A 144,179-nucleotide genomic window follows, 5' to 3' on the forward strand; every position below is an offset into this window, starting at 1 on the left:
TCATTTCAGTCACATCAGTTCATGTAAACCTTTCCAGGCCTTTCTGAAATCATCCTGCTGGTCAGTTCTTACAGAACAGTAGTATTCCATAACATTCATATATCACAATTTATTCAGCCATTCTCCAATTGATGGGCATCCACTCAGTTTCCAGTTTCTGGCCACTACAAAGAGGGCTGTCACAAACAGTTTTGCACATACTGGTCCCTTTCCCTTCTTTAAGATCTCTTTAGGATATAAACCCAGTCTTAACACTGCTGGATCAAAGGATATGCACAGTTTGATAATTTTTTGAGCATTGTTCCAAATCACTCTCCAGAATGGTTGGATTCGTTCACAGTTCCACCAACAATGCATCAGTGTCCCAGTTTTCCCACATCCCCTCCAACATTCAAAATTATCTTTTTCTGTCATCCTAGCCAAACTGACAGGTGTGTAGTGGATTTCTCAGAGTTGTCTTAATTTGCATTTCTCTGATTAATAATGACTTGGAACATCTTTTCATATGTCTAGAAATAGTTTCAATTTCTTTGTCTGAGAATTGTTTGTCGTTTTCCTTTGACCATTTATCAGTTGGAGAATGGCTTGATTTCTGATAAATTAGAGTTAATTCTCTATACATTTTGTAAATGAGGCCTTGATCAGAACTTTTGACTATAAAAATGTTTTCCCAGTTTATTGCTTCCCTTCTAATCTTTCTGCATTAGTTTTATTTGCACAAAACCTTTTCAATTTTATATTAGCAAAATTTTCTATTTTGTGATCAATAATGATCTCTAGTTCTTCTTTGGTCATAAATTCCTTCCTCCTCCAGAGGTCTGAGAGATAAACTATCCTATGTTCTTCTAATTTATTTATAATCTCATTTTTTATGCCTAGATCATGAACCCATTTTGACCTTATCTTGGTGCATGGTGTTAAGTATGGGTCAATGCCAAGTTTCTGCCATACTAATTTCCAATTTTCCCAGCAGTTTTTGTCAAACAGTGAGTTCTTATCCCCAAAGCTGAGGTCTTTAGGTTTGTCAAACACCAAATTATTAAAATTATTGACTGTTTTGTCCTGTGAACCTAACCTGTTCCACTGATCAACTAGTTTATTTCTTAGCCAATACCAAATGGCTTTGGTAACCACTGCTTTATAATATAATTTTAAATCTGGCACAGCTAGGCCACTTTCATTTGATTTTTTTTTCATTAATTCCCATGAAATTCTTGACCTTTTGTTTTTCTATATGAACTTTGTTACTTTGTTATTGTTTGTTATTTTTTCTAGGTCATTAAAATAGTTTTTGGGGAGTCTGATTGGTATAGTTTAGGTAGTATTGTCATCTTTATTATATTTGCTTGCTCTATCCAAGAACATTAAATATTTTTCCAATTGGTTAAATCTGACTTTATTTGTATGGAAAGTGTTTTGTTTCTGATTTTCCCTTGGCAGATAGATTCCCAAATATTTTATACTATTGGTAGTTACTTTAAATGGAATTTCTCTTTGTAACTCAAACTGTTGGATTTTGTTAGTGATATATAAGAATGCTGATGACTTATGTGGGTTTATTTTGTATCCTGCAACTTTGCTAAAGGTGTGGATTATTTCTAATAGCTTTTTAGTAGTATCTCTGGGGTTCTTTAAGTATACCATCATATCATCAGCAAAGAGTGATAATTTGGTTTCCTCATGACCTACTCTAATTCCTTTAACCTCTTTCTCAACTCTTATTGCCAAAGCTAGCATTTCTAATACAATACTGAGGGGTAATGGTGATAGTGGGCAACCTTGTTTCACTCCTGATCTTATTGGGAATGGTTCCAACTTATCCCCATTACATATGATGCTTACTGATGGTTTTAAATAGATGCTACTGATTTTTTTGAGGAAAAGTCCATTTATTCCTATGCTCTCAAGTGTTTTTTAATAGGAATGGATGTTAGCTTTTATCAAATACTTTTTCTGCATCTATTAAGATGATCATATGGTTTTTGTTAATTTAGTTATTGATATAGTCAATTATACTAATAGTTTTCCTAATATTGAACCACCAAATGGTTTTGATGACTGCTACTTTATAATATAGTTTTAGATCTGGTGCAGCTAGGCCACCTTCATTTGTTTTCCTCTTCATAAGTTCCTTTGAAATTCTTGACCTTTTGTTCTTCCAGATGAATTTTGTTGTTATTTTTTCTAGGTCAGTAAAATAGTTTCTTGGGAATTTGATGGGCATAGCACTAAATAAATAGATTAGTTTAGGTAGTATTGTCATCTTTATTATATTCGCTTGACCTAATTGTTTAGATTTGACTTTATTTGTATGGAAAGTGTTTTGTAGTTTTGCTCATATAATTCCTGACTTTCCTTTGGTATTCCCAAATATTTTATGCTATTGACAGTTATTTTGAATGGAATTTCTCTTTGTATCATTTGCTGTTGGGTTATGTTGGTGATGTATAAAAATGCTTTGGATTTATGTGGATTTGTTTTGTATCCTGCAACTTTGCTAAAGTTGTGGATTATTTCTAATAGTTTTTTTGGTTGATTCTCTGGGGTTCTCTAAGTATACGATCATGTCATCTGCAAAGAGTGATAATTTGGTTTCTTTTTCACCTACTTTAATTTCTTTAATCTCTTTTTCTTCTCTACTTGCCAAGGCTAGCATTTCTAATACAATATTGAATAGCAATGATGATAGTGGGCAACCTTGTTTCACTCTTGGCTAATTGAACTTTTAAATGAGTTATTTTGTTTATTGGATTTTTTTTCCATTTCAGAAATTCTGCTTTTCAGGGAATTGATTTCATTTTCCATTTTCCCAAAACTATTCTTTAAGGAATGAATTTCTTTAGATAATTTCTATTTCCTTTTTCTGAGCTCTGATTTCCTTTCCTCCAATTTTCTTCTAACTCTCTTTTAAGATTCTTTTAAAATTCTTCCAAGAGAGCTTTATGAGATGGAGACCAATTTATATTGCTCTTTAAAGCTTCATCTGGATATATTTTGACTTTCATGTCCTCAGGGTTTGAAATCTATTCTACTCTATCTCCATAATAGCTATTTAAGGTCAGAACTGTTTTTGCTTTTTTGCTTGTTTTTAAATCTTGAGTTTTGCTCTTAGGGTAAAGGGAAGATTGTCACAAGCTTCCTCTACAGGTGACAGCAGCTTCATACTGCCCTGGGGCTGGAGATGCTGGTTTCCTTCTTGCTGGACAGGTCTGGCCAATTCTAGCATTATGCTGGACTTCTGCAGTTGTGTTGAACAGTCTCACAGCTAATCTGCTGATCCTCTGGCTTCTGAACCAGGACAAAGTAGAAAACTTTGCTGTATTTTGGCTACAAGTGTACCACCAGATTCCCCCAGAGCTCAGAAGCCTCTTCATCCTGCATCTCCCTGTACAGCACTGTGTTGTGCTACACCTGCTCTGGCCTGCAGCTCCTCTCCCCCATTTTCGTTGCTAATATTTTATTTAAGATTTTTGCATCAATATTCATTAGGGAAATTGGTCTATAATTTTCTTTTTTTTCTTTCATTTATTAAACACTTTATTACCAGCAACTTCATTTACAGTATCCAGAAAATTTCCTTTTTAAAATATATATTTTTATAGCTTTTTATTACAAGATATATGCATGGGTAACTTTTTAGCATTGACCCTTGCAAAACCTTCTGTTCCAACTTTTCCCCTCCTTCCCTCCAATCCCTCCCCTAGATGTCAGGTAGAGCCATACATGTTAAATATGTTAAAGTATATGTTAAATACAATATATGTATATATATATATATATATATATATATATATCCATACAGTTATTTTGCTGCACAAGAAAAATCAGACTTAGACATAAGGTAAAAATAACCTGAGAAGGAAATCAAAAATGCAAGCAGACAAAAACAGAGGGAATGGAAATGCTATGTTGTGGTTCATGCTCATTTTCCACAGTTCGTTTGCTGGGTGTAGCTGGTTCCCTTTATTATTGAACAAATAGAACTGATTTCGTTCATCTCATTGTTGAAGAGAGCCGTGTCCATCAGAATTGATCATGATATAGTCTTGTTGATTAATGATTAATGATTTCTTGGTCCTGCAAATTTCACTCAGCATCAGTTCATGCAAGTCTCTCCAGGCCTTTCTAAAATCATCCTGCTGGTCATTTCTTACAGAACAATAATATTCCGTAACATTCATATACCACAAGTTATTCAGCCATTCTCTAATTGATGGGCAGCCATTCAATTTCCAGTTTCTAGTCACTACAAAAAGGGCTGCCACAAACATTTTTGCACATACAGGTCCCTTTCTCTTCTTTAAGATCTCTTTGGGATACAAGCCCAATAGTAATACTGCTGGATGAAAGGGTATGTACAGTTTGATAACTTTTTGAGCATAATTCCAAATTGTTCTCCAGAATGGTTGGATTCATTCACAATTCCACCAACAATGCATTAGTGTCCCAGTTTTCCCACATCCCCTCCAACATTCAGAATTATCTTTTTCTTTCATCCTAGCCAAACTGACAGGTGTGTAATGGATTTCTCAGAGTTGTCTTAATTTGCATTTCTCTGATTAATAATGATTTGGAGCATCTTTTTATATGGCAAGAAATAGTTTCAATTTCTTCATCTGAAAATTGTCTGTTAATCCTTTGACCATTTATTAATTGGAGAATGGCTTGATTTTTTAAAAATTAGAACCAATTCTCTATATATTTTGGAAAGAGGCCTATATCAGAACCTTTGACTATAAAAATGTTTTCCCAGTATATTGCTTCCCTTCTAATCTTGTCTGCATTAGTTTTGCTTGAACAAAAGCTTTTTAATTTGTTATAATCAAAGTTTTCTATTTTCTGATCAATAACAATCTCTAGTTCTTCTTTGGTCACAATTTCCTTCCTCCTCCACAGTCCTATCCTATGTTCTTCTAATTTATTTATAGTCTCATTCTTTAAGCCTAGATCATAAACCTATTTTGACCTTATCTTGTTGTACGGTGTTAAGTGTGGGTCAATGCCTAGTTTCTGCCATACTAATTTCCAATTTTCCCAGCAGTTTTTGTCAAACAGTGAATTCTTATCCCAAAATCTGGGGTCTTTGGGTTTGTCAAACATTAGATTGTTAAAGTTATTGGCTATTATTTCCTGTGAACCTAACCTATTCCACCAATCAACTAGACTATTTCTTGGGCAATTTCAAATGGTTTTGGTGACCCCTGCTTTATAATATAATTTTAGATCTGGTACAGCTAAGCCACCTTCATTTGATTTTTTTTTCATTAGTTTCCTTAAAAGTCTTGACCTTTTGTTCTTCCAGATGAATTTTGTTGTTATTTTTTCTAGGTCATTAAAATAGTTTTTTGGTAATCTGATTGGTAAAGCACTAAATAAATGGATTAGTTGAGGTAGTATTGTCATCTTTATTAAATTCAATCGACCTATGGAACATTTTTCCAATTGGTTACTTCGGACTTTATTTGTGTGGAAAGTGTTTTGGATTCAAAAGGTAAAAATAACCCGGGAAGAAGAACCAAAATGCAAACAGTTTACATTCATTTCCCAGTGTTCTTTCTTTGGGTGTAGCTGCTTCTGTCCCTTGTTGATCAATTGAAACTGATTTAGATCTTCTCTTTGTCAAAGAAATGCACTTCCATCAGAATACATCCTCATACAGTATCGTTGTTGAAGTATATAATAATCTGGTTCTGCTCATTTCACTTAGCATCAGTTCATGTCTCTCCAAGCCTCTCTGTATTTATTCTGCTGGTCATTTCTTACAGAACAATAATATTCCATAACATTCATATACCACAATTTACCCAACCATTCTCCAATTGATGGGCATCCATTCATTTTCCAGTTTCTAGCCATTACAAACAGGGCTGCCACAAACATTTTGGCATATTCAGGTCCCTTTCCCTTCTTTAAGATCTATTTGGGGTATAAGCCTAGTAGTAGCACTTTAGCAGTTACTTTAAATGGAATTTTTCTTTGTATCTCTAAATGTTGGATTTTGTTAGTGATATATAAGAATGCTGATGATTTTTGTGGGTTTATTTTGTATCCTGCCACTTTGCTAAAGGTGTGGATTATTTCTAATAGCTTTTTAGTAGAATCTCTGGGGTTCTCTAAGTGTACCATCATATTATCTGCAAAGAGTGATAATTTCGTTTCCTCATGATCTATTCTAATTCTTTTAATCTTTTTCTCAACTCTTATTGCTAAAGCTAGCATTTCTAGTACAATACCGAATAGTCATGGTGATAGTGGGCAACCTTGTTTCACTCCTGATCTTATTGGAAATGGTTCCAGTTTATCCCCATTATATATGATGCTTACAGACAGTTTTAAAATAGATGCTACTGACTATTTTAAAGAAAAGCCCATTTATTCCTATACTCTCAAGTGTTTTGAATAGGAATGGATGTTGGATTTTATCAAATACTTTTTCTACATCTATTGAGATGATCATAAGGTTTTTGTTAATTTGGTTATTGATAGAGTCAATTATGTTAATAGTTTTCCTAATATTGAACCAGTCCTGCATTCCTGGTATAAATCCTACTTTGTCCTGGTGTATTTTCCTGAGGATGATTTTCTGTAATCTTTTTGCTAATATTTTATTTAAGATTTTTGCATCAGTATTCATTAGGGAGATTGGTCTATAATTTTCTTTCTCTGTTTTCAACCTACCTGATTTAGATATCAGTACCATGTCTGTGTCATTAAAGAATTTGTTAGGAGTCTTTCATTCCCTATTTTTTCAAATAGTTTGCATAACATTGGAGTTAATTGTTCTTGAAATATTTGGTAGAATTCACATGTAAATCTGTCTGGTCCTGAGGATTTTTTATTAGGGAGTTAATTGCTTGTTCTATGTCTTTTTCTGAAATGGGACTATTTAAGCAATTTACTTCCTCCTCTATTAATCTGGGCAGCTTATATTTTTGAAGGTAGTCATCCATTTCACTTAGGTTATCAGATTTATTGTATAAAGTTGGGCAAAGTAACTCCTAATTTTTGCTCTAATTTCCTCCTCATTGGTGGAAAGTTCTCCCTTTTAATTTTTAAGACTAACAATTTGATTTTCTTCTTTCCTTTTTCTAATCAAATTTACCAAATTTTTATCTATTTTGTTGGTTTTTTCATAAAACCAACTCAGTTTTATTTATTGATTTAGTAGTTTTTTTTTTACTTTCAATTTTATTAATTTCTCCTTTTAATTTTACAATTTCAAGTTTAGCATTTGACTGGGTGTTTTTGATTTGCTTTTTTTTTTAGCTTGTTTAGTTGCAATCCCAATTCATTGATTTTCTCTTTCTCTATTTTATGCAAGTAAGCATCTAGAGATATAAAATTCCCCCTTATTACCACTTGGGCTGCATCCCACAAATTTTGGTATGTTGTCTCATCGTTGTCATTCTCTTGGATGAAATTGTTGGGTCTATGATTTGCTGTTTCACCCATTCATTCTTTAGGATGAGATTGTTTAGTTTCCAGTTACTTCTTGGTCTATTTCCCCCTGGCTTTTTATTGAATATAATTTTTATTGCATCGTAATCTGGAAAAAATAAATTTACTACTTCTGCCTTTCTGAATTTGATTTTGAGGTCTTTATGTCCTAGTATATGGACAATTTTTGTATAGGCTCCATGAACTGTGGAGAAGAAAGTATACTCCTTTCTGTCTCCATTCAGTTTTCTCCAAAGATCTATCACAGCTAATTTTTCTAATATTCTATTTACCTCTTTAACTTCTTTCTTATTTGTTTTGTGGTTTGATTTATCTAATTCTGAGAAAGCAAGACTGAGATCTCCCACTATTATAGTTTTGCTGTCTATTTCTTCTTGCAACTCTCTTAACTTCTCCTTTAGGAATTTAGATGCTATACTTGGTGCATATATTGCTTCATTGTTTATTCTACCCTTTATCAAGATATAGTTTAATTCCTTATCTCTTTTAATTAGATCCATTTTTGCTTTTCCTTGATCTGAGATGAGGATGGCTACCTCTGCTTTTTTTTACTTTACCTTAAGCATAATAGATTCTGCTCCAGCCTTTTATCTTTACTCGGTATATGTCACCCTGCATTAAATGTGTTTCCTGCAAACAACATATTGTAGGATTCTGGCTTTTGATCCAGTCTCCTATCCCCCTCCGCTTTATAGGAGAATTCATCCATTCACATTTACAGTTAAAACTACTAATACTGTATTTTCTGCCATTTTATTATTCCCAGATTATACTTTTCTTTTCCTTTCCCCCCTTACCTCCCTCTCCAGTATTAAACTTATGGGCTCCATTTGCCTTATGCAGCTCTCCCTCTTTAGAATCCTTCCCACCCCTATTGAGTCCCTCCCCCTTTCTTGTACCTTTCTCTTATTTTTCTGTATTCCCTTCTATTTAGCCTACTCTTTTCCTTCTCCTTTTTTTGCTCTCACTTTTTAATAAGGTGAGAGAAGTTGTTTTGTAAATCAAATTTGTCTAATATTTTCTCTTTGAGGTAAATCTGATAAAAGTAAGATTCACACAATGTTCCTCCCCCTTCCTTAATTCCCTCAGATATGATAGGTTTCCGTTGCCTCTTCATGGGATGTAATTTCCCTTTTTTATCTCCCCTTTTCCCTTTTTCCAATACAATCCCCTTTCTACTTCTGCTTCCCTTTTTTATATTATAACAGTAAAATGAAATTATACACATGCTCTTCATGTATGCCTGTAACAGAAATACAATTCTCAAAAGTTCTTTTTGTCTTTAATGCTTCTTTTGAGTCTTATATTTAGAGACCAAATTTTTTGTTTAGTTCTAACTGTTTTTTCATTAGAAATAAATGGAATTCACCTGTTTCATTGAATGTCCATCTTCTTTCCTGGAAGAAAATGATCAGCTCCCTGGGTAGTTTATTCTTGGCTGCATTCCAAATCCTTTTGCCTAACGGAATATCATATTGCAGGCCTTTTGAGCTTTTAATGTGAAAGCTGAGTCATCCTTATTGTGGCTCTTCAGTATTTGAATTTTTTTTTCTGGCTGCTTGTAGTATTTTTTCCTTAGTCTGATAGTTTTTAAATTTAACCACAATATTCCTTGCAGTTATTATTTTGGCTAATCTTTTAGAAGGTGTTTGATGAATTCTTTCAATGCCTATTTTATGTTTTGTTTCTATTACACCTAGGCAGTTTTCTTTAATGATTTCATGTAAAATAGTGCCTAGGCTCTTTTTGTCATAATTTTCAGGAAATCCAATAATCCTCAGATTATCTCTCTTAAATCTATTTTCCAGGCCTGTTGTTTTAACAAGTAGATATTTAAAATTTTTTTCTATTTTTTCTTTTTTTTTTTTTTTTTTTTTGGTTTTGCTTGACTGATTCTTGATGCCTCAACAAATCATTCAGTTCTATTTGTTCAGTTCTGATTTTTATTGAGTTATTTTCTTGATTAACTTTTTTTTTTACTTTTTTTTTGTATATGTCCAATTGAGCTTTTAAATGAGTTTTCCATTTAAATGGAATTTTTTTCCATTTCACTAATTTTTCTTAGTGAGTTATTTTCTTTTCTTCAATTCACAAATCCTACTTTCCTGGAAGTTCTTTATCTTTTCCAATTCACAAATTCTACTTTCTTGAGAGTTCTTTATCCTTTCCAAGTCACTAATTCTGTTTCCCTGGGAATTCTTTACCTTTTCCATTTCACATTTCAGAAGTTGTTTTCTTTTTCCATTTTATCAAGTCTTTCTTTTAATGAGTTATTTGCCTTTTCCATACTCTCTTGCAGAGCTTTTCTTTCCTTTCCCCATTTTTCTTCTAGCTCTCTTTTAAGATCTTTTCTAATTTCTTCTAGGAGAGCTTTTTTGTGATGGGGATCAGGTTATATCTCCCTCTGGAGTTTTATCTGGAGATTGTCTGATATTAGTCTCCTCAGGGTTGGAAATCTGCTCTCTTTCTGTATAGAAGCTATCAATAGTTAGAGCTTGCTTGGTTTTTTTACTCATTTTTAAAAAAAACCCTTATGGTCTGCCTTTAGGGCAAGGTGGTTTTTAGCTTCTTCTACAGAACAGGGATAGATGGACAGTAGCTGTCCTGTGAATGGGATGCAAAGAGCGGCCACACTGCTGCAGAAGTTTTGCTGCCCTGGGAAGAGCATTTGCTTTCAGAAGTATGACTGCCCTGGGCAGAACCCTGTTGTGTGGAACAGCAGCTGCCCTGGGAGGAGTGGCTGAGCATCAGACAGGTCACTCCCTTGGGCAGAGCCCCACTGTGGAAGTGCTACTGCCCTGGGAAGAGTCCCACTCTACCTGAAGTGCTACTGCCCTGGGCAAAACCCCGCTGTGCAGAACAGTGGCTGCCCTGGGACAAGAGTATGAGCAGCAGAAGTGTTACTTCCTGGGCTCAGCCCCAGCTGTGGACTGCAGCTTTGCAGCTGTACTGTGGTCCATGATGAGTCACTCCTGGTGTTAGTTGGGTGTGTCCAGGTCCTATTAAATTCTGGCATTTTGGGATACACTCTCCCTTTGGCTTTTGTGTAACTTCTCTGCTGATCTGCTGCTTTGCAACCAAAGCAGAGCAGCCAACCTGTGGTAGCGTCCTCTCTGCAAATTCTTTATCCACAAGACCACACCCCATCCCAGGTTCACTCAGCATGGGCTAGCCTCTGTGTTCTGCCTCCCTGCCTATTGTGGCTTCCCATCTCCCAATCAACACAGACCCTTTCTGGCGATCTTCCAAGTTATCTTCGGCTGGTAATTTGTTGTACTCCCAATATTCGTGAATTTTACCAGTCAAGCACTATTTCTGAGGGTAGATGAGAGCTCAGAATGAATTGTGTATCCTCTCCGCCATCTTGGCTCTGCCCCGAGACTATAATTTTCTTTCTCTTTTTTCACTCTACCTGGTTTATCTATCAGCACCATATTTGTGCCATAAAAGAAATTTTGTAGGATTTCTTCTTTTCCTGTTTTTTCATATAATTTATATAGTATTGGAATTAATTATACTTCAAATGTTTGGTAGAATTCACATGTAAATCCATCTGGCCTAGGAGATTTTTTCTTAGGTAGGGAGTTGATTAACAGCTTGTTCTATTTCTTTTTCTAAAATGGGACTATTTAAATAATTTCTTTCCTCTACTGTTGACCTGGACAATCTATATTTTTGTAGATATTACTCCATTTCCCTTAGATTATCAAATTTATTGGTATATAGTTGGGCAAAATAACTGCTAATTGTTGTTCTTGTTTCATTTTTATTGGTGGAAAGTTCTCCCTTTTCATTTTTGAAACTTACAATTTGATTTTCTTCTTTCCTTCTTCTAATCAAATTAACTAAAGGTTTATCTATTTTGTTGGTTTTTTCATAAAACTAACTCTTAGTTTTATTTATTAATTCAATAGTTTTCTTACTTAAAGTTTCATTAATCTCACCTTTAATTTTCAGAATTTCAAATTTGGTATTTAATTGAGGGTTTTTAATTTGTTCTTTTCTAGCTTTTTTAGTTGTAAGCCCAATTCATTGATCTTCTCTTTCTCTATTTTATACAAGTAAGCATCCAGAGATATAAAATTTCCCTTTATAACTGCTTTGGCTGCATCTCTTGGGTGAAATTATTGATTGTGTCTATGATTTGCTATTTCACCTATTCATTCTCTTGGATTAGATTATTTAATTTCCAATTAACTTTTGATCTATTTTCTCCTGGCCTTATATTGCATATGATTTTTATTTTGTCATAATCTGAAAAAATACATTTACTATTCCTGCCTCTCTGCATTTGATTTTTAGGTATTTAATGTTCTAATACATGGTCATTTTTTGTAAAAGTTCCATGAAATGCTGAGAAGATGAACTTCACCTATATCATTGAATGTCCATCTAAAAGATAATGCTCATTTTAGCTGGATAGCTTATTCTTGACTGTAATCCAAGTTCCTTTGCCTTTCAGAATATCAGATTCCAGGCCCTTTGAACCTTTAAGGTGGAAGTTACCAGGTCCTATTGTGGCTCCTTGGCATTTAAATTGTTTCTTTCTGGATGCCTACAATACCTTTTCCTTGGTGTGATAGTTCTGAAATTTAGCCATAATATTCCTTAAAGATTTAATTTTGGGGTCTCTTTCAGGAGTTGATCCGTAAATTCTTTCAATGGCTATTTTACCTTTTGATTCTAAGATATCATGACAGTTTTCCTTTATGATTTCCTGTAAAATAATGTCTAGATTCTTTTTTTCATCATGGTTTTCAGCAAGTCCAATAATCCTTAGATTCTCTCTCCTAGATCTATTTTCTAGGTCAAATTGGTTTTCCTAAAAGGTATTTCATATTTTCTCCTATTTTTACATTGTTTTGTTTTTGTTTGAATGATTCTTGAAGTCTTATTGAGTCATTCACTTCCATTTGTTCAATTCTAATCTTTAGTGTATTATTTTCTTCAGTTACCTTTTTTTTAACCTCCTTTGGAATTGGCCAATTGAATTGTTTTGTTCATTGCATTTTTTTCCATTTTACAAATTTTGTTTTTCAGTGAATTGGTGTCTGTTTCATAGATATTTTGTAGGACATTATATGCTTTTTCCATTTCTTCTTGCAATGATCTAATTTCCTTTCCCCATTTTTCTTCTCTCTTTTAAGATCCTTTATTCAATCTTTCAAGAAAGCCTCGTGAAATGGAGACCAGCTCAATATCCCTTCAGGGCTTTACCTGGAGTTGCTTTACCTTTAGGAATCTCAAGATTTGAGGTCCGTTCTTCTCTCTCTCCATAAAAGCTGTCCATAGTGGGATTTTTTTTTGGACTTTTATCAATTTTTTAAGGCTTGAGATCTGCTCAATGCAAAGGAAAAATAGCTGCTTTTAATTTCCCCTGGGGAAGTTTCTGATTGACTTTTTGCCAAATTTATTTTTAAGAAATTATTGTTTCCTTCAGTCAATGTCTGTGCTTCCTTTTCCAAGCTGTTGACTCCCCACAAAAAAAAAAAAAAAAAAAAACAAAACAAAACAAAAAAAAACTTTAATAATACTTCTGAATAGCTCATTTCTTTGCCACATTTTTCTTCTATTTCACTTTTAAGGTCCTTTTTGAACCTTTCCAAGAGGTCCAATAGACCAGTTCCTATCCTGCTTTGAAATTTCACCTGAAGGCATTTTAAATGCAACTTTGCTGTCTTCTTCAGAGTTTGTGTTCTGATCTTCCCCCACTAGTATAATTTTGCGGTCTATTTTTTTTTTTTTTTTTTTTTGCTTAACTTATCCTCTAGGAATTTGGATGATATATCTCTTAATACATATATGTTTAGTATTGCTATTACTTCATTATCTAGGGTCCCTTTTAGCAAGATGTAGTTTCCTTCCTTATTTATTTTAGTTAGATCTATTTTTGCTTTTGCTTGATCTGAGATCAGGATTACTACCCCTGCTTTTTTTTTTTTTTTTTAACTTTAGCTGAAGCATAATAGATTCTGATTCACCCTTTTACCTTTACTCTGGTATCACTCTGTGATACAACATATTGTAGGATTCTGTCTTTTAATCCAGTTTGCTATCTGCTTGCATTTTATGGGAGAGTTTATCCCAATCACATTCACAGTTAAAATTACTATTTCCTGCCATCTTGTTTCCTTCCAATTATACATTTCTCTTTCATTTTGTCCTTTCCCTCCTCCCCAGTATTTTGCTTCTGAGTACCCCCTCCCTCAAACAGTCTTCCCGTTTTACAGCCCCTCCCCCTTTCTTATATCCTTCCCCTACTACTTCTGTTTTCTATTAGCTTCCCTCTTTCCTTTCCCCCTTCCCCTCCTACTTTCTTATAGGGTGAGACAAGTTTCTCTGTGAAGTGAAATATATCTGATACTCTCTCTTTGAGCCAAATGGAATGAGAATAAGATTCACACAATGTTCACCCTCCTCCTTTCTTTCCCTCACTTGTAATAGGTCTTTTTTGACTCCTCATGAAATGTAATTTATCCTATTTTACCTCCATTTTTCTCTTCTTCCATTACAATCCCCTTTCCACCTCTAGTTTCTTTTTTATATCATCACAATAAAATCAAATTATACTTGTATCCTCTAAGTATACCCATAACAGAGATACATTCCTCAAAAGTTAGATATACCATCTTCTCATATAGAGATGCAACTTTTTAACTTTTAAAAGAAAGTTATTTTTTCCGTTTTTACCTTTTTATGTATCTCTTGAGTTATGTATTTGAAGATAAAATTTTCTGTTCAACTCCGGTCTTTTCATCATAAATAAATTAAATTTACCTGTTCCATTGAATGTGCATCTTTTTTTCCTGAAAAATAATGCTTAATTTTGCTGGATAGTTGACTACAAGCCAATTCCTTTGCCTTATGGAATATCATATTGGAGGCCCTTTGATCATTTAAAGTGGAAGCTGCTAGGTCTTGGATAATCCTGATTGTGCATTCTTAGTATTTAAATTATTTCTTTCAGGCTGCCTGTGATACTTTCTCCTTGATCTTTTAATTCTGAAATTTAGCTATGATATTCCTTGGAGTTTTCATTTTGGAGTCTTTCAGTAAGTGATTGGTGAATTCTTTCAATGGTTATTTTTACCCTCTAGTTCTACAACATTACAGCAGTTTTCCTTGATGATTTCCTGAAAGATGTTGTCTAAGCTCTTTTTTTTTTTTTTTTCTATTTTATTTTATTTTTATTTTTTTTTTTATTTAATAGCCTTTAATTTACAGGATATATACATGGGTAACTTTACAGCATTAACAATTGCCAAACCTCTTGTTCCAATTTTTCACCTCTTACCCTCCCCACCCTCCTAAATGGCAGGATGACCAGTGAGATAGTTAAATATATTAAAATATAACTTAGATACACAATAAGTATACATGACCAAAACATTATTTTTCTGTACAAAAAGAATCAGACTCTGAATTATTGTACAATTAGCTTGTGAAGGAAATCAAAGATGCAGGTGTGCATAAATATAGGGACTGGGAATTCAATGTAATGGTTTTTAGTCATCTCCCATCACCTCTCAGACCTGTGGAAGGGGAAGGTCTTTATGACCAAAGCAGAACTAGAGATCATTACTGATCACAAAATAGAAAATTTCGATTATACCAAACTGAAAAGTTTTGTACAAACAAAACTAATGCAGACAAGATTAGAAGGAAGCAATAAACTGGAAAATATTTTTACAGTCAAAGGTTCTGATAAAGGCCTCATTTCCAAAATATATAGAGAATTAACTCTAATTTATAAAAATCAAACCATTCTCCAATTGAAAAATGGTCAAAGGATATGAACAGACAATTCTCAGATGAAGAAATTGAAACTATTTCTAGTCATATGAAAAAGATGCTCCAAGTCATTATTAATCAGAGAAATGCAAATTAAGACAACTCTAAGATACCACTACACACCTGTCAGATTGGCTAAGATGACAGGAAAAAATAATGTTGATTGTTGGAGGATGTGGGAAAACTGGGACATTGATTCATTGTTGGTGGAGTTGTGAACAGATCCAACCATTTTGGAAGTAGTTTGGAACTATGCTCAAAAAGTTATCAAACTGTGCATACCTTGATCCAGCAGTGTTACTACTGGGATTATATCCCAAAGAGATTATAAAGAGGGAAAGGGACCTGTATGTGCACGAATGTTTGTGGCAGCCCTTTTTGTAGTGGCTAGAAACTGGAAACTGAATGGATGTCCATCAGTTGGAGAATGGCTGAATAAATTGTGGGATATGAAAATTATGGAATATTACTGTTCTGTAAGAAATGACCAACAGGATGATTTCAGAAGGCCTGGAGACTTACACGAACTGATGCTGAGTGAAATGAGCAGGACCAGGAGATCATTATATACTTCAACAACAATACTAGATGATGACCAGTCCTGATGGATCAGGCCATCCTCAGCAACGAGATCAACCAAATCATTTCTAATGGAGCAGTAATGAACTGAACTCTTTTTTTTTTTAAATCATGATTTTCAGTAATTCAGTAATTCTTAGATTGTCTCTCCCAGAACTAATTTCCAGGTCAGTTGTTTTTCTAATAAGGTATATTTTTTGAGTTTCATTTCACAAATTCTGTTTTTCATCAGAATTTCTTTCAAAAAGAAACTAAAATTTTCAAATCTATTTTGTAAGGAGTTATATGCTTTTCCTATTTTATCAGATCTATTTTGTAAGGAGTTATATGATTTTTCTATTTCCCTAAATCTATTTTCAAGGAGTTTTCTTCAGATAATTTCCATGTTTTCTTTCTTAAGCTCTCTTGTAAAGTTCTTATTTTATTTCCTCATTTTTATTTTCTCCTTTTAGATCTTTTGAATTCTTCCAAGAGAGCCTTGTGAGAAGGGGACCAATTCATATCACCCTTTGTGGCTTCATCTGGAGATGATTTGACTTTAGTATCCTCAGAGTTTGAGGTCTGTTCTCTGTCTCCATAAAGGCGATCTATGGTCAGAACTCTTTTTGTTTTTTTGCTTATTTTTAAAGGTTGAGGTCTGCTGGTGTGATCAAGTCTTGCATTATTCAGGGATTCAGAGGCTCACTATTTGCCTTTTGTAATTGTATTGGATATCTCACAGCTAGTCTGATGATCCATGGCTTCTGAACCAGGACACAGTAGCCAGCACTGCTGTATTTTACCTAAGAGACTCCTGGTTGATTCTCTTGTGTATGGATGCCACTGTGACCTTGGTCCCTGTGCTGTCCCTGAATAGGCCCTCCCCTTGTGTAAGGTCTTCCCAAATATCTTCTGCTGGAAATTTGTAACACTCCAAATATTTGTGGGTTCTGCAACTCCAAAACCAGTTCAGAAGCTTGATCTGATGTCGATTCTGAGGGAAGCCAGGATGAGCTCAAAGACCTGTCTATTGTCTACCATTTTGGCTCTGCCCCCACATTGTCATCTTAATTGGAAGTATGGGATGAATTCTCTTATGTCATGATTCTTATTGTGGTTGGTTCCTTGCTATTTGAATTCTTTTGCTTCATGTAGTATTTTTTATTTGACTTGGAAGAATTTGTGTTTTGTTCAACAGGTAATTAGTAATTTTTTTTTCTATTTTTACTTTGGTTCTGGTTCTAAAATATCTGTGCTATTTTCTTTTCTTTTCTTTCTTTCTTCTTTTTTAATAATTTCTTCAAATATTTTAGTCAGCATTTTTTTGGTTATGGTTTTTAGGTAGTCTTGTGATTTTCAAAATTGTTCCTCTTTAGTATTTTTCTTGGTCATTTTTTTGTTGATAATACATGCCTTAATTTCATTTATATTTTTCCATTGTTTGACTTTGTTCTAATATATCTTATCATGTGTAATCAGTGGGTATTAATTTCTCCATTCTGTTTTTCGTGGAACTCCTTTCTTGTTTAAGGATTTCTCCTTTCTCTTCTAAAATTTGTTCTTCTTGCATTTTCTTTCATAGTTATTATTTCAATTCTAATTTCATTTTTTCCTTAATTTCTTCCAGCCATTCTCATAGTCCTTGTGGAGAAGCCAATTTTTTATTGTTTTAGTATTATTTATGTAGAGATACTTTTTTCATCTGTGTTTATCTCTTGCATTCCTTTTAATCTGCAGTATTTATTTTTTCATTTGTTTATACATATTTTTCCCTGATGCAGTGACCTTTATCAAAGTCTTTATGCTCCAGATTTATTTCCCAGACCTTGGGTTGGCTTCCTTGGTATAATCCCTATTCCCAACACTGTTAATTTCTATTTTTTAAAAAAATAGTTCTGTTTTTTTTTTGGTTGGATGGAAGTATCTACTTCTTATATTTCCTTTCTTTTGGTAGTTATTTCATGTGGCATATTCTTCAGATATTTAGTAGGTCATTTGAGAGAAAATTGGGTTCCTTTACATCCCTTTACATTGCAATCTAACTGGGAAAGTGGGATGAATTCTCTCATGTAGTTTCCTCAAGATAGTGTTGTAGACCATGATTATCAAACTATTGTTATGGAATGGCTTGGGGAAAAGTAGGTAATATGAAAGAAAGAAACCTTCTGAGCCTACCAGCCTGCCATCTTCTGGACTAAATATAGGTCAGGGTGACAGGAAGAATATATTAAGCTTGAACAATTCCTTACTGGTTTGATTTGGGGCTGGGAGAAAGGAAAGGAGTTTTTGTTTATAAATAAGTCACCAATCTGATTTCTTACTATTTAAACTTTTAGTCTTTTTAAAGACATAAAGAGTGGAAAGAAATACTTGCTTATTGAGGAGCTCCTGACACCAACATTTCTCTAGGTCTTGTTAGGATGATCCTCCCTAGCTTTTCTATATATTTACTAAAATGTGGTAATGTGAATTGAATTCAAGACTCCAGATATAATTTGATTACATCAGGGCTGTATTCTCTTTAGTCTGCCTAGTATGCCTTCATTAACAAAAGAGAGGGTAATTTTGATGCTAGTCTCAACATTAAGACCTACTTATGATACACATTAGCTGTAGGACTCTGGGAAAATCATTTTATCTCTCAGTACTTAATGCAACCCTCTGAGAATATAGGTTTCAAAACAGTTGGTAATCTGTTTTGGTAGATAGAGTTTTCTAACTGGATCTTACACAGATCACAAAAATCACAGATTTGGACTAAAAATAAATGACTATTTAAGATTGAATGAATTTTTTTGGTGACCATTTGACACGTACTATTGATTCCTATTGAACTTGGGTTTGGATCAATGTTCTGGCCCATCAGTTTTTTTTTTGTTGTTGTTTTTGTTTTTTGTTTGATTTGTTTTGTTTCTCAACTATTATCCACTATATTAGCTTTTGCTCTCAACTTTATCTTCAAAATTTAGCAACATGCTATTAATTCTTTTACAGGGATAGGGATTGGATAGGAAATGTAAACTCTTATAGAGTTGAAAACTCCTAACTGAGGAACCTCTATCTTTGCAATTGATAATCATAGAAAACTACTGTGAGCAGTAGTAGAGAATATATAGAATCCCTGCAATATATTGACTTAAAAAGACACAAATTAACATTTCTATGTTAGACTGTGTTTTTATTTATTTTGTTTAACATTTTCCAATTACTTTTTTTTATCTGCTATTGTCTATAGGCCTTGAATTTGACACCTTTGATTTGTTTGACCACAAACATAAATAGTATGTGCCAAAAGTGGAACTTGAATCCTGGTCTTCTTGGCTCCAAAGCCAGCTCTTTACCAACAATATTATGCCACTTTTTAAAATTATAGAGGTTGACAGGATGGAGATGGGGGATGGAGCTGTGGAGGGAGGTAGGCAGCATGGGGAAGTGAATGGGGAAAAAGAGAGGCAGAGTCACTTATATAATCTTGAGTCAGAGTTGGGAGCACTAGTGCAGCATGTTCCTATGGAAAATGGAGGTACTTATTAGGCAAGTGTTTGGCATTCCATTTTATAAGCTTTTGATGCTGGTGGATGAAATAACTTAACCATCCATCACTTAGCTTATTAACATATCAGCATCATCTCAAAATTATCAGTATCACCTTAGGTTTCCTCATTTACATAATATGTTACTGGTTTTACTGTGCATGTCTGAAGCTTATCTGCAGTTTACAGACCGAGAATAGTTAGTGAGAATGAAGCCTAGATGATTTTTCTCAATTTGCCATATAGTCTCAGGACGAAGTCTCAGTTAATTTATGAGGCAGTTGCCAGTGGCTTCTGTGTTCCCCTAATTTGTGATTCATTTTATGAGTAATTATATTCTCTTAATTTAAGGGACAGTCTGTAATTTTCTCTTTTTGCAATTTTATTTCTTTACTCTTGTTACATTATTCTAGCTACTTATAAACTTACTATACTGACTAGGTGAGGGGGACGGTCAGGAGGACTAGAAGCAAGATAAAATTTCATTGCACTTAACAGTTATCCAGATATACTTTCTCAATCTTGTACTTGGGAAGAACATGAAAGACTTTCTCAAATACTTTGCTGAAATCTAGATAAGCTATGTCTTTCACATTTCCTTCAATGACCAGGTTTGAAATTGTGTCTGGAATGAAAATGAGGTTAACCTGATATAACCTATTCTATTTTTTTATTTAAGGAATATTTTTTTTTGCACAGTGGCCATATTGGTCATCTCTGTATTGTTTTAATTTTATATATGTGGGGAATAGATAAGGTGAAGAACTTACAGGAATGTATGAATTCTTTTTCTGTATTTTATTATTTCTGTTTCCCCTATGACCTGTATTATATGTGCAGGCTCATATCTACTTGAGCCTTGGCCAGTTAGAAACATATTTACTTAACTTGAGCTGATGACATTTATTGGTATTTGACATTTATTGATATTTAGTCTATTAGCTGGACCACTGTCTGCTTGATTAAGCCTGAAGGCCTGATTTCTGTTTCCTTGAAATCAGGAGATTTCCGGGGAAACAGAAACCTTCCATTCCAATCTCCCCAAATAGCAACAACCAATTAGATGCCTCCCCCTCCCCTTCTCAATGCTCTCTTACTTGTGATGTAATTTCTTGTATAAAAGCTATGTATCTTTACTACTTCTTTAGCCCTCCTACCGCGAGCTGCTTTCTCTTTCTTATCTTGCCATGGGACGGCTCATCCTCCGGAGGTTTTCAATAAACAACTTTTCTGCCTTATACTGAATAATCTCTGAGTAGTCATTTTGGGTAAGGGTCTTCTACATCCCTCACATATATGTGCTGCCATATAACCCTGTTCTTGATTAGACCCTACTGGCTATTTATGATCATTACTACCTTTACTATTGATTCATTAACTATATTTATAAGATATTGTCTTGAATTTGCTAGGAATTAAAGATAAGCTTGTTGCTATAAATGGTAGCTTTTCTTCCCTTCCCTTCTCTGAAAATCAGGATATTTGCTCATCTCTTATCTTTTAGTACCTCTCCCATTCCCCATAATTTTCTAAAGATTACTGACAGGTCATTTCCTGTGTCTAGAACACATTTTCTACTCATTCCCTGTTCAAATTTCCTAGGTTCCTTAAGAATTCAACTAAGGGGTCAGGCCATTGGCTACATGAGACCTTTCCAGATTTCCCAGCTGCTAATGCCCCCTCTTCAAATTCCCTTCTATTTCCTTTGTATGTACTTTGGATTCCTACTTTTGTTTGCTGAATTAGATGTTATCTTTCTGAATGTAGGGGTAGATTCTTTCCTATTTTTATGTCACATACACCTACCTATTCTAGTGCCTGGCATATAGTTGGCATAAAGTATATTTGAGATTGATTGGCAGTGTGACCTAGAATTTGTATCTGTTAGTTCTTTCTGTAATTGTAAATATCTAAAATTAGTTCATTCCTTGTTCATTGTTGATTCACTGTTCTAGGATTAGTAACTTGAATTGTACAAGGACTCCTCTAAAATAGAATAGCCAATTAAAACAAACCAGCTGAAACAATCGAGCATCTTCAGCAAAGTTTCCATATATAAAGTAAGCCCAAATTTATGTTGTCAGCATTTCTCTATATTGCCAACAAAATCCAGCAGAGCAAGATAGAGAAATTCCATTTGAAATAACTCTAGAGGCTACTAGCCAAGACAAACCCAGGAACCATATAAACACAGTTAAAAACATTGTGCACACACATATACACACACACACCAGATCTCAAAAAATTGGAAAGTACTAATTGTTCATAGGTAAGTTGTACCATGACTTTTTTATCTAATTTATTTATTCAGTACCAGTTACAAACTACCAAAAATTATTTTAAAGAGAAAAAAAATAACAAAAATCATCTGGAAGAATAAAACATCAAGAATAACAAGGGAATCAGTGAAAAAAATGTAAAGGAAGATGGCCTATCAGTACCAGATCCCAAACTATCTTACAAAGCAGTAGATCACAAACTATATAACAAAGTGGTAATTATAGAAACAATCTGGTATTGGTTAAGAAATAAAAGAGGGAGATCAGTAGAATAAAGTGAGTATACAATAGTATGTGACCATAATAATCTAGTGTTTGGTAAACCTGAAGATACAAGCTTTTGGGGCAAAAACTCAGTATTTGACAAAAATTGCTGGGGAAACTGAAAAGCAGTTTGGCAGAAACTAAGTGTAGTCTAATATTTTACATCATATACCAGATAAGGTTAAAATGGATATATGATTAAGACATTTATGTGATTTCATAAGCAAATTAGGAGAGCATGGTAACTTTTACTTGTCTGTCTCTGAATAAGGGAAGAATTTATAACCACATAAGAAATAGAGGGGGTGGAGCCAAGATGGCAGAGAGGATACACTTCTTTCTGATCTTCTCTCATGACTCTCAACTAATTAATACATTTACCCTCTGAATTAGTTCTGGACTGGCAGAATCCACAAATATTGGGAGTGCAGTAAATTACCAGCAGAAGATAATTTCGAAGGTTGCCAGAAAAGATCTATTTTGATTGAGCACAGAGGGAGGTGGCCAGGCACAGACAAGCAGAACATTATTGCCAGTGCAACCTGTGCAGACCTGGGGAAGGGTGCTCCAGTGGGTCACTGTGGGGATATGCGGTCTCCATACTGTGGAGAATATATGAGGAGAAATCTACATCAGTGTTGGTTACGCTGCCCTGGTTGTAAGCCATTAAATCAGCAAAGAAATTCTAAAACATCCAACACAAACAAAAAAGGTAAATAGTGAACCCCCTAATGCCAGAGTCTCTTGGGACCTGGCCATGCTTACCTAGCAGTGGAATAAGTCCTATCTCAATGCAGCTTCTGCTTATAGAGGAAGCTTGGAAAACCTACCTTGCCCTAAAAGCAGAACCCAACTTTTAAAATAAATGAGTAAAAAGGCAAAGAGAACTCTAACTATCAATAGTTTTTATGGTGAAAGAGAAGAATAGATTTCAAATCCTGAGGAAACTAAAAGCAGATTGTCTCCAGATGAAGCCCCCAAAGGCAATATAACCTGGTCTCCATCACACAAGGCTTTCCTAGAAGAAATTAAAAAGGATCTTTAAAAGGAGCTAAAAGAAAAATGGGGAAAGGAAAGGAAACTTTGCAAGAGGATTTGGAAAAGGCATATAACTCATTAAAAGATAGATTTGACAAAATGGAAAAACAATTCCATGAAAAACATAATTTGTGAAATGAAAAAAAAATTCCATAGAATAAAACAATTCATTTAAAAACTCAATTGGACAAATACAAAAAGAAGTAAAAAACAAGTAAATGAAAATAATTCACTAAAAATAAGAACCGAACAAATGGAAATAAATGACTTGGTGAGACATCAAGAATCAAACAATACCAAAAACATGAAAAATTAGAAAAAATGTAAAACACCTACTTGGGAAAACAACTGACCTGGAAATGAGATCTAGGAGAGACAATCTAAGTATTATTGGACTCCCTGAAAACCATGATGAAAAAAAGAGAGAACTGCCCTGATGTGGTAGAACCAGAAGGTAAAATAGCTTTTGAAAGAATTAACCAAACACCTCCTGTAAGAGATCTCAAAATTAAAAATCCAAGGAATATAATGGCTAAATTTCAGAATTATTGGACCAAGAAAAAATATTACAAGCAGCCAGAAAAAAAATTCAAATACCTAGGAGCCACAATTGGGCTTCTCTAAGACCTAGCAGCTTCCACCTTAAAGGATCAAAAGGCCTGGAATCTGATAATCTGAAAGGCAAAGGAACTTGCAATACAGTCAAGAATAAATTGCCCAGCTAATCTGAGCATTTTCTTCAAGGGAAGAAGATGGGCATTCAATGAAACAGGTAAATTCCATTTATTTCTGATGAAAAGACCAGAGCTAAACAAACAAAAAAAAGACCTCCAAATATAGGACTCAAGAGAAACATAAAAAGGTAAAAAGAACTCTTGGGAACTGTATTTCTGTCATGGGTATACATAGAAAGTGCATGTTTAATTTGATTTTATTTGTTATAATATAAAAAAGGAACTAGAGGTGAAAAGGGCATTTTACCAGAAAAAGGGAAAAGTGAAGGTAAAATGAGGGAAATTGCATCTCACTAAGAGGCAAAGGAAACCTATTATATGTGAGGGAAAGAAGGGAGAGGGATGAACATTGTGTGAATCTTACTCTCATCAGATTTTGCTCAAAGGGAAAATATTAAACATATTTGGTTTACAGAGACACTTCTCTCACCTTATTGAGAAGTGGGAGAGAAAGGGTGACAAGGGAAGGGGTAGGCTACATAGAAGGAAAAACAGAAATAGTAGGGGAAAGGTATAAGAAAGAGGGAGGGACTCTAAAGGGGGAGGGCTGTTTGAGGCAAGGGGTGCTCATAAGTTAAATAATGGAAAAGAGGGAAAGGGGAAAAGGAAAGAGAAAAGTATAACTTGGGGATAATAAGACGGCAGAAAATACAGAATTAGTACTTTTAATTGTAAATGTGAATGGAGTGAACTCTCCCATAAAGTAGAAATGGATAGCAGACTGGATTAAAAGCCAGAATTCTACAATATATTGTTTACAAGAAATACATTTAAAGTAGAGTGATATATACAGAGTAAAGGTAAAAGGCTGGAGCAGAATCTATTATACTTCAGGTGAAGTGAAAAAAAAAACAGGGGTAGCCATCTTGATCTCAGATAAAACAAAAGCCAAAATTGATCTAATTAAAAGAGATAAGAAAGGAAATGATATCTTGCCAGAGTACCATAGATAATGAAGCAATATCAATACTAAATATACATGCACCAAGTTGTATAGAATGGAAATTCCTAAAAGAGAAGTTAAAAGAGCTGCAAGAAGAAACAGACAGCAAAACTAAAATAGTGGGATATCTCAGTCTTGCTGTCTCAGAACTAGATAAATCAAACTACAAAATAAATAAGAAAGAAGTTTAAGAGGTAAATAGAATACTAGAAAAACTAGACATGATAGATCTTTGGAAAAAATTGAATGGAGACAGAAAGTAGTATACTTTCTTCTTGGCAGTTCATGGAACCTATACAAAAACTGACCATATATTAGGACATAAGGATCTCGAAATCAAATGCAGAAAGGCAGAAATAGTAAACGTATTTTTTTTAAAGGTCACAATGCAATAAAAATACATTCAATAAAAAGCCAGGGGAAAATAGACCAAAAAGTAACTGGAAACTAAACAATCTCATCCTAAAGAATGAATGGGTGAAACAGCAAATCATAGACACAATAATTTCATCCAAGAGAATGACAATAATGAGACAACATACCAGAATTTGTGGGATGCAGCCCATGAGGTAATAAGGAGAAATTTTATATCTCTAGATGCTTACTTGCATAAAATAGAGGAAAGGAAAATCAATGAATTAGGCTTGCAACTAAAAAAGCTAGAAAAGGAGCAAATCAAAAACTCCCAATCAAATACCAAACTTGAAATTCTAAAAATAAAAGGAGAAATTAATAAAATTGAAAGTAAAAAAAAAACTATTGAATTAATAAATAAAACTAAGAGTTGGTTTTGTGAAAGAATGTGAAAAATTCCAATAAAATAGATAAACCTTCAGTAAATTTGATTAGAAAAAAGGAAAAAGGAAAATCAAATTGTTAGTCTTAAAAATTAAAAGGCAGAATTTTTCACCAATGAAAAGGAAATTAGAGCAATAATTAGGAGTTATTTTGCCCAACTTTATGCCAATAAATTTGATAACCTAAGTGAAATGGATGACTACCTTCAAAAATATAAGCTGCCCAGATTAACAGAGGAGGAAGTAAATTGCTTAAATAGTCCCATTTTAGAAAAAAGACATAGAACAAGCTATTAATCAACTCCCTAAGAACAAATCCTCAGGACCAGGCAGATTTACATGTGAATTCTACCAAATATTAAAAGAACAATTAACTCCAATGTTTTACAGACTATTTGAAAAAAAAATAGGGAATGAAGGACTCCTACCAAATTCCTTTTATAGCACAGACATCGTACTGCTACCTACACCAGGAAGGACAAAAACAGAGAAAGAAAATTGTAGACCAATCTCCCTTATGAATATTGATGCAAAAATCTTAAATAAAATATTAGCAAAATCATCCTGCGGATAATACACCATTATCAAATAGGATTTATAGCAGGAATTCAGGGCTGATTTAATATTAGGAAAAATATTAGCATAGTTGACTATATCAATAACCAAATTAACAAAAAACATATGATTATCTCAACAGATGCAGAAAAAGCATTTGATAAAAATCCAACACCCATTCCTATTAAAAACACTAGCAAGTATACGAATAAATGCACTTTTTCTTAAAGTAATCAATAACATCTATTTAAAACTATCAGTAAGCATGATACATAATAGGGATAAACTGGAACCATTCCCAATGAGATCAGGGGTAAAGCAAACAAATTGGTTTCCTCACTACCTAGTCTAATTCCTTTAATCTCTTTTTCATCTCTTGTTGCCAAAGATAACATTTCTAATACAATAGTGATTAAACCAAATTATCACTCTTTGCAGATGATATGATGATAAATTTAGAGAACCCCAGAGAATCAACTATAAAGCTATAATATATAATCCAAAACTTTTGCAAAGTTGCAGGATACAAAATAAATTCACATAAATCATCAACATTTTTATACATCACTAACAAAGCCCAACAATAAGAGATACAAAGAGAAATTCCATTTAAAATAACTGTCGATGGTATAAAATATTTGGAAATCTATCTGCCAAAGGAAAGTCAGGAACTATATGAGCAAAACTGCAAAATATTTTCCACACAAATAAGGTCAGATCTAAACAACTGGAAAAATGTCAAGTGATCTTGAGCGAATATAATAAAGATGACACTGCTCCCTAAACTAATCAATTTGTTTAATGCTATACCAATCAAATTTCCAAGAAACTATTTTATTGACTTAGAAAAAACAAGAACAAAATTCATCTGGAAGAAGAAAAGGTCAAGACATTCAAGGGAACTAATGAAAAAGAAATCAAATGAAGGTGGCCTAACTGTACCAGATCTAAAACTATATTACAAAGCAGCAATCATCAAAACCATTGGGTACTGGCTAAGAAATAGACTAGTTGTTCAGTGGAATAGGTTAGGTTCACAGGACAAAATGGTCAATAACTATAGCAATCTAGTGTTTGACAAACCTAAAGACCCCAGCTTTTGGGATAAGAATTCACGATTTGACAAAACTGCTAGGAAAATTGGAAACTAGTTTGGCAGAAACCAGGCACTGACCCACACTTAACATCGTACATCAAGATAAGGTCAAAATGGGTTCATGATCTAGGCATAAAGAATGAGATTATAAATAAATTAGAAGCACATAGGATAGTTTACCTTTCAGACCTGTGGAGGAGGAAGGAAATTGTGACCAAAGAAGAACTAGAGATCATTATTGGTCACAAAATAGAAAACTTTTATTATATCAAATTAAGAAACTTTTGTACAAACAAAACTAATGCAGATAAGATTAGAAGAGAAGCAATAGACTTGGAAAACATTTTTACAGTCAAAAGTTCTGATATAGGCCTCATTTCCAAAATATATAGAGAATTTACTCTAATTTATAAGAAATCATGCCATTCTCCAATTGATAAATGGCTAAAGGATATGAACAGACAATTTTCAGATGAAGAAATTGAAAGTAGTCATATGAAAAGGTGCTCTAAATCACTATTGATCAGAGAAATGCAAATTAAGACAACTCTGAGCTACCACTACAATCTTCTCAGATTGGGTAAGATGATAGGAAAAGATAATGTGGAATGTTGGAGGGGATGTAGGAAAATTGGGACACTGATATATTGTTGGTGGAACTGTGAATAGATCCAACCGTTTTGGAGAGCAACCTGGAACTATGCTCAAAAATCTATCAAACTGTGCATATTCTTTGACCCAGCAGTGTTACTACTGGGCTTATATCCCAAAGAGATCTTAAAGGAGGGAAAGGGACCCACATATGCAAAAAATGTTTGTGGTAGCCTTTTTTGTAGAGGCTAAAAAGTGGAAACTGAATTTTTGTCCATCAATTGGAGAATGGCTGAATAAATTATGGTATATGAATGTTATGGAATATTATTTTTCTGTAAGAAATGACAACAGCATGGTTTCAGAGAGGTCTGGAGAGACTTACATGAATTGATGCTAAGTGAAATGAGCAGAACCAGGAGATCATTATTCAAAGCAACAACAAAGAGTATATGACATTCAATTCTGATGGATGTGGCTCTCTTCAACAATGAGATGATTCAAACCGGTTCCAATAGTTCAGTGATTGAAGAGAGTCATCTACATCCAGAGAGAGGACTATGAGAACGAAGTGTGGACTATAACACAGAATTTTCACTCTTTCTGTTATTGTTTGCTTGCATTTTTGTTTTCTTTCCCCGGTTTTTTTCTTTCTGGATCCAATTTTTCTTGTGCAGTAAGATAACTGTATAAATATATATATATATTGGATTTAACATATATTTGGACCTATTTAACATGAATTGTACTACCTGCCATTTAGGTGAGGGGGTGAAGGGAAGGAGAGGAAAATTTGGAACAGAAAGTTTTGCAAAGGTCAGATGTTGAAAAAATTACTTATGCATATGTTTTATAAATTAAAAACCGTAAAAAGCAAACAAAAATAAAAAAAGAAATAGAGAGGCACATGGAATATGATGGATAGTTTTGGTTAAATTAAAATTAAATGATTTTTCACAAACAAAATCAATGAAGCCAAAATTAGAAGGAAAGCAAGAAACTGGGGGGAAAGTTCAAAGTAAGTTTCACTGATTAAAAGCCACATTTCCCAAATATAGAGAGAACTTAATTAAATTTATAAGAATATGAGTCATTCCCTAATTGATAAATAGTCAAAGAATATGAACAATAAGTTTTTAGGTGAAAAAAATCAAAGTTGTCTAGGCATATGAAAAAAAATTATCTAAGTTACTATTGATTAGAGAAATAAAAATTAAAATAATTCTGAGGTACTACTGACACATATAAAATTGATTTACATGACAGAAAAGGAAAATAACATGTGGGAGAGAATGTGGGAAAAAATTGGGACACTAATGCACTATATTGGTGTAGTTGTGAACAATTTAGAACCATACCTTAAGTGCATACCATTTGAACCAGTAATACCAATACCAAGTCTATATCCCAAAGAGATTAAGGAAAAAGGCAAAGGATCTAAAATATTTATAGCACTTCTTTTTGTTGTAGCATAGAAATGAAAACTGAGATGTCCATGATTTGAGGAATAGCTGAATAAGCTATGGTATATGACTATGATGGAATACTATTGTGCTTTTAGAAATTATAAGGAAGATGAAAACCTAGGAATTCAGAAGAACCTAGGAAGACTTGTATGAACCCCTATAAAGTGAAATAAGGAGAACCAGATAAAACATTGTGCACAGGAACAATGTAATGTAGGATGATCAGCTGAAAGCCTTAGCTATTTGGATGAACATAGTGGTCTAAGACAGTTCTGAATGACTTATGATGAAAAATGTTATCTACATCCAGAGAAAGAACTGATGGAATCTAATTGCAGATTGAATCATAATTTTTCATTTTCTTTATTTTTCTTGCTTTTTTTGCAACATGGCTAATATGAAAATAACTTGCATAAGTCTATAATTGATATCATACTTCTTGCCTTCTCAGGAATGAAAGAAAAGAAAAAAATTTGGAACTCAAAAATTGAAAAAAAATTAATTTAAAAATAATTAGATTAAGAAGTTTCCTTCCCTTTTCCATCTTTTGTAGAATACACATATAATGGAAGGTCAGAATTTGTATCATTGTTTATATTTGTATCTCTAGTGCTTAGTACAGAATGTGACACACAGTTGGCATTTTAGAGAAAAAATGGAAGTGAACTAGCATTTTTCTAATTGTCTATTAAAATGTCTAACTGCCATATATTGTCCTAAGTATTTTATAAATATTATCTCATTTGATTTTAACAACATCCTTCAGAGATAAATCCCGTTATTATGCCCATAGTTGAGTTAAATAAGGCCGATAGAGGTTTTAAGTGACTTATCAGGGTTAATCAATTAGAAATTGTCTGACACTAGATTTGATTGAAATCATTGAATTATCAATTTCTCTCTTTGGGGAAAAGCAAGAGCTTCAGCAGATGTCCAAATAATCAAAACCTCCAATCATCAAATCCATAGGATCACAGAACCAGAGCTGGAAAGGATTTTAGAAAGTAGCTAATACCACATTTTATAGATAAAAAACTGAAGATGGAGTCTAAGTGTGATGTGCCTAGCACAAGAAGTAGCATTTGAACTCAGGTCTTCTGACTCCAAATATCATTCTTTTTTCATTGTTCTAGATCTCCCTTGTATCTTTACCAAGATTTTGATGTTTCACAAATCCTTTTATGTTTTCTCTTTCTATTTCTGCTTCCATTGATCACCACCCAAAAACTCTTTTATTTCTTTCTTGTTTCTGATTATTCCATTTACACAATTTACTTTTTTTCCTTGCCTCAGTTTCTTCTTATAATACAGAAAAATAACTCTATATTCTCTGATTGAAGAGAACACAGGAAATGAACAAAGATTTTGCTAATAGATTTGGATTGAATATTTTCCCTTTTTCTCCTGCAACAGCCAGGTAAGTTCCCTTAACCTTATATTCTAATGACAGATATGTGAAGAAGAGCCAAGTCACTAAGAATTAAGTATAGGACCCTAATAAGTTTCTTTTAGGTGTAATACTTTTATAAACGGCTATTTTCCAGATTTCCTGGAATTTACTATTCATTCCAACCTTCTTTTCCTTGAGCCTCCCTCCTGTATCCACCAGTTTCAGATAATATGAATTTCCCTTAAACCTGAAATAGGACCTTCTTTTAGACCTCTTTAGAACCTTCCGTATTCTTTGCATTAAACAACTGATATAGAATTTCCAAATGTAAGCTCTTGGTTCCGACATCAATTACTAGAAATTCTTGAGTGATTTGTCATCCCTCTAAGATAGTAGCCATAGAAAGAGGTCCAATTCTGAATGAGTTTTATTCAGCTTTGATTAACATTATTGGATCTATGAACAAACTGTCTTTGACAGCAAATTCCAAGTATCCAAAATTTGGCTTTGTTTTTTATTGTGCTCTGGGATCACAATTTACTTTTGGAAGTGATATCCTTTTCCAGTTAGCTTTCCTTTTTATTTCTTCTAAAGGCTCCAGGTGGCGTTGCTTGATAAGTGTTTATATATATATATATATATATATATATATATATATATATATATAGTTATGTACATATACATGTATTTCTATTCTACCCTATTCACTTATTAATTCTTTCTTCCCTTTTGAAACTGAATTTTCTATGTGGCAGTTGCGGCCATGCATCAGAAACAGCAGGTGGTGCCAGATGCCAGATGGAATGGGAAGCCACTACCCCAATGAGTGAGAGAGAGAGAGAGAGAGAGAGAGAGAGAGAGAGAGGAGAGAGCAGGAGAGAGAGAGAGCGCGAGCGTGCTGTGTGCTTATTGCAGAGAGGAGCTACTATACTCTGCTCCCAGCTTACTGACAGTAGCTCTTGGATTCAGGCTGCTACACCCAGGAGCCCTGTCCCTTCAGCACCATCAGCCCGAAGCTCTTGATCGAGGGAAAATCAGCCCTGCTCCTCAGATTGGCCTGCATCTGGCCTGACCCTTCAAGCGTGGTTTGCAGTAAGTACAAGGATTTACTTTGCTCCATTCCCCCCCCCACCCCCCCCGCCCCCCCTTCCGCCACCCCCCCCCCCCCCCCCCCCCCCCCCCGCCTTCATCCTACCCTACCCCACCCTCTTTCATTATAACACCTCTGTTTTTTTCTCATAAACTGGACTGATAAGTGAAATCAGGTCATGCAAAGCTGCATTGTGGTCCTAAATGGAGGATTCTTTTTTTGACTTGCATCTAGCTATAGAGGAAGAAATGCAGCGCATTTATTTGGTTAGGTATTGTGCAGTTTGATTTTAAAAATACATAGTCGTACTATTTTGGAGTAAATTCAGTGGCTATTATATTGACTGAATCAAAAAACCAGCTAATAATGAGGACAAGAATACTAAAAAATGTAGGATATGAATACACATTGATAAAATTGTGCACTTGCCTTTATGAATCTATGCATGTAGACATATGCACATGCAAACAATGCACTTCTTAGTGGGAGGTTTGCTGAAGAGAAACTGTAAACAAAAAAAATTGCATTTCAAATAGTGAGGTGAAATGTATCATGCTGCATGATGCTTGAGAGTATTATGACTTTGTTCTACCTTCTGCTTATGTCTTTTCAATATGAAAGCTTGCATTTTTACCTAATATTTTAAATGATTTCTGTTTTGCACTTATTTTAAAATCTTAAAAGCTTTTGACTTTCCCCAAACTATGATATTGAATTCTGGTATATTAAGGCAAAGGAAACATCTAAAATGAGTCTAGCTGTACAATTGAAATAGTATCTGAAAATCTAACAAAGGTGTCCCCAAAGGATCAGTGAATAGTCTGAAGAAGTATGTGTCAGCTTCAAAAGACCAGGGTTCAAATTCTAAGCTCTAATGCTAGCTGAATGATCCTAGCAAAGTCATTGTACTTCAACCAGGTTCATTTCCTTCCTCTGCAAAGTGAGGATAATAATGCCTGCATAGCTTATTTACCTTACCGAGTTGTGGGAAAAGAGGTCTGTCATCTTTTAAACTCAATTGAAACAAACTCTGAGCTCTGAGTTGTGAGCTTTGATGATAATGTTAGCCAGAATGGAGCCATTTAGGAACTATTTTCTGTAACTGTAATCTTCTATTTTTTTCCCTGCAACTCTCTTTCTGTTGTCATCTTACTCATTTGGACTGTTTTAGGTCCGGGAAGTGAGGCACAAGAATGGTGAAGCTGGGGAGTAATTTAAGTGACAAGAACAGCAAACAACCTTCTGGTGAGGACGGCTTTCAGACTGTTCCTTTGATAACACCCTTGGAAGTAAATCACCTGCAGTTTCCTGCTCCAGAAAAGGTAACACTAATCATCTCCCTTACTCTCCCAGAAGTCAAAAGAATTTTTTTCTTGCAAAATTTGTTTATTTTTCTTATGGCATATCCTAAATCATATCAATGATACATAAATGATTTTTTTTTTCTTTTTGGGGGGAGGAGACTATGATTAACATAGCAAATGAATACATAACCATAGTTTGGGAGTTATATATCATATAATCCAACAATTTAATGTTGTATTTACTTAAATTAGGTTTATAAACCTTAAGCAAATTATTTAGATTATATAATTTCTGAGAGGGATTGGACACATCCCCTCTAAATATAAATCTAATTCTCTTTTCACTCATTCCACAGCATCTTGGTGGAGTTGGAGCAAACACTGAATATTATAGATGAAAGAGATTTTATAAGATGGGGATAGTTAGAAGAGTCCTTTGGAGAGTGGACTCAGAATGTTGAGTGTCAGAACTTTAAGGGACTGTGAGGATCATCCAGTCCAATTACCTTAATTTATGGATGAGGAAATTAAGTTATGGAAAAGGGGGACTCAAATATTAAAACAAGAATGGACCTGGAGTACTTGTCTTGTTGTCTTGTTCAAACCTCCAATTTCACAGGAAGGGAATCTGAGGCCTAAAGAAAGAAAGTATATTGATCAATACTTCTCAATGTTGTAGAGAGGAAGAGTCCAGCTAAATGAAAGAAATGGCTTTAGTCATAGGAAAGGTTTCAGAGGCACTTAATGAAATAACAATTGAAAGAAGATAGAAACTGTTGTAGAAGAGACAGAGATACTTACTAATCCTGCATCCAGGGTGAGACCTGTCTTATCCACAAAAGTGAGGTAGACAACTTATTTAATCTATGACATATCTAGAATTTTTTAGTTGAGCTTTTAATATGTATTTGGTTAAAATGTCTTGGAATAAAAATGGAGCACTCTATTTTACTTTTTCATTAGCAAATATGAGAGAGCAGTGGTAATTTTAAACAATAAATTCATTTAGATGTAAGTGGAACCTCAGAGTGATTTGAAGTGCATAGCTGACTGATAGATTATTAGTCATCTATTTTAAAAATATGATAGATTGGTTACTGAGAAATCCATGCTTTTTTGTTCGAGAAAGAGCATGGGTTCTAGTCCTATCTCTGCCACTAACTAGGTTTATGTCCTTGGGCAAATCACTTCATAGAATCACAGATTTAAAGCTGGAAAGGACCTTAGAGGCCATCAAATCTAGTCCTCTCATTTTATGGGTGAGTAAACTGAGGCCTACACAGATTAAGTGATTTGCCCAGGATCACATGGCTAGTATCTGAGTTGGGATTTGAACATAGGTCTTCCTGATTCCAAGTTCAGTGCCCAATTTGTAACTTTTGCTACTGAAATTTTGAATTCCAAAATTAAGACAAAAAATCTGGAAGAATCCAGTTTTTCTCTCCTTATGAGAAAAAAGATATTGTCTGGGAATAGAGGGGAGGAGAGTCAGGTGCAGGCTTTGTCAGGCTTCAGGTTGGAATCATTCTCCCAAGGCTATCACTATTCTTTCGTTCACATATCACTGCAAGATAAACAGAAAAGAGATGGCAAGATAGTAGTTTTCTTACTCCATCCCCAAGATAAGTCCCAATTCACTGCTGTAATTGTTAGGGAGCAGAGTAGATGTAAGAGACATTCATGGTTTTGAGAATACTCTTGCTTATAAGGATTATGATTTCTTCCCAGATATCACTGTAAATTTTAAGGAGTTTTATATTCCCTATCTTCCCCTCCCCAGCTTCCAGCCTATATAATTAGACTTTGGGGCTGATGGTATATATTGTTAAACAATGTAACTCATCTGGAAGATTGGGTATGAACAAAGCCATTTTCTCACTGTGTCTTTTATGGTCATGGTAATAGAACCAGCTCTTGACTATGTATTAAAATCAGAAGCCAGTCACTATATCACAGGCCTTAGAAATGAAAAGGGTCTTAGAGCTAGAAAATCCTCTATCCAACTCCCTCATTTTAAGATAGCTTCTAGTTTATGTAACAGGATAAGAAAACTTTAAAATTAAAATTTTTAAGTAAACCAATTTTACTAATATATGTAGTTGTGTTTCCATTAATATACATCATTCCTGAATTTTATATATATAATATTAATAATTATATGGTACATGTGTTTTGCATTTGTACTTTTCAAAGCAAGTTCATACCCATTGAGTCATTTGAACCACACTATTCCTCTTTGAGAGGGAGGGGCAGGATTTTAATTTCCATTGACAGATTAAAAAAAAATCCTAATATTCAGGAAATGTGAAATCATTTTCCTTTAGAATTAGATCACATACCTGTTAACTAGAGGAACCTGGACTCAAACTCAGGTCTTTTAACTTTGAGTTCACTGCTCTTTCCTCTATTTCATGCCATCTCTTCTAAGTTACCACAGTATCACAGCATTTCTACTAGTGATTTAAAATGGATTCTTAATATCTTGCCCAATCCCCTATTTTACAGATGAGGAAACTAAGGTCTGAGGAGAGGAAAATGACTTGAAGGTCACTCCTAGAACATAATAGGTATTAAGTGGTACAGCCAGTATTCAAACCTAATCCCTCTGATTTCAAATCCAGGGCAATATACTACCCTGTCTCTACATTGGTTTAGCTCAAATCTTTAAAAATATAAGAAAATGAAAATTATAATGAACAATTCTTTAATTAAGATGCAACAAGATTGTATTTCTAAGTGACCCAGTCCTTCACATGAACTCAGGAACTAGAAAGGATCTTACTAAGTTACCCACTTCTGACTGTTTTACTATTGGAGACTCTGAATTTACCTCAGGCCTTCCTCTTTGCCTGATCTTTTTTCTATATGTATGCATGAGGTCTCTCTCTCTCTCTCTCTCTCTCTCTCTCTCTCTCTCTCTCTCTCTCTCTCTCTCTCACACACACACACACACACACACACACACACACACACACACAAACGCATTAATACCTGGCAAGTAGCTTGGTAGTTAAAAATCATCATAAAAGCAGTCACAACATCTGATTTAAAAAATAATTATTGAGTTTCAGTTCTGAACTTGGAAAGAAATATATTTGTACAGCTGTTTATTATGAAGTCCCAAATTTTACTCACCTTTTGAACTTAAAGGAGTATAGAAAACTCAAGCTGTGTAGAAATCTATAAATTTAGAGAAAAATGTCCTCCCTCCTTTTGTTTCTGTTTCCCTCCCTCCTCTCCCTTTCTCCTCCTCCCTCTCCCATTTCTCTCATTTCTTCCTTCCTCCCTCTCTTCCCTTTCTTCATCTCTTCCCTTATTCTCTCTCTCCTTCCCTGTCTTCCTCTCAATCTCCCTTTTGCTGTCTCCCTCCCTTCCTTTTTTCTTTGTCTCCCTCTTTCCCTCCTCCCTCCTTCCTTCCTTCCTTCCTTCCTTCCTTCCTTCCTTCCTTCCTTCCTTCCCTCCCTCCCTCCTTCCTTCCTTCCTTCCTTCCTTCCTTCCTTCCTTCCTTCCTTCCTTCCTTCCTTCCTTCCTTCCTTCCCTTCCTTCCTTCCTTCCCTTCCTTCCTTCCTTCCTTCCTTTCCTTCCTTCCTTTCCTTCCTTCCTTCCTTCCTTCCTTCTTCCTTCCTTCCTTCCTTCCTTCCTTCCTTCCTTCCTTCCTTCCTTTCCTTCCTTCCTTCCTTCCTTCCTTCCTTCCTTCCTTCCTTCCTTCCTTCCCTCCCTCCCTCCTTCCTTCCTTCCTTCCTTCCTTCCTTCCTTCCTTCCTTCCTTCCTTCCTTCCTTCCTTCCCTCCCTACAGTGTTAATTTGGCTCTATTCTCTAGTCTAATCTCAACCATCCTGTATCTTAGACTGAGTTTACATCTGCCCCACACCCCCAAGAATAATTCATAGAAACTTATTTCATCATTTTATTCTCTTCATCTCATAAACTTATAGAAAGATTCCCTCTGAGGAGTGCTATGGTATATTGTAGAAGCACAATGGCCTGGGAATTACAGAATTTTCGAGTTAAAGGGATCTAGTTCATCCCATACCCTCAAAGAATCCTTACATCAACTTATCTGATATGTAGACATTCATCCTTTAATTAAAAACTTTTAATGAAGCTCTAATGCAGACCATTCTTTCTGACACAGTCTATTTCACTGTAGGAAGATTTTGGTATATCAAACCTAAATTAATCTCTGCAGTTTCCACACATGGCTTTGAATTTCTGCTTCAGAAAGGCATTTCCAAAATGGAGCCAGAATAGATTGTTCTTTGCAGTCTTATTCCTTTTCTGGGAACTAGTACATTGCCCTCTGGGGTTTTCTACCACATTAATAAGAATAAATTATTCATTTTAATTTAATAATAGTAATGATGATGATGATGACTACTTCCCAATAAATAAATCTTCCCAGGGCCCAGCACACAGTAGAAACTTAATAAATGTTTGTTGCTTACTCTTTCATTTGCTTAGACATTCTTGGATACACTTAAAGCATTTTAAACTGTACCTATTTGAATTTTCTTCATGACACCTTTGTCCTTTGGGGGCCAAATGGAATAAATCTAATCCATCTTTTATATGGTTACTTTTCAAATCCTTTAAGTCAGCTATCTAGTTGCCCCTGAGTCTTTTCTAGTCCAAGTTAATCATCCTCATTTCCTCACTCAGAGATTTAGCTCTACTTGAGTTCTAGCTTTGCAACTAACTTGTGGAATATGCCAAGTGCCTTTATCTTCTGGGGCCTCAGTTTTCTCAGCTATAAAATGATTAGATAGAACTATACCTCTCAGAGGTCCTTTCTACTTACTGGTTATTCAGATTTTCTCTAAAGAGCTGGAATTTGGGTTTCTCCTTTCAATTCTAATGTTGCATTATCTCAAGCAAATTACTTAGCTTTTGTGAACATTTTTCTTTCTTGTAAAATGGGGACATACTTGGAGTAACTATATCATAGAGGTGTTACACAAGAATGGCATTGTAAATCTTAAAGAATGTGGAAAGGAGGCATTTTAGTGGTAAGTAGAATCAGTGAGGGGTGACACAGTGGCATTTTTCTATAATAATCAGCAATTTAGAGACATCTTAGTAAAGTCAGATATTGTTCTAATTTTGTTTCAGTGTTTTCTATTTTTTGCTACCCCAGTTTAGACTGCCACAGGAAACATAAAGGATCATGAAATTTTGAACTAGAAGGAATCTTAGAGCTATTCTAGTTCAACATTCTCATTTTAGAATTGAGTAAACTGAGGCCCTAAGTTTACTTGCCTTATCTAAGGTCCCATAGCAAGTAAATGGCAGAGCCATTATTCACATGACTTGTTTCTTTGGTTCCTAATCTACACTTTTGGAAAGGGAATATTTTTATCTTACATATGAGAATCTAGAGCAGATTCAGAGTATTTATGCAGGCTAACTTCTCATAATAGTTCATCTCTATACTTCAAAATCCAACCTTGGAGCTTCAGGTTAACTAAAAAGAAAATCCTTCCTCCTTCCTCAGCATTTCCACAGTTTTTTTTAATGTGTCCTGCCAGGCCTGAGGCTTCTTACACTGAAGATTTCTTTATTAGTAATAATTCTGGGAAGTAATATTTAAAATTTTTATGACCTGCACTTTGCATAGTCTGAACTGCAATGTATTATATGAGCTTCTCCTTAGAAGCTTAGAGTTAGATCAGAGCACTGTGATCTTTTCAGAATGAATAATTTACAGCATTCTCACAATGCCAATTATGTCAAATCATTTTGCTTATTTCTTTAGTGACAATGTTTATGTAAATATGAAGAGAAAATTATGAAAAATTCCCCATACATTTGAAAACCCAAAGACTTATTTACTAAATCACTCTTAAAATACAACTTTTAATAAAAACAATGGGAGATAATTTATCCAATATCATGTCCAGTAGAAATGCACACATTTTGTTGTTGTTGTTGTTTAGTTATTTTAATCATGTTTAATTCTTCATGACTCCATTGGGATTTTCTTGGCAAAGATACTAGCATGATTTGCCATTTCCTTCTCCGGCTCATTTTACAGATGGGGAAACTGAGGCAAACAGAATTAAGTGAGTTGCTCAGGATCACACAGCTAATAACTCAAGAAGAGTCTTCCTGACTCTAGGCATGGTGTTCTATACACTGCAGCACATACATATGTGCGCACGTGCCCACACACACACACACACACACATACACACACACACAGAATATACCTTTCTCTTAAATAGTTCTCTTAACAAAAGAAGCTAGTTTAGGACCATGCATTGGTGAAAGAATATGAGTTTGAATTCTGGATCTATAATTTACGATTTGTGTGATGTCAAACAGCTAGTTTCCCTTCTGTGGGCCTCAGTTTTCTCTGTAAAATGAACAATTTTGATAAATGATTTTGAAGAGTTCTTCTAGCTCTAAGATTTTATGAATCTACAAAATCCTATGATTCACAATTACTTGTTCCAATTTCAGTCTTCAGAAAAGTGTTTCCAGAAAGGAACCAGTTTTTTTCAGTCTTATTCCTTTTTTTTTTTTTTTTGGAATTAACAGGTTATCCCCTGAGGTATATTTTCACATTAATAATGACAACTTTCCATTGATTATGTATCCTCAGGGCCATGCACATAGTAGATACTTAATAAATATTTGTGGGTAATTTTTAATATTCTTGAATATTCTTATGTCAGAATATTTTTATACATAGCATTTATTTGATTGATATTTATGGTACCTGTGTATCATAAAGTAAAGAAACTTTATGATCCTGCTTTTATGAAATTGGAAAACTGATGTACAAAACAGTTCAGAATGTTTTCATAACTGTTAGAGCTGAAAGAGGTCTTCAAGATCATTTAATATAATATCTTCATTTCATAGCTTTGTTGAGGTCAATTCAACTCAGATTATCCCATATATATCCCTAAATTATCTAATTTAGGAGCTCATGGAGAAGCAAGGCCAAGAAGGATGTATAACTGGGAATTTTAACATCCCTTAACTAACACCTTTTATGAGAGTTCACTTTGTCTCACCCTTAACTTCCCATATATGAGGAAAGAAACAGATCCAAGGAAAATTCCAAATCTATTCTGTTTGTCCCTCTAGCATTTTCTTTAAAGGCCTTGCCTTGTAGTCTGGGCCTCAGATTAAGAATCTGGTAACTTTAATTTATCACTTCCCTTCAACCTTTATCCTCATCTGTGAAAAGAAAGTGAGATAAAAGGCTACTTCTAGCTCTGTCTTCTACTTCTAGTTTCTATGTGTGTCATGGAGAGGATACTGGACTCAAGAATCAGGAAATCTGGGTTCAAATCTTGATTCTTCTTGTCTTTATGACCAAGGCATACCAGTTCTCTGAGACTCATATCCTTTCTCTGTAAAGTGGGGATAATATTCACATTATCTGTCTCAAAAGGAACATACTGTGAGTGCTTCAATTCCATTATGTCACTTGGGTCCTTACAGAAATCCTTTGAAATGATATGTAGTCAGTTAGTACTAAGAGTGATGTAAGGAGTTTGGATATGATATTTTCTATGAATCCTTTTAGCTCTGAAGCCTATAATTATTGTTATATTCACTCTATTTTGGGGGGTGGTTCAGGGACTATACTTGTGATTTAATTATTATAGGGAAGTCCTGGGAGAGAACTGATATTATTACTCTGAGCAAGTCCTCATTATCCTTAGGGTTGATGGGAGAATCTCATTTTAAAATATTTTACCCCACATTTGGATCACTTTCAATCCTCAGTCTAATACTTCCTAGTTGTATGATCTTGATCAAATCACTTAACAGCTTACATCATCAGTCTCCTCTTCTATAAAATGAAAGGGCTGGGCTGGTTCATCTCAAAGGTTCTTTCCAGCTCAACATTTCTGTGACTCTTCATGAAGTATGAAATTCACTGGTTGGGGAGCAATGAGATCTGGGTTTAAAATTCTACTTTTGAACCTGCCTGACCTTGGATAACTCACTTCTACCCTCAGAGAACTTTATTCTTCAGTAAAATAATAATAACAGTGCATACCCTATTACTCTCTCAGGGTTATTTTGAGAGAAAAGAAAAACATTTTGTAAATCTTAAAGTCCTGTAGAAATTTGAGCAATTGTTAGCACTGTGTTGGTACTGATACTTATTATGACACATTTGGCAATCCTTCCATCCTCGGGGTCTCAGTTTTCTTAACTTTATTTCATCTCATCTTCCTTGTTCTAAAGAACTCATGCCTTGTCAAGCTCATGCCTTGATAACCACCACATTTATTTCCTCTGATCCTCCTCCACATATGCTACTGAAGGAGGTAGAGGGAGGAAGTCACATAGTCTATTGTCTCTTCTCAATTGGGTCTACATTGCTGTAAACTAAAACTTTTATTCTTCCCTTATTGACTCCCCAGGTTGACTGTTTTAAACCTCCACTTCTTTCAAATCTTCTACTCTGCTCCGTTTTACTCAGAGATCATCAATTATGAGTAATTTCTTCCCTTTTCTATTTTAAAATAATTTCTTGACATTATCCCTCATTCTTTCTTCCCTTAGTTCAGCATGTACATTGTCTATGTGTCTGAGTATCTGCCTGTGTGTCTGTTTCCTGTTTACTGCTAGTACAAATTGTTCTTCTTGTATATTAAAATCCTTCAAAATTTTTCTCTATAGTCTTTCTTTCTAGATTGATTTCATATTATTCACCATGGACTTGAACAGAGAAGAAATAAATAATGTATCTATATCTTTTACCCATTTCTCTTTTCATACCTTGAACCTTATGTGTGAGAGCTCTTCTGATACCTCAAGATAGTGTCCATGTCTTCTTCTAGAAGCTTTCTCTTTTCTAGAGTAAACATCTATAGTTTGTACAATTACTTACTTATGGTATATTTATAGTAATTTTATCATTCTGGTCAGTACCCTTTTAATTTGGTCCGGTTTATCTATTCATGATCTTAAAATATGGTTTTCAGACCTGACAGAGGGCTATAGAGGTGGCCTTATCAGGGTAGGAGATGGGAGAATTTTTAAAAAACAATGAGACCTTGGATAAAACGCTTCCTTTCTATGTGCCTCAGCAATGGAACTAGAACAGTGACTACTTCTAATTACTTAGTCAAGTGCTATTCCAGTCTACACTGCCTGGTGAATGATTGCTTCATAGAAGCTTATGGCAGAACAGTGAAATAACATTCTTTATATCCAATTTTCTTACCTTCCAAGCTGCACAAATCATTTTACCTCAATCACCCGTAGGGGTGATAATGCCTAAGACCTTACCAGAGCCCAGATATATGCCAGTTTCATTATCTGGAACTCTGAAATGATTTGCTGTGATTATAATTTTCCTGTTCTTTCTTCCATTGCCCAATTCCTCCTAATTTTTTTTTTTATTTCTTCATACCACAACCTCTGCTCCCTTTGTCCTCTCCTGTTCTCTTGTAACACACGTGATCTTGGTACACTTTCCTATCAGGGCCTTGACCCAATAGTTAATTATTTAAACTATATACTTCCATGCTTCCATCTCTTGCCCCTTCTTAAATTGATATACTTATAATTCTTAGTTCTGGGTCACTTAGACTATCTAACTTTTACATTCCTATTCATGTCATGATGATAGAAGTCACCCAACTTTGTCAGAGTTCCAATGCAAATTCTTGTTATCCAGTCTTAGATGATACTCCATGACAATCCTATATTTTTTTCTATTCTGATCACTACAAGAACCCTTCCTAACTTTCTTTTTCCTGACTCCATCTTACACCCTTGTTTTCTGTTTCTTCCCACTTCTTACTAACTCTTACCTTCCCTACTTAACTAAGAAAATTGAGGCAATTTATTATGGCCTGCCTTTATTTCCCCTATTTTGTATCTCATAAGATTTGTCCATTCTCTCTTTCTTTGTTCATGTATCTGCTGAAGAGCAGGCTTGTTTTTGGCCAGGCTAATTCCCTTATTTTTGTTCTTGATCTCATGCTCACCTATATCCTACAGGAACTTGTCTCTCATCTCTTCAGTCTTTTTTTATTTGCTGACTTTTTCTCTACAGCTGTAAACATGTTTAGGTCTCTACTATCCTTAGAATCAAAACAAAAAGCAAAAGCATACTTTCATTCTATCTCACAATGTCACCAGGCTATTGGTATATATGACTGAATATACATTGGAGTGTCATATATAAGAAAGTAATTGTAATAATTATTATTAATAACTTTATGATGTTGATCAAATTATTTCCCTCCACTGCATCTCAGTTTCTTCATCCCTAAATAGAAGAAGTTGGATTATATAATCTCTAAAACACTTTTCCATCCCTGATATTCCAAGATCAGATCTGTGTGCCAATTTTTTATCCATTCCAACTGATTTTCAAACAATATATGAGCTTTTGTTGCCTTTTTTGGCCAGCTAGACAGTTTCATCATCTGATCTCATGTCTAACAAAAACATTATTTGGTAGAAATTATTGGATAAAGTGATGATATACATCAAACTGACTCACAGTAAATAAAAACAATATAGATTGAAGTTAATGTAATGAAGGCACAGGGAAAATAGTAGAGGCAGCTAACATAAGTGCATATTTAGAGCAGTAACAAACTGGTGCTGTTGAATGTAAGATTTAGTTTCTTAATGACATTGTAAGGGATGTTTTCTCCAAACCTTTTTTCTACGCATTGGCTTTTGTCCTTTTGAGTGTTTTTTTCTCCCTTGGTATTGAAACCTCTCAACTGGATGTCAGAATCTCAAGGTTATATTTGTAAGCAGGAATGATAAAAATATGGTGAGTGATAGTAGAGCACAAATGAAAAAGTAATTTATGGTTAGAAACAATTAAGACTATTAATCTTTTCTTTTCTAATTTATGCCCCTTCTTTGGTCTCTACCAGTTAGGTGCAGAGGGAGAAATCATTTATATACTGAAAAAGATTTATCTACACCTAAGATTTATATTAAACAGATGATTGGAATCAGAAAAGGAGATAATAAAGGTTATATGAAAAATATGGCAAACTGTTTTTGTATGACTGTGACAGAATCATATAGGACTTAAGAATAGAGATGGTAGGATTTATATTTAACTGTTTCTCTCTATGTCTCTCCCCCCAAGTTTCCCACCCAGATCCAGGAATAGTCTGTCTTTGTATCCCATAACTATTAGGGCAGACTGTGACTATAAGGGGAAGATCCTCAGAGCCATCTAGCAATGTCATTTTCAGTCACTTCAGTCCTTTGCCTTTCTTCTTAGAGGAAAATAGACATTAAAAAAGCACCAATGCTTTTTAATTAATTGTCAAAAATTTATTAAGCACTTACTCTATGCCAGACATTATTCTAGATGATAGGGATATAAGTAAGAGTGAAACTATCCCTGCTTGGCATAAAACTGGTGGGTATGTCTTCTAAAGACCTAACTCTGTGGCCTTAGACAGGGAATGTAACTGTTCCATGCCTCGATTTCTCTATACACAAATCAGAGAGAGACTGTACCATTTTTAGGTCTATAGGTGATAGTCCTTACAACTCTGATATTCTGTGAGCCTATGTATTTATGGATTTGCCAGTTCTAGATGATAACAGAATTAATAGATCTATAGTAACCAGTTCTGCTTTGGTTATTCAGATGTGGCCAGACCAATCATTTCTTATTTTATGATTTCTGATATCCTTATATTAGATGGGTTCTTTTCATTATTCCATGTTTCCTCCCTTAATCTATTCAAGCCCTATCAATTCCCCTGACTGAAAGATGTATTTATTGAACATTTATTCTGGACCAAGTACCATACTGGTTGACTAGAGGTGTGTTGATAAGGAGGGCCAGCATGGATGGAGAGAAAAAGAAAAAATGAATGTGAAAACAAGAAATTAAAAGAAAGCAATACCTGACCGCAAGGATTTTAAAACTAATTTGTTTCCTTAACTAGACATGAAGGGAAAAACGAAATGTATAGAAATAGTACAGGAGATATAAGAATGTTCTTGATGTCATTAAAAAAATAGAATATAAACATACTTTCCCAAAAGCATTTTATGGGTCCCCATGGGCTGTTCTGCACAATTACTAGCACACTCTTTCCAAAAAGCATACAGGAAGGAGACTAGTTGCCAAGTTAAACTAGAACGAATTATATTTTGTGTAATTTAAGAAGAATTTATATCTAAATATCTTGCATTTTTAAAAATTGCTTTCAGCAAAAAGAGACCATAACAAGTATCTTGTCTTCATTAAAGGTTACTCTTCAGTATCTAAATATCACTGACTAATAGCAGCTGCTACCTTCAGGACATGTGGGGCACTTAATATGCGTATCTTTTCATAGAATATCATTAATGGAAAAAATGTTTGAGGTAATCTGTTCCAACTTCCTCATTTTGGGATGTGGAATATCAGAGTGGTTAAGTGAATTGCTGTCACAGAGCTAGTGAGCAGCAGATACAAATCCAGACAATGTTATTAAACAAAGTTACATTATAAGTAAATTAGATCCAAAGCAAAGTACTGTGGAGAAACTAATTACTAATTGGAAAATAAGGAAGATATCAATGAAGAAATGACATTTAGACAGCCCGATAAAGAATTTGATGGGTGAAAGGTGGAGAAAGATAAAGCATTCTAGATGGGAGTTTGGGAAACAAAGAGAAGACCATATTGTGTATGAAGGGTAATACTATGAGATAAAATTGAAAAGAAAGGATAACAACCATTTAAACGGATTCTTCAGTGCTAGAGAGTGGACTTCAGATTGGCATTAAGAAGTTTTATTTGGCTTTTATATAAAGGGGGTTTGAAGAGGAGAAAATGGAGGAAGGTAGGGAAGTAGCACTGTTAGGAGTAGGTAGACCTCACAGTATACTTTGCACAGACAAATAGGTGAGAAGGGCCCGTATTCGAGTAGTAGAAACAAGAATAGAAAGGAAGGGACAGGTGACAGAGATATTGCAAAGGTGGAATGAACTTACATACTTAAAAGTAAAGGAGAAAGAAAAGTGAAAATATTAACTCAAGATTGCAACTATGAGAGACTAATAAATAAATGGTGGTATATAGACTCCTATCTCTTTTAGTTAGAGTAGTTCTAATGGTAAAAATAATAATGTTTAATTTTAGATCCAATTAAGGATGAATCATCAATGGCTAGATGTACAAGTCTGGCTCAGAAGAGATGTTGGGGATGAATAAATGAATTGCAGGGTTATCAAATAAAAGGAGTAGTTGAGCTTGTGGGAGAGATGAAGATTGCCTAGCAAGAGAGTGTAAACAGTAAAGAGTAAAGAGAATCAAGGGCAGACCCTGGGGAACATTCCCTTTGAAAGAATGAGAACCTAGTAAGCATCCCTAGAAAGGAATAGAAAAGAATCAATTAGACAGGTAGGAGAACCAAGAAAGTATGGCATGGGGCTCACCAAAGCTCAACACTTGAGTTAAAAAAACAAACAAACAAAAAACAACAAAACTGCCAAACTCATCTTCCCTGGGAGGTGTTCACCACCATGTCTGGTTCTGTAGTTATTTTAAATGGAATTTCCCTTTTTTTTCTTCTTCTTTGGTTTTGTTTGCAATGTATAAAAATAGTGAATATTTATATGAATTTATTTTGTATCTTCCAACTTTGTTGAAATTGTTTCAATTAATAGTAGTTGGCTCTCTAAGAAAACCATATCACTGTAAAAAGGTGTAATTTTGTTTTCTATTTGCCTGTTTGTTCCGTCCATTCCTTTTTATTGTCTGATTGCTACCTTAACATTTTTAATAGTTTATCAAATAGTAATGGTGATAATAGCTATCATTGCTTTACCTTTACTTTTATTGGAATAACCTGTAGTTTATCCTTATTATATTTAATTATGATACTTAGTTTCAAGACAAGTATATTTCATCATATGAAATTTAAAAAAAAAACAAATAAGGGTGTTGTATTTTGTCCAAAGATTTTTTTCTGCATATGTTGACATAAGGAATCTTTTTTTTTCTATTTTCACCAACTATGTAAAATTGGGATTATTTTTTCTTTAAATGTTTAACAGAATTTACCAAAGTCTATGTAATTCTGCTATATATTTTTTCCTTTGTGAATTCATCTATTGCTTGCTCAGTTTCTTTTTTTCTGAGAGTAGACTATTTGAATTCTCTATTTCTTATTCTGTTCATTTGGCTATTTTATATTTTTGTAGCTATTCAGTCATTTAACTTAAGTTGTCAATTTAATTGGTATATCATTGGATAAGATTGACTCTAATAATATCTTTGATTTCTTCTTTATTTGTTATGAACATCCTTTTTTCATTTTTATACTGTTAAGAGAGGACTTTTAAAAAACCAAATTGCCTCATGGTTTATCTACTTGATTTTTAAAAAAAGTAACAGCTTCTAGTTATTTTTTCTAACTAAATGGTTATTGTTATTACTTTAATTTTTTTCAAATTTCTATTTTGATACTTAGTTGGATTTTCAAATTTATTATTTTCTAGGGTTTTTGTTATTGTTATTCAATGCTCAATCTGTAATTTCTCTATTTTGATAATTAGTGGGTTTGGGGATAATTTCCTATTATGAATTGCTTTGATTGCACCACACGTTTTTTATGTTGTCTTATTGTTTAATTTTCTCTGATGAAATTGTTACTTCTGCATTTATTCTTTGATCCACCAATTCTATATAATTAAACTATTTCATCACCAATTAATTTTTAATTCTTTCTTCTACAACTTTTTGCTGAATAATTTTATGCCAGTGTGATCAATAAAGGATATGTTTAAAAGTTTTATTTTTCTACCACTATCTGTGACGTTTTTATATTATATGATTAATTTTTGCAAAAGGGAAATAGACAACTGTTAAATATATGCCTTCTTTCCCTTTTCATTTAGAAATCACCAAAGATCTATCATTTCTAGCTTTGCTAAAATTATTTTCAGATCTTTAGTTTCTTTTTTCTTTTATTGAATTAAATTAGGTCTGAAAAAAAGGTAAATTGATGTTTCCCAATATTATCATTTTACTATTTCCTCCTAAAATTTATTTAATTTTTAAGTATTTAGATGCTATACCATTGGGTACATATATCTTAAGTACTGATATTAATTCATTACCTCTGGTACCTTCAATCATAATAAAATTTTTCTTTTTTCTTTTTACTTCATGATTATGATCCCTGCTTTAAAAAAAAATTAGAACTGAAGCATAATAATTTTCCTAATTTCTATTATTTCTTATCTGTATTAAACATTCTTATAAATTTTGTTTTTCAAGTGTGTTTCTTACAAAAGAACACATTGATTCTTCTTTGTGATATATTTTTCTATCCCTTTTTGATGAATTTTGAATAATTTTTATTCTCTTTTTTTTTACTGAGTTCATCTGATTCATGTTCATGGTTAGAATTGTTAACTATGAATTTCTTCTATCCTGTTATCTTATAATTTTTCCTATCTTTGCTCACCATATCCTCTTTACAAAGTAAAAGGTGATGAATGAGAGGGCTTATGCAAAGAACTGACAATCTATCCTTGATGCAATCTACTACTCCGTTGTCCCTCTTTTCCCAGGTACCTATCATACATTCTTACCCTTTATTTCTTCAAATTGACCAACTAAATCACTTGCCTCTGTTTACATATAATAAATATGAGATAGGATTTGAATATTTTTTTATTTTTATTCTTTCTATTGCATACTAATGACTACTAACAAGCAATTATGATATTTTTTTCAAGGTCATTTTGATTTACCCATTTTTAATGTCCTTTAAGTTTTACTTCCCTTCCAACCCTGACCTACATGATCAGTCGTCACCTAAATTTGGAGTTTGTTTTGCCTATGACATATCTTTCCCTGAATATTTGTTGTTGTTATTATTAAGTTATTTCTGACTCTGTGTTACTCCATTTTTAAAAATTTTTATTATTTATTTGGCAAAGATAGTAGAGCAATTTGTTGTTTCCTCTGAGGCAAGCAGAGTTAAGTGACTTATCCATGGTCACACTGCTAGAGTATGAGAATGGATTTGAACTCAAGAAGACGAGTCTTCCTGACCCAGACCTGGTGCTCTTATCTACCCTGCTATTTAGCTGTCCTTTTCCTAAATATATCTTCCCTCTTATTCTTCCCTCTCCAAGTTCCCTCCAGTTTCTTTACTAAACTGAATGTATTTCTATAATGAACTCTTAATGTGTGTGTTCTACTCTCCTTTAACTAGTTCAGATAAAAGCAAGTTTCAAATGATACAAACTTTTTCCATTCTATTTTCTTGTTTTTATGGTATTTTCTTTGCAAATATAGATTAATGAGATAGTAACTTTCCCTTTCTTCATATTACTCTTTAGCTTCCCTTTTCTGTTAAAATTATTAAAGCATAAGAAAACTACTCCCAGGACATTTTTCTTATTTAATCCATTCTATGCTTCTTGATTTTGAGGAAAAACTTAGTTTTTCTCCCCTGATTAGATTACAAATGTTTCCTTTTTGTATATTTCCTTCCAGTTCTTCAAACATATTTATTTTTTAATGTTTTTCTTGCTTCCTATTTTTGCATTTCAAAGTTGCTACTTGGATGCATTTTCAGTGGGAATGTTTAGAATGCACTTTATTTCATTAAAATCAGTCCACTCCCTTCCTTCCCACTCCCTAGGATTATCTTATTTTTTTTCAAGTAAATAATTCTTGATTGTAAGCCTATATCTTTGATTTTTAGTATACCATATAAGGCTTCTAGGTTCAGAGTGATCAGACTTAAAGCTTGCTCTTGGTTTGAAGTCTTGCCTTGGTTACTTAGCTGTGGGTCTAAGATTGGGTCCAAGGGCTGAATCCACAACTTTTATCTAGGAGCTGTCATAAAACAGCCAAGTAGCTTCTCTTCCTATCTCTAATATATAGGGCGTCTCCCATCTAGATCTTTGCGCTTTATCCTAATACTCATCTCTTCAGGCTTCTGTCTGGTTCCTATAATGAAAAGTTCTGTAGGACCTACTTGGCTAGACCCACTCCTTAGTTCCAATAGGCTTCTGGCTATCTGTCTATCATTACCTGGACTGAAAAAATGACTTCTTATTGTTTTTCTTTGGAGTTTTTTATTATTGCTTAAGCTTTTTCTTTTCCTTGATCAGCTTTGGTGTGGTTACAGGAGAGAGCTGGGCTTTACTGTTTCCTTCTACTCTGCCATCTTTGCCAGTCTCTCTTTCTCTTCTCATCTTCTTACCTCATTACTTATTCTTCAATATTACTAGTGATTCATTAACTGCCAAGCCCAAGTACTTTTTCTTCTTCTTAACTTTCTCATCTTTGTCTAGTTTTTGACACAAATGACCACTTCCTTTCTTTAGTCTCCTTACCCCACTCCCTCCTGCCCATTTTCTCTTTCTTGGCTTCCCTGAGACATGGCTCTTCCTGTAGTTTTCTACCTATAGAACTACTTCTCACTCTCCTTTGCAAAGTCATCAATCTCTCACATGATATTTATTGGTGTCCTTGAGGACTCTTTCTAGGAACTTCTTTAAACATAACCAGTCTCTTGGTATTTTAATCAGGTCTCATGGGGTCATATTTCAGTTTAACATGACTCCAAAGTCTTTTTAGCCATACCAAATTATTCCCCTGAACTTCAATCCTGCATCTCAGATTCAACTTACCCAAACTGAAGCTTACCATCTTTCCCCTAAATTTGCTCCTCCTCTAAACTTCCCTATTTCTACTAAGGGAACCATTCTTCTAGGAACATAGATTCTTTACCTAAGAGTCATTATCAACTCTTCCCTTTCCTTTTTATCCAGTGAAATCTCTGGTCTTATTGAATCTTTTTTACATTTGTCTCCTTTTCTCCTGATGTAGTATACAAAGTACTGAATTTGGAATTTGAAGACCTTGTGTTTTAATCACAGCTGAACTACTTTTTAAGTATATAATTAATTTGGATAATTTGCTTAAATTTTATACTTCATGATAAAATGAATATGGATTCAGTGACATGTAAGTTTATTTCTATCTTTAAGTATATGATCCTGTAATTTCAAGCTTGAATTCTTACAATGAATTTCATTCTTATTCTTCTCTAGTCCATCCTCCATTTGGCTACTTAAGTAATCTTCCCAACTACATGGCTGTCCATGTCACTTAGTTGTTTAGAAATCTCTAGTGATTCCCTGTTGCTTCAAATATAATGTGTAGTGTCTCTCTTTACCACCACCCCCAAACCTTTGCCCATCTTCCTAATACTGGTTTTGAAAATCATTCCTAATCAGGCTCCAACCCGTCTTTCCAGAATGATGCATTCTGTTTCTATTGGCCAAAATTAGTCCAGTAGTAATTAGTCCTGCTAGATTTCATTTAGGTGTAACTTCTTAGAGGAAACCTTTCCTGAGAATTCATATCTACCCCAGTGGTTAGTTCTCCCTCTATACTCAAATTACCTTTTAGTTATCTGTGTACATGTTGTAACCCTTTTCTCTTCCCTTCAAAATGAAATGTAAGCTCCTTGAAGGAAGGAATGTAATCGGTTTTGGTTTTGTGTCTTCAACACATAAATAGTGTCGACTCCAGCAGGTACTTGACAAACTATTTCCTCCATTAAATTAAATATCTTTTCTTTTTTTATAGAATGTTAAATGATATTCAGTTTTATGGAATGTAAGAGGAAGATAGACCTCTTGTGTTCTCAGGCAGCTAGTGTAAATAAACAGGATGGTTTAAGGGGGTGGGGAAGATTTGGGGAAGAAGTAAGGGGGAAAAAGTTTGGGATAGAGGATAGAGATTATGGTAAGAAATCAACAAAGCAAGAGTGGATTATTTAAAGGCATTGAATTTCCAGATCAAGTTATCTTAAATTTTTGGTGGATGAGTTCAGCTTTCTTTTGTGCTTTAGGTTTGAAAGAGGCTTTAGATAAAATTTAATTTTCTCCTTTTATAGAAGACTAATCTGAGACCCAGAGTGGGGAAATAATTTTCCCAGTGTTACACAGTTATAGTAAGTTACAGAACTGGAATTTTGTCCCAAGATCTCTTTACTCCAAATTTATTGCTTTTTTTTTTTTAATCCATCTATGTTGCAGTATTCCTGCATGTTGTGAAGTCCAGTGGAAATGCCACCATCTCTAGAAAACTTTTCTTGATACCTCTAATCAGTTGGAACCTTCCATCTAGTATATCAGATAGCTTTCATTGACTACTTCCTCTTGTATTTTTATATCATTTTTGATTATAGTTATCTGCATTCATATTCTACTTGCTATCTGAGGTCAAAGGATAAGTTTAATTAATCTAAGTTTTACATATATTCTATAGCTTGCACATTGGAGGTGATTTATAATATTTATTGAATTAAATTTAACTTTTTGGATAATAGAAAAGGGATATAATTCTAGTTTTTGTTTTATTTTAAAACTTGGGTAGTTAACTTAGTCTTGAATGACATTTGAATCTGTGAATCTGGAAATAATTATATGTAGTTACTTGTATATTAAATCAGAGTAACAGCAGCAATAATAAGAGAGGAAACATGGAATAGTCAGGAAGATCTGATCTAGTGGCTATATGACCCTGGGAAAGTAATTGAATCCCAGACTACTCTCTAAGACTAGAAGTTCTAGTCCAAGGGATTGGACCTTGGTTGGTAGAAGTTCTCCCCTCCAATTCATTGTAATCCTCATTCTCAGAAACCTTCCTCTTGATCCATCTGCTCTCTCTAACTCTTATCTCAGATCTCTTCTTCCTTATGAATCTAAACTCATTTAGTTACATAGGAAGTAGAAAAGGCTATCTTCAGGGGTACCTCCACTTTCTTTGCTCTCACTTTCTTTTTCTCTGTGATCTAGCTTCAAACTCATCATTCAATTTAAGCATCTTTCTCCAAATCTACAGATGAATCTCTTAATTGCCAAATCCAATGTTTTTGAGATGGTGTTGAATAAATAATTTAGTTGGGTAAAATTGTAATTTAAAAAATTATATTGGCTTTACTTAACCATGAACAATAAATATTATTTCATTTACTTAGACTTGACTTTAATTGTATAACAAGTATTTTATATATATAAAAACTCTTTTTATACAAATCTCTCTATATATTCATTTTATCCTGTCTAGGTATTTTAAATAGTATAAAACAATATTGAATAATATTGCTGATAGTTTTAGTGTAGTTTCTCTACTTTTCACTTTTGATTAAATCTATTTTAACTTGTTTTGTTGGAGATCACAATTACTTTTCCTGTCATTTTTACACACTAAATCCTATGCTTCTCTTTTATTTTATTTTTGTGTATATCTCTCATTTTTATGTTTCCTGAAAGCACAATATCATTGAATTCAAATTTTTAATCTGACCATTTCTTTTCCTGAGTAAATTAGTCCCATTTACATTTTCAGCTTCAATTGCTTATTGTGTATTTTCCCACTTCCTATTTTTCCTCACTCTCCTCAGCCTATTTACTTTATCCCTCTTCAAAGGACTACCCACTACTTTGTCCTCCTATTCCTTAACCTATCCATCCTCTAAGAATTCTTTTCTTATCCTGTCTCCTGACCTTATCCTCTTGTCATCTTATTTCTTTCTGAATTTAGGAGATTTTTATAGTCTTAAAGCTATATAAAGATAAGCTTCCAGCACTACCATCCTTCCCATACTACCTTATTTTGTGTAAATTTTTCTTTTTATGCCTCATTTGTATGATATAATTGCTCCTTTTTATTTCTCCCCACACAGTTTTAATTCATTCAGCTCAGTACATGCCTTTCTTTCAAACTATCCAAATAATATTGACAGTCCTTTCAACATAGCAGTTGCTAGGTCTCATATAGTCCTTATTATAACTTCATGATATTTAATTTTTTTCCTTATTGCTTCCAATATTTTCTCCTTAACTTAGAAGTTTTGAAACTTAGTTATGATATTCCTGTAGATTTTCTACCTGGAATCTCTTTCAAATAGGGATCAGTTAATTTTTTCTATTTCTACTTTGATTTCTTGTTCTAGAACATAAAGCAATTTTTCCTTAATAATTTCTTGGAATATTGCATCAACATTATTTTTATTGTAATTTTTATGTAGTCTATTCTTCTGTTATTTCTCCTCCATCTGTATTCCTGTTCTAGTTGTTTTTCAGATAAGATGTTTTACTTTCTCTTCTTTTTTTTTTATTCTTTTTATTTTGTTTTATGATTTATTGGTGTCTTAGAAAGTCATTTGCTTCCCCTTGCCCAATTCTAGTTTTCTAGGAATTATTTTCTTCCTTCAGTTGTTAATTCCCAATTTTTAGTTGGTTGACTTTTTTTCACACTTTTCTCGTTTTTCTTTGATTGCTCTTATTTTTTCCTATTTTTTCTTTATTCTTCTATTTGATTTTTTAAAAAATCCTTTTTTAGTTCTTCCAAGAACTCTTTTTGTGCTTAGCATTATTTTACATTTCTCATTAAAAAAGAAATGACTTTTAAAAACCTCCATTATCTTTCTCTGGATATGAATCCAGATCTTCTCTATCTCCAATAGTAAATATCTAGGTTGGGTTCCTTCTCCTTTGCTGACTCATCTTTATTGGTTGATTGATTGATTGATTGATTTTTGCAGCTATTAATGTAATCAAGTTGTAGTTCCCAGATATGGGAAATGATGTCCTGGGTCTCAGATCCTTCTTACTGTTATTTTCTGAGATCCAACCTATGGGCTCTTCTCTCCATTTTGAAGTCACAACTAGGACCCCCATTCTCACTATCTCACATGATCTTGCTCCCTTTATTCTCTCTTGTTGCTGCAAAGTGTCTCTGTCTTCTCTGCCCCAGAATTGAAACCCAGTATCCTACTCACCTGAAAGTGCCCACAGTCAATAGGGTCCTTGCCCCTCACTGCTGTACTGGAAAGGCATGTGCTAGCTCCTTCTCTCAGGAGTCACTGCCCAAGATGTGTCTGGTCAGCACAGCTGTGCTTAGCATCTCTCACCAGTAGAAGGTCCTTTGATCTTCTCTTACTCAGCTGTCTGACCCTTCACTGTCTTAGAGGTGAAAGAATCTAAGACTGAGGCTGCCTATCACCTGATTCTGAAGAGTCAACCTGAAGATGTTTGCATTTCATTCAGGCCAAACCTCAGCTCCTGGAGATCTGTCTTTTCTGGGATCTTCTCAGATTGTCTTGGAGAAAAACTGCTTTACCCCGTGTTTATTTCTGCTACCTGAGGCAATGTTACATACACACACACACATATGTATGTATATATATACATACATGTGTGTGTGTGTGTGTGTGTGTGTGTGTGTAGCAGAAGAAATTTGGAGAGCTGAAAATTTTCTAACCTACTCTACCATCCTTCCAGAATCCTCTAATCCTCCTTTTCTTAACACCCTCTTTATTCTAGGTTTTCAGCTCCTTGGGTCCAATTATCATCTTTATTCTAATGATTTCCAGACCTTCTAATCTACCCCAAGCCTCCCTCTTGACCTCCAGTTTCTTACCTGCAACTTCCTACTAGACATATCAAACTGGATGTCCAGCAGAAATCTTAAATACAGCATATCTAAAATTTAATTCATCATCTTTCCTTATGTCCTCTCCTCTTCCCTTTGATTATACTATCCTCCTAATTCTCCAGACTTGCATCCTAGGTATCATCTTCAGTTCTTTACTGTATCTATCTCCCTCTACCCCATTGCCAAGTTTTTATGTCTTTGTATCTTTGATAATTTTGTTATCATCTCTTATATGCTTCACTTTTTCTCCTCTGATAGCTGTCACTCTAGTGCAGACTCTCATTGCTTCATGTCTCTCTTCCACAAGGCTCTCCATACTCTAGGCTAGTCTCTACTTACTCAACAAATTGATCTTCTTGAAATATAGATCTGATCATATCACTTCCCCTCAGCAATAAACAAGTTCCAGTGATTCTCTGCTACCTTTAGAATCAAATATCAAATCTTATGGCATTGAAAACTCTTCAAAAGCTGATCTCCTTATGTCCTTTCAGTGTTTTTATACCTTACTTCTCTCAGTGTATCTTATGATCAATTAACATTAACCTCCTTGAATTTCTAGTGCAAGACTCCATCTTCTAATCTATGCACTTTTACTGGCTTTCCTTATTTCCTGGAATACTCCTCTAATCTCCACCTCCTGGCCTCTGACTTCCTTCAAGTCTCAGCTAAAATCCTTCTTTAAAAAAAAAAAAAAAAAAAAAAAAAAAGCTAGGTAAATGTGACTATTGTCTATTTTATTTCTTATCTAGCCTTAATCTTTGAATGGTGTTTCCTCAGTCAAACTGAGACCTATTAAAGATTTTGGTTTAAAAAGGCCAAGGTTTCCCGTTGCCTTCATGACCATTTCCTTTCTGTTCTTCTGATCTGTATCTTGCCACTGACCCTGGAAGGAGGAAAAAGTGAGGCTCTCCCTCATTTCCCTGATGTCATGATTATCTTGGAGATCTAAGGACACACAAAAATGAACCACAAAATCCTACCTTTCACAAGAAGCTTTTCCCAATATTCTTTGAAGCTAATTCCTTCCCTTTCTTAATTATCTCCAATTTATTCTGTTTGTATTTGGTTTAAACAGTTGTTTTTATGTTTTCTCCCCCTTTATATTATAGGCTTCTTGAAGCAGGAACTTTTTTTTTACTTTTTTTGTATTTTCAGTATTGTACTTGTCACATATGGACTCAGTTCGTGCTCATTGATTGACAGAGAAATAAATTATTTTTTGCATCAAAATATATGCAAAATATGATTACCTACTAAAAATCTAAAATTGGCAACTATGTATAAATGTTTCAGGTGATTGTGAAGACAAGGACAGAATATCAGCCTGACCAGAAGAATAAAGGAAAACTCCGGGTACCGAAAATTGCTGAGTTTACAGTCAGTTTTACTGATGGAGTAACAGAAAGATTAAAGGTAAGATGGGTTACATTCAACTCTGGCTTCTCTATAAAAAATAGCACACTGTGCTATTATGAGTAAAACAAAATGATCAAGATTGCCTTCCAGGATTATTTCAATGCCTCCATGTTAGATTCACCAACAAAAAGTAAGAGAATTTGGTTCTGTCACATCCTGTCCTATCATCCTTTCTAATTTGCACACTAGTACAATCCAATGTATATATTTCCTTGCTCATTAACTCATATATTTATTGATTCATTCAACAGTAAGGTAGAGTGGGGTAGTAGAAATATTAGCTAATGACCTTTTTAGATCACTTTCCTGTCCTGTTCCTTAGTTTCTTCATCTGTAAAATGAAGACATAGGATTGAAACATCTTTATAATTCCTTCCTATAAGACCTCTTTGACTTCCCTGAGGTACTATGTTTTGAGTATGTTTGTTTTTTTTTCTTTGTTCGCATGGCCAGTCCCTCCCCTTCTCCCTCCCCCTCTCCTCCCAGGGAGATATCGCACTGACAAAACCACCCTAGACATGGATCTCTTTAAACTCTGTTAGGTTGGTCACTGGACAAAATAGTCTTTCACTAGACATATATTGGGAGCCCTTCCTTCTGGGTAAGACTTGACATAGCATATCTTCTGCTAGCATAGCTTTGAGAATCTAGGGTCATTTTCATGCCACACTGGGATACAAAGGAAGGCTTTCATAAACGATTTTTGATATATAATATTCAAAATTGCATTTGATTCCAAAGTATTATCTTGCAAATAAGTTCTCAGGAACCTCCTTCCTCTGTGGTTCCTAACTTTAAAATCACTGATAGGAAGACAAATACAAACTTCTTGATTAGTTGAAATGCCAACATTTTTTTAAAAAAAATATAAAGTATGAAGAAATTAGATCTTTTGGCTATTATTGCTTAAGGAACAAGGATCTTTTTGGATTGGAAGATCATAGATCTGGAGTGGAACGGTGCCTCAGAGACCATCCAGCCCAGCGATTTCATTTTATAGATGAAGAAAATGAGGTCAAAGAGATTAAGTGCCTTGATCATAGTCACCTTAGCAGTAAGTGTTAGAGCTAGGGCTAGAACCTCATTCAAGTGCTCAATTATATGTATCATATATGTATCATACTTTACTAACATTTGTGTAATTCACTATTAGGCAGTGAAGTCACAGAACCAAATTGTGACTTTGTGTGATGGAAGAAGGAAGGAAAGAAATAATTTTTTGTGGGCAGAAAAAGTGGTAATTGAGAAGCATGTGATCTGGTGAAGTTTCTTTCTGAAGAATGCAATCCGGAATATGACATTAGGGATACATAGATGAAAATTAGAACAATTACTGCCCTCAAAGAGTTTATATTCTAATGGCAAGCAGAGGTGGTTATTAAGGTAAGGATATGTGTACACAGTTAAATATAATTTGAAATAGTGATAAGAGCACCGCATTTGGATTCAGAAGACCTGGATTCAAATCCTACCTCCAGCCTTTTATTAATCTGTTACTTATTATTAGATTATAAATCTAATTTTTCTTATCTGTAAAATGAAGGAATTATATTAGATAATTTTCAAATCTTTTCAATTTATTAAGTACTTAGTATATTTAAGGTGCTTTGGACATAGAGGAGAAAAATAACAATAACAATCCTTGTTTTCTGTTTGGGGAAACCATATATTTATGTAAATATCTGTGAAAAATTCAACACTATTTGTGAGGGCTGTGAGAAGGCACTATTAGGTAGGGGAATCAGGAAGGGCTTCATGCAAAAGGTACTGTGTGAGCTAAGTTTCACATAGAAGTGATGCTAAGAAATAGAAGTGAGGAAACAATGAATTCCAAGCAAGTAGAAGATCTAGTGCAAAGGCTGGGAGAGGAGAGGTGAATATTAACTGTGAATAAAGGCAAAGGAGTGCCAGTTTGAACAAACCATTGTATGTGAGAGAAGTGTACTATATTTTAAAGTTGAGAAAATAGTCTGGAGCCAGATTGTGAAGGATTTTAAATGCCAGAAAGAATAATTTGTATTTCTAGCATTAAATGCTATGCTCCTATAATAGAGACCATGAAGAAACACACAAAAAAAGATTATGAGAAATAGGGACAGGGAGATATTAGTCTCAACTGAGAGAAGACTTAATGGAAAAATAATACTTGAGTTTTGTCTTGAAGGAAGAGAAGGATTTAGAAAGGTAGAATTGAATAGGGAGAATATTCTAGGCATGGAAAATGCTTAATACAAGGTCACAGAGTCTTTGCTATGTTTGATTTATGCTTATGATGATCAGTGCTTAGATACTAGTGCTCATTAAGTTGAATAAAAAAGGACAAATCTGGTGATTTAAAAAGTAGATAAAATAGATTTAAAAAGAGGTTGAAAGAGAGAGTTCTGTGAAAAATTTGATTGAGACAGAAGTTGCTTTCACCTTGGTGATGTCAGGGAAGACTTGACAGAAAAGTTGGCATCATAGTCCTTGAAAATAGAGAAAGATTTTTAACAGACATTGATATGAGAAAGGCATTCTATTTGAGACATGAGTGATGGCATAAGAAAAGATGGAGATATAAGAGCACAGTGAGAACAGGATTAGCTGGGGATTGTGAACAGTCTTACATAAGTGGAAGGTAGAGGATATAAAAGGGAATAGCATTAGGGAAATTTAAATTTAGGCTGGAAATAGTTCATGGGGGGCGGGGTTAGAATGTCAGGATCAGGAGTTTATGGTTGTTGTCTTTTGTTTTCGAAGAGGACCAAAATGACATCACTATGTTCGAGTCGAGTTACGGTGTGTCTGGCTGTGGCTGATCAGATCAGTGTGAGCTCTGAATGCTCTGCCACAGGTTGGGCACAAATAGTCTCTAGGAACATTTGGACCTTCTCTGATGAGGGCATGCTATGCTTGGTGCTCCTGTGCCAGTGTCTCCCCTGCCATATAACCAATTCTAAAATTCTTAACAGAGACCTTGAGAATGTCCTTGTATCTCTTTTTCTTCCCACCATGTGAGTTCTCCATAAAATAATGTTTTTGGCAAGTGTTCTTTTGGCATTTGAGCAATGTGGCCAGCCCAATGGAGCTGTGCTTTCTGCAGTAGAGTTGGAATGCTTGGTAGTTTAGCTGGAGAAAGAACCTCAGTCTGATGTCTTATTCTGCCAGGTGATCTTCAGAATCTTCCTAAGACAATTCACATGGAAGTGATTCAAAATTTATATTTTAATAGGGAAAAAAGAATGACTGAAGCAGCTAAGTGACCTAATGAATAAAGCAGTTAAGTCTGGAGTTGGGAAAGTCTGAGTTCAAATGTGGCTTCAGATACTTACTGGCTTTATGTTTTTGGGCCATTCACTTAAACTCTATTTGCCCATTGCCTCAACTGTAAAATTAGTATGATCATAGCACTTACCTCTCAAATCTGTTGTGAGGGTCTAATGGAATAATATTTGTAAACCTCTTAGTACAGTGCTTGGCTCTTGTCATAGATAGATAGATATAGATATAGATATATGTATACGTACACATAACTTCATTTGTGTCATACACTGCAACCCCATCACTGGGGTTTTCTTGGCAGAGATACTGGAGGTGTTTGCTATTCCTTTCTCCAATTCATTTTACAAGTGAGGAAACTGAGGCAAGCAGGGTTAAGTGACTTGCCCTGTTTACACAGCTAATGAGTGCCTCAGGCCAGACTTGAACTCAGAAGGGGAGTCTTCCTAATTCCAAGCCCAGGACTGTATCTACTCTATTGCCTAGCTGCCCAATATATCTATTTCTATTTCTCTCTCTTTTTATAGATACAAAGAGATAGATATAGAGATTTCTCAAACAATAATAATAATAGCTAGCATATGTGTCTCTATACATAGATCTATCACTAACATAGAGATAGATACAGATAGATCTCTTTATCTAGTGATAGATGTTATCTATCTATGTATCAAGAGAGAGACATCTATAGTGGCTATTTTTATTATTATTTGAGTAGAGGAGAGTTATATTTCACAAAAGCAGCTATGTGACACAGAATGCTGGCGTTTCACCTGGTGATGTCAGGGAAGACTTGACAGAAAAGATGACATCATATTTAGTCCTTGAAAATAGAGAGGAATTTTAACAGATGTTGATATGAGAAAGGCATTCTATTTGAGACATGAGTGATGGAATAAGAAAAGGAATGGAGACAGCAGAGCACAGTGAGAACAGAATTAGTTGGACCTGGAGTTGGGAAGATTTGCATTCCAATGTGCTCTCAGATACTTACTTAGCTGCATGACGCTAGGCAAGTCACTCAATCCCCTTTTGCTTCAGTTCCCCAAATGTAAAATGAGAATAATAACAGCACCCACCTTTCAGGGTTGTTGTTGGGATCAAATTAAATAATATTTATAAAGAATCTAACACAACTCCTGGAACATCGGAAGCACTACATAATTGTTTATTCCCTTCCTGCATGTTCTTCCCAGATAAGTAGTAAACACACAGTAGTGAATCACCTGCTCAATGGCTAAGTATCTTAAATGAATAAAATGTATCATATCACATAAATGTTAATCTGGGCACTAGTGTCATGGTTGTGAGGTGGTGGAGAAGAAATGCTACACCTTGGGGAGAAAGGAAGTTGAGAAAATTTTATAGTATACTGAATGGCAAGCTGATTTTTTAATCAGGAATTAATGGATCAAGGATCAAGTCACTTTAAGTGTCTAAGGCAATTATTACAGAAGAATTGTGGGTTGGTTTTAGTGGAGAGGAATTACACACTGGGAGATTTTTTTATACTCTGCTGTTGTCATAGTGCTGATATTTTAAAAAAAACACACATTTTCTATTTTATGATTGGCATTACAATTTTCCCAAAACTCCTGAGAGAATTTCATCTTGAATATGAGAAAACTGAGATCCAGAAGGAGGAAATAATTTTAGAAATAAGGATAAGGTGGCTCACTTTATTGTGCCCCCTATTTACTCACAGAAAGGAATTTGTGGCTGTTGAAAAAGGAGAAGTTAATTTAATAATGTCTTCATTTTTTACTACATGTAAGTAGTGATTACAAATTGAACTCATTTTTTTAAGAAAAAACTTCCACTATTTTTATTTTAAAAATTGTCTTATCAATCCTTTATGTTCTTTTACCACATTCATATTTTATAACAAATATTTTTAAAAGGAAGAAAAAAGAAATAAATTAACAAGTATTTATTAAGTACTTGCTATATACAAGGCACTGAACTAAGAGCAGAAGATACAAAGAAAAAATGAAAGTCTCTGCTTGAAGAACTTAAAATTGAATGAAAGGATACATGGTCATATATAGGAAGATGCAAAATAGTTTAGAAGTAGGGAAGGCACTAGTGGCTGGAGAGGGACCAGGAAAGGTTTCTTCATGTAGAAAGGCTTGTGCCAACTCCTGAAGTAAAATAAGAATTATAAGAAAAATAGGTGAGGAGCGATGGACTGTATTCCAGATATAAGGGGAGCCCTTTCTGTGAAGGCATAGTGATGATAAGTAGATTATTGTGGTGGAGGAATAATGAGAAGATTTTGGTGTATATGAAAGGGAGCCGTGTTAGGTAAGTCTGGGATTGTATCTTTGAACCATGCTAGGACCATCTTAAAGACATACAGAAAGTTAATATTTAAAAAAAAAAAAGAAAAAACAAGGTAGATCAGCAAAAGAAACTAGCACTTTCACCCTATTTGAAAGTATGTGAAATATTCCACACACATTGTCCCTTGCCTCTTTAATTCAGTGAGGGAGGTATATATTGTATGTTGTGTCACTACTGTATAATAATGTAGATTGTAGTTCCTCCAAGCTGTCTTTGTGAGTGCCCATAGCCCAAGAATTCCCAGCCAAGTATGCAGATTTCTGATGATGAGCTTTTTTGTTAATCATTGGCATGTAGATGTACATTCAGATGTAGAGTCACTTGCCAGATCTATTCTTGAAGGCTGTGTAGCTTGTTAGGATAAACCAAAGGTTGTATTCTGCTGCCTTGTAGTCAAAAATTCAAGCTTTGATAAGTCATTAAAGTAGAAATTTAATAGAAGTCATATGTAGATACTTATCCATATATTCTTTCCAATATGACCTTGCCTAGATGAAAATAAATGAATAATTTTGATAATTGATAATTGATTGAATTGAATTTGATAATAAATTGATAAAATGAAATCCTCCTTTGTGTTTTTAAATCCCTTTGTTTCTTTACACTATTCTTCTATTTTCTTTTATATAATTAATCCCACTTATCATAAATCTTACTCCATTCTTCATGGCTTAAAAATGAATGATCCCTGATTGGCCAAGTTAGGTAGATTATATCAAGTAAAAATGGCTTTGGGGAGTGTCCCAGTGATACATTTTGTTTCCTGTCTGAGGAGCAGCCTAAACAGGCACCAAGGGTCACAATAATGTCACTTTAGCCTCTAGAAGATGTAAACTCTTTAAATGGCAGCCTATGAAGCAAAGAGAAATTCAAAGTGAATCTTATTCCTGTTCAGCCTCCCCACCCCCACTCCTACCATCTTTGTTATTGATAACTGACATTTATATAGTGTTCTAACATTTGCAGTCTTTAATAGATTTTAATAAGATCTAATTAGTATTATTTGATAATTGAGTGCTTTACATGTAGTTCCATAGAAAAACTTAAAGTGCTATATAACTATAACTTACTTCATTTAATTTCATGATAACTGTGAGATGAATCCTACAAGTATCATTACTCATACTTTATAGATGAAAAAATTGAGACTGAAAATGTTTAAGTGGTTCATACACATGGCAAGTAATTATCTAAGGCAGGACTCAAAGTCAGGTTTTCCTGATTCTTACTCTAGTTCTCACTCTTTCCACTACTCTACACTTCTTCTCATATATGCACTGAAAGTGACAGAATAGCCAAATATGGAAGAGGCCAAATATGCTTGGGGAAAAAAATCACAAAGTTTATGCAGTCAATTGGCATAAATTTAATATCAGGACTCTGAATATGATATATTTGTTCAGTGACTAATGAGTTGATATGCTACTGACAGAACTTAACCATAACAAAATTAATGTTCCCATTATAAATGGAACCAGAATATAAAGAAGTTATAAATAAATAAAAAGACATAGATATTTCACAGTTTCTACTTAAAGAGTTAAAGGAGTAGACAGTATTTGTTTCAGCAGGCAAAATGATTTCTTCTATGGGGACACTTGGTTTCTTTATTTTGCAGAAATCACATAAAGCAAACAAGCATTTATTATGTGCCTACTATGTACCAGGACTATGGCTATTACCACCACTACTGCTATTATTACTATTACTTCTAGCTACTTTTTATATAATTCCTACCACATGCCAGGCACTGTGCTAAGTACTTCACAATTATTTGATCCTCACAACAGTCCTGGGAGATAGGAGTTATTATGATTCCAAATTTAATAGAATAAGAAACTGAGTTAGTAGAGATTAAGTGATTTGCCCTGGTTCACCTAGTAGTGAGTTGGATCCCATGCTGGAGAGCAATTTGGAACTATGTCCAAAGAGTTATCAAACTGTGCAAACCCTTTGGCCTAGCAGTATCTATACTGGGCCTGTAACATAAAGAGATCATAAAGGAAGGAAAGGGACCTGTATGTGCAAAAATATTTGTGGCAGCCCTTTTTGTAGTGGCTAGGAACTAGAAACTGAGTGGATGCCCATCAAGTGGAGAATGGCTGAATAAATTGTGATATATGGATGTTATGGTATATTACTGTTCTATAAGAAATGACCAGCAGGATGAATATAGAGAGTCCTGGAGAGATTTACATGAACTGATGCTAAGTGAGATCAGCAGAACCAGGAGATCATTATACACTTCAAGAATTGGGGAATGGCTGAATAAGCTTTGCTATATGAATGTAATGGAATACTATTGTTCCATAAGAAATGATGAGCAGGCAGATTTCAGGAAAACCTGGAAAGACTTACATGAACTGATGCTGAATGGAGTGAGCAGAACCAGACCACTGTACACAATAACAGCAAGACTGTGTTATGATCAGCTATGATAGACTTAGCTCTTCTTAGCAATGCAGTGATGCAAGATAACTCCAACAGGCTAGGGAAGGAAAATGTCATCTACCTCCACAGAAAGAAATTATGGAGATTGAATATAGATCAAAGCATACCACTTTCACTTTTTTTGTTTGTTTTTTCTTTCTCATGGTTTTATCCCTTTTGTTCTGATTGTTTTTACAAGATAACTAATATGGATCTATTTTTTAAATGATTGTACATTTATAATCTATTGTTATATTACTTGCTATTTTGGGAAGAGGGAATAGAAGATGTGAAAAAATAAAATACTATTAAGTGGTGAAAAAGTTGCATTGAAGGTATCAAAATATATGTTGAATTGGTTTGAAACCTCTTATTAAGCCCTTAGAATTTTTCTATTACTTTATGCTCTGCAATAGATATTGATACATAAGGAGCAATTATCTTCTTTTTAAATTCTTTTTTAAAAATTATAGCTTTTTATTTTCAAAATATACACATGGATAATTTTCGACATTCATCCCTACAAAACCTGGTGTTCTAATTTTTCCCTCCCCTCACCTCACCCACTCCCCAGTCAGCAAGTGATCCAATATATGCTGAATATGTGCAATTCCTCTATACATATTTCCACAAATATCATGTTGCTCATGTAGCATATTTTAGCATTTAAAAATCAGATCAAAATTGCAAGCTGTTACAAACATTTTTTCACATGTGGGTTGTGTTTTCCCTTTCTTATAATCTTTTTGAGGTACAGACTCAGTTGTAGCACTGCTGAATTACAGTTTTATAGCCTTTTGAGTATAGTTCCAAATTTCTCTCCAGAATGGTTGGATCAGTTCACAATTCCACCAACAATGTGTTAGTGTCCAATTTTCCCACATCTCCTCCAGCATTTATCATTTTCTTTTCTAGTCTTCTTAGCCAAGCTAATAGGTGTGAGGTGGTACCTCAGAGTTGTTTTAATTCGCATTTCTCTAATGACTGGTGATGTTTAATTCAACATTAATGTGAAACTGAATATAGGGGAAGATGGTAAAAAATTTTAAGATACAGTTCAAAATTTTGATATGACCGAGACCAAAAGTTTTCAAGACTTACAGACTTGGATGGAGCTGTTCTCACCTCTTTGCTGGTCAAAAGAATCTGAACTGGATTTGTATATTATATCAGATTCACAAGGGTGATCAGCTCTCTTCAACTAATCCAAATACACTTCCTATGCAATGTCATCCTTTTCTCAAGGGTTTCACTCATTTTACATCAATTGAGGTTTTCTACATCTTGTGTAATAGCTTTGATTGATTCTCTAGAATTGTTCTCCTCTGAAAAAGATATCAAGGATTCAACAATTTGTAAGTTATTTCAGGTGGGCTAGGTTGATTGATCAGGATGTCTAAAGCCAACATTTCAAATGGTTCTAAGGGCAATAGAGAGATGCAGGGTAGGTACAAGTAGGCTCTACCATATGATTTATGTTAAGGAAATGACCTAAAGTATATATCATTAAAGAAATGTCTGATTGTTAAGGGTTTGTAGATTTAAAGCTTGGAAGGGTCTTTGATAGGGCAAAGAAACTGAGCACTAGAGACATGCAGTAATTCATCTAAAGTTATGCAGATAGTTGGTAACAAATTTAGATTTAAACCCTGCCTTTCTTATCCCAAAGCTGGCATTCTTTCCATTGTACCAAAGATAACTGATAGGCATCCAAGTGACAGATTTGTACTCATTAATGTTAAAGTACTCGATATTAAAAGATGAAGGATTCTGCCCTATTGGATAGATCTCATATATAGGACTTAATCTGATTGTATTGATTAAGGAGGTACTTGGTTGTGATCTGTATTAGCAATACATACATATATATATATTATATATATACATATATGTATATATATAATGAGGCATATTCACAGACATTGTAGTTATGGTGCATCTCTCTATTCTCTATAGGATCACCTGCACTTTGATTGTTTAGAGATTGTTATACACCATGACTGAGTCATAACATTACCAAGAGAATTTTGGTGTTTAAAAATGGGATCATTTAATGATCTTAGAGTCATTAAAAACACAGGGACATTATTCAAATTCAATTCAGTCCATTCTCCTCCTATTTAAAGCTAAGTCCAATTCATTGTTCATTTACATGCCTGCTTAAGATACATATAGTGATGAACTAATTTAATAGTCTGAAATATGCATTCCTTATCTTCCAGCAGATATAACCCTCACATCAATAAGATTATAGATACATCCAAATACAAACTTTTGTAATATCTCCTTGTACCTTTCTATATCTTCTTTTTAGCACCCAAACAGAAGAGATTTTTTAAAAGTCTTGTTAGGGTCCTGGGGCCATTTATTACCAAAGGTCCATATTCCCTAACCTTCCTAAGAGACTGCAAAGAGGGTAGGGAAGCTTAGTCTGGGAGTTAGCAATTGCTGATCTTATACAAAGTCAATATTTTTTAGCTCTTCAGTGTTCCATTATATAAGAATTTTCCAGGGATACATCAAACATAGTGGAACGCAAACACTGACATATGGGGAAAATCACTAAAGTCATCATAGAATTACAGAATTTCATAGTTTGAGTAACTCCAGTGGCTAGCAAACTGACCAATAGCTGTAAAAGAATCTTCTCTATCACCTATTCAAAGAAAAGCTTTCTTAGCTTTTGCTTGAAGATCTCCACTGAGGAGGATTTGATCATTCCCATTTTGGATAGCTCTCATATTAGAAACCTTTTTTTTTTTTTTTTCCTGACCTCAAGCCTAAATTCACCTCCTTGTAACTTTCATCCCTTGTTCTTTGATTTTTCCCTGTGTAGTCCAACAGAAATCTATCCATTCAAATTCCCCAAGTGTTACTACTCTTCCGAAAGAGCTTTTACCCATTCCCTTGTTCATTCTTCCCTAATTTACTCCATAGCCATAGTACAAGAGCAGGTCTAATTGGATAGTCTAGAGGTCTGGCCCCTTCCTTGGTTTTGTTTCCTGGTTGTAGACAGCCTCAAAGCATAAGAGAAGTGGGCACCCTTATCAGCATTATTACCAGCAGTTTCTGTCTTGCCAACCCCACAGCTCAGTGTTTTCTCATTTCCTTAATGTGGTGAGCATGTCCAGTGAAACTCCAGAAGCATCCTCATTTTTAATGTTTCTCACAGGTTTCCCATGATGAGCTGGTTGATAGATTCTTCTTATATAATTCAGGATCGTGGCCTGCTTTATTTTCAAGCTGTTTTTCTTTGTTTAAAATGTGTCCTCATATTATCCCTTTTAGTTTCTAACTATGTTGATGTCATTCTTTCATTAACTGCCCAAGCCCACTGCCACACTTGTAATGAGAATGGCTCTAATTTATAACTTTCTCTCCACCTGTCTTCCCTAAAATTCTCTGTGCCATATTATGTTCATACTCTTCTATTTGCTGACAGAAATGAACACAGATAACAGATTATGTTTTATTATCTTTTGTGTCGGGTTTTTATTACTCTGCACTTTTATTTAGATGCATATTTTAGGCATGTTATTAAAAATCCCTCCTGCTGGTTATGTGCATATCTATTATCTGGTATTGATGAAATTGTTCTGCATGTGCTGTTTGTGGCAGGGAAGCATAATAATGTTTAACTTTTATTATTTCACTTCTGGCTATGGTTGTATTTAAAATATGAATTAGAACACATTCTGTGATTCTGGCTGTTTCTTGCTGCATTTCATCAGGTGATCTCATTGGACTCTTATATTGACCTTGTCTTTATTAATTAAAAGGCGAAATATTATATTTTTGGTTGCTATTAATTAAAGTGAAACATTTTCCATAAGGGAGAAAACATAGGTTTTTTTTTTCTCATGTAGAGCTCATTTAATGTTTTAGTGAGGATCTTGTTAAATCCAATATTATCTTTAAAATGAAGGACCCTTGGGTCTCAATCTTTTGATAATTAGTTAACCATTAAACTCAGAAAGGATTTAAGATCTGGACAGAGATCTTAGAATATAGGTTACCAGACCTGGGATAAACCTTCAAAATAATCTAGACTGATTTCCTTCTTTTATTTTATTTTTAAAATTTTATGAAAACCTTTTATTTTTTAATCAGTTATTTGCTATCATATTGGCATCACTCCCACCAATCAACATATGCCCTAAACGTTAAAAAATGTTATACAATCTTCTGAAAAAATGCAGTCTTTCTTATTTATGGGCCCCGACCTCCTGATCAAGAGGAAAAGAAATATATTTTGTCATATAAGACCAAGATTGGTCCTATTAATTAGCCAGTTTTGCCTGCCTTTTATTGCTGTTTTTGTTTATCTTATTGTAGCTATGCACATTACCTAGCACACTCAGAGATTAAAGAACTAGATCAGGGTCACACAACCAATTTGTATCTGAGGTAGAACCTGAATCCAGATCTTCCTGTTTTCAAGACTGGCTTTCCAGCCACTATTACTTGATATCATTACTTCTTGATTGAGGAATTGCTGAAGAACTTTTCAGCAATGGACAGCTGGTTCTTTTGTGGACTGAATACTAATGAATTAACTGGCAGTTTTAAGACAGAGAAAAATAGACTGACATAAAGCAAATATGTGAATGGAAATATATAGCTCAATAAGGAACAGAGAATGGCATCTATAACTTTAGGAAATAATGTTTAATAGTGATCCTAAAAAGACAAGGCTAAAAATAGATAGAAATTAGTAAATAATTAATATCTTATTTAAAACTTGTTGGGGGTTAACTAATTAAATCACAATGGAGTGTTCCAGAAAGCCATCAAAGAGGAGTAGAAAAGCCCAAGAGTGTTCCTTTGTTGACCCTTGGGTGGGGGGTAAGGAGGAGATTTTAATCCTCAGAAAAGAAACCTTATTTTCCTGATCCAAGAGGCTTGATTTTGAACCTCTCAGCTTTACTTTCTACCTATGTGATTCTAAGTATGTCTCTTGACCTCTCCGGGCTTCAGTTTAATCATCTATAAAATTAAGGGGTTGGATTAGCTTAATTCTAAGGTCTCTTTTAGCTTTAAATCCATTGATCTTTATCATTTGGTGTCTGAAAGTCAAAGTATCTTGAGCTCTACATATTAGGCTTTTCTTTTCCCATTTGGAAAGTTAGGCCATGTGCCTTCCTCCCTCCCCCCACCCTAGGTTGTACGGCTGTATCACAAGGTTTTATTTGGCAAAGGAAATGCAAGTCTCCCAATAAAATCCTCTGGGTTTCTGACACATAAAATATATTATTTAACAAATATTTTCAAGTCAGTCATGGATTGTTAGAGAAGGATAAGAACTTAGAAAATCCCTTTCTCTGTATTCATGTTGTATAATTTTACCCTGCCTCTCTAAAATTTTAATAAAACTAGTTGCCATAGCAACTGCTGCATTATCACATCACAGAGTTATGCTAGAGATTCTGAGAAGCTACTGAAATTCTCATTGTACTTATTAATGTAAATAGAGCAGCTGGCAGGCAGATCATGGGTTTAGAACTAGAAAGGACTTCAGAAATCATCAGGATATACATTCCTATTTTGTAAATGAAGAAAGTGAGGTCCACATTCTGGAAATTTTTATCCTTATTGTTATAAAATCCAGCACCACGGAATGTTCCCTCATTAGAAAATGAAATAGCTTACTACCAATTATTTTTTATGAAAGCTCAAGATAGAAACTTAATGTGTTCTAGTAGTTAGGTAATAGCTCTCAGAATCATGTAATCTCAGAGTTAGAAGAGTCCTTAGTAGCTATGACCTCAATTATCCTCAACTTTTGGATAGTTCTAGTTATTAGGAAGTGTTTTCCCTATACTGAACTAAAATCTGATTTATTAACACTTCTACACATTGTTCTTTATTCTTCTCTTTTGGTCCAAGAAGAACAAGTATAATCTCATTTCTTTAAAGACAGAAGTCATGCTACTCAAAGACTTTTCTTTCAAGTCTAACTATTCTCATTTTCATCAACAGATCCCCAAAATGTTATTGCCTCTATCCCTTCCCTGTCCTCATAATTTTGTTTTAGAGATATATTCCAGCTTGTCAATTTTCTTCCTAAAATATAGTGCTCCAAATTGAACCAAATAATCTTCGGGTCTATTTTTACTTTTGCTTTTTTTCTGAGAAGATGATTACTATCTCTGTTGTTTTTACTTAAGCTGATGCATGAAAGATTGTTTTATCCCCTTATTTTAACTCTGTGTATAACTTTCCATTTCAAGTATGTTTTTCATGAACAACATATTGTTGCATTCTGGTTTCTAATCATTTTGCTATTCTCTTCCATTTTTTGAATGAGTTCATCCCCTTCAAATTCACATTTATCTTTGCTAACTCTGTATTCTTTCCATCCTATTTTCTTACATTAATCCTTCCTTTTTTTACCCTGTGTTTTTTTTTTAAAGACTCTGATTGTATCAGACCACTGCCCATCTCTCTTAATTTACCTCATCTCTTAATCCCTTCTTTCCATTAAATTTTCCCCTCCTACTTTTCTATTGACTAAGATGAATTTCTATTCTTAGTTATATATTTATTCTTCCCTTATTGAACTAATTCATGAGAGTATGGTTCAAATGTTGTCCACTCCTTTCCTATCTCACTATCCCTTCTGTAGCATAAACTATTCCTTTTATACAACAATTATATGAGATAATCTTACTCATTCTTCCTCTTCCTTCACCTCTCTCACAGTAAATTTCTCCACCTTTCCATTCTTCTCTTGAGATCGTCTCAACATAATCAAATCACAGCCATTTGCTTTTTCTAATTAGACTCCCTCTAAGAGCACTAATGGGATAAAGTTCTAAGGGGTTGCATATATTTCTCCTCTCATAAAAATATAAATGGTTTTACTTTATTTAGTTCCTTAGGATTTTTCTCCTTTTTTATTTTTATGTGCTTTAGTATTGTATGTGAATGCCAAATTTTCTATTTAACTCTGTTCTTTTCATTAGGAGTGCTTGAAAATCTTCTGTTTCATTAAATGTCCATTTCCCCTTGTAGGATTCTTCTGTTTTACTCTGAGGGTTATTCTTGACTATAATTCTAGATCCTTTTCCTTCCAGAATATCAAATTCTAACTGCTTCCCATTCCTTTAGTTAAATCTTATGTGATCCTGACCTTATATCCACAGTGTTTGAATTCTTTCTTTCTTGTTACTTGCAGTTTTTTTTTATTGACCTGCAAGTTCTTGATTTTACCTGTAGCATTCCTGATAGTTTTCATTTTGTGGTTTCCAGAGGTGACCACGAATTCTTGAAATCTCAACTTTGTCCTCTGATTCTGTTATCTGGAAATTTTTCCTTTCTAAAAATCTTGAAATTTGGTCTGTAGGATATTTTTATGTTCATGACTTTCAAATAAATCAATAATTTCTTAAATTATCTCTCTATTTTCCAGATCACTTATTTTCCTTATGTGATATTTTACCCTTTCTTCTATTTTTCTAGTCTTTTTATTTTATTTTATTATTTCTTGATATCTCATGAAATCATTAATTTATAGTTATTTTCTTTAGTAAGATTTTGTGCCTTTTAAAAATTTGATCAGTTCTAATTTGTAAGTGTTAGGATTCTTACAAGGTGCTAATAAGTAAGTGGAATTGAGGAGCCTGTGGTTAAATCTAGTTTAGCATTGATTTAATCCTACAACAAATAATGGTTTCCTAGTGATACAATGATTGATGTATACTCAGTGTGGGGCATATGAGGAGGATCTTTAAGGGCCAGGAAGGAGAAGCCCGCTAGAAGCTCTTGGAGGAGGAGACAGATTCATTCCATCTTCCACCTTTGTCCTGGCTGGAGGCTGAAGCTGGCAGAGGCAAAGGACTAGCAACAGGAGCTCTTGAAACCAAGGAGAGAGATAGGCCTCTAAGAAAGCTAACTGGGCCCAAGGAAGGAGGCAAAACTTGGAAAGAGACAATAAAGGATTTGGACTTTAACTCCCGGCTACATTGAGGGGGATTACACTCATTGAAACTAAGGCTGCCTCCAGAAGCCCCTCAGGAAATCTGCTCCCAGAAAATATTATATTTTAGAGAAGAATATTACATTTTGGCACCCAATTTTCTTCAGTAATTTTAAAACATCTTTTATAAAGCTATTAATTCTCTTTTTATATCTTTCTTGCATGGCTCTTTTTTTTTTTTAATTTTTTCCTCGCTACTGTCATTTGTTCTTTAAAATCACTTTCTTTGCTCCTTCAAAACATCTCTAACTTTTAAAAAAATTCTGAAGTTTGTGGAAAACCAGTATTTTTCTTTAAAGTATTGCTTGTTGGTAGTTTTAGGTCATTGTCATCTTTGTGACTTGAGCTTCCTAGTCACCGTACTAGGTTTTTTTTAATCAAAGGATTTATTTTGTTTGGTTTGTTTGGTTTGGTTTGGTCATTCTTCTAGCCTCCTTCTTGAATTTGGATTTTAACATAGTGTTGAGCTCTGCTCACTGTTGAGTTGGAGGCTGGGGAGAGGATATCTAGTCTAAATCACTGTTTTTTTAGCTTCTTATTTTGAAGTCACAGCTCAGTCTGGGAACATGTAAGTTTTTGAAACAGGTTTGGGTTTGTTGGAGTGTGGCTGAGTTTCAATAAACTGATGCTGAACCTGTTTATCTGAAGGTAATTTCTGCAGGTTCAAAGTAACTGAACTATTGGCTAATTTTTGGTCTTGCTTTTTCTAACATTGTCATTCTATTAAAGGCATGTGTGGAAGACTAAATGTTAGAATTCAGTCTTAACATCCCTTTTTTCTTTTGGTTAAGGACTCAAAACTATACAGTCAAGTTTTTGAAAGTTGTTTCTTGTTCAATACACAGTTAGGGCTTCTCTCGCTTGCTACTCCTTGTCCTGCTCTGGACCTGTGACCTACAGCTTTGTAGTGGGTGACAGAGCTGCAAGTTGGCACTTTATCTCTTCCCAGAATTTCCTAGGTTCAGGAATCTTGAAATTTTCTCTTCCCCAGTGCCAGAAGCCCTGATTCTCTGTCTCAGTTCCTTTACCATCTCTGAGTACTAGAATTGGTTCTCAATCACTGCTTCTGTAGTACTGTGTAATACTGTGTTCCATTCCTTTAGTATTCACAAACTTCTTTGTTTATTTTCTTTAGCAGCTCTTCTCCGTGAAAAAAATGTCTCACTATAACTTGATTTTTCTAATCAATTAAAATTGAGTCTAATTTTCCAAGTTATTGTAGAGAAGGTAAATTGGAGGAGCTGGCCAAAAATTCTGACTCCCACTCTGCTTTCTTGACTCTGTCTTCCCTGAAGCTCCTCTTGATATTTTGAAGGTTCCTACAAATACTGGTTTTCTTCTACAACATAGGGTGCACTACTGATCTGCCTTACTTGTTTGTTCTCATGTAATTCTTAAGGCCTTTGACCAAGATGATTGATTGTATGGGCCCGGGTCATCACAAGTTAGATTTCAGTGGTATGAATTTTTTTTCTTCCAAAGCAATTAATGAATATTAAAGCATATAAGTTTTTAAATATGAGTTGATAGGTGAAACACACATACTAATGAAACTGTGGATCCTTGAAGTATTAAAAAAAAAGTTAATAAAAGTAGCACAATTTGAGTTCCATAGCTGAGCAGCTAATTTTAGATATTAATAAAAATAACAATGGTACATTTTGCTCCACTTTAGAGTTTCATATAGTTATGTATTTCTTTCCAAAATTATAAATGTCTCAAAGACAGAGACTATGTCGTATGGTTCTTTATTTCCTCAATACCTAGCATAATATTGTGAATACTTTAATTTGATGAAAAAGGGTGGTACAATTAAAAAGGGGATTGGAGGTTGAATCAATAGACCTAGTTTATATCCTGGGCTCTGTCATTAACTATCTGTATATGATTTTGGTATTATTGATTTAGTAACTTTCATTTTTTAGGACTGAGTTTCCTTATTTGAAGATAAGAGAGGTTGCATGACATTTATGTTCTCTCCCAGCATTAACACTGCAACTTTGTACTGTAGATTCAGAAACTAAGTAGACCTAGAAGGCAGGTTTGAAAGCTTTCCCAAGTAGAGAGGAAAAAAATTTTTTATAATTCCTTCTAGGATGATAATGGGTGAAGGCCAGAGAGGATTCCAATTTGTTGTTCTGAAAAATACATGCATATAGCTAACTCTATTTCTGTACCCATCTTCTCCAAAATCAGTCTTTCTAGGACTCTAAGCCATGCTGTAATTTGTGCTTTATTCTGGAAAGGGTACTTCCAAAATATGCCTCTGGCTCTCTCTCAGAAAAAGTATATTCAATGGAACTGTCACATGGATTCTAAGTGACTGCAGTAAGTGTTGATTGACCATAATGCCTTGAGAGATTTTGTTCAGCTGTACAAAGAAAAAAACATTTATTTAGCTTTGAGTTACAATAATAAAATATGAAAGAGATTCTTTCCATTTCCATTTCCCAAGGCAATCTAGGGAAATAATTCTTTAAGAACTAAGATGGGGCCAAAAAAATCAATTGCATTTTATTGCAGCCTGAATTGATAACAATACAGAAATGCACTAAGTATTCAGAACAGTTCACTCTTAATGACAAACTGAAGGTACAATCTATGTGAATGTGTTTATTCAGTATCTGGGATGGAGCTCACTACACTTACCTTTATACTTAACCCACACCTGAAAGACAAGTTTTAAAAAGAATACAAGAAGCCTTTAGACCATTTTATCTCTTACTATCCTAAATGCATAGCTCTATGGTTGGAAATAATCTCAGTGGCCATTTAGTCTAACTACCTAGTTTTACAGATGAGAAAATGTAAGTTTTAGGAGATTGAGGGACTTTGCACAAGATAAAATAGCTAATAAGTGACATATAGGATTTGAATCCAATTTCTTTTATTTACAAAAAGTTCTCCTTTCCCCTACACCACAATGGAAGACCCAAAGAACCGTATTTTACAACTTGTACTTAAGCGGACAATCCTCTTCAACAAATTTCTAACAAACTGTATTCCCAGTGTCTGCTTGAAAGAGGATTACTCATCTGTTAGTCCATTCTACTTTTGGACAATTCAACCAGTTAAAAATTTTCCCCTTTAATAAAAAGCCATTTTCTTCTCTGCTCTACCCACAGTTTTGCCTTCTGAGACCAATTAGAACACACTCTTTCCAACCTGACATATATTCAAGGATAGTAGTTTTGTCTTCTCCCTTTTTCTCTCTTTCCCTCCCTTCTTCTTTAAATCTTTTCTTGGCTATCTGCCTCCAGTCCCTTCAATTGATTTTCATATCATTTATTTTCTAATTCCCTTACCATTCTGATCACTGTCCTCTGAACACTTCCCAGCTCACTGATATTATTTTTAAAAATGTAGTCTACACTAATGAATCTAATATTCCAGATGTGCCTGGATGAGAAGAGAGAACAGTAGGACCATCCTTTCCTTTATTCTGAACTTGACCAAATCCCTCTGGCAGGAAGTACCTCTTTTGTGTACTATTCAGTGAGCCACTGAGACTCATTGGTGAAATCTCTCCAGGTTCTGTGTATCAAACTAAGTTTTAGATCTTGGAACCACAACAAAACCATTCAGAGAATGTTCTCTTCAGGACTTTCAGTGTCTTCTTGCTGTTGATTTCTTTTAAACTGATTAGAAAAATCCCCAGTCAATTTGATAAATCTCCAATTAACTGACGAGATTCCAAGGCATGGGCATGGAGGTAGACTTGCACAGTCTAATCCTAGTCCTATAGTTAGTTCTAGTGCTAGTAGCTTACTGAGTTAATACAGAGCCCACCATAAAATAGTCATGACCACAGAGATATAAAATATTTAAAACTGTCAATGAGACTCTATAGGTTCTTCCTAGAATGTAAAGACATTTTATGAGACTCCTGAACAAATATTCTCACTTTACTTTAGACTTGCAGTTCGTTAAAAAGCATTTATAAAGCTCCTACTCTGGGCCTGATACTATGTTGAGTACTGAAGATATAACACTGTCTTAGCAATTCACAAAAATATCTTGAAGGGTTGGCAAAAAATAGATTTTAACATAAATACCTTTGGGGGAAAAACTAATGACTTTAATGAGCTATTTGAGTCTTTTTTGTTTCCGTAGTTGTTCAAATGTACCAGAGGTTGAGGTCCAGATTATCTGTATTTTGCCAGTGCATTTTACTATTATGGTATAGATTTAAGATAAATGGGGAGAATTTACGTTTCAGAAGTCCCTCATATGATTCTAATAAGCCTAGTAGTCTATTAAATCTTTTGTGTTTTTTTCTTTTGTTTCTGTATTTGTTCATGGGCACATATGAATCCTTTGTGTTATCTTATATCTGTGGTGGATGAAATAAATTTTATGCCATACCCTAGAATCATATTGTACCTGGAGTGATTATATAGGAGTTAGAGACCCTGATGTTGACATTTGGGATAATTTAGAGAAGAGTTATTTCTAAGGTTTCTTCAGATTTCACCATAGTCTTGTTATACTTGGGTGGGGGCAATCAGTTAAAGAGAGATATTAACTCATTGGGATTAGGTTTCCAGGATCAAATCTTAGTCTATCTGAACCCAGTGTCTATGGCTCTGGGCACTGGTGTTTATCTTGGAGATTCCTTTGGGTGTCAGTGATTGATTTTCAATTGACCCTAAATGATCCTTTTTTGTGGTGCCTTGCATATCTATGAGATTTATCTGAATTTAACACTTTTTTTTTAAGGTAGATTACTAAGACGTGAGTTATGACAACTCGTCTAGATATATATTTGAATTGCTCCATGTTTTGTAGGAATCTATTGTAAAAGCTTTATTTGAAACTTCATTTTTATGTCAACACCCATGAATTTTAATAAGGGATGAAAGAAAAAAAAATACTTCTGACTTCTCTACCTTCAACAGTGTAGTCTAAGATCTCATTAGCTTTTTGCAGCTTCTATGTCACATATATTGAACTTACAGAAATAGCCATGTCTTTTTCAGAGAATTGTAATATAGCCATATCTCCCTCATTCATTCTTATGAAATTCCTTTTTTTTAATTCAAATTCAAAGTCATTCTTTTAGAAAAGGTTATCTCCTTAGATTTTACTCATCATCTATCCTCATCATCAATCAATTGCCATTTCCAGTTTCTTGTCATTTTCTAATTTCATAATTATGTCATTTATGCCTTAAATTGAGTCATATTTTTGTATTCTTGTTCTCTCTTTTAGATATTAAGGATCATAGAATATACCAGCTTTAATGACTTGGGGCCATTATGTATTCAAAAATCATATAATTATGACAATTATATGTGTTACTTTCTTCAAAGACAAATTAATAGACTAGCATTTTCTTTTACTTCTCAGCTGATGAAAGAAAGAAGAAAAAAGCATACAGATTTAGGGAAAGTCAGGGCAAATGTTAATCTTTATGTTCTGGTTCACACAATCTGATATTACTCCAAGGGCCTCACTCAGGAAAATGCATCTGTCCCCCTGTATCTCCTCCCTTAGCTGATTTCTCCAGAACATTAAGCCAGCTCAGGGATAATAAAGCATTTTGAGCTCTTTCTACTATGAATTGTACCCCAGGATAGTGGGAACCCTAGAAGGAAGATTACAATTGACTCTTTCCCTCCAATATCACATACAGCATTAGTGTTGTAGGGGTTAAGTGAGTGAATGGGTGGGTGGAGGAGAGGTGGATGGAGATCATGAACCTGCCCACATTACAATCACAACAGGGGGTTCAGTTTGTGGATTTTGAGTAAATGCTGTAAGTTATGAGTCTTTGACCTTAGCTTTCACTTGGCAAGTCTCTTTGTGGCATTTTTGCCTGGTTATAGCTGCCCTTTATTTTGTCATGTTTTAAGTTCTTGCTGAGCTAGAGGAAAATTTGACTACAGAGAAGGTTTTTCATCATTTTAGCCAGAGATAGTGGTTACAAAGCAACTGCTGAAAGATAACTGGAGACAGTAATTCTTGAAATCAGAAAATTTAGAAGCTTTTAGCACCATAAAGGGCTTTAGAAATCATCTAGACCAGATCCTTAATTTTGTTTTAATGTGAAATAGAGAGCCACAAGATCACACAACAGGTTAGTGGCAGAGCTAGGATCTGAACTCAATTGTATAAGCCAAATATTCTTTACATATGATGCTGCTCAATTTGAAGTCAATCTGGAAGTTTACAAATAATATTGACATATGCAAATACATCTGTGACATAATTGATTGGATCCTGTCTCCAGTGATGCAGACCAGAACTAATCCATGCCTACCTATCCTCTGTGACACATATGTTTATATTTTTTCTTCAATTCAACACAGGGGAGCTATCTAATATGCTGAAAGCTCCCTTTATGTTCTTCTGAGATTATTAGAACTCTTATAAAGCTCTCAAGTTTGTTTATCTGTCCTGCTTCATCCTTATCACATATCTAGTACATCCTCTTTTCTTGTGACATTCTTAAGCTCCTATTCTTTGAAAATTCTCATCAATTATATATGTACAATCTGTTCATTCTCACCATATACTTCTTTATTGCTCTCTTTATGATGGTTATTTTCAATTTTTTGAAGGCTCAGAAGTTGTATTTTTTTTTATTTTGCTTACTTTTTTACACACAGGAAAGACTAAGTGGATGAAAAATGTCCATTACTCAGATTCTCATATGGAGTTGGATGTATAGATTATAGAGTTTATCTATCAGCATAGATAATGCAAGTAGACAATGAATTGGACTTAGTGTTAATTAGGAGCTGCAGAGCAGGCTGTATTTTTCTTTAGTGAATTGTAAAGCTCTTCTCAAAAACAAAGAACCATCTTTTTAATACCAGTGTTTTGATTTGTTCCTGAGGAGGCTGAGGCTACTAGACCTTCTGAATTAAATGAATAAAATCATTCTGTGCTTACATTAAGGTTGGCCTTAACATGGTGAGCTTCCAGAGACCCCAGGAGGGACCACTATCATCTAAGAAGGAGCAATCTGCTTAAATAAGAAATGGAGCATGTTAAAGCTCCCATGCTAATTAGATGGGCATCTTAACAGCCCCTGTACTTTCAGGCTAGAAAAGATAGGGAGGCCCAGTCTTAAAAAAATTATTAATATTCCATTCATACTTTATGGATATGAGATATAGAGCACAACAGTCTCTGAAGAATTGAAAATTAAAAATTGATGAAATATGTTTAAATGTTCAAAATTAGACAATTGAAGCACTTCATTGACTTATTCCTTTATCATTTAATTTTCTTCACAATAAATTTAGATAGCCTAAGCACTGTTATATATAAACTTCACTTTTCATTTACCATAATACTTCAGGATCTTGTGAAGTAGTTGTTGTAGTCACTCCCTCCACTGGTGCCAATTAACTTCAACTTCTCTAATACAGAGTTTATGGTGTCATAAATTACCTTAGTCAGAAAAATGTGTTCCATGGAAGATGAATCTTTTCTTACACTTCTCAGAGGACAGGAATTCAGTCTGGCAATGGGCTCATGCTTTTTTCTAGACACATGAGAATTTAGGCTTCATTGGCAAAGCCTTCAAAAATTCACACATGAGAAGCTCCAGAGGATTAGATCCTAGGAATCTGAGATGGAAGCAAACTTACATAGCATTTAGTCTGACTGCTCCATTTTACAGTTTAGAAAACAGAGGCATAGAGATAAATATCAAACAGGATTAGCAGAGTTGAGACTTGAATCTAGATTATCTGATACCACAGCCATGCTGTCCAGCCAGTTTAGGGTGCCTTCAGAGTACAGGATATTATTATTTAAGATTATTTCCTTGTATACCGAAGACATAAATAATAATACTAATCAGAGTTTACATTAATATAGTTCCTTAATGTTTGCAAGGTACTTCTTTCCCCAAATCCTTTAAGATACGAGATATAAGGGTTATTATCACTTTACAGAATTTTTTTTTTCTGGAAAGGTCCAGGATTTAAAGAAAAATCAAAATAAGGGCTTAACTGACAGAGAAGTGAGGTATCAGTAGCCTGACTGATAAATCCTGTCTCTCCTGACATAGTTGGTGTCAAAAAGTACTTGATTGTCTGTCAGGGAAAATAAGGGAGTGAAGAGACTGCATCTCTTATAAACTCTAGTTTGTATTCGGGAGGCACAGCCCAGGAGAAAGAAAAGCATCCTAGAGTATGATGGAGAAGGGACCAGGAGAAGCAAATGTAACAAGGGGATGGTTGGTTGATTCATTTTACTCCTACAGTTGAAGACACTGTACCTACCTGGGGTTTCTGAACAACACGCTTTCATAAATAGTAGGATTGGGCCCTAGTCAGATCTGCAGAGATAAGTCATTTCTGTTTTCTTTATGTCATGCTTTCTTTTAGGCATATACAGTTATTTCCCTATAACAACTGTGTGAGGAAGGGGACCAGGGGAGCTTTCAGGAGATAAAAAGAAGAGACCCCAAGTCTGTTAAATAACCAGGGGGAATGGAAACTGTAGGATGATATGAATCATGGGGGGAAGAGACACCTGTATAGGTCTCTGTAGGGAAAAAGGGACTCACACTAGAATATAGAAAGGTTTTCAGAAGCAAGTTTTAGTTGGTATGAATTCCTTCACATCTTTTTTTAAAATTTTTGGACAATGTTTATATGGGAGATAAGAACTTTTTTTACCCACATTGTGGGAAACAGACATGAGCTGTTATACTAAAATATTTACTTCAGTAACTAAAAAAATAATTACAAAGAGAGGTAGTGAGCCAGAGAAAGAAAATCACCCTCTTAGAGTCAGATTCCCACGTTTGAATTCAGTCCATGTGAGTCTAGAATTTTGAAAGGAAAGGGAAGGAGAAAAGAGATGTATGTAGAAGGTGTTGAGTTGGGCCATAAAAATGTAACAAGTATGAGAAATCAAAATTTTTGGCCTATACATGGTCACATACTTTCAACATTAAAACTTACAATTCATAAGCAACAGTCCTTCTAGTATTAAAAATTTGTGCCAGTTGGCAAGAAGTGCAAGAAGTGGGTTGATAAGTGTTGGACATCAAATCTGTATAAAGAAACAAAAACTAACTCGTTGGCCCTCATATGACACTCACACGGCCCTCACTCTTCACATTTTCTTCTTTGATATTGGCTTCCATTGATCCTTCTCATCTCTGAATCGTTCTAGCACTTGTAGGCCAAAACTGCTTGCTTTGTCAGTTTTCATATTATTTTGGATTAGTATTTCATGAAATGATAGAATCAAAGATCTACATCATCTAGAAGAGATCTCAGAGGACTTCTGGTCCAGCTGCCTCATTTTATGAATGTGCAAACTGTTCTAAAAAGGAAAAACAATTTGCCCCAAATTATCTAGGTAAGAAGTAGCAGGATAGGGAGTTTCAAAACCAGGCTTTCTAACCTACTCCAGCCCATTTTTCACTTTATCATGCTGGTTGTTGATGTGTGTTAACTTCTTGACTAGACTGCCCCTGGAGGGCTTGTCCTGGATCTAATGTAGTTTGAGGCATATATGCCAGTTGGATCATTGGATCAAAGGCCTAAGAGCTAGGAAGGACATTTGAGATCATATAATCTCCTCTCCTAATTTTTACAGCTAAAGGTACTGAATCCCAGAATGAAGATAGAAATAAAATGTAAGGGGATGGGGGTGGGTTTTGGGGAAGCCTGTGTTGGCTCCTTGACTGTGTTTGTGTAGCTTCATTGCTGGTAACATGGGAGGTGAGGGATAGATAGGAGTTCAGGGTCCATAAGTGGCAGTTCATGGATTTGAATTATTTTTTTAAACCTATTCTGGGTTCCAGATCATGGAGCCAAATAAAGTTGCTTCTTGTTTGGTTTATAATGTCTGTTTTAAAGGGATTTGAGAGATTATAGGGAGCAGAAAAAATGTCTAGCCTTCTATCTTATTGTTCTCATGACTTGGAAGAATGTCATTATCATTGTTATTACTACTAATATTATTATTGGAACATAGATCTAGATTTAGAAGGGATTTCAGAGACTCTAGCCTAACTCATTAATTTTATAAATAAGCAGACTAAATCCCTGCAAGTTTAAGTAATTGCCCAAATCACACAGGTAGAAGGTATCAAATACAGAGTTTGAACTCAGCTTCTATGAAAAGACGGTGTTCTTTCCACTATAATATACATTATAATTGATTTTATTTATGTCTCAGTTTAATCAATTGGATTAACTGTTCATTTTGATTTTGTGCTTACTTCATCTACTGTGGGTTATTGCCTCAATTTCCCTATCTTAAATTGTGTGCAATTATGTTTGTTTTGCTCCATCCACATAAATATTTTTAGACCTCAGGAACTAATTTGACAAGTTATTGGGACCCTCTAGTAGCACAAAAAATGTATGTTTTTTTTATTTTTACAAGCAGGGTAATTAAATCCTTGATGATTTTTTTTTATTATTGGCAAGACAATGGAAATTTAAGGTTGAAAATACTTTATCACTTAATAATATTTATTGTATACATGTTACTTTCTCTCTTCCAAGGCCCTCACCATTATTAATGAAATCCTGGCTCCAAGCCCTTGGCTTCCATTCTCTGATCATCCCTTTCTTCCACAATGTGCTTCTGAAAGAGGTTCCAAAAAAAAGAAGAGATTGAAATTATTACTCATAAAGTTGGAGGCCACAGATGTTTCATTTTCCCTTCCTTTCAAAGTACAATTTATTAAATAGTATTCACTGGGATTCGGATTTTGGACTTTCTTAATTAGATTTTCAATAGCTTGATGTTAGTATGGAGTTGACCAAACAGTATCCTAATAATAACAGCTCATTTTGGTCTGAGATGGGAGAGAAATTATTTTACTGCTTTCCCCAACTTCACATTATAATCTGCTATTTCAAGGGCCAGAAAAGCATTCACAACTACTACTGATAGCCTACAAAGGAAAGCAAAAGGGTTCAATTAATAGGAGAAATTCATTTAAATTCAGTTTTAGGTTGTTAGACACAAATTGTCTCTTAAAACCAGAGTAAGTGATGAAGACTTGGAAATGTAACTGTGTGTTCTTCATTCAAGGTTCTTGCCTTGGCACAAGGATTTCCTGCTTAGGCTGCAGCTGGCACTGTGTGCATCTAAACAAATCTAAGCCTATTACTGCCTAAATAACTCAAGAAAGAAAAGATGTTACAAGATGGAGACCAACTCAAACTATCAGTCTGTCTGGTTATTGCACAAATAATTTAATTATCTGGTGAGCAATTTGGAATCTGGTTTTGCATTTATTCAGTGTTCAGAATGGTTGGAGGTTTCATGGAAAAAAAGCACTGAATTTTAGATCAGAGAACCTGAATTAGAATCCTACTATTTCTATTTACTTCCTGTGAGACTTGGACAAAATACACAGTTTCTAGAAGTCTCGGTTTCCTCATGTGTAAAATAGAATGATAATGTAGACAGAATTTGGGCTACCTCCTGTCTAGAATTATTGCAAGGGAAACAATTTATAAGCTTTAAATTATCAAAGAAGTGCAGGCCTTTGATGTTATGTATGATATCTTGACCTTTCTGGACTCTAATCTTGTTCTCCAATAATCTGTTCAATTCAGACTGATAAGAGAAAAGCCAAAATATGGAGTATCACCAAGGCCTAGTGGACTATGTTGGCCTGGAAGTCAGAAAGGCCTTGATTCAATCTATAATTGTGATATAATGGGACCATGGGTAAATAATCTTTATTAATCTCAGTTTTCTTATCTGTAAAGTGGGCATAAATTATATCTGTAACTCACAGGGTTATTATATGACTCAAATGAGATTTTATATGTGCCTAATTACTGGATGCTGCCAAAGTATTTTGAAGATTAAGCTTCAATGAACTTAAACTACAGCTTTGTAAGCTTCAAAGTGCTATATAAATGCTATCTTTTATTATCAAGTGTCCACCCATCCTTTTTTCTCATCATTTATTGTTAGCTTATGTTAAGTGACCAGCTTGCAGCCAGGACACCTTAATTGTGTTCTTACTGGTGCTCATAACTTTTGTTCATTGAATTTTGTCTGGGTTTGACTTCAGAAGACTTGGATTCCCACTCTGGATCTGCCTCTTACTACCTCTGAGACAAGTCTGCTCACCTTCCTGGGACTCAGTTTTCTCAAATGAGAAGGTCAGATTATCTGGTTCCTTCCTTCTGTAGAGTTAGGAGCTTCTTAGTCTATGAAACAATGGTGATAGGTCACATTTCTACAGTGCTACATGGCTTATTGAAGAATTTTCCTGTTCATAATGACCTAAGTTAGGCAGAGTATTGTCTCCACTTGAGCGATGAAGAAAGTTTGGGCAAGAAAAGTGAAGTCTACAGGTAGCAAGTAGCAGAGACAGGTTTGAAACTCGGGTCCTGTGAGTTTGTGTCAAATCCTATTCCTCTTTCTGTTATATTTTGTACTCTCCCTATTGTCATGATCATCTCCACTGTGTAGATCTTCGAAGCATTGTGGTACAAAAGAAAAAGCTCTGGCTCTGGAGTCAGAGGACCAAAGCTCAGAGCCCAGTTCCGTCCCTTAAAAACTATGTGAACTTGGGTGAGTTGTTGGGCATTTAATTCCCTGGATTTCATGTTCCTAATCTGTAAAATGAGGAGGTTGGACTAAATAGCCTCTTAGATCCCTTCTATAGGTCCATATCTATGACAGTATAATCTTTTTTAAAAATATAATCTGTACTCAGAGACCAGTGAAAATAGTTCTGTTATGGTGATACTGCCCAAAGGCAAGGTTAGGGGCTTTATACACTCTAACATAGGTAACGTAGAGTCATGGGGTTTAGAATCAGAAGAGATAATATATAGTCCAAATCCATCATTTTAAAGAGGAAACAACTGAAGCCTATAAAGAAATTAATTTGCTCAAAGTAAGATCAGTAGCGAGAAACAGAGGAAATATTTGAATACAGGTCTTCTGATTCCACATTAATTGTCATTTCCACTACAAGGAACTACGCAAAAAAGAATCCAATTACCTGCCTTCTTTGTCTTGTCTTTTGGAATAATAACTTATTGAGCTCCCAAGCTGGAGTGTAAATTAAACAATAATTTTGGAAAAAATTATATTTCATCTAAAGGAGTTTTGCCAGTTTTGCCAGTAGACAGAATAAAGAATAAAGTAATTTTAATTAAAAACTGGATAAAAGCACAGAGTCTGGGGTGAGTTTTCCACCTGAATTTTAAAATAATCTATTTGGGCCATTAAGATGCAAAGACATGGGTTTCTATATGACTAGATGAGATGCAACCTTCCTGGGTAATTATAGACTAGGAAAAGTTCTGTGGAGAGCATGTTTTATCAAGCTCACTCACAGTTTTCAATGCCAGTCATAATTTTTTTAAAAATGAAATCACCTTGGATTAGAAATATGTTGGTGCTAGAGCCAAAGTGGCCTCACACATTGGCCAGAAGCTTCATAAAGTACCCTAGTTCAGACTGAAGGATGATCTAATTTATTAATTGGATGACAGAAACTGCAGCATATTACCATTGATGACATAAAACTTAGATGAACCTAGCAGCATAAAAGACATAGGATCAAAGTAATATGAGCTGATTAAGAAAACATAGATGGCCCAGCATAACATGGTTGGTCATGTACAGATTATGAGGATCAACAATGGCCCACTTAGTCCTGTAGGGAGACATGACAGCTGAAAAGAAAAGGGTTGAAGTTTTAATCAGAGGAATTAAATTCAAATTCAGGTTTGAATGAATACTACTTTTCCAAAATGTAAACCTCTTCACACCTCAATTTCTTCACTTGTAAAATGCAGTTTGCTATAACTTGTATTCATGTCAATATGTGTATAATATATAACATGTGAATCATGTATAAACCTTCACACATGTAAATATAATTTATTTCATATATACATGTTTACATTATTAAACATATTTAAAAGATCCAGAAGATGGTATTTTTGGTAGAGGATAGGTCCTCTGTAGGTTTTTTAGGGAAAACAAAGACATGTACAAAGAATCTGAAAGAGTGAGAAGATTGTGACTACATGGATTTATTGGACATAAGAAATAAGTAGCAAACAATATTTTTATTACTAATGATCTAACCAGATCTGTCATGCTAAACCAGTTTTACATTACTTAAGGGATATTATCTTGACTATAAATTTTCAGATAAAATTCTAAAGGCTGAGATTCCCCTTGTATTTTCTTCTTGAGTTAGCCTATGGTAACTTTAACCTTAAATGTGTTCATTTCCCATGCTCCAATGGAAGCTAGTTGAGAGTCCAAGATGAAAATACCAGGAATGCTTTCAGTGTACCTTAGGAATAGAATTCATCTTGAAATTTCTCAGATTCTATTAGCCAAGGTGCTTTTCCGTGAATCCAGCACATTTGTTAAGCCTCCACTTTTTAAACATTCTACTTATATATTTTATGTTCTATTTAGACTCATTCATTCTCTGGCATCTATCATTTTCTTTATTCCTTTGCTCATGATGTTCCAAACACATGAACTGGAATCCTTCCCTCCTTTGTCTTCTATCCCTTTCCCCCCATCCCATCTTATTTTGTTTCTCTCCCTTCCATCAAGGTCTAGCTCCAGTGTAAAAGACTTTATAAAAACTTTCCTGATAATCCCATATTTTCATGCTTCCCTGTTCACTCTCCCACCCCTCCAAGAAGAAATCAGTCTTTTCCTGAAAGTTTCCATAGTATTTTGCTTGGTTAGACTTCTCCTTTATACATTTTCATTCTTCCTTGTATTGTAGTTATTTGCATTGGTTATTTATATTTGGTATATTTTTGTATTTTCATCTATAAAATTGTTATCTCCTTGAGGGCCTGGCCTATTTGTTCCCATTACCCAAGATATAATATGTTATCCATAGTATATACTTAATAAATGTTGGCTGAATTGAATTGTTGTGCACTTCACACTATAAGCTCTATCATCCCTTTGGATATATAAAAGAAGCAAAAGATATTGTCTCTTCCCTGTGGGTGTCTAAACTCTGGTTAAAAAGGCAAAACACACATACATACATTTAAAAATGTGACATAAGTTTTAGAACTAGAAGGAATCTTAGAAACAAGTTAGTTCAACCTTTTCTTATCAGAGATGATAAAATTGACTCACAGAGTAGTGAGAATGATTTGTTAGTTTAGTGAACTGGGAACAAGTAACTTCCATCAGTCTGTCAACAAGCATTTTTTAAAGTGCTTACTATATATCAGGCATGGTACTAAGTACCGAGGATACAAACAAAGGCAAAAATTTTAAATGAGCTTTCATCCTAATGACAGAGACTATATGGAAATGTATGTATATATGTATATATAAAATCTATACAGTGTATTTGAAAAATGATATCAAAGAAAAGGCATTGGTGAGGATGAGAAGGGAGTAAACAAGAGAAACCCCCCTGCAAAAGATGAGACTTGCATTGAATCTTGATAAAGAACAGGGAGCCAAAGAAGGGATTGTGAAGACCGCGTATTTTAAAATCAGCCGGAGTCAGGAATTCAGTTTAGGGGAAAATCGTCAGTCTTTATTCTCAGTGAAGAAAGAGTGGAGGTGGAAGGGAATTGGCAATAGCAGTGTGTGCAGCTGAGTCAAGAAGCTAGCTAGACCAGAAGCCACACGACTAGCAGCTGGGAGTATGGAACCCAGGCTCAATCTCTCCCAGCTTCTCTTCCTGTCTCTCTGTCTCCTTCCACCCACCAAAATCATCATTTCCTCTACAACACATCAGGACCTGCACAGAGAGTGGGCAGGGGTCATTCTTTATCCAATCATGTATATTAATAGGGTATAGTTCAATTACTATTTAGCCTCACGTACTTGGGACCTCAGTGCATCAACTCAAACCTCAGCCCATTACAAGGGATGGTAAAGAGAGAGAGCCTTTCAGGCAGGACACTGAATGAAAAGGTTGGATGATAGAGTGTTAGGTGTAGCTGTTGGTAACTCAAGCCTAACCAAGACATTTTGAAGACCTTGCCTCATACTTCACTGAGAAAATAGAAGCCAGTTGCAATGCTCTTTTTCTCCTCTCCTCCTTTACCTCTCTAAATTTCTCAACATCATCCTCAATTTTTTTCTTGACTCTGATGAAGAGGTAGTCCTTCTTTTGGCCAAGTCCATTCCTTATCTCCCTGTTTTCTAAATCTCATTCCCTGTTGCTAGGTGTTTTCTTTCTTCATGCCTTGTAAACATACCCAAGTTTCTATCCTTTAAAAAAAACTTTACTAGATCCTTAAGCTATTATTCTGTAGCTCTCCTTTCTTTCTTAGACAAGCTACTTGAAAAAAAAGATGTTTATTCTAGGTGCCTTCACTCTCCCTCCTCACATTACTGACATTATCACTCAACTGAAATTGTTATCTCCAAAGTTTCTCTTGTTCTCTTAATTGCCAAATCTGATGGCCACATTCTTCAGTCCACATTCTTCTTAACCCCTCTGCAGCATTTGACACAGTAGTGTTAAGTACTACACACTGTATCCTGTTTGAGGTTTTGGAACATTGTTCTTTCTTAACTTTCTTTTTACCTTCTGGCAACTTTTCAGCTAGGCATAATGGATAGAACACTGTCAGGAAGACCTGAATTTAAATCTAGCCTGAGACATTCATTAGCTATGTGATCTTGGGCAAGTCATTTAAACCTCTTTTTGCTTCAGTTTCTTCATCTGTGAAATGGAATAAACAAGATTATTTATCCTCTAGGATTGTTTAAAGAATAAAATATGATAATATTTATTTTTAAATCTTAAATTCTCTTCTCCCTCTTTCTCTTCCTCCTTCTCATTTCTCTGTGTGTTTTGCTGGATGTGTCCATGGCCAGACTCCTAATGTTGAGTGTAATACAAAGTTCTTTCATGGGTCCTTTTCTCTTTTAGTGACTTCCTTACCTTGGATTTAATTATTATCACTAGATAAATGACTTTCAGATTTATATCTAGCTCCATCCTTTATCTTGAACGTTAGTCCTAAATCATCGATACACTATTGGACATTTTGCCCTGGATGCTATATAAGTAGGCATGTCAAAAAAACATGGCCAAAAGAGAACTGATTATCATTATTTCAAAATTCCCATCTTGAAGGGTCCCATCTCTGTCAAGGATACTGTCATCCCTCTAATGATGTGAATTTGCAACTTTAGAATCATCTTTTTTATTTATCAGTGGTAGAATAGTCATGACTTGGAAACCAGTTAGACTAGGTGACCCGAGGTCCCTTCCAACTTTGCTTTAAATTAAGGGCTCTCCTTAAAATTTTATGACTTGTAGGGCCCTGCTTTTTTAAAACATATTTTGTTTTATTTTATTTTTCAGTTGCAAGATCTCTTCTTTCCTCCACACTCCCTCCCACCTATTGAGCAGCAAAATATAGGCTTCTTCTTCTACTTCTTTTTGCTGAGGCAATTGGGGTTAAGTGACTTGCCTAGGGTCTCACAACTAGGAAGTATTAAATGTTTGAGGCCAGATTTGAACTCAGGTTTTCCTGACTTCAGAGGGTCCTGCTTCTAAGAGTATAAATTTTGTGGCATAGGAGAAAGAGAACTGGTTTTGAAATCAGGACACTTAGGTTCTGGTTCTAACTATATCTAACAAACTATGTTACCAGGCTCAGATCTTTATCATCTAACTGCTCTCTATTGGAAATGTTACTAATTATACTGCCTTGTTAGGATGTAAACTCAGCTCCTCTGACTCCAGATCCAATATTCTTTCTACTAAGGAATGAAGTAATTAAGACTTCTTGTATGTGCCCAGATTTGACCCAGGACAAACTGAAATAGCAAAGCCCTTTCCAGAAATAATAGCCTAAATTGTAGCAGGTTAAGGAGGGGAGTGATAGAGTGATGGCGAGTAGCAGTGGTATTGGTAGTGGTGGTGGTAGGATGTAGGAAGAACTGAGTTTGAATCCAGCCTCAGACATCTTCTAGCTATATGGATAAGTCACTTAATCTCTCCTGACCTCAGTGTCCTTATCTGTAAAATGGTGATAATAATGTCACCTAACTCTCAGGATTGTTGTGAAGATCAAATGAGAAAGTATTTGTAAAGAGTAATACCTGGCACATAGTAGACTATTAATAAATGCTGCTTCTGTTTCCTCCTAATTAAGCCACACATCATATCTGTCTTAATATTATTTATAGAGTAGCAAAGGAAGAGCACTATAAAATGAAAATTATTCTGGCAAAGAGATGCAAAATGTTCAGTAGAAACAACTATTAAGTCTCCCATTCTGGTATTCAAAAGAGCTGAAATCAATGAGAAGGTAATATAAATGGTTTCTAGCCATGTGTGGCTATGTAGCATCACAGGTTATAGAGCTGGAAGGAATCTTAGTGATTATCTAATACAACCTCTTTTGTCCACATTGGAGAAAAATGAGGCCCAGGAAGTTTGAGTCATTTATTCAAGGTCATATAGATAGCTTAGATGGGACCATAAGAGATAGCTCCTCTGACATTTTGTTCAGACAGACATTTCAGACATTCTGTTTGGTATTTCTGATCTGTGGAGTTGCTGAATAATGTTAATGAGGATGATGATTGTGATTTGCATTTCAAATCCTTTTCTGTTACTAATAAAGAAGATAACTCACATGTATATGTTGTTTTAAGTTTTATAACTTGCTCTGCCCATAACAACTTTTTAAAACATGTAGTGCAAGTATTATCCCTATTTTATGGAGGTTTATTTTATCTAAGCTATCTGTTTTGCTAATATAGACACGTCCAGAAATAACAGTGCTATTTATCACAATTGATGTGGTGTGGTATGAGGAGATATATTAATAATTTAAGCCTTTCTGAAGGAATCAAACTAAAATGTGTTTTTTAAAAAGGTAACTAGAACGGGGAGAGAAGTTGAATCCATAATTTTAAGGATACTTGAAGATGCTAATGTTGTTTAGCCTAGAGGCAAGAAAAATTAGAGCAATATTTTTTAATTATTTGGAAAGATATGATGGGGAAGAGGAATCAGATTTCTTTTTCTGGGTTCCATCATGATTCTGGGTCCAGAAGAAAAGACAAAGTTTAATTGTTGGATCTAGGATTAGTGGTCATGGATAGAAGTTATAATATGGCATATTTAGATTTAATGTAAAGAAATACTTCTTAATAATTATAGTGATAAAGAAATAAAAAGCACTGGTCCTTGGAAATAATGCATTTGTCTTACTAGAGATCTTTCACTGAAGAGAAGGATCACCACTTATCAAGAATTTTACAGACACTAATTGTCCTATTTGGTAATGATTTGCCTAATTGATCATTGAAATCCCTTGCCACTTAGGAATTCTATGACTACATAATTTTTAAGGTTTATTCTTAGGGAATAGGAAAGAAAAAAGAAAAAAAAATTATTAAAGGACATTTCAGGCTTTTTAATTTCAGAAGACTGGGCTTTTATCAAGCTTTCTTGTAGTTCTTTATCCCTATGCATGCCTTTAAGATTCTGTTTGGGGAATGTGTAATGTTAATTCTTCCTCCCATAAGTCCTCATTCTGCTGCCACTTACAAAAGATTAATGTCTGTCATGCATCTATGTTTGAGATCTTTACAAATTTTGTTTCCCCTATGTGAATGTTTTTATTGCTTTGAGATTTCCAAGGTTCATGTTATTCATAAGAAAGTTGAGGTTTATTGGATATTACTGAATTGAGATTCTTGACTATTTGAATGCTAATGAAGCATCATATTTTCTGTAATAACTAGAGCACTATGTCTTTGTTCAAGGATTGGCAGAATATGGCTGTATCTTTTCTCTTACTTTCCTATTCTGATTTTTTCTCCTGGGTTTCAGCAAAATTTATGACATATTATCTCAGAAGAAATTACATCAGTATCATAAAATAGTGGAGACATCATTGGATTGGAGGTGACCCTGGGCAAATCACTTGACCTCTCTAAACCTTAATTTCTAATGAAAATGATAAGAACACCTGCACCATACTGCTTCATTGGGTTGTTACAAAGAAGGCATTTTGTAAGGTTTAAACCACTAGAGAAATGCTAATTGATCTTTTTTATCACCATACATGATAATCATCAATTATGTATCATCAGTGATCACAAGCTGTGCACTTCTACCAAAGCTCATCAAATGCTAATGTTCTCGACTTGATGCTGTAAGGCTTCTAATGACAAAATAAAACTAGCAGAAAAATCACAATTGCACAAACTGCACATAGGATGATGAAAAGAGTATAACAAGTATAATTAGCTTCAGTGTATCTCCACTGATGGCCTACCTATGAGGGGTGGCAGAAAGGATATCAAGAGTATTTAAGATAGTAAAATGTGATAGGCCAGGCCTGTAATAAGAGGGCGGAGTCACTGACAGTTAGCTTGGATATTGTACAGGCATCCATGAAATATGCAAACCATTAGAGCAAGTCCTCTAGTGTATTGGATATGGAGGATTTATGGAAAGACAGAAGAGAATAACATAAGAGGAGAGGATACAGGGATTGTGATATGCACTGATGGAGGAAATCCTCACAAAGATGAAATCTTAGATCTAACTAAACATTGAAGTTTAATATTGCATCACATTGCAAAGTTGAAATTCCATGGAAATGCAAATGAGTGAAGAAAAAGGAAGGTTTGTATGAGTGTGAGCCAATGCACTAAAGAGCCCTGCAACAATCTTTAATTTGAGAGAAATGATGCCAGGCATTTATAATGTTATATTATATATATATATATGTGTGTGTGTGTGTGTGTGTGTGTGTGTGTGTGTGTATGAGTGTGTGTATATATTATATAGTGATACCAGGTATTTACAAAAACTTACTATCTTTTTAGAGAACCATTGAATAGACAATAAGAAAATAAAAGAATATGATTGAAAATTACTTTCCATGTCACATAAGATACTATTCATATTGCTGTCATGGATATTAGAGTAAGGATCCTATTGACAGATTGGTTGGTTTACTTCTATGTTCATTCTGTCACAAACCCAGTTAAATCAGTTCCTTTGAGGAGACAGAGAAGTTGATGTTCTTTGACAACAGGATGTAGTTTGTGTCAAATAATAGGTATGTGTATGGTAGAGTGAAAGGAATATTAACAAAATAAACTAAGTGTTACTTAGTGTCTATTCCAGTTTCCCATCTCACACAGTAGACTTTCAGGATATAGTGGAGAGTACCCTGGATTTATTATCTAGGTTAAAATTCTGATTCTGCTACATTCTGGATATCCTGTGTAAATCATTTAACCTCTTGGAGCCTCATTTTCTTTATCTGTTAATTGGAGATAATTGTGGTCATACATGCTCTACTGACAGTCTTATAGGTTTTTCATGAGGATCCCGTAGGCTAAGATAATGAGATAATGTATGCTAAGTGTTTTGTAAACTCTAAAGCATTATGGATAGTTTAGTTGTTGGCATGAATATTATTCTCACTGGGAAGTAATTCCATTTCTCTGAGACTCTGTAAGTCTCTGTATTTACCATAATTTCATCACTTCTATGGGAGGCAGAAGTGTAATTAAAAGAACACTGAACTTGGAAATTATGGGACCTGAGTTTGAGTCATGATTTCTCTGCCACTTAACAATTTGAATGATTTTGAGCAAAACAGCCTCACTGAACCATAGTTTGCTGATTTTTGAAATGAATTAAAGTGTACAAGATGACTCCTGAGGTCTTTTCTAGTTCTGGATCTGTGATCCTTTCATAGGATAATATGAAAGGATAGGGTACTATTGACTCCTAAACAGATTATATTACTATCTTGTTCCACAGCTGAAACCTCCTATCTAAATCCAGGCATTCTAAATATATGATCAAACAAGCACTTTATTTCCTCTAAATTTCCCCCTACTCTCTTTTCCAGTTGAAGGCCTGAATTGTCATGTAAATCCTCTTCAGAAGCTCTGGGTTCAAATTCTATTTCTATTACTTTCTGTGTGACTTTGAAATCAAATCTCTTTACCTTTTTGCATTTCAGTTGTCTCAGCTGCAAAGTAAGAGTATTGACCTAGATGATCTTTAAAGAATCTTCAGACTCTCAATCCTATCATCTAATTTCAGCTAAGCAGATGGAGCACAATGATATTATGCTACTCACTCAATTGACAAGTATTTATTAATTACCTGCTATATGTCAAGCACTGTTAGGAGATAATTGGGGAAAAACTGAAACCCCTTACTCTCCTCAGATGGTGTACCTGAATTTTTTTAAATGGAGATCCTTCTCCTCCTTATTTCTGTAATGTATTGAAGTTTTTAAGCGTCTTCTCCATTAGCAATCTACATTAGCACCATGGTCAGGGGAAGGGAATATTTAGTAATAGTAAGACCAATCAGCACCATGGCTAGGGAATGAATTTTTCTTAGATTTAAGAAATCATGGAAATCAAATGAGGCAAGAATGCAGAAAAAAAGTTTGTCATTAGGCTTCTTCCTGCCACAATTTCATCACAAAGGACCCTAGAATTACACCAGAAACTTTAAAAAGAAAAAAAGATCATTTCATTTATGCAAATTTTCCATGGAAACAGAGAGTGAAAAACTAAATTTCCAAAGAGACAAAAAATATAGGAGTGGCATGAAAGTGTCCAGGAGCTGCCTCTGATTGGGAATGGAAAAGCAGCAAATGAGATTGTGGGTTGTGATATAAGATTTTATAAAGTAGGTGACTTGATGAGCAAGTCTGGTTTTATAAGAAATGTACACCACAAACACTTGCACAGATAGACACACAACCACTTATTTACTTCTATAGACAAGGAGCTAGCTCATTTATACAGATGACTCTTTAACAAAAGCATAGAGAGTTTTCATCTAGCAATGTGAGCAAATATTATCTAAAGTTATTTTAGATATTAACAAGTTCATCTCAAAGTTTAGAAATAGAGATTTTTCTGAAGTCCTTTCTTTACACCATTTTCCGAAGTGAGAAAATGCTTTATTTCTTTCTCTGAACAAATGCTTCATTTACTTTTCAAAGACTCTTTTTTTAAGTTTTACAAAGTAAATTACAAACATTGTCTCATTAAATCATCACAACACAGCTTGGAAAAGTGGTTACTATACTTGCTATCCCCACCCCATTTTACAAATAAGAACACTGAGGCTTAGTGAGATCACCAAGACCATGTAGCTAACAAGGTAGGATTTGGAAGCTAGCCCTTTTCTAATTACAAATGTACCACTCTTTCTACTGTACTGTACCTTAAAAACTACAGTTCTTAAATATTGTCTCCTCCATTCCTCCCATTTTACAAATGCAGCTCACAGAAGAGAAGAGACTTTTCCAAAGTCAAAGAACTAGTTAGTAGTAGAATCAGGCTTGGAGCCTTAACTTTATAAGCAGCATCTGGTGCTCTTTAATAAATGTCAACAACTTCCCATTTTACTCAGCAACAACTTGTAATATTACCTAATAAACTCATAATTAAGTTTCTTCTCTTACCAAGTATAGAGGTTAAATAATCCCAACTCGGGTCTTATGTAGATTACAAGATTTAGAACTTTAATAGAACATTAAAAAATTCATATCTCTAGCACTTAACACAGTGCCTGGCACATAGGAGGCATTTGATAGATATTTATCACATTGCATCATATTACCCTGAATCATATTACAATCAGTAAAACCGTCTGAGTAGATGTTATTTTTTCCCTCCAATTCTTTAGTCCCCTTCAGGGACTTGCTCTCTTCAAATTGTCTATACCCAGTGTACACACATATAGTAGAGACAACCCAGTTTAGGAAAAAAAATGGACCTGGAGCTGGAATTACCAAGGTTTAATCTTGGATTTGATATTAACCAGCTGGGTGATTGCAGACCAGTCATTTTATCTCTCTCCCCCTCAGTTTACATTAGTAAAATGGTTACTATAATACCTGTCCTGCCCATCTCACAGACTTATTTTGAGGAAAACACTTTTAAACCTTAATTCTTTTAAAAATGAAAATTATAATTTTTTCTCTGGAAGTATAAAGTAGTCCTTGAGTTTGAGCAGTGTTGAATATCATAAGGGCAGTCATGTGGCGCCATAGGTAACATGTCTGGCCTGGAGTCAGGAAGACATCATCAAATCTGGCCTATGACACGTTCTAGCTGTGTGACTCTAGGTGAGTCACTTAACTCTGTTTACCTCAGTTTTCTCATCTGTAAAATGAACTGGAGAAGAAAATGCAAATCACTTCAGATGCCAAGAAAACCCTGCCATGTGGATCATGAAGAGTTCGACATAACTAAAATGAATAAACAGCAGAAATATCATGGTGAATTTTATGGCATAAAATGTTTTGCCATGTCTTCTGTCTTGTTGCCCTTATGCCCTTTAGCACTTTATTGGACTTGCAGTTTTCCATAGATTCAAATCCTGGGCCTGCCTCCTATCTGCGACCTTGAACAAATCACTTCCTTTTTCTGGGCCTGATTCTCCTATCTTTGAAATGAAGATTTTTCACTAAATGCTCTCCAGAGACTTTTCAAGGTCAGGACCCCATGACTATCATTTCAATGCTCTTTCTCTTCCTGACTCCTATATGCTACTCCCATTAGCCTTCATAAAAGTAAACAATTTATTCCATTATGATGGGTAGGAAGGAGGACCATTTTTGGTTTCCTTATTACATCAGGATTATATTACTCATCCTTTTAAAATCCTGATTTTTGCTTAGTCAGTTGTTTTTACTGTCTCCATTGAGGTTTGTTAAGGGGTAGCAAAGTAAAAGGTCTCCTTTTTAAAACATGGAAGCTCTTTTGGTGGGAATATAAGGGCTACAGAGGCATGGCAGGCAGTGGCAAAGAATTGGATAGAGTTTGACAGATAAATCATAGTCAGCTCTGCTCTAATTATAATGTAAAACTGTACTCATATCATCAGATCACAAAAGAATATCAAAAACTTGACCATGGAATGTCAGGGCTGAGAGGGACCTTAGTAACTATGGTGTTTAAAAGGATTTGAGAGACATAGTTTCTGGGTAATTTAATTTTATTAATAAGGCCAGCAGGTTATTAATAAAAAGATGGTCATTTGGCTGTGTCTCTTAGACCAAAGACTTTTATGGTGATGAACTCACAGTTTATACATCTTTCAAAACAGTAGGTGGTTCATCAAAGAGCAATCAGATCTAATTAAATTATCAGAAGTGGGCTTTATTAAAATGAAGGGTTGAGTATCTCTTCTATTGAGAAAGTATCTCTACACCAGGCTACCCATAACTTTAGGCTCAGTTCAAAGACTGTATACCCCACCAGTTCCTGAGCAGAACAGGATGGCCTTCCCCATCCTAGATTAAATTTCTTGCCAGGTTGGGAGGGTCTGACTAAAATCAGAAGAGTTAATGCCATCTCATTATCAGTAATATCCTTTGGAAAACTGAGCTTTTTAAAATGAGGAATTTAGAAAAAGGAGAAAACCTCTGAATCCTTCCAAGGTATTGGTTATTAATAATCATTCTTTACAAACCTTATGCCATAGAATGGCCAAATTGAAAGGAGCTTTGGAACACAGAATAAAGATTAAAGGAGTTAGGAGACATCCTAGAAAATATACCCAAACTGGAAGGAATATTCAAAATTATCTCATTAAATGCCTTCATTTTACAAAGGAGGAGCCTGAGTTTTTTTGCCCAGAGTCTTACTGCAAGTCAGCAGTGCAGGAAGGATATAAAGGCAGGATTCTTTATTTCAGTCCAGTCCTTCTCCTTCTTTCCCATACTTCCCAGCCTTCTTACCAATCCAGTGAGAATGCAAACATGACATTTAATTGTGAGCTTCTTTTGATGTATCTATTCCCTCCATGAGACTAACAGCCCATTTCTCTCATAGGTCACTATTCTGGTCAGCCTGGCTCTGGCATTTCTCGCTTGCATTGTATTTCTGGTGGTTTACAAGGCTTTCACCTATGACCATAGCTGCCCAGATGGATTCGTTTATAAGGTAAGGAACACCAGCCAAAGGCATTGCCTGAGCTAATCGGGCATTTAATTGGGTGTCATGGTATAGCTCTGTCTCCCTTTGTGTCTAAATAAGGTAAATGGGTTGGGCACAAGAGGGTCCGAGTCCTGGATGAGAAATCCTCTGTTGTTATGTCTGTGTTTCTTTCTCTTTCTCATTCAGCATAAGCGCTGCATCCCAACCTCCCTGGATGCTTATTACTCAGCACAGGACTCCAGCTCCCGGGGCCGGTTCTACACCGTCATAAGCCACTACAGCGTGGCCAAGCAGACCAGCTCCAGGGCCATCGCACCCTGGCTCTCGGCAGCAGGACCTATAAGCCACGAATCAAAGGCTGTGAAGACGGATGGCCATTAAAGATGCCCACCAATGGGGGAAAGAGAAGGGAAAGGGAGGGGGGAGGGGGGAGGGAACAGGGGTTTGGCAAAACCCATGCTCCAGGTACCTGACAACACTGGGGAACCCAGGGTTCCACGGAGAGAGAGGAGTAAGCCTAAATGATGAACACACAGGAGGAGTTTGAATCGATATTTACTTTGGTCCATTGTTATTCTTGTTGATTTGTAACTAACTGAGTTGAGCTCTTGTAAAAAGGCATGTTTGGTGTTGATTGTTACAATGTAAAATATTTTTCAAAATATTGCTTACTATTTGTTAGGGAAAAAACAAACAAAAAAACACAAAATGAAATAAAAACAAGTCACTCTCCCAGAACCCTGACCCAATCCCAGTGACGCTGAGAGAAATGGAAGGATCTCCTAAGGTCCAGTTGAGGAAGAGAATATGGCCATGTCCTGGGCAGGTTCAGGAGAATGGCTACAAAGCCAATTTTCCAATGTGTGTGGGGGAAAGGGTTTGGGAGGCAGGGGGGAATTCTTCATGCCATGTGTGTGCTAAGGTGATCTGTAATCTTCTGTCTAGGCCTGGATGGGCCTGGCCTCTCTGCTCATATAAAACACAGGGCCGGGGGAGGTAACTTGAAGAAGAAAGTTAAGGGTGATAGTGGGAGTATTTTTAACTTGAGTTAGTGACTGGGAAAAGCTTACCCACTTATCCAGTTGTGGGAAGACTTTGTGGCTTGTCATATAAACTGATCTCTTCTCTGAGTGAATTGAAGTTTTTGTCCCCTTAGTTATTCTCTAAAGAGCCCTTGCTACAGATTCTTAAGCCTGGCTTCTTTCTGTTTGCAGTATTCATTCCACATCAAGGCCAGATTTTGCACATATGTATCCTGGGGACTAGATACTATTATTGACCTGTTATTCTGCTAAGCCTCCCATCTGCTAATTTGTCCTGGGCAGACCACAGTCAAGCCCACGTGCCATAAATAGGGCATTCATTATAGGAAAAAAAAGTTAGGTTAGCAAGGTTGAAATGTAAGGTAGGGCTTCTCAGTCATCTCTAACAGGCCATTAAGAAAGGGTATAACAGAAGAGGCCACGGTTTGGTGAAGCTATCAGTACCATTATACTCAGCAACTACATAGAGAAAATAGTATAGTGAAACTGTTATGCCAAAAGCTAACAACTGATTTTTCTGTCCCCATCATGATTCACCTGTAAATTCATCTGTCACTAGAAATGGGAAACAAACAAACAAAAAATGACCCCCAGCAAAGTGCTGAATAATTTATAATTTTGTGGCGTATTTTTGTCAGTAGGTAGCCAAGACTGAAGTATTTTTTGGTGTAATTCTTGAACTTTTCTGACAAGAAAAAAATAAAGATAGATGTGTCTGAGAGTCCTCACCTTTCTTGACTCCCTGTGTCTTTTTGTGCGTCCTAGTTCAAAGTGGAAAGAAGTGGGGATGTTTACGACAAAAAGAACAGAGGAATGCCAAGTTACTGAGCCTGGTGTTTAGTGGGGACTGGATCAGGATCCTGTGAACATGCCTTGGAAAACACACACTTTATATGCTGATGATCTGGAAACGTTGGAGAGGGGACAAACTGAGTCTGTGGAGGCTTGATTTGTATCTACTATATGCTGGACACTGCTAAGTGCCTCACAAATATCGTCTCATTTAATCTTTGCATGAACTCTATGAATAAATTCTATTATTATCCTCATTTTATAGGTAAGAAAAGCAAACAAAGGTCAAGTTATGTGTCTGACTGACAGTTTCTTTTCTGAGAGTTTCAAGTTGGATAAGCTTGATTCTGAAATGGGCTGAGGAGAATTTCCACTTCTATAATGACTAGTGACAAAAAATTTTTTAAAAGTGTTTCCTATCTAGGACTGGTTCTTGGCAAATTGAGAAATTTGCCTCTGCAGAATGGGAAGGGAACTCAGTGTAATCTTACTCCTTAGGACATCTCTACATAGGTCATATATAATTGTAGGATCTAGAACTTAGACCTGGATGAGATGTTATGAAGTAACCCAAGCCAATTTCATTTGAAACATGAGGTAACTGAGGTTGTGAGAGGCAAAATGACTTGCCCCAAATCAGAAAATTGCATAGTGAAATAGTAAGTGGAAGAGGTGGACTTCAAATGTTGACTTCCAACTACAAATTCAAAGCTAGATTTTAATTCCTAAGTCTAGCCTTGAATACACATGGCATTTCTTAAGATAAAATATCTGCAACTATTGTAAAATGAGACTTATAAATAAGGGTGAAGCTCTCTGCCCCAGAAGGATTTTCACTCATTTATTTATTTATTAATATTTATTAAGCACCAAGTTTGTGTTAGGTATTTTATCTGGTGCTGGATTTGAGGAGAATGATATAACTACAAAGTAAAAATATTTATAAAATAATCTGACAATTATGTATCAATATGTAATCATTTTCAAAGCCTTAGTAAAATAAGAATTGATAATTCAGAGAAATTCTATTTTTCTTCTTCTTCTTGGTCTTGGTCATCTACTTCTTTTCCTTCTTCTTTTCTTTTTCTTTTGTCCATGAATAAATAGAACTGAAATTTATTTTGTACTTTGGTTTCTTGAGATGCCGTGGGTAAAGCATTTTTATCCTAATGACTGATCTTCTGGCAATGACCTGGTGAGGCTGTTTCTTGAAGAATAGCTAATCCTGATAACATCTTGAGCATGAAAATTGGGGTAAAAGACAACAATAGACAGCTAGGTGGCACAGTGGATAGGGCATGAGCCCTGGAATCGGGAGGGCCTGAATTCAAATGTGACCTCAGACACAATACTTACTAGCTGTGTGATTCTAGGCATCATTTGATCCCAATTGTCTTAACAATAAACAAAATAAAACAAAAGACAGTATCATGGGATTGATGATTATTTGCTTAGAAAACAACTAAGGTTTCTGTAGGTAAGATCAAAGGAAATGGCACTATGCTCCCGAGTATGAGTTTTGTATATGCACTGTCTTGTGGTCATTTTCTAAGAGAAAACAAATAGTCCCTTAGCCTTAGCCATTTGTGCTCAGTCATCAAGCCTTTCACAAGTAAAACAATAGAAATTTGTCCAGAACCAGTCTCAAACAAGAACCAAGGCTTAAAATGGATGATATTTTCTGCGTATGTATCATCCTCTATCATTTCTGGATGAATTAAAGGAATTGGCATCAAACAATTGGATCTCCTTACAGGTTCTATCCCTGTTTCTTAAGACCCTGAAGGGTGGGAGACCCAATCAACTGGGGTATATTTTATCATATAACTAGCTAACAAAACTTTCATTTCCCCCTTCTCCCCTAATTTTTGTGATTTGGGTCATTATTTGCTGAGTTGAAAACATTCTTCCCCTATTATCCTATTCTTCCTTCTCATTCCCATTCACCATAATCTTTTCTTCCTCCTAGAACTGTTCTCACTGGACTTTTCTTTGACCTTCTACTCTCTTTTAATCTTCTTGTGCTCATATAAGCGTGAATTACCTCTAGGCTCAGTCACTCTCTAGTCTTGAGTTTTCTTCCTATCATGATGCCCAAATATAGTTGATATCAGGAGGGGATGTTTACCATATTATTTCTCACTGCCACTTAAAACCCTCCCTTCATATATATGTATCACACTGTCCATATTTCTTTTCTTTCATTTTTCATTTTTCCACCATCTAATCCTTTAAAGTATTAGAGATAATTATTTTCTTGTTTTGTTGTTGTTCTTTAGTTGATTTTCAATTGCATTCATCTCTTTGTGACTCTATTTGGGATTTTTTTTTTGGCAAAATACAGTGGGAGTAGTTTGCCATGGCTTTCTTCAGCTCATTTTACAGGTGAGGAAACAGTGTTAAGTGATTTTCCCCGAGTCATACAGTTATTGTCTGAAGTCAGATTTGAATTCAGGAAGATGACCCTTCCTCATTTTAGTTCTAGTACTCTATCTCCCTTACCTACAGCTGAGGAAACTAAGGTTCAGAGAGTAAATGCTTTGCCATGATCACAAAAGTAAGGTATCTTATCCAGCACCCTATCTACTACACCATATTGCCTCTTGATTATTGATATTCATTTACCATCGATCATGAATTTTCATCTTCCCTTCCATTATAGAAATGATTTCTTAACTATTGCATAATTCTTCATTTTTTCTCCTTTTTTCTAGCCTCACATGAAGACATAGTCCTTGTCAATGGCAAGCCTTCTAAGAACTTGATCCCATCTTCTCTGAGCTTGTCCCTTTAATCATCATCTCTGCCTTTTCTACTTTCCAGCCCTACAACATACTCAGATCTCATTGACCCTGAAAAAATAAACAAAATACATTTATTGATTCTGTTGTTATATCCTAGATGAGATTATCACCCATCTCTTTTATAACCAAACTTCTTGAAAAAGTTATTTCTTACTGATACTACTTCTTTACCTCCCACTCCTCAACCTCCTGCAATCTGGTTTCAAACATTGTTATTCTGTGGAAACTATCCTTTCTAAGGTTAGCAGAGCTCCCTTAAATGCTAAATCCAATTATCTTTTCTACTTAAAATCTCTTAGCTTTTGACACTGCTCTGAATGTTCTTTTTTAAATTTTGGCTTCTGGAATGATGTCCTTCTCTTGCTCTACTCCTATTTCTCTGATCCTTTCTCAGAATCCTTGTTGGATCATCACCCTCTCCTGCCTTTCCTCTTCTTTCTCTATAAATTCTTTAGGCAGATGACTCCCAAATCTAAAAATCTAACCCTAATCTCTTCTTGGGGGCAAGTAGATGGCACAGTAGATAGAGGGCTGGATCTAGAGACACAAAGACTCATCTTCATTAGTTTGAATCTGGCCTCAGCAACTAGCTATGTGAACTTGGACAAATTATTTAGCCTTGTCTGCCTCAGTTTCCTCTTCTGTAAAATGAACTGGAGAAGGAAATGGCAAATTCCTCCAATACCCTTGCCAAGAAAACCTCAAATGGGATCATGAAGAGTTCAAAGCCTTTTGGACATCTTTCCCAACCTTCATCCTTCCATGTTCTAAAAGAGATCTCTTTGTGAACTCATTCTTAATTTTTATATTTCTATACCCACTAGCCACTCAGATTTCAAAGCTCAAAATCATCTTTACCTCTTCTCTCTCCCTTATCCTGTTGTGAACAGGATGTCCCAAAAGTCTTAGTGCAGTTTAAAGCTTACACTAAGACTTTTGGGTCATCCTATATATTCAATTATCAAGTTTTGTGGATTCTAGGTCTGTAATAGCTCTCAGACATATATACTCTTCACACTCACCTGCCCATTAACTTGTCATTCTCTCAATTATCTTTCTAGTTTTAATTTGCTAGTTAGTATCTACACTTCTAGTCTTTCCTCTCTCCCCAAATACTCTAGAATAGAGATACAATTGCTGGCAAAATAATCTTTTTGAAGTACAGTGTCTGCCAATTTCATTCACCTGTTTAAAAAACCAAACTTCAAGAGCTCCCTAATTCCTATGCCTCCAGCATAAACTACAAACATCTTAACCTGGCATTTGAAGCTTATAACAACCTAGCCTGCCTTTCTAGATATATTTTCACATCATTTCCTTTAATTCATTCTGACTAGACTATCCTTCCAACTCAATGTTCTATTTCCCAACTCTCTGCTTTCACATAGGCTTTCATTTTCCCTCTTTTCTCCCATATTGACATATATTCCTTCTTATCTTCACTACTTATAATCTTTGGTTGCTTTAATGCCTCAGCTCAGGTGCTGCTTCCTAATCCTAACTTCATCCCTTCCCCCTTATCTAAAATTATCTCTATTTACTTAGCAGGACAATATCAGAGCTGAAAGGGACCTCTGAGGAGATTTACTCCAACTCCCTCATTTTACAGATGAGGAAACAGAAATCTGAGGAGGAAGAGTAATTATTTCCAATCCCATGGGTAAAAATGTGTCTACCAGGATTCTGTATATGTGTTATAAGAATGTAAATTCCTAGAGAGCAGGGACTGTTTTGCTTTGTCTTTGTATTCTCAGAACCAAGTCTAGTGCCTTGCACATAGTACATGCTTAAAAATGTTTACTTAAATGAACTGAAGTGAATTTACAAAATTCTTTCCTCATATCATCCTCTGAGGTAGGTAGGACACATTTTATGGTTCTGATTTCATGAATGAAGAAACTGGGGCCAAGAAAAAAACCTTCCTCAAAGTTACAAAGTGAATTAATGTTGTAGCTGTGACTAGAATCTAGGCACCCTGAATTTTGGTGCAGCACTCATTTATTTTTTAAATTAGGCCTTAACATTGAGTCTCTTTCAGACCCTTCTGATGATTTGCTAACATGAGATCTTCCAGTCTAGACTTCTCAAACATTCAGTATTTTAGGAGTTCAGTCCTAAGGGACTTAGTAGATTAATCCAGTAACTATGGGAAAATGACTCAGGATGCTGAGGCCATATTTATCAGAATTTACATGTTTACTAGAAAATTTTTTCTAGGACTATGTTCAGAGAGATCAGAGATAGTTTTCCCGTGAAATTTGCATGGTGGCAGTGGGGGAGGGAAAGGAAGAATGAAGAGACAGAGAAATAAGCTTCTAAATTAAACAATAATATTTCTTTTATTCTAATTTGAATATTTTATTTTTCCAAATACATGTAAAGATAGTTTTCAGGATCTATTTTTGTAAGATTTTGTGTTCCAAGTTTTTCTCCCTCTCTAATTTACCTCTCCCCTCCCCAAAACAGTAAGCAATGTGACTTAGGTTAAATATATGCATCTCTTTTAAACACATTACATATTTGTCATGTGATGGAAGAAAAATCAGACCTAAACCCACACAAAAATAATAAAACAAAGAAAAGGGAAAATACTATGCTTTGATTCCACATTTGATCTCCATTGTTCTCTCTCTGGATGTGAAATCTGGATCACAAGTCTACTGGAATTGCCTTGAATCACTGCAACAATAATAAAATTTCAATAGCATTGTCAGGCTTATAAATCACTTTCCTCACAATGACACTGTGAAGTAAGTTGTGAAACTATTTTAATATCCATTATATACAACTAAGTACAATGAGGTTCAGAATCAGTGCAAAAAGAACTAGATTTATAATCAGATTTGAATTTTATTTGAGTTTTGCTCTACACAGCCTGGGGGCTATTAGGCAAACCTTCCCTTTCTGAGATTTTGTTTCCATTATCTGTTAAATGAAGTGGTTGGAACAAGTGATTTCTAAGATTCCCTCTAGATTTGAGTTTTCTGTGATTCAGCTTCCAGCATTTTCTTTTAACTAAACAACATGGATGCTCCAAGATCTGGGATTGGTGAAGCTATCCCTTGGTCAGATCAAAATACTAAGAGAGTAACCTCCCTTTTCAGGCTAAATGAAAATCCATCTGGCTGGTCCAGGCATAATTGAGTCATTTTTTCCCTGAAGCAAAACTGAAATATATGCTAGGTGAATAGGGCAGGCCTATGTGAAGAAAAAGAAAAAGAAAATAGCAGGATTTTTTTTTTTTTTTTTTTTTTTTTTTTGGTAAAGGCAGATGCTGGACTTATCACAGAGATTTTAAAAAATAACTCCTTTTAACAGATGGGTACAGACATGTTACCATGGCAACATCAATGTCACATTCCATGCATTATCTTTCTTCCCACACTGTGGGGTGTCAGCTCTTTCTGCTTAGCTTTGCCTTGCATTCTTAGCAGCAAGCAAAATGTCTTGCACATAGAAGATACTTAATAAATATTTGTGAAGTTGAATTTATTATTAACATTATAATTATGAATCATAACTCTCATTTCCATAGCTCTTTCAGATACATAGCCCTTTCCTTCCTTCAAAGTCTTATATGGGAGTTAATGCAGGTAACTATAATCTCTATGTTGCAGATAGAGAAAATTGAGCTTCAGGGAAACTAAGAATAACTCAATTCTATAGCACTTTAAGCTTTACAAAATGCTCTCCTTTCCAATAATCTTTGGTAGTATAAATATTAATATGATTATTTTTCAGACAATAAAACTGAGACTGTACCAGTCTGCTTATTTGTACCTCAATGAGTTGTCAAAATTGAAAATTGAACTCAAGGCTTTACTTTCAATTCTATCCCTTTTCCCCCCTGCTTTTCCTCACATCCAAGAAAAATGACTTTAAGCATATACATATATACATATAATATGCTGGTATACTTTTAATTTTATATTACATATATCTAATCTCTTTCCAGGTTCTACTTTCAAAGATTGGTTTACCTATTCTGTCCATATAATTTTTGTTCTCTTCTCTTTCAAAAGAATAGTTTCAGGAAGCATTGAATTTTCCTTATTTAATTCTGTGCAACACAGGAGTATGAACTGTTCGCTTACTAAGAGTCAACATGGAAGTTCATCTTGATTGAATCAATCAATTAATCAAAAGTAAACTATGTGTGAATAAGTCTGTAATCAATTTGAAAGGATTATAAGGGCTTTAGGTCATTGGATGACAAAAGATAACACCACACAGGAAATAACTTGCACTTTATTGAAGAGAATTAGTTATTCTTTGTAAGGTGATAGATAAAATGGCAAGTCAGTCTGGGATTTTGAGCATTTCAGTAAAGAAATCAGTACAGTTGCAGTCAGATTCTGTAGTGAAGGACCCCTGAGAGAGAATTTTCCTTAATGAGGAGGAAAAGTGTTCTCTCTCTTCACCTTCTGTCTCCCATAGACCAACTGACAACTTTGTGTATTTCAAAGAGTTTCAGTGTCTGACTATAGGTGTCTATACTAAATGTTATCAGACCCAGGAGTTCAATTCCACCTTCAGATACTCATTTTACTATTTTCATGAAAGAATAAACACAAAAGAACAGTGGTATCATATGTTCATGAATAGTGTACCTTTTCCACCCAGCCCTCTACAGATAATCTTCTTACTCAAAAGCTGCAGGGAAGAGTATGAGAGATCCCTTGAAGTTTTGTTTGCACACTCAGTTCAAGCTATCTCTCGGCTGAATCATCAATTCTTCTGGCTTCTAAAAGCATTAGAAGACTTTTCAGCACAACAAAGTATAAATCCTGGTGTCATTTATGGCTTAAAGTAGGCTTCCTAAATTTCTATGTGTTGGACTGGAACCAATAAATGAATCTCCATGAATGTTCTGTATAAACCACTACTAAAAGGAATCTGGGAATGTTCTAAGGACTGGTCTCCTCCACCAGTTAAAAATGTTATAGCTTTAGCAAATCATGTAGGTTGCATTGTAAACTCATAATCTACAACCCCCAATTCAGAACAGTTCTCTAGGTGATGAGGGACTTAAGCCTTGACCTTTTATTTGATTCCCTACTGTTTTACTCTCAAAAAAAATGGCACAGATCTTAATACTCTGTGTAAAGGAAGAAATCACAATTGTTATAGGGATTCAATGAACAAAAAATATGGAGGGACAGAGACAGAAAGACAAAGAAACAGAAACAGATACAGATACAAAAAAATAGAGACAGAGAGTCAGAGAGAGATAGAGAGAGATGCAGAAAAAGAAAGAGACACAGAGAAAAAGAGACAGAGAAGAGAGAAAAAAAGAGATAAAAAGAAATAAAATTGAGTATTAACTGTTTTGGGATGGAGCCAAGATGGCAGAAAGTACACACATCTTTATCTGAGCTCCTTAATGTCCCTCAGATCAACACCAGATTAAGCCTCTGAATTAGTTTTGGAGTGACAGAACCCACAAATACTTGAAGTGTAACAAATTTCCAGCAGAAGATATTTTGGAAGGACTTCAGAAAAGATCGAGCATGGGGAGAGGCTGCTGAGAACAGATACAGTGCAAGTAACCTCAGGCAGGGAGCCAGGGTGTTGCAGTGTCCACCACTGGGTAATCTACTAGGAGGCTCTTAGGCTACTCTGTCCAGGTTACAAGCCAGTGGATCAACAGATTAGCTGTGAGAAACCCAAAGCAAATACAGAAAGCAAATAGTGAGCCTCTGAATCTCAGAAAAATGCAGGATCTGGCCACATCTACCCAACGTCGGAAGTCAGTTAGCCATTGAAAGAATTCACTAATCACTTCCTGAAAGAAACCCCCAAATGAAAACTGCAAGGAACATCATAGCTAAATTTCAGAATTATAAAATCAAGGAGAAATTATTGCAAGCAGCAGAAAGAAACAATTTAAATATGGAGGAGCCACAATCAGGATTACCAAGGATTTAGCAGCTTCCACTTTAAAGAATCAAAGAGTGTGAGATCCAATATTCTGAAATACAAAACAACTTGGATTGTAGCCTAGAATCAATTATCCAGCAAAATTGGGCATTTTCTTTCATGGAAAAAGCTGGACATTTAATGAAACAGGTGAATTTCATTTATTTCTGCTGAAAAGACCAGAACTGAATAGAAAATTTGATCTTTAAATGCAGAACTCAAGAGAAGCAAAAGTACATTTGGGAGAAAACAAGATGGCAGGAAATACAGAGTTAGTAATTTTAACTGTGAATGTTATCGGAATGAACTCTCCCATAAAACAGAAGCTGATAGTAGACTGGATTAAAAGCCAGAATCCTACAATTTATTGTTTACAAGAAACATATTTAAAGCAGAGTGATACATACAGAGTAAAGGTAAAAGGCTGGAGCAGAATCAATTATGCTTCAGCTGAAGTTAAAAAAAAAAAAAAAAGCAGGGGTAGCAATCCTGATCTCAGGTCAAACAAAAGCAAAAATAGATCTAATTAAAGGAAATAAGTAAGAAAATTACATTCTACTAAAAGGTACCACAGGTAATGAAGTAATATCAATACTAAACATATTGTTTAGTGGCATAGCATCCAAATTCCTAGAGGAGAATTTAAGAGAACTGCAAGAAGAATTAGACATCAAAACTATACTAGTGGGATCTCAACTTTGCTCTCTTAGAACTATATAAATTGAATCACAAAATAAATAAAAAAGCAGTTAAGGAAGTAAATAGAATTCTAAAAACGTTAGGTATGATAGACCTTTGGAGATAGAAAGGAATATACTTTTTTTGGTAGTACAAGGAACCTATACAAAGATAGACCATGTATTAGGGCATTAAAACCTCAAAATCAAATGCAGAAAGGCAGAAATAGTAAATACATTGTTTCCCAATCATGATGCCATAAAAATTACATGCAATAAAAGGCCAGGAGAAAATATGTAACGGGCTGAGGTTTGAGTTGATGCACTAAGGTCCCAAGTACGTGAGGCTAAATAGTAATTGGGCTATACTCTATTAATATACATGATTGGATAAAGAATGGTCCCTGCCCACTCTCTGTGCAAGTCCTGATGTCCTGATGTGTTGTATAGGAAATGATGATTTTGGTGAGTGGAGGCAGAGAGAGAGACAGGAAGAGAAGCTAGGGGAGATTGGGCCTGGGTTCAATACTCCTAGCTGCTGGTTGTGTGGCTGCTGATCTAGCTAGCTTCTTGACTCAGCTGCACACATTACTATCGCAGATTCTCTTCCACCTCCAATCCTTCTTCACTGAGAATAAAGACTGACGATTTTCCCCTAACCTGAATCCCTGACTCCTGCTGATTTAAAAATACGCGATCTTCACAAAAATAGACCAAAATTAATTGAAAACTAAATAATCTAATCCTAAGAAATGAGTGGTAAAACAAGAAATCATAGTCACAATCGATAATTTCATCTAAGAGAATGACAATGAGACAACATACCAAAATTTATAGGATGCAGCCAAAGCAATTGTTAGGGGAAAGTTTTATATGTTTAGATGCTTACTTGCATAAAATAGAGAAAGAGGAGATCAATGAATTGGGCTTACAACTAAACAAGTTAGGGAAAAAACAAATTAACCCCCCCCATTAAATACCAAATTTGAAATTCTGAAAATAAAAGAGATTAATAAAATTGAAAGTAAGAAAACTATTGAATTAATAAACAAAAGTAAGAATTGGTTTTATGAAAAAACAAAATAGATAAAACTTTCATTTAATTTGATTAGAAAAAGAAAAGAAGCAAAACAAATTGTTAGTATCAAAAATAAAAAGGGATAATTTTCCACCAATGAAGAGGAAATTAGAGCAAAAATTAGGAGTTATTTTGTCCAACTATATGTCAATAAATCTGATAATGTAAGTGTAATGGGCGAATAGTTACAAAAATATAGTTTGAAGAACAGTAAATAAATTACTTAGTCTCCTTTTAGAAAAAGAAATAGAATAAGCTATTAATCAACTCTATAAAAGAATTAACTGTTTTTGAAATTGCTGCCACCAAGGTGCTCTACAATTCTAGATTTGGTATCAGCAAGACATGAATCCAAATTGTTTCTTTCTGGATGTTTGCAATATTTTCTTTCTGACCTGGGAATTCCAGAATTTGGCTATAATATCTCTGGGAGTTTTCATTTTGGGATCTTTTCCAGGAAGTGATTGATGGATTCTTTCAATTTCTATTACACCTTCTGGTGTTAGAATATCAGGACAGTTTTCCTTGACAATTTCATGAAAGATGATGTCCAGACTCATTTTTTGATCATGCCTTTCAATTAGAACAATAATTTTCACATTGTCTTTCTTGGCTCTCTTTTCCAGGTCATTTTCCCCCCAATGAGATAGTTCACATTTTTTTCCTAATTTTTATCTTTTGTTTTCCTTTATTGTATCATGAGTTCTCATAAAGCCATTAATTTCTATTTGCTCAATTCTATTTTTTAAGGAATTAATTTCCTCAGTGAGTTTTTGTAACTCCTTTCCCAATTGACCAATTTTGCTTTTTAAGCTGTTCTCATTAGCATTTTGAATTTCCTTTTGCGCCTCTCTCAATTCTTTTCCTAATTTTTCCTCTACTTTTCTTATTTGATTTCAAGTCCTTTTTGAGCTTTTCCATGGCCTGAGCCCAATTCTTATTTTTCTTGGAGGCTTTGGATGTAGAATCTTTCATTTTGTAATCGTCTTTTAAGTGTGTATTTTGATTTTTCTTGCCATAAAAATAACTTTTAATAGTCAGAAACTTTGTTTTTTTGTTTTCTGCTTATTTTCCTAGTCTATTATTCTACTTTTAATTCTTTGTTAAAGTAGGACTCTGTTTTCAGGGTAGAAGATGCATTATCCCAAGTGTTAGGAGTTTTGTGCAAATGTTTTCAGAAATCCTTTTTGGAATCAGATCACAAGCACTCTTTTCTGCCCTGGAGCTGTTAAGTGTATTCCTGCCCCTCTGTAGCTATAAAATCTAGTGTGCTATAGTTCTGCTGCTTTGAGCTGTGCTGGAACTGCACATCAGACTTTCAGCCCATTGCCACAGATCTTCTCCACTGACCTTCCAAGTTCCCCTTGGTGTCTTTGGGCTGAGAGATCCAGAAGCCTCCAGCATTGCTGCTATTCAGAGGTCCCACCTTGCTGATATTGGGGCCCTGGCAGGAGCTGGAACAATGTACTGCCCTCTCATTCTGGTTCCACAGACTTTTTCTGCTGAGCTTCCAGGTTCTCTTTGGTATCTCTAGGCTGAGAGATCTGGAAGCCACAAGTACTGTCCCTGATTAGAGGTTGGGCCCACACAGGGCTGGGGCTAGGTTTGCGGCTGCACTGCATGGCCCTGCCCCAGGACTGTAGGCTAGATTCATGTCATTAACCTTTTTTGCTGAGCTTCTAGCTGGAAAATACTCCATCTTTTGGGGTGTTCTGATGCTCTAGAATTTGTTTAGGGTCATTATTTAAAGGAATTTGGGGAAGAGTTTGGGCAAGTTCCTGACTTTACTCTGTCAGATTGACTCTGCCTCCTGTCTTCAGTTTCCTAATCTGCAAAATGAAAAGCCTGCACAAGAAGGACTCCAGCTATAAGTTTTATGATCATTTGATTTCCTATGATGAACTTCAACTCTGAAACCACCACAGACAGCCAGAGCTTTCTAGACATCCTGGAGAGGTACACAAAATGAAATATTTAAAGTTTATTCCATACTTAACAATAGGAGGTTCACTCCCTCATGCCTTAGAACCTCCCCACTTCTTTATACAGAAACTAGTCTACCAAGAAAGCCCCAAATGGAGTCATGAAGAGTTGGACACAACTGAAAAATAATTGATCAATAAGCCCCTCTTCCAAATTCTCCTATTATCATCATTCTAACAGCCCATATTTATATTCTCAGAGTCATCCTTAATTATTTTTTCTTATTCACCAAATATTATAACTTCTAAATCCACAACTTCTCTCATGTGTGTCTACTCAAGACCCTCCTCTCCTCTCTCTGGTCTCTTGCAATGATCTTCTCTATGGTTTCTCTGCTTCAAATGTCTCTGCACTTCACTCCATCTTTCATAGGGCAGCCAAAATGATTTTCCTAAAGTACCACTCTGATCCCATCATCCTTCCCCAACCTGTTCTCTATAGCTTCAAGGATACAACTCTATAAATTCAATGTGCTATTTAAAGCCTGGCCCAATCTACCTTTTCAGTCTTGTTACATTTCACTCCTCTTTTTACTCTATATTCCAGTCACACTGACCCACTTGCTGTGCTACACACACAACACTCTACTATGTACTGTTTTTCTTAAATTATTAAATTATTTTTTTTAATTTTGGAAAAAATAAGCATTTAATAACATAGTACAATAAAAAGATGATTGCACATGAAGTTGCAGATCTATTATGTACAACTTTCTATTCCTTTTAAATATACAACAAAGTTATCATGTAAATTTCCATCCCACCCTTTTCTTTTCCCTTCATCCGCTCCTCAAAGGTCCTTCAGAAATGGCTACCATTAGACTCAAATAGATGTACACACACACATGCATACATATACAGGGGTATAAAAAATATACACACACACATATATATATAGACACATATACATATGTATGCATATTCATACATATCTAAAATGACTCAAATAATTTCTCAAACAGATAATTTAAATTTAATTTATTATCTGTTTGAATAATAATTTGAGTCATTTTAGATCTATGTTAATATATGTAAAATTATTCTATACATACATCTTTTTATTAGTTCTTTCTTTGGATGCAGATAGCATCTTCCCTGTGACTTTGAACTATCTGCCTCTTATGCCTGGCACATATTGCTTAAATGTCTTAGAATTCCTTACTTCCTTGAAGGCGCAGCTCAAGTGAATCTTTGCCCATAAACTCCTCCTATTTATCCCAGCTGCTAGAATGTCCCCATCCCAAAGTACCTTGCTTTTAGTCCATATATATATTCATAGTGTCCATGCTGCTTCCCCAGACACAGGGCACAATTCACTTTTGTATTTGTGTCTCAGGACTTAGCACTATCCATGCCTCTCACATAGTATATTTTTAATAATTGCTGATTGATTTAAAAACAAATATAAAAATAAATTGTTTTAAATGCAACTGGGAAAATATAAACCTTCCTGACTCCGAGTTCAGTGATGTATATTCATTATGTAACTGTCTCTCATGTAAAAAATTTTCATTCCACATGGAAATGATTATGATTTCTAAATTCTAAATTAGTGTGGTTTGATTTAATGACATTTTACTATATAAGTCCATTAATATTCTACATGCATAACTATCAAGACTTTTGAATCATTGGGGTGAAAAATGAATGATTTCCAGTATATTATTTATAGGACAATGAATAAAATTTGATCAAGATTAGACAGTCAGGTTAAGGCTTGGCAAATCTGGCAGAATTGAATCTTCTTCTTGGCATGAAGCATTAAAAACTGTCACAGGTTGACTTGGAACTTGTATTTTTCCTTTTTTTCATAAATCTCATCTGAATATGGTCAAATATTTAACTGGAAGTCAAAGAAATAAGTTCAAATCCAGGCTATGTCATTTACTGCCTGTGTCACATCATAAATCTGTACTCAATTTCATAGGGTCACAGGCTATAAGAACATGCAATTACAGTGGAAAAGAATCTTAGAGATCTAATTCAACTCCCTTATTTTTGCAAATGCAAAAGGGAAGAGAATAAATGTCTCTAAAGGGCCCAGTAGGTGCCAGGTACTGTGCTAACTGAGTTTTACAAATGTTATATTATTGCATCCTCACAATAATGTTGGGAGAAAGGTGCAGTTATTATACTCATTTTAAAGATGAGAAAACTGAGGCAGGGGGAATTTAAATAATTTGCCTAGAGTCTTACCTAGTGTCTAAGATCAAATTCAAACTCAGCTCTCCTATCTCCAGGCCTCATGTTCTATCCACTGTACCACCAGTTGCCTTGAGAAAACAGGCCTAGAGAATTTAAATGCATCACCATAGTCACCCAGCTAGTCAATACGTGACAGAGCAAGGGCTCCAAACTCCAAATCCATTGTTCTTTGCACTGTACCACATGGCAATGCCTGTATCTTATCTGTAGAATAAGCATATTGAATTGCTCTAAAATCCCATAAGCCTCCTTATGATTGGAGTCTTCTCCTTGATTGCCCCTTAAGACTTGTCTTTAACAGAATCACAAAATGTTATAGTTAGAAGAGGTAGGAGAGGTCTTCTACTCTCCCCCCATCTCCTCATTTTACAAACTGGGAAACTGAGATCCTAAGAGGTTAAGTGATTTTTCTCAGAGTTAATAAGTGGGTGGTAGAGGCCATAAGGCTGCTATGTGGTTCAGTGGTTAGAGTCTCTGGAATGAGGAAAACTTGGGCTCAGAGACTCACTAGCTGGGTGACACTGGGTGAGCCATTTAACCCAATTTGCCTCAGTTTTTACCTCTGTAAGGTGACCTGGAGAAGGAAACAGGAAATCATTCCAGCATCTCTGCAAAAAAAAAAAAAAAAAAAAAAACAAAAAAACAAACCCAAATGGGGTCAGGAATAGTCATGAAAATGACTGGAAAATAAGAGATCATAGTCACAAACAAATCATAATCTCTAGTCTGATGTTCAATTTCAGCAATGAAGGGAGGCTCACATAGAATGCCTTTACCCTTGGAAAATATTGATAATCTATTTTCAAGTTACCTGAACCTAGGAGGCTCTGGAGAGGTAAGTGTGGCAAGTGACCTTAGACAGTCTTCTTTCACTTAAATTCAATTTACTTGCCTGTTTTGACATCATCTCCCTAATGTCATAGTTCTCATCAAGAACAGAGGGCAAACAACAATAATAACAATGCTAATCTATTTTCAAGTTATCAAGCACCATATTTTTGGGTAGTGGAATAAAAGGGTCACAGATTATAGTCTCAGCTCCAGGTTCAAACCCCGAGATCTGCCAACTGCCTACTTACTGGGATTTTTGTCGGGGAAATGTTTTTTAAACCTTAAATGCCCTTAACATGCACTCTTTTGTGTGAACTTGACCAAATCATATAACTCTTCTGGTCTTATGTGTTCTCCTCTGTAAAATGAGGGTTTGGATTAGATGAGCTCTGAGATCTCATAGATTCCATTCTGAATTGTTGGTGCTTCTGCTGCTATTGGTATCAATGCCAGTGCCAAGCTGTGAAAACATATTGGAGTTTGCCTCAGAGTAATCTTCCCTTCCTTTCCTTCCTTCTCTCTCTGTCTCTCTTTTTGTCTCTCTCTGTTTTTCTCTCTGTCTCTCTTGGTCTCTGTGTCTCTCTGTATGTCTCTTCATTTGTGTCTCTTTGTATCTCTCCGTGTCTCTGTGTGTGTGTGTCTCTGTTTCTCTCTCGAGCTCTCTGTGTCTATCTTTGTCTCCGTGTGATTCTGTATTTCTCTCTGTGCATCTGTATGTGTGTCTCTCTCTGTATCTCTCTGTGTTTCTAAGTATCTCTCTGTGTGTCTCTCTGTATCTCTCTGTCTCTGTGTTTCTCTGTGTGTTATCCCTCTGTCTCTCTTTCTCTGTATCTTTCTCTGTATCTTTGTGTTTGTGTGTGTGTCTCTTTGTGTGTCTCTCTCTATATTTCTCTCTGTGTCTCTTTCTGTATCTGTGTTTCTGTCTCTGTGTGTGTGTGTCTCTCTGTGTGTGGCACTCTTTGTATCTCTCTCTGTCTCTCTGTGTGTCTCTCTCTGTATCTCTTTGTGTGTCTCCCTCTGTATCTCTGTGTCTCTCTCTGTATCTGTGTATCTGCTTCTGTCTCTCTATATCTCTGTCTCTGTGTCTCTATGTGTCTCTGTTTCTTTCTCTGTCTCTGTGTCTCTCTGTTTTTCTCTCTCTGTGTATGTATGTCTCTTTTTGTCTCTGTGTCTCCTCTCTGTGTCTCTGTCTCTGCCTCTCTCTGTATTTCTCTATCTCTCTGTTTTTCTCTCTATCTCTCTGTCTTTCTCTTTCCCCCTCCTCTCCCCTTGTCTTCCACCCCCCTTACCTTTCCCTCCCTTTTCCCTTCCCCACACTCTCTGCTCACATGAATAACATCCCCTTAGTTTCCCTTCTTTTTCTGCCTCTTTCAATCGTACTTTTTTCTTGTTTATGTGTTATGTAGGTCTGGCTGCCTTTCCAAATGCTAATAAGGAGACTCTATGTTTCGGCGGGTACACTGTTCTCACACACTGGCTGTATTTCAGGGTCATGTCAGAAGCAGATCATTTATCAGTGGTGACATATGTGCCTTCTGTACTTCCAGTCCATCACTTGCTTCCTAAGCTCCCTCAGGAGCACGCCAGCTCTAGCTGAGTGCTCTCTCCACTGATACCTAGACTGCCTCCCTCGCTGTGCCCCTGCTCATTCCATGCGATTCTAAGGAACAGGGGCAATGATGGAGCCTCCGTGTGTTCAGCACAATAGGTCACTGGGGGGATGCCCAACTATAGCATGTGATCCTAGCCCTCATTGAGTTCCTCATCTTGTTGCTAAGCACCGGCCTACATGCAAAATGATTAGGGGATGATGCAGGATGTTAGGATAAACCTCATTCTTAGATGTTATGGTGGAAATGGATCCAGATCAGGGAATTGATTTATGTAAGATCTTCCTCCTTGTGATTGGCAGTGACAGGCCTTAGACCCCGGGTTTTTGACTCTGAAATCAGTGTCCTTTCTCCTGAACCACAGTGCTTGCCTTCTTTCAGGCACTGATAGTTGAGGAAACATTCCCCCTGTCCCTCAGACTTCCTCTAAGGCCTTAGGGTAGCGCAGCAATTGATGCTTTTGTGTTTTTTATAAGAATATGCCAGTGGACCCCAGGATTTAGTGAGTCTGGACAAATTAAAAAGACTTGAGAATATGCTCAGGGCAGGACTGTGTATCATCTGCCAGTCCAGGATCAGTCCCAGTGAAGATTTGGAGAGATTCATCATCAGAATATTAATCATAAGAGGGAAATAAATTATTATGGTCATAGCAACTTACAAATTTATTAGAGTGTAGAAAGATTTCTATCTGCACCAGTGGAAATACTTCCCACCTTGATGAAATCTTAGTGTATATTTTGTGTCATTGCTAGCATTTATAGAGTTCTTTCAGGTTTGCAAAATGCTTTACAGAGGTTAAATCACATCTTCACAATTCTGCTAAGTAGGTGCTACTATTACCTCATTTTACAGATAAGGAAACTGAAACATGGAGAAGATGAGTTACATGCCCAAGATCACAGAACTAGTAAATATTTGAAGAAAAATTCAAACTCAGGCCTTTCTAGTTCTAATTTCTATACTTTATCCACTATTTTAATCAATCGAAATATTCACAGCATTATTGAGAGAGGGGGAAAAATTCAGGTGAATTTTTCAAATAATTAATGGATTCTGAATCTACTAATATTTTCGGTTAGATATCACTTGAGACAGTTGGATAGTACAATGGTGTCAGGAAAGTCAGAGTTCAAATTTACCCTCAGACACCCATTGGTTGTTTGATTCTGGATAAGTCACTTAATTCTATCTGTCTCATTTCCCTCACCTGGGGGTAGTAATAGCACCTTTTTCACATCATTGTTGTGAGGACATACTAAGATAATGTTTATAAAGCATTTTGCAAATCTAATACTAGCTTTTATTAGTGTTATGGTTAGCATTATAAGTTATGTGATTTGTTTCATCTCCCTATCATCCTATAAACTATAAGAGGGCAGAAACAATGGTTTATTTAACTTTATATCTTTCCCAATGCGTAGCAGTTTTATGTTTCCAGTACTCAAGTAATAGGGGCAGCTAGGTGGTACAATAGATAGAATGACAGGTTAGGAAGACACATTTTGCCTGAATTCAAATCTGGCCTTAGACACTTACAAGTTGTGTCACCCTGAGCTAGTCACTTAATCATATTTGCCTCAGTTTCCCTATCTGTAAAATGAGCTGGAGAAGGAAGTGGCAAACCACTCCAGTGTCTCTGCCAAGAAATCCCCCAAAGAGGTTACAAAGAGTCAGCCATGACTGAAAACAACAACAACAACAAAACAACAGTAAACTCAATTAATAGATATTTGTTGTTGAATTGGGCACTATTATACAAATGGTGTATTAAGGTTAAGTAAGAAAATATATTCTTAATGACCTCTGACTATTTAACTTTTTGAGTAATCTGTTTTCTATAGTTTTTTTTTTCTCTTCTTCTATCCATTGCTGCTTTCTTCTCCAAAGACAAATCTATTTTTTTTTCTAAAATTAATCTGGTATAAGAAAAATTCAGATCATCGTTATTTTAAGTGGCACATATCTAAATGAAGAATTATTAAGTTCTGAGTAAGGACCTTTGTTGGGAGAGGTGAAAATAATGTCAAATGCATTGGATTTGGACTGAGAACCTTAGATTTAAATCACAATACTGTTTCTTATTATCTGTATACACCTTAGCAAAAGCATCTTATTTCTTTGTCTCAATTCCTCATCTTGAAATGAAGAAAACCAAGTAGCTAATGATCTCAAAGATCTGCTTCTTAACATAGAATTCTGACATATATTCAGAGGCCTTTTACTTATTTTTCTCTCCTTCTTACCACATGTTTTTATACTATCTTTCTATTTATTATGTGAGTTATGGTTCTTACCACTTTCAAATGCATTATTTCATGTGATTTTCATCAAATCTCTGTGAGATAGGCAGGCTAGGCAAAAACCCAGTGAAAGCCAAGGAATAAGTACCAGTTTATAAAAATTAAAGTTTTATTGGTACCATTTGTTTTTCATGTTATGGTCATTTCCTGACATACCATGTCCATTTATTATGTTCCTGGTAACAAAGGGAAAAAAAAAACCAAAATTGATGGTCTAAACAATGCTGTTTGACAGAGTGTGCAATAATCCATACCTATTATCTCTCATCTCTTTATTGGGAGGATGAAGTATGCCTTACTGTCTGTTCTTGAGAACAACATTCATGTGATCATAAATCCAAAATTCAAATCCCAACCTCTAATAATAGGATAATACAATAGAAATGTGGAAATAGAAATATAATAATAGTGCGAAACACTTTTTAAAATATTATCTGATTTGATCTTCATAGCCATGTTGGAAGGTTAGATACTATGATTATCCACAGTTTACAGATGGAAGTTGAGGGACATAAGCATTAAGTGACTTGCTCAGGGTCATATAGCTAGTAAATGTCTGAAGCAAGATTGGAACTTGTGATCCTAGGTCCTGATTCTAGGTCCAGCACTGTATAATGCCATCTAGCTGCATCATGGTCTTTTGCTCCATAGTTAATAGCATTAAATTCCTGCTTTTTCCAGGATACTTAGATGAGACAAACAGCATGTTTATTTAAAAAATTGAGACCAGGGTTCAACTTTTGACACTGACAGTTATTAGTCATTCATGTTGGATGAGCCACAACTTCTCTGGACCTCAATTTCCCCATATGTAAAATGGGGATAATAATACCTCAAAGCACCATAGAAACTGAGTTTTTATTCTTATTTTTTAAATGCAGAAATAATAATAATAATATACTATCTCCATCTAATGTTTGTGGTGAGAAAAGTGCTTTGTCTGTCTGAAGGGATAAATGAATTTGAACTTCCCTTCCCAATATAACTATTATCCACGGGCTATGCAATCTTGCTAGTTTCTTTGAACAAAGTCCAGGGTGTAAATGATACAAACACATCAATAATAAGACTTGGAATGATCTGAAAAACATTTTTTTAAAGCTACGTTGTCTTGGAATTTATCATTGGCTAATTATGCCAACGGAGTTATGTGACACAACCACGCCTTTACATCTTCCAAAGGCTTAGCCATCATTATGCTTCCCCAGGAACCTGAGAGTAAGTTAGGTGGTAGTTGGAGGTCCCATGTGATCAATGAGGGGAATGAAGGCAGAAGGGCACCTGTGGGTGTGGAAAGAGCTAGAGCTGGTGAGTAGGTGGAAATATGTGGGGCACACATGCTACTCTGCTCAAGCAGATGGAAAAAGATCACTTCTCATCTTTTCCTATTGTGATTTCAAAGCATGGTGTTTTGTCTGAATTGTTTGGATAATCACTTTGATCTTCCACCTCTAATCAGAGAAAATGGAATGTCAGAGCTACAAAGGTCATTCAAATATAAAGGGGACTTCTGGAAACTGAGTGGATGTCCATCAATTGGAGAATGGCTGAATAAATTGTGGTATATGAATATTATGGAATATTATTGTTCGGTAAGAAATGACCAACAAGATGATTTCAGAAAGGCCTGGAGAGACTTACACGAACTAATGCTGAGTGAAACGAGCAGGGCCAAGAGATCATTATATACTTCAACAACAATACTATATGATGACCAATTCTAATGGATTTGGCCATCGTCAGCAATGAGATCAACCAAATCATTTCCAATGGAGCAGTAATGAACTGAACCAGCTACGCCCAGAGAAAGAACTCTGGGAGATGACTAAAAACCATTACATTGAATTCCCAATCCCTATATTTATGCCTATCTGCATTTTTGATTTCCTTCACAGGCTAATTGTACAATATTTCAGAGTCTGATTCTTTTTGTACAGCAAAATAACGGTTTGGTCATGTAAACTTATTGTGTATCTAATTTATATTTTAATATATTTAACATCTACTGGTCATCCTGACATCTGGGGGAGGGGGGAGGGGGAAAGAGGGGAAAAATTGGAACAAGAGGTTTGGCAATTGTAAATGCTGTAAAGTTATCCATACATTTAACCTGTAAATAAAAGGCTATTAAAAAAAACTAATATAAAGGGAACTTGATGTAGCTTGTCATCTTGTCATTGGATCAGGAAGACCTAAGTTCAAATTTCCCCTTTGGCACTTACAAGACCATGAGTTAAGTCACACTTTCTATCAGTTATAAAATGGCAAAAATAAGGCAATTAGTTGTTTTGAAATTCAAATAAGGTAAATATGTAAAATGCTATAGAAACACCAAGTATGATTAGTAAAATATAAGAGCTGGGAGGGACCTTAGGAATCATCTGAATTTTACAAAGATAGAAACTGAGGCCAATATAAGGGGAAGGAATGACCGATATTCTTTAATACTTTAAATGATCTTTACTATGAATGTATTTTTTTTTACTGGCTCCATCCTGAAAACTCTTAAAAATACTGATACACTGTTAGAGGGGGCATGAGATAAATTCCAGTGGAATAAGGAATTTGTGAGCTGAAGTTGACTTGTGTAAGAGTCGATATCTTGATGATTTCAAGTTCTAGAATTTGAGTTCACACAGTCTTCAGCTACTCATGGCTCATCCTCTCTCTATGGATCCATGGGCTTTTCTCCATCTTCTTGTCCAATTCTGGACCAAATGAATGAGCGTCCCGATGTTTTTCTTTGTTTTTCGTAGTTATTGTTTCATATGGTGTTTTTTTAGATCTTTTGCAGTTATGTTTGTGAGAGATGTGAGCTCCTAATTTAAAGTGCTAGAGATAAGACAGTATTATCAGAGTAGAAGTTTATTTTTATCTTGTTAACTTGCATGTGATTCAATTTTCTTCACAAAAGAAGAAAAAACTGCAAACTGATTATCTGAAACACAGAGGAAGAATTGGATACCAACTCTGGAAGAGAAAGGAGAAAAGAATATTTGGGACCAAGAATTAAAGAGGCTTAAAAACCTTGGGCTCAGAACCAAAAAAGCACAATAATAGCAATATGTATGTAAATGAATCATAACTAATCAGACTTAGAAGGGATCTAAGTGACCATGTAGACTTGATAACTACAATGCATTTTGGTCTACTTCCACTTCTTGGAATTCCTAATATATTTCAAGAATCTGCTCAAGAATATCCTTTTACCTAAAATCCTTCCTAATTCCTCCAATTGCTAGCACTCTTCCTCTAAAAATTGTTGTGTATTCTTCTGGTTAGAGAGAGAGAGAGAGAGAGAGAGAGAGAGAGAGAGAGAGAGAGAGAAAGAGAGAGAGAGAGAGAGAATCACATACTTATGTAATTTTCCCTATTTGATTGTGTACTCCTGGAAGGTAGGGATCATTTCATTTTTGTCTCTGTGTCCCTAGAGCTTAGCATAATGCCTCTGATAAATCCATTTGATAAATGCTTGTTAATTAAATGACTCAGCCCAACTCATACCTGAATGAAATAGTAGCACCTAGGTGGTACTATAGTGCACAGGGTGCCAAGGTTAGAATCAAGAAGATATGAGTTCAAATCCAGCCTCGGACACTTATAAGCTGTGTGATCCTGGGCAAATCATTTAATCCTTTTGATCTTAGTTTTCATAACTATAAAATAACTTGGAGAAGGGAAGAGCAAACCATTATAGTATCTCCCAAATGGGGTCATAAAAAAGTAAGATGTGACTGAATGAAAACAAATCTGAATAATAATCCCTGGTTTGGTATATCCAAAAAGCCATCTATCTTTTGACTGGAGAATTTCATTGAAGGGGAATCCATGACCTCCCAAGAAAGATTAATTCATTTCTGGGAGAGCTCAGATAATACTGCTGCTGCAATAGTTACTTGGCTTGGTGTGAATAGGAAGCGCACTAGTCTATAAGCTAGAAATCTCTGTTCTAGCACTAATTCTACTAGCTACAAGATATGTGGTTTTAGCAAAATTATTTCCTTTTCCTGGTTCTCATTCTTCTCAGCTATCAAATGTAGTAATAATTTCTTCCCTGCTTCTAAGAGCTGCTGCAAAAGTCAGTATATATATATATTGACTATATATATATATATATATATATGCATATATATATACACACATACACACATACATATATATATATATATATGCTTATAAAGTATAATGGATTAACATTATAATTAGTGATTTAAACTCATCATTCGCTGTCCAATGTTATTTCTACTCTATCATAGTTGCCTCCTTGCTGGCCACTGTAGGAACTGTAATTAGCATGGGGTAAAAAGGGTTTTGTCTCAGTGTTCTGATATCCTTCCAGCAGGGCACACATTCACATATTGTCTCTGAGGTCACTACTGTCTCTAGTCTTTTAGACTAGACAGGGACATGTTAGAGTTCCTGGGGGATAGATGCTTTCTTATATAAGTGTGATCATGATAATAGTAGAGAACTATTCTTTGCACTATTGGTGATTCTATCTCCAAACTGTGCATATTTTCATGAGATTGAGAAGAAGTGTTCTTAAGTTCATATTATACCCTGATTTCTTTTTAGAATCTAAAGGGATTTATGAAAGTTGAAGGTACTTTGTAAAAATTTGGGGTAACCAGGTGTTTAAACAAAGAATATGAAAATGATACTTCAGCTAATGATTTTAAAATTCCATATATATTGAACTATTTATAATAATACTTTATAACAATATTTTATTACAATATAAAAGATTGATTGGGGATAGCTCAATGTGTTGTGGTACATTAATGTAATGGAATCTTAATACATTGTATGAAGTGATGAATAAAAACACATGGTAAAACTTCTATGAATTGCTGCAAAATTAAATAAATAAAACCAAGAAAACTATATGAACAAAGATTACAACAGGAAAATGGAAAGAACAAAAACCCATCAAAACTGAATGCTATAAATTATAATGCTCAGTCTTGGCTTTAAAGGAGAGCTATAAGAAGATGTCTCCTTTCTTTACTAGGGCTTGGGGTTTGAGGTGGGGATCTTATGGATATAGAACATTAAATATAATTTCAGAATAGATTCTTAGTCGGTTAAGTTTTTCCTCTTTCTTTTATTATTTTATTTAAGGAATGACTCTGGACATAATTGATCATTACTGACTTCTTTGGCTTCCTTTAAGACTCAACTAAAATCCCATCTTTTACAGAAAGTCTTTACTAAACTTCCTTAATTCTAGTGCCTTTCTTCTGCTAATAATTTCATATTTATCTTTTATATAGCTTGTATGTATATATTTGTTTGCATGTTGTCTCTTCCACTAAATTGTGATGGCAGGGACTGTCCTTTTGTCTTTTTATGATCAATTGATTGATCTGGGGCAGGGAAGGAATGTCCTGACAAATGTAAGTGATATGAAAAGAAGAAATATCAGTAGCAATTTAAAAATAAAATAAAACAACACCCAGGGATCCCTTCTAGTACAAATATTTTGTGATGCCAACATTTATTTTAATATTTCAAGGATCTGAAATATCTTCAGTGTTGGTTCTTTTTCTGCTGAAACATCTTAGCAAAGAATTTCATGCATTATGTGTGGGGGTATGGGGAGGTGGTGTGGTGATGGTAGAAATTCTTCTAGGTAGTCCTCTGGTTATTAACTTCTTTGTATTGTGTACACACAGTTCATCACTTGCTCTGCACTTTTTCCACATTGATCAGACCTGCTAGATTCTTATGCTCTTCTGATATAAACTTTGAAATACTCAGATTACTTCTGTGATATAATAAGGCATCAAAGATGGACTCTTAAAAAGGTGCCAGGAAAATGATTTACTCCTCATATAATGATGATGGTGATGATGATGATAAGGATAATGGTAGTCAGAATTTTTATAGTATTTTAAGGTTTACAACTTGTCTTAGAAATGGAGTATATAGAGTACATAAGGAGGACTAGCATCTCTATTTTGATGACTTGTTGACCTGCTTTCAGGGCTGCTCCTCTACCTTTGGTTTCTACCTGGCACTCAACTCTTCCTTGTGGTTTCAAGAAGCTGTAGCATGGACAATGGTCACACCCTGGTAAACTGTCTAAACAAATTGGCCAAATCAGATTAAGAGTAACCTCTAGGCTTCAAACCCTGTCAGTAAATTAGGAGAGTATCTGCTTCAAGTATGTGAAAACTTCCCCTGGTGGAATGGGCAGGTGAGAACAATTTGTTCCAAGAACCATAAGAATGGCTTAAGTAGGCACTGTGGAGTGCTTAGAGCATGGTCAGACATAGAAGATGCCAAGTTCATTCAGTGCATCCTGGGGTTTTGCCAGTCACCTTACCTTTTGTCTTGCTGCTAGATTTGATGACTCTGGAAGAGGTAGTAAGACTGACAGCTTTGTGCAACTCTTCTTCACTTAAATCCAATTTACAGACAAGTCAAGACATCACTTGATGAGGGATATTGGTTCTCTGCAAAAATTTAGAACACACAACAACAGTACTCTAAGATTACAATGTTCCTTACAAGTAGATATTATCTCATTTTATCCTCATGACAACACTAGGAGGTAAAATGTCATTATTTTTCTTATTTTACAGATAATTAACTTGAGGCACACAGAGGTTATGTGATTTATTTATGAGTATACAGCTAGTATACAGCTGGATTTGAACTCAAATCTTCCTGATTCTAGGTCCAGATCTGGCTACTGATTCACCAAGTGGTCATCTTTCAAGATTTAGCGATGGACAAATAAAGATCTCTTTCTATATAGAATGAAATTTGTATAATAAAAACTGACATGTATAGCATTTTAATGTTTGCAAAGAACTTTATATGGCTCTTTTTTGATCTCTCCAACAATCTTACAGGAGAGGAAGGGAAGACATTATAAACCCTTATTTTATAGCTTAGGCAAACTGAGGCTCAATATGGTTGTGATTTGCTTATTGCCAGACAGCTGGTCAATTTCCCAGGTGCAAACAGACCCAAGGTCTCTCCTGACTTCACCTACCACTTTTTCCACTATGCCATATATAATTCTAGAAGGCTTTTTAATTTAGGAATGCTGATATAAATTAATTATTTTTTGTAAAATTCAGCTACATAATTAAAATTCAATTGACCTATCAGTTGAATTTTATTGTCATGACAGTTTCTTGCCAGACATCCTGGTTCTGAAATATATTGTCAATGTGACTGTGGTCAAGTTAATTAGTCTCCCTGGGCTTCAGTTTTCTCCTCTGTAGAAAGGAGGTAGAGAGGCAGCATGAGATAGTAGGTGGAGAGCTGACCTCAAAGCAAGAAAGACCTTTCAAGTCTTGTCTTTGCCATATAATGATGGTATAACACTGAGTAAATCACACAACCCCTCACTGTCACAGATAGTTAAGGTACTCATCTGCACTGGTGGAGGGAATTCCTCCTTATACCAATGAAATCACAAGTTATGTTCTTCCTCCCCTCCTCCAAAGGAGATAAATTTAGCTAACATTAATTACTTTACAGGGCTATTGTAAGGCAAGCTCTTTGTAAGTTTACAGAATACTATGGAAATGAAAGCTAATTTTTTTAGTGTTAGTATATAATATTAATATATAATGATTCCACAATTTCATACTTGAATTAGAACACAGACTCTGAAATCAGTTTTGTTTTTTTTTCCCTTCCTGTTCTCCATTTGCTTTTTTCTCCTTCCTTCACTCCCTACAATTTGCTCTTGTTTCTGGGTGCAAGGAGCATGAGGTTCATTCGCTCCCTAAACTAATAAAATCACACTTGGACTCAAGCTTTGTGATGCTGGATTCCTGACTTAAACAAGCACATTTGATGAGAAGGATGTGTGAGCTTTGGGCTGGCAACATATTCCCTTCTATGCAGTTTCCAACAACACTATTTCCTTTAAGAAAAGAAACTCAGCTGCAGAATTCAGAAAGGTTAACTCTTGGAAGAGAAAACAAAGTAATTTCTGGCAAATTGATGTTGTTTCTTCAAATTAAGTTGCCAAAAAAAGTACAGGAAAAACAGTCTTGTTGAATTTTGCAACATAGAGTTTTGGGCTAAGAGATATAGAACGTTAGTCCTGGAACAGAACTTAGAACAAAGTACACAGATTGGTCTTATTTTAGCAATGATTTAGTCACAGAATAAGAGCTTTAGAGAAGTAAATGACTTCCTTCGTAGGCCATTTAGCCCAACAAGTATTTGATAGAGAATCCCCTCTACAGCAACCTCAATAAGTACTAATCTAAAATTAACCTGGAGACTCCATGTGAGGGAGAACCCACCATTTCTCAAGGAAGCTCATCTCACTTTGAGACAGCTCTAATTGTTAGTAACATTGTTCTTATGTAAGAGGAAATCTGACTGCAGCTTCTATTGTTCTGACTTCTACTTTCCAACCCATTTATTTCATATGGAGGCCTGTTCTGTTGCTTAAAAGTCATGGCAGCACTTAGCCAGTGAGAGAACTGATAACATTCTTTTTGGACCTTAGGTCTCCTTTTAGGAGGCCAGTTTGGAAAAGTAGGTATAGATTCTTCCCTAGGACTTCAGGGAATAATTGATTGGGGTTAGCTTCTGAAGAGAGATTCATAGGATTTCAAAGGTAGAATGGACCTTACATTCCAGTGCTTCCACTTTACAGCTGGACATATGGAAATACATAATGGGCAGAGACTTAAAACATTCCACTCCAAATTTCCACTCACTTGGAAGGACAGGTTTCCAAGTATACTCCCTGACCTATACATTTCCTCAGTGTTATTTCATACTTCATAGCAATTAGCTTTGCATTGCACAAAGTCTTTTTCTTATAGAAAACCTCTATGAAGTAGCACTAGTATTTTTAGGAGTCTAGATTTGAGATTCATCAGTTCAAGGGACTCCCTCATATAAAAACTTTTTTTTTTCCATTACTGCATATAAACAACTTGAGTATATTTAGAGTGTTAGAGAGTTTCCTGAGGCACTGAAAATCAAATAAATTTTAAGTCACACAGATAGTGTAAGTTCATAAGCAGAAGTTAAATGCATGTCTTTCTAATGCAAAGATAAACCTTTCTATGTTATGTCATGTTATTTCCTTTTCAATACTGTTATATCCATTTTAGAGATGAACAACTGAGGCCCAGAGAGATTACCTACCTTGGCCAAGATCATATAATTAGTTGATGATAGATTCAAGACTTGAACAAAGTTTTCTTACTCCTAGTCAAATGCTCTTTCTATTACACATTGTTGCCTCATCTTTTGCCAGCATATTTTACTCCATAGAGTCATCATGGTGCAGTGAAAAGAATATTGGATTTGAAATCAGAAGATGTGGCTTCCTTAGCTCCGCTCCTTATTAAATATGTGAGCTTAGGCAAATCCATTACCTTTATGTTGCCTTCAGTTTTCCATCTATAAAATGAGGAGTTTGGAGAAGATGGCCTTTAGGGTCAACTCTAAATCTTTGAGCCTATGACTTACTGTGTTATCCAGTATTCAAAGCAAAAAGCAAAGATGAATATCTATTGTGTTTCATATCCCCTAGTTTTATTTTTTCCTACAACTTAAAAATTCCAACCCACAAGGGGTCAACTATTATTCCAGGGTCAAGACACTATGTAAATCTTGACTGCTAATACTAAATATAACTTATGATCTTTTTTCCAACTCCCAATGGTGTGTTTACCTTTAATAGTCAGCCAGTCAAATAGCAGACATTTATTTAGATAGCATTATAAGAACAATAGTGGCAAATCATTTCCTCTGTAAACTTGGGGAATGCTTTCCTCAGCACACAATATAAGTGAAAAGAGTGGATATACAAATCAAAATCACCATTGAGAAATACACACAGAGGTAACAATAGATATTCTAGGCAATTCATACTTCCAACATTGCTAGGCCCTGATATTCTTTCTCTCTTTGACTTATCCTTCAGAGTACCTCATGTCTCCAGTAGGTATACTCCCTACATCTCTGGAAGCATTTCTTACTTAGTGAATAATTCTGCTGCAAAAAGTCATGGTTAGTGAAACAGGAGATAGAAATCCCTTGGTCCTTAAAAGGTGAAGGTTATGGTCTACTTCTACAACTGACTTTCTTCTCTGCTGCCAGAGATCACATTCCTCAGAGTTACATCCTTGACTTCCCTTACTGCTTAAAGACTATGTTTTCATTTTTAAAGAGCCACTAGGAGCATTGTCTATCAGGCACTTCTCCTCCTCCAGTAGATAGCTGCCCTCTATTCTATTATGAATTCACCTCCTTACTCTATACATAAAGTCAAAAACCCTTTAATACTTCATTTAAAACCTTGAGACTTCCTTGTTTCTGTTTCCTGACCCTTATATTCTGGGATACCACTAACTAATCTAGTTGATTGTCTCCCCCACATCAACTCATCAAGGATTATCTGATTCATTCCTCAAGCAAACTATATAAATCTTTGAACTCATTAGATCAAGGAACTTCTGCGATGAACTTTATATAATTTTGTATTCTGAGAAAAAATTCACTTGAATAAGTATGAGATTAAGGATATACACCAACTATATAATGACAGAACAGAATCATGTTTATGTAGGTATCATGTCAAAGAACTGTACAACTGGAAATCCAAACCTAAAATGTATCCTCAGGATGCCTAAAGGAATATTTTAGCCTATCACTTTTGAAGTTCTGTAAAATTGGCAAGTTTCCTTCCATTTTAAGAGTGACATTGATTTGTTGAGACTGGGGATGGCTAGAAGGGAGATGACATTTATTTAAATGGCTTGATACAAAAGTAAGTGTCTGGAATTAGGCTCTTTCCACTTACAGTTGGAGTCAGAATGAGTTCTCATTGCACCTTTTATTTCCTCACTGTGTGACACTGAAAAGTCACAACCACTCTTAGTCTTAGTTTTGTTGTCTATAAAATAGAGATAATGTCAATTGAATGTCAATTCAAATCAATATACATTTATTAAGCTCCTACTAGATGCCAGATATTATGCTAAGTGTTAGGGATACAAAAAAAAGTCCTTGTTTTCAAAGAGAAAGCACACAAAAGGAATTTGGAAATGGGGATTGCGTACTGGGAGATGCTGAATTATGAAGGCATCATGTTTGAAAGCAGAACTGCAGATAAAAATTGAAGAGCTAGCTGTGAAGAATTAGGTAGAATAACAATAGCCCCCAAATTCCAGGAATATTGTGGGGATAAGAGGAGATTATACACACACACACACACACACACACACACACACACAAAAAAAAAAAAACGCTCACAAAATCTTTTATATACCTATATAAGGTCACATTTTATCCTCAGAACATTTAAATATATATGTATAAATATCTAGATATTTATTATATATAGATATAATGTGAACATATCTTTAACTATATTAATGTGTGTATATATACATATACATAAAATCATATGTTTATGTACACATATGTACATATATGTGTTTATATGTATATGTAGGGCAGTTAGGTGGCACAGTGGCTAGTCAATAGGACCTGAAGTTAAATCTAGTCTCAAGATACTTAGTAGCTGTGTGAATGAGAGCAATTCTCTTAATTGTGTTTGCCTCTATTATTTCATCTGTAAAATGAGCTAGAAAAGGAAATAGCAAGCCCTTACAGTATCTTTGCCAAGAAAACCCAAATAGAGCCATAAAGAGTTAGATATGACTGAAACAACTGAACAACAATAACAGTGATATATGTATAGGTAGACATATTTTTAAGCAAATTTTAAGCATTTATACACACATACATACATATGCATGTAATTTTTGTAAACCCCAAAATAATATATAAATATTAGCTACTATTAGCTGTGTGATCTGGAATAAATTGCTTTTCTGGGTCTTTGTCTTCCCATTGTAAAATGGAATAGTAAAATTTATACTCCAAATTACATAGGGATACTATGTCTTTACTAAAAATCATAAAGAGCTCTAGAAATGCAAACTCAGTAGTTAAAAATTGAAAAGCAAAATTCTTAGCCTAAGTCTAAGTTTATAGTTCCCAAATTTCTATTTGTCATGATGGCAGAAATGCCAAGTAACTTCGGTATTTTGATTTTGAAATCAGCAGAAGAGGAACTTAATTGCATTTGAAAAGAAAACTCTTTCAAAAACTCTTTGTGTTTTCCTCACCAGGAGAAATGTTGTTTTTAATTAGCTGTTCATTGACCCATCTCTTGGCTCAAGCTATTAAACTTTGTGCTGTGCTCATAAAGAACAAACTCTATTCTTCTTGCTCTATTTTATGAGCAAATTAGAAAGCAAACTCCCATACTAAAGAATGAATTTCCTCTGAAAGAACAACTGAAAAGGACCCTTCTTCCTCTTGATGTTGAAAGATATCAGAGCTCTTGGGAGTCCTGGGAAATGAAATAATCAATGGATTGAGGAAAAGACTTAGAAAGTTTTGTGTTTGGCCGGACCACTTAATGGCTTGGTCATTCATTAGCTTCATGATTCCAGGCAAGTCCCTTTTTAGCTGCCTTAGTTTTTTTTCTAGGAAAAACGGGGAGCTCATTGGATGTAGGGATGAAAGACGCTTTTGATTTCATCTAATTCAACCCCTTCATTTATAGATGGGGACACTGAGAGGGTTAAGTGACTTGCTCAGGGTCACACATCTAATAAGTGTCAAAGACTAGATTTGAACTCAGGAAGGTCATTCTAAGATCAGGTTTTGGCACTCTATCTACAATACTATCTAGTTGCCCAGACAACACATATTGGAAAATTTGAGCCTGAATTTTTCCTCAGACAAAATTCAGAACTATTTTTACTATTCCATAATAAATGATAGTAAATGATCTTTAAGATTTCCTCTTTCACTCATACTTTGTAAACTGGTATGTAAGAGACAACTTTAATGAAAAGCTGATTGTTAAATTTTCAGCGAAATAGCAACAACAAGGTTGTGTGATGATCATCTATGTTGACTTGACTCTTCTCAGCAATTCATTGATCCAAGGCAATTCCAATAAACTTTGGATGGAAAATGCTATTTGCACCTAGAGAGAGAACCATGAAGGCTGAATGCAGATTGAAACCCTTTTTTATTTCCTTCTGTTTATTTTTTCTCATGGATGTTTCCTTTTGTTCTGCTTTTTCTCTCCCAACATAACTCATATAGAAATAAGTAAAAACAAATGAATTTACATGTATAACATTGATAAAGAAAAATTTAAAAATTCAGCATGAGTATCTCCACCTTGGAATTTCACAAATATTATAAATAAGTACTTGATTTATTGCTTTACTGATTGTAACAGTGGAGAAAATAAAAAAGTGGAGAAAATGTTAATTATGCAAAATAAATTTGTAAATGTGTTATCCACACATTCCTCCCAACCCCTCTGAAAGCTGCTTGTTAAACATATATTAACTAGCATTTCCCTGCTGATACATGATCTATGATCTAGGTTGAGAATCAGAAAACCTGGGCTCAAGACCCAGTTTTAACATTACCAAACTGTATGACCTCGGATGAGTCACTTCTCCATAAGTTTCAATTTCCCTATCTAACAAATGAAAGAATAGCACTAGATAATCCTATGATCTTTTCTAGGTTGATGCTTCCATGATTCCTGTTTTATAATGAAATTGATACTTAGAAATCTTTTGTATCTTTCTGAAACTGGAGTTATATTTACAACTGATCTAAGTTACAGTGTTGTAGTAGAAAATACAACTTTGTCCTCTTCCTTGTATGCTTACTTCATCTTTAGGACTCTGCAGGTATCTTAATTGTGGTCAATTTTTCATCAATCATACCTTACTACAAATGGATTTTTCCTCTACCCACTTTTTCCTTTAAAAAAAAAAAACAACCCAGAATTTATACACTCTCTATAGTTCTTTAAATGCCCACAAATTTTCACAATGCTGTTAATTGACTGAGAGCTTAGAGTGATTATCCAAATCTCCTGGTTTCATCCACCTTTTTTGTTTCCTCTAAGAAGCAGAACTGGTGAAATCTCAAAGCCACTGATGTTGGATCTGGATTCAGTCCAAGATTTTCTTTACCTTTGCATTTTTCTGGACTCATATTTGAATGATCAAAGTTGACATTTAAAGGGTCTGGTTTACACATACATTTATTAGGCATATCTAGTTCTTATTAACTTCTCTGGCTTTTGGAAGTGAATTGATAATTAATTTATGAATTTGTGAAATGGGGGCAGGCATGCCTGTTTTTTTGGTTCCTTGCCAGGAAAGATCATGATTGGCAGTGGGAAATGGGACTGCAATCACACTTTAATTAGGCACAGAGACAAGTGGTGATGGTTACAGAGGCAGACGGTGTAGCTCAGGGATGGGGAAAGGGGGAATAGGATGATGAAGGCAGGCTGTATGGGGAAGAAAATGGGGGAGGAGAGAAGCAGAAAATGTATCTCACATAATCATGGATTAGAAGCAGCATGGACCCTTAGGAGATGAAATAGTGATCAAAGGGCAGGAGTTTGAGGTCTCATTTTTATAGTATTTTTTAAAAAACAGACCAACTGTTATCTGCGCTACCTTGGGGTTAGTTCATTAATGTATCCAAATAATCTCAAAGTTATAAAAAGCTTCAAAGTTATCATCTAAAAATTATCAGCATCATTTGGTGATCTTCTGGTCTGGAACTTGTCAGGGATTTACATATCACAAAATGAGAAAGCCCCAATAGGGGCTCCTAGAGGGCTTGGTTGATTCATGACATATTACTAGGATGTGAATTTGGGTTAATATATGATACAATTTCTAAATTAAACTCCTTTGATCTTTGGGACAGTTTGTACATGTCCAATCATGTTTTCCATTATTACTCTGTAATTACAGAGTAATTCTATTTATAAATTTACTTTCCATACTGATTAGAAGGGGATTGTAGTGGTCAGGAGGACCCAAATAAGACAAATTTTAAGGAAATCTGTTGTAGCAAAAAGGACACTGACAAGGGGATAAGAAATCTTAGTTTTGATATGTTCTATTTATATAACGGTACAGTGAACAGAGCACTTGGCTTCAAGTCCAATTCAAATGGAGCACTGGAGAGTTTAAAGCTAGCCTCAGACCCTTATGAGCTGTGAGCCCCTGGGCAAACTACTTAACCCTATTTGCCTCAGTTTATCTATACAGATGAGGGAATTGAGGCAAACAAGGTTAAATGACTTGCCCAGAGCTACATAACTCACAAATATCTGACATTTGAATTCAGGAAGAAGTACTTTTGACTCCTGGCCCAGAACTCTTTCTACTCTGCCATCTAGCTATCCCAAGGGATGGGGTAGAAATACTAAAAATTAAAATTGGCCATAGCCAAATCCTGCAAAATTATAAAATTCAATTCTAGTCAACAATTTTTAATCAAGTCACTAGAAATACAAAGATGAAATACTACATTATTCTTTCCTTCAAGGAATTTGTAATCTAAATTGGATAATGCAACATAAACAGTTGATCTTACAAAAACATGGATAAATTTGCATGAAGTTTGTGAATGAGTGAAGAATGAAATGGACAGGACCAAGAAAATGTTAAAATATTGTTTTAAAAATAGCTTCAAGTGAATGAACCATTTTGATTATTATAAATATCCAAATTAACTACAAAGGACATATAAAGAAAGATACATCCAGAGAAGGGACTGATAAATTGAGGTGATGTATATTTTACATTTTTATGCATATTTGTGTCTAATGGAAATCATGTCTAGGCTAGGATGAAGTAGAGAAGAAAAAAGGAAAAAAAATTAAAGATAATTTTATTATTTATTTAAAAGGTCTAGTGAGTTGTGCATAATAGATTTACAATTTCTTGTGTAATTATTTTTATTATACTATGTTATAGAAATGTTTGCTTTATTACATAAATAAAAATAAAATAAAATAAACAAATAGTATGATATAAGATAGGCTGTGAAAACCAACACCATACAGTGGAAAGAACATAGGATTTAGAACTAGAAGATTTAGACCACCAGGGTTTAAATTTAAGCTTTGCCACTTATTACCTTGTAGCTGTGGACAAATCCCTTAACCTCTCTGCGTCTCAGGTGCTACCTTCTCCATGAAATCTTTCCTAATTTGCCCAAATGAACATGATCTCTCCATCTTCAAGTTTCCCTAGAGTGTTTCTGTTAGTATCTCTTCCTTACCATTTTCATGGAATCATAGATTTAGAGTTAAAAGGGACCTCAAGGTCATCTCATCCAAACTCTTCATTTTTATTTGAGGTGAGCATGAAAGAAAGAGAGAGAGAGACAGATAACAAAAAGCAGAGAGGCATTTCAGGCTTGATGAATAGTCTACACAGAGATGGAAGAGGGCAGGGAACAGTTGCAGCATAAAGTGTGTACAGGAGAATAAAATAAAAGAATGATGGAAAGGAAGTTTGAAGGCATATTGCAAAAGTCCATAAATGTCAAGATAAGGAGTTTCTATTTTATTCTTGCATCAGTAATGGAGAAATGGAGTGGTATGATCACACCTGTTCTTTGACGAGGTTATTTCGGCAGCTGGGCTGGAGAAGAAAGAGACAAGCAGCAGAGACAATAATTAATAGGCTATTATAGTTGTCCCGATAAAAAGTGATAAGGGCATAAAACAGGGCAGTGGTCATGCAAGTGAAGAGTAGGAGATGGTTGCTAGAGATATTTCAGAGGTAAATTTGTCCAAATTTGATGAAATATTAGATTGAAGTAGGGGAAGAGGTTACCAATATGCACTTATTAAGCATTCCCTTTGTTTTAGGTCCTATGCTAAGCTCTGGTGATACAAATAAAAGTAAAATAAAATACAATCTTTGAGCTCATGGAACTTATATTCTAAAGGGGAAGGCAGTGCATAGATGGGAGGTGGGAGATGGAAGATTTTGGTGAAGTCTGAAGAATACAGGGTGATTCATCTGGGCCCTTTCTCAAGATGGAGGCTCTAGAAAACTTCACAAATAATGGAAGGAGGCTGCAGAATTGGAGAGAGAAGGCAGTTGAGACATAGTGGCAAAGTCCAGAGAAAAAGATGGCTTTGAGATTTTGAACCAAAATTAGTTGGAAATAACAGACTGAAGCTCTGAAAAGTGGCTCAAGGAGTTGTAGATTGTGAAGGCATCTGAATTGAGATGATAATTGAAGCCAACAAGGGAGAGGGTACCAACAAAGTGAAAAAAAAAAAAGAAAAGAAAAAAAGGACATAGACCTTAGGAAGAGAGAAAACTTTGTATCTTGCTATATAATACCTTGCTATGTATCTAATGGAAACTAAATGAATGTTTGTCAGATTGAAAGGAATATAAAGTTGAGTATGGTGATGGGAAAGAACACTGGGACCAGGTCTGGGATACACAGTGCAGAATACTAGGGTTCTTGGAAGTAAAGGGGATCTTTTCAAATGAGGCATCTGAGCTGCAGGTGTGTGTGTGTGTGTGTGTGTGTGTGTGTGTGTGTGTGTTACTGGACAAAGCATTGCTCTTTATGCCAGACTAGTAACTGCTTGAGTGCTTGGATGCAGAATCTCTCAGAGGGCTGGGTAATGATGATTCTCTGTCAGGAGGTCGGTAATAGTTGTTTCCTATTTGAGCCCTTCTTTATTCTGCCAGGAGTCCCTGGATCAAAGGGTTTGATTCCTTTACAGTAAATGCTAGACCCTGGCACTAGTCAGGATTTTCTCAAGCCAGACACTGGTGCAGACAAAACACAAAGGGAATAATAAAAATATCTCACAATTCTATTATGTCTTACAGCTTACAAAGTAGTTCACATTTATTATTTCATTTAAATCATACAAAAATCAAATGAAATATTTTAAGTCTTACTGATTTTGAGACTCATATACCATAATAGTCATAGATTTAGAATTGTAAGGAACCCTAGAAATCATCTTGGTTTTTTAAAAAAAAATTTCATTAGTATTTTATTTTTTCAAATACATGTAAAGATGGTTTCCAATATACATTTTTGTAAAACTTTACATTCCAAATTTTGCTCTCTCTCCTTTACTTTCCCCCTTCCTTTCTCCTCCCCAAGACAGCAAGCAATCTGATATATATATACATATATATAAGTTAAATATGTGCAATCTAGAGATTGTCTTATAAAACTCCTCATTGTACAGATAAGGAATCCGAGGCTTATGAAAGTTAAATGTCTTTCCCCAAATCATTTAGATAGTATCAGGATTCAGGATCAGGAGCCTGGCTTTTGAGGTCAACAATCATATTCTACGTTGTACTGGAAGCAAAGACTCACAAGGATTAAATATTCTTGCCAAAATCAAACAACTATTGAGTAGCAGAACTTGGACTAGAAGCTGGGTAGTGGGAAAAGGACTGGACTTGAGACAGAGAATATGTGGTCAAGTCCCAGTTTTGAAAGTAATGAATTTGGGCAATGTAGACAATCATTTCACTTAATGACAATTTTTAGCTTCCTCATCTATAAAATTGAGTTTTTGGAGTAGATAATACTTAACAGGAGTATAAATGTTTAACAACCAGCTGTCTAGAAAGGAATTATGACATAATTTAAAATTTAATCAGCATTTATTAACATTTTATCCATCAGTTTCTTGAGCTAAGACAATCAAGAAAATAATAAATCAAGACCAGATTTGTAGCAGATAGCCCTGATTTTGTTTCTGAGGTATTTGTTCATATTGAAATTTTAACAATCAGCTTTTTGAAGCCAGTTTAAACTGACTTCAATATACTTCTGAAATCTAACAATAAAGATTTAATAAGCACCTGCTATGCATCAAACAGTGTTAAGTGCTGGGAATACAAAATAAAAGCAAAAAAGTCATTCTGTTCAAGTCACTTATAAGACACTGGGAAAGACTAAATAGCTGTGTGACTTCAGTTTGTTTAAAATATGGTAGTCATTTTGGATTAAGAATGTTTTTTTTTTACAGTTTTTATTTTATTTTATTTTTTATTATAATAATAACTTTTTATTGACAGAACCCATGCCAGGGTAATTTTTTTACAACATTATTCCTTGCACTCACTTCTGTTCCAATTTTTCCCCTTTCTCCCTCCACCTCCTCCCCTAGATGGCAAGCAGTCCTATACATGTTAAATAGGTCACAGTATAGTTAAATAGGTCACAGTATATTGGATTAAGAATGTTACAAATACATCCTATACCAAGATAAGGTTGAAATAGGTTCATGAAATAGACATAAAATTAGACGTGATACTATAAGCAAATTAGTAGAATAAGGGATAGTCTATCTTTCAGATCTGTAAAGAAGGAACGAATTTATGGTCAAAGAAGAACTAGGGAACATTGTAAAATGCAAAACCAATAGTTTTCATTACATTAAATAAAAAATTTTTGTAAAAGCAAAATCAATACAGCCAAGATTAGAAGGGAAACAGAAAACTGGGGGAAATGCTTACATCCAAGGCTTCTGACAAACACTTTATTTCAAAAATATATAGGAAATTGGTTGAAATTTATAAGAAGACAAGCCATTATCCAATTGATAAATGGTCAAAGGATATGAACAGACAATTTTCAAATGAAGAAATTAAAACCATTTCTAGTCATAGAAAAAAATGCTCCAAATCACTATTGATTAGAGAAATGCAAATTAAGACAACTTTGAGGAACCACTACACATCTCTTAGATTGGCTAAGATGACAGAAAAATTAATGTTGGAGGGCATGTGGGAAAATTGGGATACTAATGTATTGTTGGTGAAGTTGTGAACTGAAGAATCCAAAAGGCTATCAAACTATTCATACCCTTCGATCCAGCAGTTTCTCTATTGGGTCTGTATCCCAAAGAGATCATAAAAAAGGGATTAGGACCCACATGTGCAAGGACATTTATAGCAGCCCTTTTTGTGGTGGCAGAGAACTGGAAACTAAATAGATGCCCATCAGTTATGCAATAGTTGAATGTTATGATATATTAATGTTATGGGATATTATTGTTCTATAAGAAACAGCAGGATGATGTCTGAGAGGCTTGGAGATACATGTATCACCTGATGCTAAGTAAAGTGAGTAGAACCAAGACAAAGCTGTACATAGCAAAGAAAAGATTATGTGTTGATAAACTGATGGATGTGGCTCTTTTTAACAATGAGATGGAGAGCCATCGGCATTCAGAAAAAAGAGTATGGGAATTGAATATGGATCACAAAATTGTATTTTCACTTTTTTTTTTGTTACTTGCTTACTTTTTTTTCTTTTTTTTTCCTTTTTGCTCATTTTTTATTTTTCTTGTGCAGAATGATAAATGTGAATATATATATATATATATATATATATAAATTGCACATGTTTATACATACACACATATAAAGTAATTTCTTCCAAGAGAATGGCAATAAGGAGACAACATACCAAAATTTATGGGATGCAACCAAAGCAGTTCTTAGAGGAAGTTTTATATCTCTAGAGGCTTACTTGCATAAAATAGAGAAAGAAAAGATTAATGAATTGGGCTTGCAACTTTAAAAAGCTAGAAAAATAACAAATTAGCCCTTCCAATTAAATACCAAATTTAAAATTCTGAAAATAAAAGGAGAGATTAATAAAATTGAAAGTAAGAAAACTATTTAACTAATAAACAAAATTAAGAGGTGGTTTTATGAAAAGGCCCACATATAGATAAGCCTTTAGAGTTAATTTGATTAGAAAAAGGGAAATAGAAAATCAAATTATTAGGATCAAAAATGAAAAAGGTGAACTTTCCACCAATGAAGAGGAAATTAGAGCAGTAATTAGGAACTGTTTTGCCCAACTGTATGCCAATAAATCTGATAATCTAAATGGAATGGATGAATACTTACAAAAATATAGATTGCCCAGATTGACAGAAAAGAAAATAATTTAAATCATTCCATTTTAGAAAAAAGAAATTGAACAAGTTATTAATTACCTTCCTAAGAAAAAAATTCTCCAGAGAAAGATGGAGTTGCATGTGAATTTTACCAAGCATGTAAAGAACAACCAATTCTAATACTATGCAAACTATTTGGAAAGATGGGGAAAGAAGGACTCCTACCAAATTCCTTTTATGACACAGGTATAGTGCTGATACTTAAACCGGGTAGGATCAAAATAGAGAAAGAAAATTGTAGTCCAATTTCCCTAATGAATATTGATGTAAAAATCTTAAACAAAAATATTAGCAAAGAGATTGCAGCAAGTTATTCCTGGGACAATACACCATGGCCAAGTAGGATTTATACCAGGAATGCAGAGCAGATTCAGTATTAGAAAGACTATTTGAATAATTGACTATATCAAAAACAAAGTAACAGAAATCATATGATTATCTCAATAGATGCAGAAAAAGCATTTGACAAAATCCAACACCATTCCTATTAAAAACACTAGAGAATATAGGAATAAATAGAGTTTTCCTTAAAATTATCAGTAGCATCTATTTAAAACAACCAGCAAGCATCATATATAATGGGAATAAACTAGAACCATTCCCAATAAGATAAGGGGTGAAACAAGGTTGCCCTCTATCACTATTACTATTCAATAGTGTATTAGAAATGTTAGCTTTAACAATAAGAGAAGAAAAAGAAATTAATGGAATTAAAGTAGGCAACAAGAAAATCAAATTTTCACTCTTTGCTGATGATATGATGGTATACTTAGAGAATCCTAGAGAATTCACTAAAAAACTACTAGAAACAATTCACAACTTAGCAAAGTTGTAGGATACAAAATAAATCTATCATTTATCATCAGCATTTCTATATGCTACCAACAAAAATTAGCAGCAAGAGATACAAAGAGAAATTTCATTTAAATAACTGTAGATAACATAAAATATTTGAAACTGTACCTGCCAAGACAAAGTCAGGAACTACATGAACATATTTACAAAACACTTTCCACACAAATAAAGTCAGATTTAATCAAATGCAAGAATAACAAGTGCTCATGAGTAGGCCAAGCTAATATAATAAAAATAACGATCCTACCTAAATTAACCTACTTATTCAGTGCTGTACCAAAAAAAAAATGCCCTAAAATTATTTTACAGATTTAGAAAAAATAATAATAAAGTTCATCTGGAAGAACAAAAGGTCAAGAATTTCAAGGAGATTAATCAAAAAAATGCAATTGAAAGTAGCCTAGCTATACAAACCTAAAACTATATTATAAAGCATCAGTAATCAAAACTATTTTGTATTGGCTAAGAAATAGCTTAGTCAATCAGTGGAATATGTTAGGTTCACAAGACACAACAATCAATGATTATAGTAATTTTAGTGTTTGATAAACCCAAAGACTCCAGCTTTATGGATAAGAACTCATTATTTGACAGAAATTGCTGGGACAATTGGAAAATTATATGGCAGAAAGTAGGCATAGACCCACACCTAACACCCTATACCAATAAGGTCATCATGGGTTCAAAGAGTGATATTTTAAACAAATCAGCAGAACAAAGGATAGTCTACCTCTTAGATCTGTGGAGAAGGAAGGCATTTGTGGCCCAAGAAGAACCAGAGTACATTATGGAATGCAAAATAGATATTTTTGATTATGTTAAAAATTTTTGTAGAAACAAAATCAGTAAAGGCAAGATTAGAAAGGAAATAGAAAACTGGAAAAATGTTACATCCTAGGGTTCTGATAAAAGGTCTCATTTCTAAAATATATATAGAATTGACTCAAATTTATAAGAATACAAGCCATTCTCCAGTGGATAAATGGTCAAAAGATATAAACAAATAATTTTCAGATGAAGAAATAAAAACCATTTTTAGTCATATAAAAATGCTCTAAATCACTATTGATCAGAGAAATGCAAAATGAGACTACTTCAATTATGACTAAACACAGCTCAGATTGGCTAAGATGACAGGAAAAAATAATAATGAATGTTGAAGAAAATGAGTGGAACTGAGACTCTAATCATTGTTGATTGAGTTTGAACTGATCCAAACATTTTGGAGAGCAATTTGGAACTATGCCCAAAGGGCTATCAGACTGTGCATACTCTTTGATTCAACAGTGTCTCTATTTGGTCTGTATCCCAAAGAGATCATAAAAGAGAGAAAAGGACAAAAATGATTGAATAAGCTATGGTATATGAATATTATGGAATATTATTGTTCTATATGAAATGATCAGGAGGATGATTTCATAGAAGCCTGGAGAGTCTTACATGAACTGATGCTGATTGAAATGAACAAAATCAAGAGAATTTAACAAGATTATATGATGATCAATTCTGATGGGTGTGGCTCTTTTTAACAATGAGGTGATTCAGGTCTAATGATCTTGTGATGGAAGGAGCTATCTGTACCCAGAGAGAAATTGTGGGGAATGAATGGGAATCATCACATAGCATTTTCACCATTTTTGTTATTGTTTGCTTGCTTTTTGTTTTTTCTCATTTTTTTCCCTTTCTTATCTGATTTTTCTTGTGTAGCATGGTATTTGTTGAAATAGGTAAAGAAGAATTGCACATATTTAATATATATTGGATTTCTTGCTGTCTAGGGGAGGGGATGGAGAAAGGGAGGGAGAAAAATTTGTAACAGAAGATTTTGTAAGGGTGAATACTGAAAACTCCCTTTGCATGTATTTTGAAAATAAAAAATTATTATTCCAAAAATAAGTAATGAAGATCTAAAATTTATGTGGAAAGATTTGGGAGAATTTGGGCAATGTGGATCATGAAAAGGACTAGTGTAGGAGAAACATAGGGAGTGAGTTTAAATGGTGAATGCCCTGGTCATTCATAGTTTAAAAACTGAGTTTTAACCTGGGTTGGTGCCACTCCTTTCTTTGTACAACTATAGGTAGTATGATAGCTTCTAGAAATAATAAAAAAGTCAACTGAAATCAGTCATGTGAGTGTATTGAGGATGTAGTTTTCTGTTAGTTTGATTGGACTTCCTTGATTAAACCGTGATGTACTATTTGGGAAATGGCTGAACAAATTGTGGTTTGTGACTGTAATGGAATTTTACTGCACCAAAAGAAATAGTAATAGCTAGCATCTATATTATTCTTTAGAGTTTCCAAAGTGTTTAACATCTATTATTCCATTTGAAAGGCTTAAAGAGATGATTTCAGAGAAACTTGAATAATTTAAACTGATACAGAATGATCTGAGCAGAACCAGAAGAAAAATTTATTTAAGGGCAAAAATTTATAAAGACATACAACTTTTAAATATATAAGAACTCTGCTTAGACCAAATATGTCTTAAGAGGACTTATGAGAATCATGTTGCTTGTCTCCTGATAGAGAAGCTATAGACACAAGGTTCAGAAGGAGATATATTTTTGGACATGACCATTGTTATGGATTCATTTTGCTTCACTATGCTTTCCTTCTC

At 34.9% G+C, this 144,179-nt stretch overlaps 1 protein-coding gene across 1 annotated transcript; it reads left to right on the forward strand.

Annotated features, from left to right (window-relative positions):
• The first annotated feature begins 31,333 nt into the window (after positions 1 to 31,333).
• On the forward strand, positions 31,334 to 100,403 carry NSG2 (neuronal vesicle trafficking associated 2). Its single transcript, XM_031953678.1, has 5 exons — positions 31,334 to 31,585; positions 32,755 to 32,905; positions 56,616 to 56,735; positions 98,527 to 98,637; positions 98,818 to 100,403. Exons 2-5 carry the CDS (start codon positions 32,777 to 32,779, stop codon positions 99,010 to 99,012), a joined length of 555 nt encoding a protein of 184 aa, XP_031809538.1. The 5' UTR covers positions 31,334 to 31,585; positions 32,755 to 32,776; the 3' UTR covers positions 99,013 to 100,403.
• The last annotated feature ends 43,776 nt before the right edge of the window (positions 100,404 to 144,179 follow it).

This window comes from Sarcophilus harrisii, chromosome 2 (assembly GCF_902635505.1).
Source record: "Sarcophilus harrisii chromosome 2, mSarHar1.11, whole genome shotgun sequence".
In the NCBI taxonomy this organism is placed as follows: Eukaryota; Metazoa; Chordata; class Mammalia; order Dasyuromorphia; family Dasyuridae; genus Sarcophilus; species Sarcophilus harrisii.

Excerpts from the sequence above, each read along its gene's own strand:
- NSG2 (XM_031953678.1), top strand. The coding sequence starts at position 32,777 with ATGGTGAAGCTGGGGAGTAATTTAAGTGACAAGAACAGCAAACAACCT. Across the intron at positions 32,906-56,615 it reads AGTTTCCTGCTCCAGAAAAG|GTGATTGTGAAGACAAGGAC; the intron begins GTAACACTAATC and ends TAAATGTTTCAG. Across the intron at positions 98,638-98,817 it reads CAGATGGATTCGTTTATAAG|CATAAGCGCTGCATCCCAAC; the intron begins GTAAGGAACACC and ends TTTCTCATTCAG.